This window comes from Lissotriton helveticus, chromosome 9, assembly GCF_964261635.1.
Source record: "Lissotriton helveticus chromosome 9, aLisHel1.1, whole genome shotgun sequence".
Lineage (NCBI taxonomy): Eukaryota > Metazoa > Chordata > Amphibia > Caudata > Salamandridae > Lissotriton > Lissotriton helveticus.
The window spans coordinates 732,921,508-733,065,686 of NC_136070.1; the positions used below are offsets into that span (position 1 = coordinate 732,921,508).

The 144,179-nt window shown below is 41.1% G+C and overlaps 1 protein-coding gene across 1 annotated transcript; it reads left to right on the forward strand.

Moving 5' to 3' along the window:
* Positions 1–28,322: 28,322 nt before the first annotated feature.
* Positions 28,323–120,893, forward strand: LOC144782948 (solute carrier family 22 member 6-like). The gene is made up of 10 exons (XM_078662176.1): positions 28,323–28,766; positions 34,394–34,497; positions 37,220–37,374; positions 67,624–67,792; positions 69,888–70,011; positions 87,914–88,026; positions 103,433–103,647; positions 104,410–104,518; positions 106,909–107,112; positions 118,412–120,893. Exons 1-10 carry the CDS (start codon positions 28,365–28,367, stop codon positions 118,491–118,493), a joined length of 1,677 nt encoding a protein of 558 aa, XP_078518302.1. The 5' UTR covers positions 28,323–28,364; the 3' UTR covers positions 118,494–120,893.
* The last annotated feature ends 23,286 nt before the right edge of the window (positions 120,894–144,179 follow it).

Sequence of the window (144,179 nt, forward strand, 5' to 3'; positions counted from 1 at the left end):
TCATTAATGTCAAATGAGATGTCATCAGTGATGTCATCAGTGATGTCATTTGAGATGTCATCAGTGATGTCATCAGTGATGTCACTGACCGTGTCATGAATGATGTAATATGTGACATCATCAGCAGTGGATTGCTGGTGCGCGATATATAGTTAGTGCAACTAACTATATATGGAATTTCAATGGTTTTGTGTGAGTAAAAAAAGGTTTTTTAAATGCTAATTCCTAACTATATATGGTCTATAACCTATGGTTTTTTCAGTGAATATATATATATATATATATATATATATTTAACACAAACCAGTTATAAAGGTTCGACGCTGGCGCTCTTTTTGATTCAAATGGTGCGTCTTTCCCTTCAGGACCACGCCGGTTTAAATTTATTGAAAATACAACCCCACTGCCAAGCAGTGATGGTTGCATAAGAAAGACGCACTCACTCGGAAGTTATGAAGTTGTTAAGGCGACTTTATTTTCAAAAACGCTGCCTCTGCCAATGCGTTTCACCTTCCCCTGAAGGCGTGATCAAGCCTTCAGGGGAAGGCACCGCTTTTGAAAATAAAGTCGCCTTAATAACTTCTGAGTGAGTGCGTCTTTCTTATGCAATATATTTGAACAATAATAACATCCCGCTTTTTTCTAGGTGCCTTTGCCCATTTGTGGGCTTAAAAACATCTTAAAGCATTTAAATGTTGAATAATATGATGTATTGCATATCATTCCAAGATGGCGCGCACTATGATCAGGGTGGGATTAGTCCTTTGTTAGTCTTCATAATCATTGGAAAACTTTATCAACATGCCGGTGTCTGTTTCTGTGTAACACACACTGACGAAGGCAGCACGCCGAAACGCGTCTGTGTGAGCTTCCTCGCGAATAAAATCTAGCGTGGTTGGCATGTAACCCTCGAGTGCTCTTTTATCTTCTTTTGTCTTCTTTTGTGAAAGCAAAGGAGAATTGGAGCGTTTTATATATATACATATATATATATATATATGTATATATATAAATTCACTGAAAAAAACATAGGTTTCAGGCCTTATATAGTTAGGAATTAGCATTTAAAAAACCTTTGAAATTCACAGAAAAAAACATAGGTTTCAGGCCTTATATAGTTAGGAATCAGCATTTAAAAAACCTTTGAAATTCACTGAAAAAACCATAGGTTTCAGGCCTTATATAGTTAGGAATTAGCATTTAAAAAAACCTTTGAAATTCACTGAAAAAAACATAGGTTTCAGGAGTTATATAGTTAGGAATTAGTTTTTAAAAAACCTTTGAAATTCACTCAAAAACTATAAGTTTTAGTGGTGTTATAGTTAGCTGGACATTTTACTCATACAAAACCAATGAAATTGCTCCTATATAGTTAGTTGTACTAACTATATTTCGCGCACCCGCAATCCACTGCTGATGATGTCACATATTAGATCATTCATGACATGGTCAGTGACATCACTGATGACATCTCAAATGACATCACTGATGACATCATCCGGTGAATGTGGTTTGCTTCGTTATTTAAATATGCATTATATATATATATATAGCAATTTACATTGAAGAATGAGTGGATATATATAAATAAATATTTGGACGGAGGATTTAGTAGCAGTGTAATTGACTGTTTGCTTGACCAATTTATAATGTCTCACTAAATATGGTGGATAGTGACTAAACTGTGTGAATATCTGTATCACTTTGTCAGTTGTTGTGTAAACTGATTCTACTAGCTATGTGAAAGTCTATATTAGTTATTGATTAGTTAACTGAGTATTTGTATGGGAGTGTGAAAGTGTGTGTGGTTCGGTGGGGGGGGGGGGTGTGTGACTGTCCAAAGATGTGTGAATAGTTGATTCAGTAGATATATGAAGTTAAAACTACATGTTCTAACAGTTTAGGTGAGGGAATCTCTTTATGGGTGTGGTGATGAGCAAATATATTTCTCAAAGGTACAGGTCCAACAAACTAGAAAAATAAAAGGCAGTGTATGTGTCAGTTGTTGTATATAAATAAGTATACATAAGAAACAATGATTGTGTGAGTGACTGTATGGATAACTGTATACTTGTAATAATGATTTTATAATTCACTAAGTATGACTTACTATCTAAATGAATAGAAGAAGTGGTGTTTGTATAAGTGTTTTGCTAAGTAAATATGTAAGTATGATCCATTGTTTGCATAAGTGAGTAGGATGACTTCATATGTGAATAGGATGCGTGCTGTTGTTTAATGTCGATATAGATGTATAAGTATTTTTGATAGTGTTCTATTGTTCATTGACAGCATGTATGAGTGAATCCATAGGTAAGTGATTAGATGTGTGTATACATCTATGAATCACTGAGTGGATTTTTAGATACTTGTATTGCTGTGACAATGGATTTAAATATGATACTCTGTATTTTACAAACAGTGATGAAAAATTGTAATAGTGTATGAAAAGGTGTATGTGATTGTCACGTGGATGATGTCATCAGTGATGTCATCAGTGATGTCATTTGAGATGTCATCAGTGATGTCACTGACCATGTCATGAATGATCTAATATGTGACATCATCAGCAGTGGATTGCGGGTGCGCGAAATATAGTTAGTACAACTAACTATATAGGAGCAATTTCATTGTTTTTGTATGAGTAAAATGTCCAGCTAACTATAACACCACTAAAACTTATAGTTTTTGAGTGAATTTCAAAGTTTTTTTAAAAACTAATTCCTAACTATATAACTCCTGAAACCTATGGTTTTTTCAGTGAATTTCAAAGGTTTTTTTAAATGCTAATTCCTAACTATATAAGGCCTGAAACCTATGGTTTTTTCAGTGAATTTCAAAGGTTTTTTAAATGCTGATTCCTAACTATATAAGGCCTGAACCTATGGTTTTTTCTGTGAATTTCAAAGGTTTTTTAAATTCTAATCCCTAACAATATAAGGCCTGAAACCTATGTTTTTTTCAATGAATTTCAAATGTTTTTTAAATGCTAATTCCTAACTATATGAGGCCTGAAACCTATGGTTTTTTCAGTGTTTTTAAAAAAAAAGTTGTTTGGTTAACTGGCTTATTAAGTGTATCTTAGTGAATACATATATTAGCGAGTAATGTTTAAATATTTAAATATATGCATGAGTGATGTAATATGTGACGTCATCAGCAGTGCATTGCAGACGTGCAAGTTATAGTGAGTCCAACTAACTATAACGTGGGAATTTCAATGGTTTTATGCGAGTAAAATTTCCAGCTAACTATAACTGGTGTGAAACCTATGGTTTTTTCCGTGAATTTCAAAGGTTTTTTAAATGCTAATTCCTAACTATAACTGGTGTGTAACCTATGGTTTTTTCAGTGAATATATATATATATAAAATTTCTTTGGCAAAATGAAACCCCCCATTTTGTTCCTTTTCAAATTAAATGTATTAAGTGTTACCACTTTATCCCAATCAAGATGACTTCAGGTGTGCCATACTTTTGTCATAAGTAAGACTGTTAGCGTTCTAGTTGTTGTTTAGAACACTCTGGGACATTCTGTCATTGGGCTATAGTTGGGCTACATCTGGCTGATATTTGGGCTACATTTGTTTTTTTGTCTCTGGTGGTCATCTTTGGGCTACATTGGGCTACATTGGGCTACATTTGGGCTCTAACATATATATAGCCCAATGTAGCCCAATATATATTTTTTCAAAGTTAATTTTCATAAAAACCACTGGAGCACATATCTTGAGACATAGCAAAGGCACATCGGGCTACCAGTCCCTACAATTCTACCAAGTTTGGTGGAAAACCATTCAGCCGTTCGGGCTAAAAGTGAGTCCAACCGCCCTATGGAAATTAACATGGGGAAAACACGTTTTGGGACCCCCTTTTATCTCGGCCCCCGCTTGACGAATCCCCCCAAACTTTCAGGGAAGGAGCGGAGCGCCGCGAGGCAAAGTTAAGGAAAATTTCAGGAAGATTCCTCAAACGGCGCCAAAGTTATTCCCAATAGAATGTTGCAATTTCCCTATGGAAAACAATCCTAACTATATATACCTACTGGCTATCGCCAGTAGGTTATATATATATATATATATATATATATCCAACCACAAAGAGTCACCTGCTACGGAAGGGCCCACGACAGGTAAGTATTTGGCAGTTCATTTATTGCGAGGCAGCATTTGTAAAGACTTCAGGCATGTCAGCAGTTACATCTTTCCCAGCCCGACGCGTTTCATGATAAACATTTCTTCAGGAGCTCTTGGGAGTGGCAGCCATCAGATGCGGTGATTTGGGCGGCAACTAAAATATCTGCAACATCCCGCCTATGTAGGCGTGGCCCCACTGGCCTTCTGGTTGTCGTAGTTTTCGCCGGATTTCTCAGGTGAGCTACCGCTACTGTGACCGCATTACATCCAAAATTAAAATCCAAGTGGAATGTGACAGAATCCTGGAGCTGTACATTTGCTCGTAACTCCTCACAATTCAGCACCTGTTCCTTCACCAGTCACGCAGTATGACGCGACCGCAGGGATGCCAAGGCGGCACCGGGGCTTTCTTCCACGGCTCAGGCAAGCCGTAACGTATCCAACCACAAAGAGTCACCTGCTACGGAAGGGCCCACGACAGGTAAGTATTTGCCAGTTCATTTTTTGCGAGGCAGCATTTGTAAAGACTTCAGGCATGTCAGCAGTTACATCTTTCCCAGCCCGACGCGTTTCATGATAAACATTTCTTCAGGAGCTCTTGGGAGTGGCAGCCATCAGATGCGGTGATTTGGGCGGCAACTAAAATATCTGCAACATCTCGCCTATGTAGGCGTGGCCCCACTGGCCTTCTGGTTGTCGTAGTTTTCGCCGGATTTCTCAGGTGAGCTACCGCTACTGTGACCGCATTACATCCAAAATTAAAATCCAAGTGGAATGTGACAGAATCCTGGAGCTGTACATTTGCTCGTAACTCCTCACAATTCAGCACCTGTTCCTTCACCAGATATTTTAGTTGCCGCCCAAATCACCGCATCTGATGGCTGCGCAATAAATGAACTGGCAAATACTTACCTGTCGTGGGCCCTTCCGTAGCAGGTGACTCTTTGTGGTTGGATATATATATATATATATATATATATATATATATATATATATATATATATATATATATATATATATATATATATATATATATTCACTGAAAAAACCATAGGTTATAGACCATATATAGTTAGGAATTAGCATTTAAAAAACCTTTTTTTACTCACACAAAACCATTGAAATTCCATATATAGTTAGTTGTACTAACTATATTTCACGCACCCGCAATCCACTGCTGATCATGTCACATATTACATCATTCATGACATGGTCAGTGACATCACTGATGACATCACTGATGACATCTCAAATTACATCACTGATGACATCACTGATGACATCTCAAATGACATCACTGATGACATCACTGATGACATCTCAAATGACATCACTGATGACATCTCAAATGACATCACTGATGACATCACTGATGACATCTCATTTGACATTACTGATCACATCACTGATGACATCATTCATGTGATAATACGATGAACCTCTTCAGACTCTAATATAACCTTAGATACACTCAGTGTAAACAGACACTCACAGACTGTCACTCATCCATGGAGTTACTCAGACACTTAGTCAGTCATGCAAAGAATCAATCACACCTCCATTTCCTCAACTATACAGTTATACACACCTTACTTATTCAAACATATACTAAAACATATTTACTCACTTATACAATCCTGGATACAAGTTCACAATGATCCATACAGCCACTCACACATTCACTGGCTCTTATGCACAGTTATTTATATATGTCAACTCTCACATGTACTGTATTTTACATATGTACTTACTTTGACATGTAGCACTGAGATATCCATTCACTCACCAATACACTCATGCACACAGTCAACCGCCCATACAGCTGTTTCCACATGCACTTTTGAACCTATACATCTAGTGAATCAACTGCTCACACATCTATGCAGAGAGTCATACACCTCCCAGCCACCCACACACACACTCAGTCTCCCATACAAATGATTGGGCAACCAATCAATAACCCATATAGTTAATCATATAGCTACTGATCAACACATGCAGCAGTTTACAGAACAACAGACATAATGATGCACACATTAAGACAGTTTAGTCACTAACCCATGCACTCAGTGAGACACATTTAATCAGTCACTCATACAGTCAGTCATGCCCCTACTAAATCCTTCATCAAGACACTTATACATCCACTCATTCTTCAATATGTAAGACATATTTTAACTTTACAGAAAAATACAGTCACTGGATGTTGTCATCAGTGATGTCATCAGTGATGTCATTTGAGATGTCATCAGTGATGTCATTTGAGATGTCATCAGTGATGTCATCAGTGATGTCACTGACCATGTCATGAATGATGTAATATGTGACATGATCAGCAGTGGATTGCGGGTGCGTGATATATAGTTAGTACAACTAACTATATATGGAATTCCAATGGTTTTGTGTGAGTAAAAAAAGGTTTTTTAAATGCTAATTCCTAACTATATATGGTCTATAACCTATGGTTTTTTCAGTGAATTTCAATGGTTTTTTAATAGCAAATAACAAAAGCTTTAAAATGTATTTTTCTTTAAATCAAAAAATATATTTTACATGTTTTTAATACTTTTTTTTTTTAATTATATTTTTTGTTTCGCTCCCGGTACGCGAACCGGTTAGCTTCCCGTTAGCGCAATTTGGTGCCGCGACCCGGTCCGCGAACCGGTAAACGTTCCGTTTGCGCAACTGCTGCGTTAGAAAACAACATTGTGACGCGTCGCGTCAGCGTGACGTATCGCGTTGTCGCGTAATACGTCATATGACGCGGCAAGGTAGCGTACCCGGAAGCAAACTGGTACGCGAACCGAGGCGCGAAGCGCTGCTTCCCGGAAGCGATCCGGGACGCGGCCCAAAGCGCGTAACGTAAACACAACAAGTCATGTGACTCGGTAATAACACTTTTCATTGGTTCATTTCACGTTTGGTTTCCTAATGATGTAAGACTAGGTCATGTGACCTAAAAGTAACACTTTTCATTGGTTTAGAACTATTGTTTTTCCCAAATGATGAAAACCCCTCCTTCTTTCCTCACTCTGACTTTCATCTTTGTGAGAGAAAGACCCTTTGTTATTAGTGAGCAATGGCTTCATTAGTAGCTTCAGCTGGTGCTTCCCCACCACCCTCCACCACATCCAAAGAAGAGAGGACCACCTGCTGAAGTTATTATTCAGCAAGAGGAGGAGGAAGAAGAGGAAGAAGAGGAAGAGCAGCAAGAGAGGCAATTTTTGCGTGCGGAGCCCAGGAGGTCTCATGTGAAAGTAAATTATATTTGGCAATTTTTTAGTTATCCCCAGGGCCAAAAAAAAGTCAATGCACGGTACGTAACTTGCCTTATATGTAAAGAAAGCCTGTCCAGAGGCACCGAGAAGAAGTACAGTTACGGCAATTACACGATGCATCGCCATATGAGTAGGTGGCATCCTAACAACTACAGTGCTGCGCAGTTACGTGACCAGCAAGATAATCCTCCTTCTATTGCCAGAAGATCAGTTGTGCCGGAAGTGACGGGACCATAGGCGAGGGAGTTGGTCCCAAATATTCAGATGAAATTCGGGGAAGTTAAACAAGTGTGCGTGCATTGCAATGGGTTCATTTGCTACAGAGAAAGTAGCATCACTCTGATCAACAGAGCTATCGACAATCATGATTGTCCGAAACGCCCCAGACAATAAATTCTTTTTTTTTTGTTGCTCCTGTTGAGCCCTTTACAATGAATCGTTTTCGTTCCCCCCCCCCCAAAAAAACCAAAAAAAATATAAAACTGTTCAGAAAAATAATAAAAACAATTTAAAAAAAGTTCTTTTCAGAACTACCTCCCTGTTATAAAAAAATTGGTAGAATATTTGGAACTCTGCCAACCTCTATTTCTTTTGGTTCGCTTCCCCGTTCGCTCTCTGGTACGCGAACCGGGAGCGAACCCAAAAAATAAAAAAAATAAAAAGAAGAGTAATTATAAGGGAAGGAAACAGACAGTTATGTTAAAAGAAAGACAGCTATAGGGAGTAAAGTAGAGATACAGTTTAATATATCTATTTACTGAAGAAAAGATTTAAGAGAGTATAATTGTGAAAAACAAAATAGATAAGTAAGTGAGAAAAAAAAAGAGAGTAGAAGAATAACAAACAAGAGTTTCTTAGAGAATGTGAATGAATAATCAAATTAAGATTAAACATCGGAATAACAGAGAGAAAAAACACAATGCAGAAAAGAAGAAGTAACAGAAAAGGAATGATTGAAACAGCAAAGAAATGTAAATAACATAGGGGCATATTATCAACATAGGCGATAAAAATTTTGCTGCTTTTATCAGCAGAAATCTGACACTAAAGATGCTTTTGCGGCAGTTTTCTGCCAATAATTACTGCTTTTATCGGTAGAAAACTGCCACTAAAGCCGCTTTTCCGGAAGAAAACTGCTGCTAAAGTCACTTTTGCGGCAGTTTTCTGCCGATAAAAACACTGATAAATTTATTGCCTGTGTTGATAATATGCCCCTTACTGTGCTTGAACTACAGAGAGAAAGCATAATGAACAAGTAGTGAAAGAGTGATCAGTCAGAAAAAGTGAGAGTAATAGACACAGAGTGAGTGAACAAGAGTGACGAAGTATGAGAAGAGAGGGACTGACAAAAATAGTGGAAGGAGTAGAGTAAGTAAGTAATAGAGAAAGGATTGAGGGAAGTAGCAAAGGCAGGAAAGTGAGGGTTAAAGAAATGAAGTAGTGAAACTAATAGAAGTTAAATGTGATAGAAATGTAACGAAAAGAGTACAAAACATTTACCTTATAATTGTCGTTAACTTAGTCACTTGTAATTTTTATACTTTCAATCTGTGAGAGAGAGAACAAACATTTGAAAAATATTAAAACATATATTTAAAAATTAGAAAAGACAAGGGAAAAGATTGAAGGACAAACAGTTTTTCAATAACTTTGACACTTACAGAAACCTCTGCTTCTCCATGCCCCTACACAGTCCTAAAAATATACATTTTAAACTAACAGTATCTTGATGCAGATGAAGTGAGGCCTATCTTGCAATATGGTGCATCTTTTGCACTGCTGCTGTCTCACAACAGTGATGCAATGGCAGCGCAAAAGAGGTGCAAAGCCATCATAAAATTGCCCTTAACATTTTAAATTATTGTTTCAGGATGCCAATAAGATGTGTCCTATCCAGAGGTTTGTTTCAGGTGAGGCCTACTCAGGGTTCCAAATGAAACTTCGAGTTGTTGAAGAGTACAGAGGAGATAATACATGTGAAGGCCTACCTATGAAGTAAGTCATGTACACTTCACTCTTGAACAAAGGCCAGACCTCTTTTGTGTCTGTGGACAGACCTAAACTTAATCTGCACAATGTCATTCGTAAACTTAGGAAACACAGGTGATATAATTGAAAAATGTGGAGTTTCTTTTCCTCATTTCACAATCACATCACCTGTGTTGCCTTTGCTTAGGTATCTCATAGTGCAGATGTAGTCCAGCATATGAAACAGTACCCAGAAATGCACACTGCATGCAAGAACTTTGACACTTAGAAAAGCTTCAGCTTCTGCATGCCCCCTACACAGTGCTAATTATATACATTTTAAACTGATGGTATCTTGCTGGAGATGAACTGAAACCTATCTTGCAACATGGTGCATCTTTTACACAAAAGTGACCCACAGCGGAGCAAAAGAGGCGCACGGCCATCATAAATCTGACCCTAACATTTTAAATCATTGTTTCAAGATGCCGATAAGGTGTAACCTATCCACAGATTTGTTTCAGGTAAGTCCTACTCAGAGTTGCAGATGAAATTTAGGTTTGTTGAAGAATACAGAGGAGATAATACATGTTCAGGCCTACCAACGAAGTGTGTCATGTCCACTGCACTCTTGAACAAATGTCAGACCTCCTCTGTCTCCAGGAACAGGCCTAAACCTCATCTACACAATGTGATGTGTAATGTTAGGAAACACAGGTAATATAATTAAAAAACGTGCAATTTTTTTTGCTCATTCCACAATCATATCACCTGTGTTTCCTTTGCTTAGGTATCTCATTGTGGAAATGTAGTCTATCATATGAAAGACTACGTAGAATATGAGCACTGTATGCAACAACTTTGACACTTACAGAAGCCTCACCTTCTCCATGCCTCCTACACAGTTCTACATGTACATCATAAATGCAAACAGTACAGAATTAATTATACATGTTAAATGGTTTATTTTTGCTGTTCTCAGAATGTATCAAATATCACTAAAAACAGTGACTTGAAGGTATTCATCATATAACAGCGGGGAAAAAAAAACACAATCAAAATGATTGTGTTTAAAAAACCCATACAACATAACAAATCAGAATTCAGAACTCCTTAAAGTTAACTTACTTTCCATGACGTCGAAGGATGTCCTATGAACAGCTTACACTCTGTTGTGCTGTTATTACTTTCAGCCCGCCACTTTCTGAAAGAAAACCTCCATCGTTTTGAAAAATATGTTACATACAATAAATGACTTCTCGCTCTCTACCACACGTTTCCACAAGGCCAAATCGTGTCAGAGCCATTTATAACTCTTGGAATTCTTGTAAGCCAATCCCGTCATGTTGTATTTCCGCAACTTACAGAATTAAAATGTTGAAGATCATTTTCACAATCCAGGACTACTAATATCTTACCCTTCTTGCTCACTCATGTTCTACATTTCCTATGACACTGATACTGCTTACTATGAAGCAGACTTACACTACCTCTATGACTACTAAAATTATTTAATTCTCTACATCACTTTTAATCACAAAGCAATATAAAACAGTAGACAGCATTGCAGACTTACATTCCCTCTACTCCATGTTTTGATTGGCTGCTTGAATTAGCTTATAAAAAGAAATAGTTTTTCTGAACTCATTCAAAGTGCAGTTATTTTTCCAGGACGTCCAGTGTTATGGTAAGAAGTTATGTCTCTGTACTACACTTATCCTCAAGGCCAAATCGTGTAGGAGCCATTAGAACTTCTTGAAATTCCTCAGAGCACATCCCGAGATTCTTTCCCTAAAATTTTGGTTTTAAAAACACCAGGTAAGAATTTTTAAGGTCATACGGCAATTTTTTTTTTAAAATTAAAACAGAATCGTTGCAGAATGACCAGCCATTTCTAGACTTTAAATAAGCTGTGTAATGTCCTGATGTTATTGAAGGACCGTCATGATATATAATTGCTACAGTTACAAAAGTCCTTCCTGATATTGACAACTGTGAAGCCACAAAATTTTTAATTAAAGTTGTCAATTTTGTTCCATCAGGCCTACATCGTTGGAACATTAAAATGACATACTGGCCATATGTTTGTATAAATAATGTGGACATCATTTCAGATTTACATTGGCTACATTCCATGTTGTGATCAGCTGCTTTTACTAGCTTATTAAAGGAGACTGATTTACTGTCTGGCAAAGTTAAATATATAAATCTTTCTGAGTCTACACTAGTAGTACTTGATACCCTACAGTTCTCGCAGTCATGCTGCCATTGATAAGAAAGCCCAAACAGGTGATCTACATCTACACCTTCAGCATGCAATACATCAAGCATATACATTAAAAACTCCTGACAATCTTGCTGAATATTTTGGGAGAATTGTGTTTGGCCTGAACATCTGTCTAACAGATTTCGAATTTCAGACACACTTTCTATTTTTGTTCTATCAGTGCTACATTTCTCTAACACAGAATTTAACAAACTGCATAATCTTTGATCAGAATTGACCACAATCTCTTCTTTTACATTTTCTAGAGAAAACAAAACATTAACCACTACATTAGCATAGCAGTTGACACCAGAAGTGTTTTCAAATTGAAAACCAACAACATCTTCAACAGAATCCTTTTTGTTTCTGCTTATAATTTCAGGTTCATCGACTTTTCGTCTTTTTGCTACAACCTCCCCAGTATTGGTCACATTTCTTCGTTTCCGGCCTACCACACGTTTCTCAAACAAAGGATATTGAGGCAAATGTGGCGCATACTCTCTTCTCAACCTATTGTATTCCTTAACACAATCTAGATCCGCACAAATGTTTGTGACATCACACTCAATCAAGTACAATCCCGATAAAGTTCTAACTCTTGACAATGCCACATATGCCATACCCTCCTTGAACACAGAACTGCCAATATTCACCAATGCACTGTCTACACTTAAACCTTATTATGGATTGTCACCGCATATGCCAAGCAAACAGGAAACTGCTTACGGCGAACATATAAGTCTTTTACAAGCAAAAATCTAGCAGAACAACGACCAATTAGCTGTACTTCCTCAATGCCATCAAATTTAATTTTTAAAAATTCAATTCCATCTCTATTTCTGTATTTCACAAAATCAACAACATTACCCATTGATCCATTTACCAGACCTCTTTCAACATGTAAATTCCTTCTTAAAATTATACGGCAGTTCAAGCACACATTCAGACTCTTTTCAAAACCTGCAGTTTTAGATATAGTCTTCTCTAATGAATCCAATTTTGATTTCAAATTCTCAGACAAAATAATTGTTGATCCCATATGCTCTACTCTGTCAATAGCTTCCAGTTTCACAATCTCTTGCTTTTCTAAATGCAACATTTTGTTGTTGAAGATGGCACATTCTGCAAGAGTTGGCATCAAACATATTCCAGATTTCTTCTCAGTAATTTTCTGAAAAATATTCTCAGGCACAACATCTTGTTCTGGATATAAATTTGACAGTAATCGTGCATGTAAAGCTTCTTTCCCATGCTCGGTCACTTTTCCTATTCTAACATCTTGTAGAATATTCTTGTAAACTTCATCCTTCGCCTGACGCATATTTTCATGCAGTTCAGCATAATTGAAGTTAAACCATATATTGACGTTGCCAATGCTCCCTAGGCACTTCCTGGTATCTTCATGCGTGAGCATTTTGAACACAGGTTGCCCTTTCACTGGTGTCAGCTGCAGAAGATCTCCGAAAACAATGATGTGTTTGCCACCAAATAACACATCATACTCTGTTTTGAGAACTTCTTGCATTCTCAAATGCACAAAGGCAAGCATGACATTGGAAACCATGCTTACTTCGTCAATGATAAGAAGTTTCATTTTCCTCAAGATTCTTGAAACTTCACAACAAGCATCTCCAGATAGCTTGTGATATTGTAATTTGTTGCCATGCTCCACTGGCAGCATCAGTAAACGATGTAAAGTAATCCCTTTAATGTTATGTGCTGCCAGTCCAGTTGGAGCGGTGACAACACAAGACAGCGATGACTCAGTCCTTTCCTGCAAATAACATGAAATTGCTTTAATAAGGAAACTTTTTCCAGTTCCCGCTTCTCCACTCACGTAGAGTCGGACAGGCTTCAACGACGTACATGAGCACTCTTTCTTCTCATGACTTAATCCATGATCAATTTGCATGGTAACTTCGTCATATATTTTCCTCTGCTCAACGTTGAGTTGTCTTTCCAACTCTTCTAAGTTAACCGCATCCTCCTGAGCATGTGCCATGGCTCTTTCCACTTCATTCATAGCAGTGGCAGCTTCATTTTCGATAACAGGTCCTCCTAGTGGATCCTGACTCAATGAAGCAGAACTCTGACTGTCCTGAGAACTGTCTCTGGCAATCTCGGCTACAATCGTTGCTTCCTGCTCGATTTCCACATTCAACATTTCTACATATTTGGGAAAAGCAGGACATTCTATGGTCTCCTTGGCGGCAGTGAAAGAGTCTTCGTAACAGAGGAAATCTCCAAGCAGTTCCTCTTCTGCACGCCAAGGCTTGAAAAGTTGCAAAAGTGCTAAATAGAAAAACTCCTTTTTTTCAGGAGATTCGCCACTCAATTTTCGATGGTTTACCAAGTGGCCTTTTCTTTGCTTGACCAGACATCCCTCACTTCCAATTACAGCATACACTCCTTTCTCAGTATCTTCTTTGATGTTCCTCTTGAATATGTAATTTTGAAGAACCTCATACAGACAAACATTCTCGAGGTGACTGCTTCGATTTGGATAATATGTATCCAACATGTTGCTCTTCAAAATGTCGGTACTGTTTGGCTCCTTTTCCGCCAAATACTCAATTTCCCGCACAGGTTTCAGAACTCGATTACGCGTTGCAGCAAGACCAAGACTCGCCCAAACGATACTCCTAGATTTGGCATAGAGACTTGCTGAAGACAACCGGTCAGAACATTCGTAAGCTCCGATTTCTCGATGCGACAACATCTTCAGACTGAAACTGTACAACTTCTTACTGAGGCTCTTTTCATGGGAAATGTCCTCCCACATATCCTTCAATTCTGTCTTCTCTTTTTTGGTGATGTAAGATGTCACATACCGAGCCACAGCCATACAGTTATCAGCCACAAACTGTATATCCATGTTAGCATTCCACATGGACAAAATCACCGGGTTGTAGTCGTTGATGTACTTGGACTCTTCGTTCCTCTTCAAATTGTATGTGTTTTAGGTGATTTCTTCATCACATTATGTCGCAGCGAAGACATCAAACTGTTTACTCTTCCTTTAGAAATCACCGGTCGTGGAAAGCCGAAACGACATTTGGTGTAGAACTTGTCCTTGTTTCGGAATTTACGACGACAGTACTTTCCACAACGATGGCTTTGGAAACGTAGAACTTTTTCTCTTAGGCTTTTCTTCTCCTTTGCGTTTGGAACAGCACACGTAGAATACTGTTGTATGAAACTCATCACTGAGTCTTCTGGATCTGTTCCAAATTTAGGTGCATCCTTGATCCACAACAGCATATGTATGTGAGGAGCACCTCTTGCTTGGTACTCCTTTCTCCAGAAGAAATCCAACACCTCTCCAAGAGGTGGATTCTTCTTATTCATGATGAAAGACATCATAGCTTCAAATCTATGATTGAAGTACCGGCATACATTGACTGGATCCAAAGAGCACAGTTCTCCGGGTGTCTTGAATTCGATGTTTTCGATGTTTCCATTTGCCTCTCGTAGAAATTCAAGTAAGTCTTCCCAGCCATACTCGGCACAGCTCAGAGTGAGGAACCATGTGGGAGTTCCTAAGTTCCTCAGCATACATTTTAAATCACCATGACGACGGTACCAGTACTCATTAGTACCACGCTGACACGCCATGAGATTAATCAGGTGAGAATCCAAAATACTGTCTTGGACATTGACTTTATCCATAAAGTCACTTGCCGAGATGTTTTGCATGTGTATACCACTTTTCAAGATGTGGTTCACTGCATATGACAGTCCAGACAGATCGCTTTCAAACAGGAGATGAAACAAATAGGGAATACATTGTCGAAACCTAGCATCTCCTGCATACAATCGCAAAGTCCGGTATTCAGAAGCAGGAATTTGATGAGGTCGCTCATCATATCTTCCTCCCTGACCTGTTGGAAAAAGCTTTGGGAAACACCGAGCTTCCAAACTTTCCTCCCAAACACTAATGGGACTCCCTTTGGCTTGTTTCATTTGAAACAACTCAATAGCATTCCCCATGACTTCCTTGGAATGCAAAGGATGAACACTATAATGTTCATATATTTCTTCACTAGTAGAGGGTTCTACTTTCTCAATTTGACCAGCACACAAATCGCTATCCTCTTCCTCACTTACTTCCTCTTCTGCAACATATATATTCTTATAGTACTTATTATTTTTTTTCAAGTACAATGTTGCCTTTTTGACTTTCCTAACATTCACTAAATCTTGCCATATTTTCTTATTCTTTGTCGGAACCCCATTAACTAAGATAACCAGAGGGTCCTCTTCCACTTTTTCTACTCCAATTGTGTTAATGTTTTTCTTCAAATCTAGAGGCAAATAAACAACTCTTCCCTTTAATCCTCTCTGTAAATCTGATGGAGGCAATTTCCCTGTCTTTGGCTCCATTCTTACAATAGCCTGAAAGGGATGGATACTTTGAATCAAAATAGATTCATAAGTATTTAAATCCTTCAATTCAGAAGGAATCTCAACCAATTCCAGATTATTATGAACTGCTCTAGCAGGCATCTGGTTTTGATTTAATTTGCTACAACAATAAGTACACACATGTTGATCCGATCCCAAATCAAAACAATTTTCTACCATCAAATATGTTGTGAAATCCTTCCATTCACTATTATTTTCCCTTACACTTTTTGCATATAAATCCACTAACTTAGTCTGATTCTTATAATAAGTGCGTCGACAACACACACAAGTGAAATTAGGCCTCTCACTTGATTTCACATGAAACGTCGCAATTTCCCTCTGAAAATTATCTGTACTGGAAACCTGTACACTATCTTCCACATTACCCTCTTCTTCTTGGTCAATTTCAACATTCTCCTCTTTACTTCCAAAGTAACAAAACTCAATTTCTGCACAAATATTCTTCACATCTATTTCAGAACCATGCAAAAGAGCAGCGCATAATTGTTTAAGCATAATTGCTGGACTCTTAGCATAATACAACATTCTAACTAATTTCCTCACTTTATTATGATGCACTGCTAGCATCCTGAAATGATGAAAAACACTCTGGCATACTCTCCTGGAAAGACAAGCCAGTGAATGACCATGCAAACCTGTCACTTCTCTCACTCTGCAAGGATCTAATTCTTGCAACAACTTCATTTTCTGCTTCAAACTTTTCTTATTAAATGTCCGTACAAAATCACAATGCAAATTGATGGAATCCTGTCGCACACTGCAAATACTACTACACTTCCAGGTGTACACAGGACCCTTAGGACGTCTTCCTAAAACCTCATTACCTAACACCTCTTCTGTCTCTGTTGTCACAAGTTTTTCTTTTTCAACTGGACAACCATCTTTCACTTCATAAGCTCGACCACTGGTGTCAACTGCATGCACCAAATCATTATCCTGGAAATAACTCTCCTCATTAAAAAATGCCTCACAACTTGAACTATGCATCCATTCTCCGGAAAAAACTTCACAAAAATTACTACGATTAACTATTCTCTTCCATCTACTATTTCTTTTGAAATCATAAATTGCCTTGTTTAGCTTCCTAATTCTATTGATTATCAAAATAAATAACTTACGTTTAATTTCAAATGCCTGATCAATAACTTTCTCAACTTTTTTTTTCTCTTATAAAAAACCGCTTTCTGTTGACCTTTCTTAATATTTTTTAACAAATTGCCAATTATCCTGTTGCGGAACATTCGTTTACGAATGTCCCTAAACTGTTGTTTCCTTCTACTATCATGCACAGAGTTATCTCTTGCTCTAGCAGTAACATTTTTGATTGGCCTTTCCTTTCCGTTTAAAATGCTTCTCTTTTTCTGGACTGAAACATTTTCTGTAGTAATATTTTTTTTACTACAAATATTTCTTATAAATGTTTTTGTGCTCTTACCCGGTGCTTTCTTGGTGACTTGACAAGTTTTTTTGTTAGATGACTGCTGCATTATATCATGTACCTGCTGTCTTTGACGTTTTGCAGCCTTTCTAAGTCTTTCTTTAGTTGGCATGCTGAAATCTTGAAATGATCTGCAGTTGAATCTGTGGTAAAATATAATAAAAAATGTTATTAACCACTATTACCAAACAGTAAATCAATAACAGTCATCAAAAACTTAACACACTACTTGACATTTTTAGTGCTTGGCAAATTTAGAATACAGAAATAGCAGAAATGAAATGGAATTCATATTCATTTTACCTGTGCTGTTTTATATGTGAATCTGATCTAATTTTATGAGCATATTTTAATATTTTATTGAAGACACTACACATAACCTGTTTTTGAAGGTGTCTTTATTTTTAAATGAAACGGTTTACATTTTTACTTTTCATTTATTATAAATTTTTAAAAATAAATGTTTATAGTTCCATAGGCTCAAGCACGTCAGCTTCCCACCCTATGTCATACAATTCTGACAAATCTGCATCCTCATCATGTTCTTCTTCATCCTCAGGATTTAAATCATCCAAGGGATCTACTTCCACTGATGTTTCAATTACGAGTTCAATTATGAGGTCGAGATCAACTGATTGCTGATTGTCGCTCATGTTGATGTTGTCGTTATCTTTAAAGAAAGAGAACAACAATGAGATGTTGCAGAGTAAGGCACAAATCTCAGAGACTATAATAGTAAAATTGTTTAACAAGAGTAACATTTTGCAGCTATTATTTAGCCATGTCCAGCGATGCTGAGGAGGTAAGGCCTATGTCCAAGTTTTCAGTGAACAGGACTCATCTCTTCTTAACCTTGGATAAGCCTCACCAACTCTGTGTCCCCTGCTCATACTTAAATGTAAAGTGGCAGATTTATGTTAACTGACGCATTCCCAGGGATGCACCAGTTAACGTGCGCCACTGCTCTGCCACCCATGATGTGCCGCATTTACAATGCAGAGCACCATTGAGCAAAAACAGCACAGATGCGTCACGCATCTATGCCGCAAAAGCAGCACATTGCAGGAATCACGTCATAAGCACGACATGTCTACTGCAATGCACAGGAGGAAGCCACACATTGCATGGTGCATCACTCATTAGGCTATTTCAAACAGGCATAAGGATTTGATTCAGCAATGCTATAAAGCTGACTCAGTGAAAACACTCACATGAAACCTGACGCAGGTTTCATGTGGCACAGGACTTTACAGCATGACACATCTGCCTAGATGCATCAAGTTGTAAATATGTCACAACATAGCAAATCTTTTGCACCGCCGCTGCGTCACAAAAATGACGCACAGAGACGCAAAAGAGGCATACACCTATCATAAATCTGTCCCTAACATTTTAAATGATTGATTCAGGATGACGATAAGGTGTGGCCTATCCAGAGGTTTGTTTAAGGTGAGGCCTACTCAGGGTTGCAGATTAAATGGAGATGGGGCACCCCTGAGCCTTGCTGGAGCTGCATGGCACTTGCGATGCAGCTCCAGCAATGCGCCACCTTTACGGCACAGATGCGTCACGCATCTGTGCTGTTTTTGCCCCATGGTGCGCCGCATTGTAAATGCAGCGCACCATGGATGGCGGAACAGCGGCGCAGGATGACTGGCACATCCCTGGGGATGCACCAGTCATCATAAATCTATCCCTAAGCTTCTTATCTTGTTGGAGATGAAGTGAGGCCTGTCTTGCAACATGGTGCATCTTTTGCATCACTGCTGCATCGGTTTCATGTGGCACGGTTTTTTTACAGCATGACACATCTGCCTAGATGCATCAATTTGTAATTTTGTCGCCACATAGCAAATCTTTTGCACCGCCACTGCGTCACAAAAGTGACGCACAGTGGCGCAAAAGAGGCATACACCTATCATAAATCTGTCCCTAGCATTTTAAATGATTAATTCAGGATGACGATAAGGTGTGGCCTATCCAGAGGTTTGTTTAAGGTGAGGCCTACCTACATTCATGGGGAAATGAATTAAAATGTCCTTAAGACACATGAAAGCGTTTTTTTAAAGCCTTTGCAGCATTTTTGGGTCACTTTTAACATGGCTATGTAACTTAAACAATCAAAATCTAAATTTGCCAAGCACAGGTGGGAGCATATTTACAAGGAATTTGCACCACGGGGAAAGGTCTTACATTAAAATGGAAAAATGACATCAGAGATACTCAAATGCCTTATAAAGAAGCATACGCCATTATGTCCTTCTCATAAATGTTCAAAGCATTCCTTTTCCTCAAAAACGATTTTCAAGTCTTAATTTGAAAACACTGCACATGGGGAAATGACTTAAAATGTCCTTAAGACACATGAAAGCGTTTTTTGATTGCCTTTGCAGCATTTTTGGGTCACTTTTAACATGGCTATGTAACTCAAACTATCAAAATGTAAATTTGCCAAGCACAGGCGGGAGCATATTTACAAGGAATTTGCACCACGGGGAAAGGTCTTACATTAAAATGGAAAAACAACATCAGAGACACTCAAATGCCTTATAAAGAAGCATACACCATTATGTCCTTCTCATAAATGTTAAAAGCATTCCTTTTCCTCAAAAACGGTTTTCAAGTCTTAATTTGAAAACACTGCACATGGGGAAATGACTTAAAAGGTCCTTAAGACACATGAAAGTGTTTTTTGATTGCCTTTGCAGCGTTTTTGGGTCACTTTTAACATGGCTATGTAACTCAAACTATCAAAATGTAAATTTGCCAAGCACAGGTGGGAGCATATTTACAAGGAATTTGCACCACGGGGAAAGGTCTTACATTAAAATGGGAAAAATAACATCAGAGACACTCAAATGCCTTATAAAGAAGCAGACACCAATATGTCCTTCTCATAAATGTTAAAAGCATTCCTTTACCTCAAAAACGATTTTCAAGTCATAATTTGAAAACACTGCACATGGGGAAATGACTGAAAATGTCCTTAAGACACATAGAAGCGTTTTTTGATTGCCTTTGCAGCATTTTAGGGTCACTTTTAACATGGCTATGTAACTCAAACATTCAAAATCTAAATTTGCCAAGCACAGGTGGGAGCATATTTACAAGGAATTTGCACCACAGGAAAAGGTCTTACATTAAAATGGGAAAAATAACATCAGAGACACTCAAATGCCTTATAAAGAAGCATACACCATTATGTCCTTCTCATAAATGTTAAAAGCATTCCTTTTCCTCAAAAACGATTTTCAAGTCATAATTTGAAAACACTGCACAGCTCCTATGCACAAAAACACCCTGTCAGTACTAATACTTCACATTTTCTCCAATTACAATTTCTCAAAGAAACAAAATCTATTTGTAAAACACTTGAGGCAAAGCAACATTTTAAAAACACAACTTTCTTCATAATTTTCTCCTTAAAGCACACTATTCTCTATCTAAATTAAATAAATCTTTTCTCACCTTAGCAAATACTTTATGAGTTTCAAAACAGTCTCAGAAACACACCACTTTGTCTTTAGCAGAGCAAAAGGTATGCACTCCAGAGTCTGCAGCTATCAAAAGCACAGAAATGCTGTAATTCTTCACACATATCTCTCATGTCACCCAATCAAAACTCTTCCCTCACTTTTTTCAAATCAAAACCCTTCCCCCCTCTGCCCTCTCTGCCTTTTTTGCATAGCAACCACCTCTTGGAAGACCTCTGGTGTTTGCAAGTTCACACAACAATGTTTCAATTGAACTCTGAACTCTCAGTGCACCTGCATATCCAGTGCAATCTTTCATTTAATTATTTTTTCTTGACCATTCAAAATACATCTGTCAAATAACTCATCCATGCACCCTAACTTTCTGTTTTCAGCAATCAAAATCCACCAATCACTGTTACTGCTTCATTAACACAGAAACTCCACAGTTTTTTTCATTTTAAACTCTTATTTTTTCAACTGCCATTTCATTGCCACACTTCATCTGACTGCAGCAGAACCTTCTCTCACCATGTTTTCTGTCTGGATTGTTGGACATAGTTACATCTACTGGGCTCAGAGGTATGCTGATAACAGAAATTTACCTAACCTCAATTTACAAGATGTGGAAATTAAGTGGTTTGGCCACAGAGGATTAAAATGTCACCAATTGATACCATTGGTGAAAACCTTTATGCATTTGCCAAAACCTGACCTGTTAATTGTGCACTGTGGAGGTAATGACTTGGGCACTTTGACTGGGGTAGGTCTGGAAATGCTTTTAAAGGACACCTTTGAGCAATTAATGGCACTTTTTCCTCAGACTGCCTTGGTATATTCAAATATATGCCAAAGACAGAAATGGAGGTGGTCGAACCAATTTTGTCCACAAATTGAGAAGTCGAGGAAGCATGTAAACAAATCTGTTTCAGCTTACATGAGAGACCATGGAATGGGCTCCGTGTACAACAATAACTTGCGTTACTACATGCAAGATATCTACAGAGGAGATGGAGTTCACTTCTCAGATGAGGGCAACAGAATTTTCATTCTGAATTTAAGACTGTGCATTGGTACCTACTTATAAGTACCTAAATGTAGCATAAACCCAAAAGCTCTTCTCAGAGCTACCCTACATCTGATCACTCACAATTATTATTTTACTCTAACTTTTTTCACTAATTTTCAACAAAGTACGCTCCCCGGGGCGCTACCCGGTACGCGGACCGGAAGCTAACCTCGCGAAATTTTTAAAAAAAATGTGTTTTTTTTTCGCACATATGAGCCTCCTCAGCCACCCTCAGAAAACCTAGGGGGTCAAGATAAGTCTACCGTGCCCCCTTCTACCCATTCTGAACATTAGTTGCCCTCCATCTTGTATCTTAATTCGACCGAAACACAAAATGGTGGACTCCCGTAACGCTTCAGGTTCGCGTACCGGGGCGCTCGCCAGTTCGCGTACCGGGGCGCTCCCCGGGAAGCGCTCCATCAAAAAAGGTGGGAAAGTAATTTACAGAAAAACGACTGGAGACACTTTCACCAAATATAGATTAGCTCATACTACATACCAATCCCTATCATTTTCACAAATTTGATTGAAATTCCATTTAGCCATTTAGCCTGTAGACCTCTCTAAATACCGTGAGGTAAATTACTTCACAAAACACATCTGAAGTGTTGGAATTGACAACCAATGAAAATGTTACTTTCATTTTCTGCTTTTTTTACCTGACATTTGATTGGTTATATACCTGAATATATATAAAGGAAGAGAAGGAAACACAGCCATTTTGACTACTACTTCCTGGTGTACATTTCAATTGGATTTTCACTAATCACTTCAACTTCTTTGTAAAGGTAAGTTGTTATTTTAAAAACTGAAGTATATTGTGCACTATCAGTTAATATGGTAAACATTTTCTGATAGTTATATACTATCCCTCTGTAGTAGTTATAGATTTAGATAGACTTCTCTGTTATAGTTATGGATGGAGTTAGGTTTCTCTTGTATAATTATGAATTTACTTACGTTAAATCACATACACTTTTTTATATTCCTACTTCCACTCTGATACTATACACTGCCCAAAGATAAATTCACTGATAAAAACTGCCTATCTAAAATTAATCCCAACAGTGCCCTATCTCTACTAATATATATTTTTTTTATCCAAATTTCAGGCAACATGGAAGGCGAACAGAAAGTTTCATTTCAAATTGTCCTGCAAGAGAGCAGCCAAGAATTAATTGATCCAAATTATATAGAATTTATGGATGAAACTTGGGACCAAGAACTACTGCAATGTGTGCAAGCAGTAGATGACCTCCTTCAAAATGAGGACATTTTACACACTCAGAGATTACAAGCTATGTTCAATGAAAATGACGACATTTCAGACAGTGAAATGTTAGAAATGTTATTAAATTTTGAAACACAATCACAATAATAAATAATTGCTTAAAAAATAAAGAAATAAAAAAATAATCAACAAAACCAACAATCAATTAACATACAGTATTTTAAAAGTCTATCATTCTTTTTTCCTTATAGTACGCTCCCCAGAATGCTTCCCGGTTCGCGGACCGGGCGCTCCCCACGCAAAAAAACAAAAAAAATTATTATTTTTTTTTTTTGCACTGCGGGGCCCTTTTAAAGCCTCCACATCAAACCTAGGGGGTCAGGGAGGATCTACTATGCCCCCTTATGGTCATTTCCCCCTTTGTTTTGGCCTCCTCTTGTCTCTCGATCCTACCGAGAGACAAGATGGCGGCCGCTCCGGACTGTTTAGAATGTTGACAGACACCGGAGAGCCAATCAGCTTCGCTACGCGAAGTTCCGTTACGCATCAGGTACGCGAACCGGAGTGCTGCCTGGAGCGCGCTTACAGATATATATCTTTTTTTGAACGTTAATTTCTCAAAATCCACTGGAGCACATATATTGAGACCTAGCAAAGGCACATCGGGCTAACAGTCCCTACAATTTTGCCAAGTTTCGTGCAAATCCATTCAGCCGTTCGGCCTAAAAGTGAGGCCAACCGCCCTATGGAAATTAACATGGGAAAAACACGTTTTGGGACCCCCCTTTTTTCTCGGCCACCCCTTGACGAACCCCCCCCCCCCAAATTTCCAGGGGCTGCTCAGAAACAAAATGTTCCATTTTCCTGAACATTTCAGCCAATTCCGTCCACAAACGCCAAAGTTATTAGACATAGAATTTTCAAAAATCCCATAGGGAAAAAATCCTAACTATATATACCTACTGGCGACCGCCAGTAGGTAATATATATATATATATATTTATACGTCCCTACTTTATCGGCGTTTCCTTATCTGGAGCAGTTGGAAGTGCGAGGAAGGGGGAGAGGAGCGTTGAGGTCATCACCTGAACCCATAACAGCTACAGTTCCTCCCAAACGACATGGCACACCGGCTATTGACCTAACAAAGATATTGAGCCGGTAATTGGAATCGCCGCCAGCATGAAAGGAACACTGCATGCTGGGAAATGCAGTTTACTACCCAAGGCAGAGGCGACTCCATGCCGTGTTTTCTAGGTAACCCACACTACTTTAGGAGGTGGGTTGAACATTTGAACTTTACTCTGGGACTGAAAGCGAGAGACACAACAAGACCAGGGGGGCATTTGAGAAAGGAAAAACCCCCCGAAACGCGTCATGCCCATGGTCTGATGAAAGATTAAAGGTGGATGCTCAACTAAGCCTCGTGTGCTGCCTGTTTTCTTCTGTTGGAGGAGACATCGTGGGTAACATTTAGCGTGTCGCAAGCGTTTGGCAGTTGTGCTGAACCACACGCAAGGCGTGCACCCCCCGCAAGTGTCCAAAGGGGGTCGCAAAAAGGTAGACCCTCGGACTACCCCGCATCAAGCCTGCACTGAATAATGCTGTGAAAACAGTCCATACCTGTATGGAGCCACGTCCCTACTTTATCGGCGTTTCCTTATCTGGAGCAGTTGGAAGTGCGAGGAAGGGGGAGAGGAGCGTTGAGGTCATCACCTGAACCCATAACAGCTACAGTTCCTCCCAGACGACATGGCACACCGGCTATTGACCTAACAAAGATATTGAGCCGGTAATTGGAATCGCCGCCAGCATGAAAGGAACACTGCATGCTGGGAAATGCAGTTTACTACCCAAGGCAGAGGCGACTCCATGCCGTGTTTTCTAGGTAACCCACACTACTTTAGGAGGTGGGTTGAACATTTGAACTTTACTCTGGGACTGAAAGCGAGAGACACAACACGACCAGGGGGGCATTTGAGAAAGGAAAAAAACCCCGAAACGCGTCATGCCCATGGTCTGATGAAAGATTAAAGGTGGATGCTCAACTAAGCCTCGTGTGCTGCCTGTTTTCTTCTGTTGGAGGAGACATCATGGGTAATATTTTTATATATATATATATATATACGAAGAACTCCCAACAGCAAGAAGAGAGCAGAGGCCCAGGGGGAGGTTCAGGAAACATCTTTATTGAAGCGGTTCTCTGTAAATGGCGGATGCATTTTGGCATAGGTTGTGCCTTCCTCAGCGCCCAGAGAGATGTGTGGGGATGTGGGTAGGAGCTGTAGTGATGAAGTGCCCAGCCGCTCACCGATAGGGTGTCATCCAACTCCGCCCCCGCAGCTCACCTGACGACTGGAAACCTGCCTAGTGGACTACAGGACCCAGCATGCCGTGTAGTGGCTAGGTGAAAGCTGCTGGATGAGATGGATGTGAGTGCGGCCGTGTGGATTTCAAGCTGCCACGCACAGGTGTGTCCCAAAATTTTGCAGCAACAAAGTAGTCTCCTTGTGTCCCCTTGACCGCATCAACCCCCAAGATGCCGGGATTCCAATGGCGGGGGCGAGTCCGGAAGTCCAGTTTCACCCAAAGTGCAGCACCGTGGCTGCAACACCGCGGCATCATAGTCCCGAAAAATGGAGGTGGACCTGGGTGAGTATCAGTAGCCTGATGAAAAAAAGTCCGCCGAAGCAGCAGCCAGCAGAACCCAGGCCAGCTTGAAGATGCGGGGGCCCCTGTAGCGCGATTCTGGCCTGCGCGCATAACATGAACGAAGAACTCCCAACAGCAAGAAGAGAGCAGAGGCCCAGGGGGAGGTTCAGGAAACATCTTTATTGAAGCGGTTCTCTGTAAATGGCGGATGCATTTCGGCATAGGTTGTGCCTTCCTCAGCGCCCAGAGAGATGTGTGGGGATGTGGGTGGGAGCTGTAGTGATGAAGTGCCCAGCCGCTCACCGATAGGGTGTCATCCAACTCCGCCCCCGCAGCTCACCTGACGACTGGAAACCTGCCTAGTGGACTACAGGACCCAGCATGCCGTGTAGTGGCTAGGTGAAAGCTGCTGGATGAGATGGATGTGAGTGCGGCCGTGTGGATTTCAAGCTGCCACGCACAGGTGTGTCCCAAAATTTTGCAGCAACAAAGTAGTCTCCTTGTGTCCCCTTGACCGCATCAACCCCCAAGATGCCGGGATTCCAATGGCGGGGGCGAGTCCGGAAGTCCAGTTTCACCCAAAGTGCAGCACCGTGGCTGCAACACCGCGGCATCATAGTCCAGAATTTCAAAGGTTTTTTAAATGCTAATTCCTAACAATATAAGGCCTGAAACCTATGTTTTTTTCAGTGAATTTCAAATGTTTTTTAAATGCTAATTCCTAACTATATAAGGCCTGAAACCTATGGTTTTTTCAGTGTTTTAAAAAAAAAAAAAATTGTTTGGTTAACTGGCTTATTAAGTGTATCTTAGTGAATACATATATTAGCGAGTAATGTTTAAATATTTAAATATATGCATGAGTGATGTAATATGTGACGTCATCAGCAGTGCATTGCAGACGTGCAAGTTATAGTGAGTCCAACTAACTATAACGTGGGAATTTCAATGGTTTTATGCGAGTACAATTTCTACCTAACTATAACTGGTGTGAAACCTATGGTTTTTTCCGTGAATTTCAAAGGTTTTTTAAATGCGAATTCCTAACTATAACTGGTGTGTAACCTATGGTTTTTTCAGTGAATATATATATATATAAAATTTCTATGGCAAAATGAAACCCCCCATTTTGTTCCTTTTCAAATTAAATGTATTAAGTGTTACCACTTTATCCCAATCAAGATGACTTCAGGTGTGCCATACTTTTGTCATAAGTAAGACTGTTAGCGTTCTAGTTGTTGTTTAGAACACTCTGGGACATTCTGTCATTGGGCTATAGTTGGGCTACATCTGGCTGATATTTGGGCTACATTTGTTTTTTTTTGTCTCTGGTGGCCATCTTTGGGCTACATTGGGCTACATTTGGGCTCTAACATATATATAGCCCAATGTAGCCCAATATATATTTTTTCAAAGTTAATTTTCATAAAAACCACTGGAGCACATATCTTGAGACATAGCAAAGGCACATCGGGCTACCAGTCCCTACAATTCTACCAAGTTTGGTGGAAAACCATTCAGCCGTTCGGGCTAAAAGTGAGTCCAACCGCCCTATGGAAATTAACATGGGGAAAACACGTTTTGGGACCCCCCTTTTATCTCGGCCCCCGCTTGACGAATCCCCCCAAACTTTCAGGGAAGGAGCGGAGCGCCGCGAGGCAAAGTTAAGGAAAATTTCAGGAAGATTCCTCAAACGGCGCCAAAGTTATTCCCAATAGAATGTTGCAATTTCCCTATGGAAAACAATCCTAACTATATATACCTACTGGCTATCGCCAGTAGGTAATATATATATATATATATATATATATATATATATATATATATATACACACATACATACACACACATCTGTCTTATCACACACATCTGTCTTATTACTAGTGTCCTAAGATATAATGCCCTTGGAATAAGGCAGACATGACCCATTGTGATTCTGATTAATTGACTAATCCACAAAGCTCTAAATCGGACTCTGAGTCTTTATTTGTTTGCATACTCGAAAATCCGATAAATATCGCGTTTTCCCTTCAAGTGAATCATGACACAGCAAAACAAGTGTGAACCTCTTTCATGTTGGAGAGGGCTTGTCTCTTAAACACTGTTCATCACAAGCAGAGCAGCTGAACTTTCACCTTGGCACTTCCGCTGTTTCTGCCCCATTAAACACGTTTCCTATGACGGAGTTAGCAGGATGTGTTTAGAGGTGGATACAATTAATCATGCTACTCAGGGTTACCTCAGCAGTTTATCGCTCAACTCTTCAAGCCAGGAGTGAATTTTTAACACCTGGACCAAGCTCTCTGGCTATATATAGAGACTGCTGTCCACTACAAGCTAGAAAGCAGTGCCCATCTCCTCATTACTGCTAACTTCAGTAAAGCCTTCCTAAAATATTTCTTTGAAGCTTGTGTTGCCAGGCATCATGGCTTTTAGTGACCTTCTGGAAAAAGTAGGAAGCATGGGCCTGTTCCAGGTCCTCTCTGTCGTGTTCCTCTCCATCCCAGTTCTAATGATTGCCAGCCACAACCTAGTCCAGAACTTCAGTGCAGCTGTGCCAGAGCACCGATGCCAGATTGATGTGCAGGTCAACAGCACTGCATTGAACTTGACGGAGCCCCTGGAGGCCACTGATCTCCTCAAGCTCTCCATCCCTCTGGGTGCGGATTTGAAGTATGAGAGGTGTCAGCGCTTCCAGGCAACACAGTGGCGGCTCCTGGGGACCAATGCTTCTCTGCCAGCAGCAACACTGGGTGTGGCAACAGAGCCCTGCAACGATGGATGGGTGTTTGATGATAGCATCTTTGCTTCCACAATTGTTACTGAGGTATGGCTTGGTCGCAATCCTTTATGCAGGTGTACGACGGTACAACGCGTGGTATTACCACGCGTACCGTTACAACACGTAAGGTTACAAGACGCCTTTTACAACGCAAGTCGTTACCACGACTTGCGCTGTAGGAGGGAAGGTGTTGGAATAGTAAATCTACTATTCCTTATCTTAGAGCGCCCTCCAGCGCAAGTCGTGGTTACGACTTGCGTTGTAAAAGACGCGTCGTAACAGTACTGCGGGGTAACATCCGCGTTGTAAAGGATGTTCCCCCTTTATGCAGGTAACACAAAGATACTTCTTCCTATATTTGATGTTATGATGCCAGCAGTAGTGTCGAAAGGATGCCATGGGGGGGTGCAGGACAGGAAAGTGGTAATTTTGACTGATGTTGTGTAGTAAAATACAGCATTGTCAGGGTTCGATGGGCATCTCAGCACTCTGGCCTCTGTGCCACTGCACCTATTGCACCAAAAGTAGCTAAGCCCTTTGATGCGAGGCAAGATGAGAAGTGCAGAGGGAGCTAAGAATCTCACTTAGATCTCTCACTAAAGGGCATATTCACAGTATCAATAAACAAGTATACAAGGAATTATAAAATTAATGTTGACACACTGACAAGTTTGGAAATTGTGATCTTCCAACTCCGGTATTCAAAACAGAGTAAAGTACACTTTTGAATCTTAGTAGGTATGGTAATTTGATGCACCTTCCGATCATCAGATATCTTGATTTGAACGACTCCTCTTAATATATTTGCAGTTTGTCACTTGAGGTTACTTAAGCAAAAATGTTGTTTTCATCTATAAAAATACATTCCAATCATAGAAAGTCTATGAAGGATAGACATGGAGGGCAATTTGGCATACAGGATGTACATCCCGATTTAGAATGTGTACTCCATGGCTGTGACGGAGTATCCTCTCTGCCAAACTGAAGTTTCGCCTGCCTCATTTAGAGTCAGGAGGGCCTTCAGTATGTCAGTGGCAGAGACTACTCTGTTTCCATTTGCTGGCATGCACCTAAAACGGCCCGAAAGAGAAAGGATCATCCAAGGTTTCGGTCATTTGGCTGAGCGCCCAATTTTGAGTAAGCGTCAAATTGATGTTTTTCCATCACCACTTGGTTTTACTTGACAGAAAGGGGCAGTGGAAACATTTAGTCACCCCCCCCCCCCCCCCACGCTATAGGAGACAACTGCCATGGTGTAGGAGTCACTAGTTTTTTTTATTTTCGAAAACATAATCCCGCTTTGCGATTTTGTATTTGAAAATAAAAAAAAGGTGAAAACTTTGACAGATGGTACCATCATGTTGACGGAGCCGTCTGTCAAAGTTTCAATACTTTGACACGTACGGCTGTGAGAGCAGTGCCTGCCAATGCAAAAGATGGCTGCTGGGCGGAAGACATCTAGAGATTCGGAGGACAGGTACCCCATCAGGGCAATGGAGTATTTTATTCTTTCGCCCTGGAGGTGTATATGCGATCCCTGGAACTCTAAATCAGCGCCTTAGAAACTATCACAGCCTGGTGCATGTATCACAGTGGTAAGAAATGCTGAAAGTGGAAACACAAAGGTGATGAATCTTTTGCTAGGCCAGCCTGTGTGAGTATCTAACTGGAAAAAAGCTTTGCTCCCATTCCAGACAAAGAGGGAAGAAATTGGTTAATTTATATTTTAATTGGTGTGATTTGAGTTTCACTGATATCCATGAATTCTTTGCGAAAACCATAAGTCTACTTAATTGAGCAGGTCCACCTGGATATCAGGATAGTGCTTGCATGCTAACTAACATTTTAAACTAAGAAGAAAGTCTGGGAGCGAATATTGTGACATGTGACAATTACCATGCTAAAGTGAACAACTGCTACAGACTGAGGCAAGGTTAGGAGAGGGGTACCTGAAGAGTCAGTAATAGGAACATTACTTCTACTAAAAAATGCTGGGTGCACTGTAGTAGGGCAGATACAGTGAAAAGTTTAGATGTGCAACAAAACAATCTGTGAGAGACTAGAATCCCTTGCTGGTGTTAATGTTGTGATAAGTAACATCGACAAATGCACATTCTAGCTATTTTAATACAACAATTCAAGTAAAAGTGCACGTGGTAAACATTTGGATGGTAGTATCTCTGAGAAAGATCCATGCAGAATGTGTAAATAGTACTGCGCGCCATCCAAGTTATAAGTAGGTAAATTGTGTCATTAGACGATAAGCAAATTCTAGCCCACATAGTGATGAAATACAAAGATAGTAATCTTTTTCGTGAATCAGTCTGCACAGAAGACATCACTGGAAAATGTGTTTAGATTCCACACAAAAAAAGTGTAATCTATATTTGAATTTATTTATTGGTCAAAGAGATGGAAATTTGATAATTCCACTTTACAGTATACTAGTATAGCATATGTTATATCAGTTCGGTGATCGTAAAAAGAAGCTTGAAATTGTTAATCATACTAATAATTAAATAATTCCAAATTTTATAAAGAATGGGCCATTAATAGTTTGCTGAACTTGCAAATGTAATTTTGTATACAAACTCTATTGGCAGCTTGGTACTATCTCTCTTTTCTAAAGAAAGTCAAACCGTTTCTTCCTGAGATTGATTTTGCTGCTGTTTAAGGTCTTTTACTCTCACATTGTATGGTGGTATTGCCCTACTCTATGACCTCCCAGACTCAACACTGGCACCTCTTAGTAGCATCCTGCTTGCCACATCGCGTCCCATCCAGGGCCTGAAGAAATATGATCACTTTACCTCCAACCTCGTGGACCTCCATTCACTCCCATTTCTAGCCCACACCATCTTCAAAACTAGTGACATCATTTTCAAAGCAATCACAACCAGAACCACCATTTATCTTGCAGACCAGCTCACCGTCTCTGGTAATTTCCAGCACACCCACAGCCAGAAGACTAACCAACTGCAGACTAAGAAATGTAAAATAGAATAAAGAAGACAAGAGGCATTTTTCCAACTGAGACGTCGATTATGATGGCGGACGGACCTGCGTCCGTCCGCCACCCCCGAGGTGGAGGGACCGTCCGCAGGGGCAGCGGCGTTCCCTCCATACCAATTAGGATGTGACCGCCACCCTGGGGGTCACATCCCGTATCTTTAACATTGCGGCGGTTGCTGCTTCAAGCAGCACCTGCCGCAAGGTTAAAAAGTGCATGCTTCGCTTTAGCATGCACAAAGGCGGCAGGCACCGCGCGGTGCCTGCCGCTTTGTGCATGCAAATGCAGGGGGGTACCATAGGTACCCCCCATGTGCACCCCCACCCCCCCTTCACCCTGGGGGCCCGCAAGGGGCCCCCAGAAGCAAAGGTCCACATGCTTTTCCATGGCGGAAAAGCCGCGCGGTAAAGCATGTTTACACACACAGCCTAATTTGGCTGACGGTGTCTTGCAGACACCGCCACCAAATTGCGGTCAACACCCCGCGGATCAGCTGCGGACAGACCTGCCGTCCGCCGCTGTTCCCACCGCCATCCTAATCTGGCGGTGGGTGTTTTCTCTGAACGCGGCGGTGAATCCGGATCCTCCGGGCCGGCGGTGGCTTCCACTGGCCCGGAGGATGCGGATTCACCGCAATCATTATCGACCCCTAAGTACCTAGCATCTGGAACAGCATCCCTGTATTCATCTGGACTGCCCCAACCCTACTCCAATTTAGAAAAGAGTTGAAGACTCACCTCTTTCAGAGAACACTACATAGAAATACATTAACTGTCCGCAGCTCAGCTCAGCATCCTTTACTATTATTCGTTGACTTTAAGCATGCCTTTAACAATGTACAGCACCCCGCTGCCTTTTGGCTATGTTTTCACTACAGAACTACCAAATACATACACACATACATACATACATACATACATACTTAAAATAAAAGCCCATAGGGCATAATGTTAAATTAAATTAACATTTTAACTTTCAAAATTATAAATACATTGAAATTAATGATCAAAAACACATCTAAATATCACTTAATTTGTTTATTCTTAGATGCACGAATAATCTTTTTAAAATGTAAGCATTTATCTAACTTTACTTTTTTTTAAAAATGAAATTATTTATTATTTTTTTTATACAGCAAAAACATTCCATCTATTCAGAGTAATTCATTACAGCGCCAACCCCACCCCCACCCCGACACCAATCTATACAACCCGGTTATAAACATAAACAGTAGGGTATCTGTTACTGTTCACTGGTATATACAATACAATTATACATGTTTCAAAAGAAGAGAGAAAGAGAGACAAAAAAGATAAATAAAGAATGAGAGAGAAAAAAGGAAAGATGGAAGAAAAAAAACCTTCCGTTTTCCGCAGAAAAAGTGATAAAAGAAAAAAAGCAAACGGGCTTTTCTATATTTAAACAATCTAGGGGAAAAAAACAGTCCTATACAGTCTGTACATTTACACCGTCTAACCATTTCATTAACGGTTCCCAGATCTCCACCCCTTTCTTTTGTGCACGTCTACCTTTTTTAGCATAGATGGTGCTCTCTAAATTACATGTGGCCAACAGCCTGGCCTGCTATTGTGCGAACGAAGGAGGGTTCGGATCTTTCCAATGTGAGGCCAGGCAGATCCTAAAGATGGTCATAGCAACAAATATTAAAGCGCCCCCTGCCTTGCTACTGATAGTTTCGAATAAGCCTATCATTATGGTTGTTGGGGTGAGTTGAATATCTAATGCCAATACTACTCATAGAAATTGTTGTACTTCCTTCAATGAAGGTTTTAAATTTGGACATGTTGCAAACATGTGTACCTGGTCTGCAGAATACTTGGAGCATCTGGGACACATTGTTCCCCTTCCAGTTCCCCATTTTGCTATTTTGTTCGGGGTGATGTAAAGAAAAAATACAGTCTTATAGAATTAGGCCTGTAATTTAGATGACAACAGGTATTTATGAGCAAGGCTCAATGCATGCCGAAAAGTGTCTTGAGGGAAGTTCAGTTTCAGTTGCCATTTTACATCTGAAATTAATTTAAATTCATTTAATTTATCACTTTTTTTTACTACCTAATAAATATACATATTGTACTTAAAGTGGGATTTTTTCAATTTTCAGGTTTAACATAGTGGCCATCGCCTGGGGAACTGTGTTTCTGCAAACAATTTTCTTAGCATACATAATCAGCGTATGTGACCTAACTTGTGTGGAAGAATTTGTACTTGGTGGATTGCTGGAATGCATGGCCTACTCAACCTCAACCCACCCAATCTGATAACCCCAGGCATTGACAAAGCCAGCTATAATTTGCTAAAATCTGCAAGGACAGACATGCACAAATGCTCACATGTGCATGTCTGTGTTTGCACATAAAGGCTAGACCTATGGGCTTTGCAACATCCCAGTGTGATCGTGGGCCACCGGTCTGCAGTGAAACCCTGCTTCCTCACTTGTCCAAAATTCTGCCTGCCTGGGTAAACAACTTTATCTCTCTGTCCCTCAGTTAACTATTTTACACTATTGTGAGTGCTTAGTGACATGCTAACCCTCCATTAAGTTGTATTTATTTATAGCGGCTAGATCTACCTAAGCTGAAGGTGTCGTTGCTCGTAGCCACTAAGTCTTGCGTGTGTTTTATTTCATTTCTTTGCACAGTGGGAACTGGTGTGCGACCTCCGGCCCCTCAAGGAGATGGCCCAGTCTCTATTCATGGCAGGAGTACTGGTGGGAGCAGTCGTGTTTGGGGGACTCTCTGACAGGTGGGTACTGCGCGTACAGCCTCCTGACCTCAGCAGCAGGGCACGCAGAGGCCTACTTTAGCACATTTTGGGGAGTGGATGTAAGTTTCATATTTCTTAATAAACGCAGCGGTGCACCCAACTAAAAAACAGGTGCAACGAGTAGGGAGGGTGTTAGTGAGTGAGCAGAGTACTTCAAAGTTTTCGGAAGGACAGGGGTTTTGGGGAGTCTTAGCGAGGCGGTGGAGTGAAGGGATGGAAGACATTTTGAAGAAAAAACAATATTCTTGAAGTTCTTCTAATGCTGTCCAATCCCTGAGCGTGAGAAAAGTTGTCAATAAATTAATCGGCGAGTTGAACACAAAGCATAGAAACCGTGGCACCGGCAGGTTGAAGGTTCCAATTCGAATGCGGTAGCTCAGGATGTTGAACCTGTATCAGTCATCTGTGTTAACCTGCCCCCGTGCCCAGTGCTAGTAGGATAGTGTGCCAGTCATGCATCCGATGCCCAGTGCATGTCCTCCGGGATATTTGTGTTTGATGGTACTTTTTTGATATGACTTGAATATAACTCGAAGGAACAGCAGGAACTTTACTCAGAGCATTTTAGAGTCTAAAGGGCATCTTAAATGGGAGGTGCCCTACATAGCACAGAATTGTGAGTGAGTGGTCCTGTCCTGTTGAATTTGATGAACGGTTGACTGGACAGCATCATATATAGTTCCTTTTTATTTTACATCACATATTTTACGTTACAATAGTTACACAATCCGAGGTCCAGGGAGATGTATAGATTTGCACAACATCACATGATTTAGTCACCTCCCAGCATCTGGTAGAGTGGATTTAAGAGCAAAAAAGAAGTCACATATAAACACATTTGCCAAATAATATTCTGCCAGTTTGAACTGTCTTGCTAAAGAAGGACAGCTTGATAGTCTGAGAAAGTCATGTATGATGGGTTGTAAGCATTGCATCTGTCCTCACCGCCAAAACACAGAAGAGCTACTGACCAGGACACCATTGGTATTTCTTTTCCTCTCCTCTCTTTATCAGCTCAGAAACGATACGGAGAGCATGTGTGTCTGCGAACCTCCATCCATGTCCCTTATAAAAAACAAAGCATTAAAAACAACTTTTGTTCAGTACAGAAATTACAAGAAGCATTGTTTAAAAATGTGAAATGTTTCTCAACATCTCCTCTTGCAGAACCGATACATCTCAATGCATTCAAAATTCTCCCTTTATTTCTTGTGCTTCTTCGTGTCTGAGGAAGGTTGGGGTGAACAAACACTTCACAATTTCATAGGTTCACACTATCATACTGCATGTCCGGAGTGTGGAATCTGACATAGACACTAGTAGTACACCAGCTGGTCTCTCAGGACCCTAATCAGGGGGTGACAGGTCCTACCCCTGAAATAAGATGCACTCCTGCGTACTCACTCACATGACCATAATCACTCATGTTGATATTGACTCATTGGTCTAAAACCACACCTTTAAGATCACACCTCTACTTTATTTGCTGTTCTATCACAACATCGATGCCTTAATATTGACCTGCCCATATATCAACTGCACAATATTGAATAACAACATATGGTCATGTTATGTAAGTGCATTATTAAGAATAGTAAATCTATACTTTGTTGCATATGCTTACCTTCACAATATGTTTGTTGTTAATGTGCGGAAGTTGCTATATGTGCAGGTTGAAATTATTGACCTCGAGATTGCGACCTGCAACCCTATGATTTACATACCTCATTCATGATCGCGTATCATAATATGGTGCCTTTGAAATCAGCTTGCAAAGATGCCATAATTGCAATATCATCTACTACAATATCCACAATGTAAGCATCTGAAAGGAAGTATAGATTTACTATTCTAAAAATCACATCCAATTATCTTGAAGATATGGTGGCAGTGAATATAATGGATGTGATATCAATGCAAGTCAATATAAAAGACTCACTGTAGTCAATATATACTACTCTCCTATATACCGTCTTCACAATTTTCTACCCTGCAAAGATTTAAGTATTTGCATATTTTGTTGTACGTTTTTTATGATTGACACTGCCGATAGTGCTCTTTTGGCTCACTTGGACTGTTCCACGTCTGCATCTTTATGGAGATGTTGCCCACAGAACTTGACATGATGCTCCAGTTATAAAATCAAAATAGTACACTGAACAAGACACAACAGACATGGTGCCGCAGAAGGAACTCCAGAATAGGAAACAAGACTCAAGGTTAACCTTCACCCCCGCCTCTCAAAACATTAGTCAAAAGACAAACTCCAGATCTGAGCACAGTACTCCAGAAGTGATGTCTGTATTTGGCATATGTTTCAAGTGAGCTATTTAGGACTGGACATAAACCTCTAAGGTTGTAACTATCACTGTATACATTACTTCTGATAAGATTTACAGAACTGGACCAAAACTCTAGGTGAGTTTTCAAAAGGTATGCAGTGATAAAGCATCTTTGTTCTACTGGTTAAGCCTCACTCTATTTTGTCCCTCATTTTCCTGGCTCACCACACTGCCTGGTGTCGCTCCTTGGGGTTGCTGATGTCTGCAGTTTCACCAACATCAGAATAACAATTTAGAGATAGAAGCTAAAACGTTGTATATGTAAGGCTATTTGTGATTAAGGGATGTACCTAATAACTATCTTTTGCATGTGACAACCATGCACCCAGCAAATGATCACCCATGTTTTTACAATTTAGGTTTGGGCGCCGATTTGTCCTACTCTGGTCTTTGCTGATGATCGCAATCATGGGCACAGGAGCGGCTTTTGCCCCAGACTTCATATCCTACTGCATCTTCCGCTTCCTTAGTGGCGTTGGGCTCTCTGGACTTCTCTTGAATTACATTTGCCTAAGTGAGTATCAGTACGGAAAATGGAAAATATTTACTGTAGAAACTTGCAAATTTTGGAGGAGGATCAAAAACAGGATGGGCCAGACTGGCCTGATCGATATAAAGGGATTTCTAACAAACTCATCCAATTATAGTCCTATCTCAATTCTAGATGGAGCAGGTACATTTATGGATGGGTTCTTTTTAACCGTGTACAAGAAAGGGTGGATGAAAAAATATCCTAGCAGATAATCAAATAGACTTAGGAAGGGTTCTGGAACAATTGAACAGGTAATGCACCTGTATTTCATTTGCCCGTAATATGTAAAACAAGGAGGAGTCTCCTTGTTTGTAACATTTATTGACCTTAAATCAGCTTTTGATTTGGATAAATAGAGATCAATGATGGCTTATATTGAACTAACAAGGGATAAGCTACCCACTACTGAAAACCCTGCAAAGTCTACACTCTAATCAGCACAAGTGTGCAATGGTCTGAATAGACAGATTACTGATAGATTTCTTATCCTCTCAGGTGTGCGCCAGCCATGTGTATTAACTCGTCTGCTTTTTTCGTTATTCTTGAATGACGTGGGCCCATATCTGGAGAGCATGCATGTGGACAATCTAAAATTCTGCAACAGAAGGATCCTTGTATTACTGTTTGCAGATTATGCAGTTTTGCTTATATTGAAGCTCGCTTTGCATAAACCCCAGTAGGTTCTTATAGACTACAGACTACTGCACAGAAAAGCAGCTAAATGAATGCATGAATGTTATTGTGTTATTACTTAAAATCATTACAATATAAGATTAAAAACACATGTTGTAGATTAAAACGTAGTCTAACTTTAAAATCATAGCAGCAAGAGGGTGTGTAACCAGCTGGTGCTGACTGTATGGTTGTATGGTTGACCTTTAAAAATACAATATCACCAAAGTTCATTCTTTGAGTCCATGGGGAAAGCAATCTTTGCTAAATAGACTTTTGTTATGGAGGAACATCTCTAACTGTTATTGCACAGAAAAGCAGCTAAATGCTAACTTATCTAAAATTAAGGTTGAGATACAAAAAACTATAAGGTGTTGTATTACTGAACCACACATGCATTTACAATGCATGCCTTTACCATGCATTACCTTTTCCATGCATTACCTTTACAACACGGTCTTTAATCATGCATATACCTTTACCATGAATGGCTTAACAATGCAGCTAATCAGATCGCTTGCTCCTGCAGGGGTAAATTGACTGAAGGAAAAAAAAGCTTCCTGAGATAATCAAAACCTACCATTTTTTTTAATTGGGTATGAGGGACTACCGCGATAGCAGCTTTTTAACCTTAACCGCTACCGCGCTAGCGGGTTTTCCCGCTGTGCGCTGAATTTTGAAAAACACGCGGTTTGTGACAAAGCCAGCTCGTCATCCGCGTAGCGCAGATAACGCCCATGACGAGCTGGCTTTGTCATCCGCATCGAAGGGGTTAATAACTAAAAAATTGCTGAACGGATTGACACCAAATCACAACTGGGTTCATTATGCTCAGCAGTTTTTGCTGTAGCCTTGTCTAAAGAAGGCTTTGAAAAATGCATGGGGATTTTGCATTTTGGGGGCCACCTTTATATATATAGAGGAAAAGCTGGTAACTAGTGCCTTCAGGAAACCAACTGCTGGCAATGCAATATTACACGCGACCAGCGCACACCCCAAACACCTAATCGCCAGTATCCCCTACGGGGAAATCTTGCGATTGAAACATATTTGCAGTACACAAGAAGAATTCGAAAGATGCCAGGGCGAAACCCTTAATAGAATGAGACGAAGGGGTTACACAGAGAACATCCTGACAAAGGCAGTCTTAAAAGCCAGTCAAAAGCCTAGAGAATCTTTGTTACCAAGTGACTATGATTTAGAAAAGGAGACAAATGATAATGATGATGCTCCCAGATTAATTACCACTTACAGTAGGCAAGAACGCAAGATCAAAGCCATTTTAACCAAAAATTGGCCCATAGTTTTAACCGATAACATCTTGAGAGCGAGATTACCAGCTAAACCTACAATAACTTTCAGGAGATGTAAAACTATGGAAACCCACTTATCTAAAACTGGAGTAGAAGGAGCTCCAGTAAAAACGTGGCTGCCAACTAAACAAGGGTTTTTCAAATGTGCTACTTGCCGGGCATGTAAGTTTGGTGTCAATATGACAAAATACAAAACGCCATTCAGAGACAACGAAATTGCCATCAGAGGCAACTTTGATTGCCGCACAGACTTCGCAGTTTATGTTCTCACGTGCACTTGTGGGCTACGATATGTGGGAAGCACAAAGCTCCAGGTGCACGTGAGAATCCTGCAGCACATTAGAGCAATCATAAACTGTGATCCCGCCTAACCTGTGGCGCGACATTTTAAATCTGTACACAACAAGGACATCAATTGCCTGACATATTTTGTAAGTGACACAGTTCCCCTGCCACGCAGAGGTGGAGACAGAGAGAAATTGCTGAGGCAGTTGGAGACAAAATACATTTTAAATTTGAATAGCAAAGCTCCAAACGGCCTCAAGAATACTGAGGATTTACATACATTCCTTTGATACATCCTCTCTCTTTTAGTCCATAGATATGCAGTTTGTCATGCTGATACATATATAAAAAAACCTTTCATTAGAACATTAGATCCCTTGTTTGTTGTAAATAGTTTTGTAACCAACTATTTAATCTGTTCTGCAGGCGTGCAGTTATGGAAAATTTGATGAATTAATTTAGTTGGATCAGTGATATAAAGGGAGAAATTATATTTTGACAATGTTCAACCTTACGAAGTTTAGGAAAAAAAAAAAATATATATATATATATATATATATATATATATATATATATATATATATATATATATATTGTTTTAAAAATAACTTGGAGTTCACTATCATCAATCACTCATTTTTTATTTACTCGGAGCACCTAGCACTTTGGCAATATGAGATAAAATAAATTGTATGAGCTTTTTTCGGGCACTTGGGATCAAGTGTCAAATTTATTCAACAAATAGGTGTGAGTTAAAACACCAATTGGAAAAATTGAATATAGGAACAATCATGTCAGCAATATATGTTTACAATCATATTAAGTTTACACTTACGCAACTGCATTTAGGCAGTAAATTTGCACAAGGTCTATGGCTTCTCAGATATAACATATTTAAGAAGCATAATAATGAGACTTATGTTTAGGATTAATGCATAATTTGCACATGCGTTACAGCATTTAAGCTGTTAATTTGCACAAACATCTTTGATGGAATAAGTGAATGAAAAACAACATTTTAGTATATGGTGACATCAAATAATGCAATGCTTGTAAATATCCCTATTTTGTAAATATATGTAAATAAGTATCAGTTTTATAATTTTATGAATTTAATAATTTTATAAATTTTGATACAGCAATTTTTATAAATTAATATTTATTGCGTATTTTGCATTCATGCTGACAGAAATCTGATTGTGATATGAGCTCAGAAGAAATAACATTTGCCGTGCATAATATTTTCACTCAGTATTTTTTCACTGTTTATAATCACGTGATTGTTTGAAACGAGAAAGAGAGAAAGAAATGGGTATATAAATAGTCTCTCGCAATGCATGCCTGTTATGTGATCAAGGGTATTCGTTACCCGAAACGCGTCATGCCTATGAAACTACGAAGAGATAATAAACTTACCTGATATTCCTTGCTGCTTGGTGGTCCGTGATTTCTGCTGTGCCGTGCCGCTGCCGCGAACCGGATAGACAGAACCTGCTTTGCATATATATATATATATATATATATATATATATATATATTCACTGAAAAAACCATAGGTTATACACCATATATAGTTAGGAATTAGCATTTATAAAACCTTATTTTACTCACACAAAACCAATGAAATTCCATATATAGTTAGTGGTACTAACTATATATCACGCACCTTCAATCCACTGCTGATCATGTCACATATGACATCATTCATGACATGGTCAGTGACATCACTGATGACATCACTGATGACATCTCAAATGACATCACTGATGACATCACTGATGACATCTCAAATGACATCACTGATGACATCACTGATGACAACATCCAGTGACTGTATTTTTCTGTAAAGTTAAAATGTCTTACATATTTAAGAATGAGTGGATGTATAAGTGTCTGGATGAAGGATTTAGTAGGTACATGACTGACTGTATGAGTGAGTGGTTAAATTTGTCTCACTGAGTGCATGGGTTAGTGACTAAACTGTCTTAATTTGTGCATCATTATGTCTGTTGTTCTGTAAACTGCTGCATGTGTTGATCATTAGCTATATGAGTAACTATATGGGTTATTGATTGGTTGCCCAAGCATTTGTATGGGAGACTGAGAGTGTGTGTGGGTGGCTGGGAGGTGTATGACTCTGTGCATAGATGTATGGGTTCAAAAGTGCATGTGGAAATAGCTGTATGGGCGGTTGACTGTGTGCATGACTGTATTGGTGAGTGAATACATATCTCAGTGCTACATGTCAAAGTAAGTACATATGTAAAATACAGTACATGTGAGAGTTGACATATATAAATAACTGTGCATAAGAGCCAGTGAATGTGTGAGTGGCTGTATGGATCATTGTGCTCTTGTATCCAGGATTGTATAAGTGAGTAAATATGTTTTAGTATATGTTTGAATAAATAAGGTGTGTATAACTGTATAGTTGTGAAAATGGAGCTGTGATTGATTCTTTGCATGACTGACTAGGTGTGTAAGTAACTCCATGGATGAGTGACAGTCTGTGAGTGTCTGTTTACACTGAGTGTATCTAAGGTTATATTAGAGTCTGAAGAGGTTCATCGTATTATCACATGAATTATGTCATCAGTGATGTGATCATTAATGTCAAATGAGATTTTATCAGTGATGTCATCAGTGATGTCATTTGAGATGTCATCAGTGATGTCATCAGTGATGTCATTTGAGATGTCATCAGTGATGTCATCAGTGATGTCACTGACCATGTCATGAATGATGTCATATGTGACATGATCAGCAGTGGATTGCGGGTGCGTGATATATAGTTAGTACCACTAACTATATATGGAATTTCATTGGTTTTGTGTGAGTAAAATAAGGTTTTATAAATGCTAATTCCTAACTATATATGGTGTATAACCTATGGTTTTTTCAGTGAATTTTCAAGCTTTTGTAAATGCAAATTCCTAACTATATATGGTCTATAACCTATGGTTTTTTCAATGAATTTCATTGGTTTTTTAAAAGCTAATATCTATAGCTGTAAAATGTATTCTTCTTTAAATATAAAAATATATTTTATATGTTTATTAATAATTTTTTTAAAATATTTTTTTTGTTTCGCTCCCGGTCCGCGAACCGGGAAGCTTTCCGTTAGCTCAAATAGATGCTGTGACCCGGTCCGCGAACCAGTAAGAAATCAACATAGTGACGGTATCGCGTTGCCGCGAAATGCGTCTTGTGACGTATCGCGTTAGCGCACCCGGAAGTGCCCCGGGGCGCGGACCGAGGCGCGAAGCGCAGCGACCCGGAAGCGATCCGCGGCGCGTCGCGAAAGCGCGACGTATCGCGTTGCCGCGTAATGCGTCTTGTGACGTATCGCGTTAGCGCACCCCGAAGTGTCCCGGGGCGCGGACCGAGGCGCGAAGCGCAGCGACCCGGAAGCTATCCGGGGCGCGGACCGGAGCGCGTAACGTAAGCATAACAGGTCATGTGACTTGGTAATAAAACTTTTCATTGGTTCATTTCACTTTTGGTTTCATAATAATGGAAGGCTAGGTCAGGTGACCTAAAAATAACACTTTTCATTGGTTGAGAACTTTTGCTTTTCCCAAATGATGAAAACCCCTCCTTCTTTCCTCACTCTGACTTTCATCTTGGTGAGAGAAAGACCCTTTTACTTTATAGAGAAATGGCTTCCATTGTTGCTTCAGGTAGTGTTACCCCACCACCACCCCCACCTCCTCAAGGGAAGAAAGGACCACCTGCTCAACCAATGTTTGAGGAAGATCAAGAAGAGGAGGAAGAGGAGGAAGAGCCTGAGTTTTTGCCAGAGGAGCCCAGGAGGTACAATAGAAAAGAAAATTACATCTGGCAATTTTTTACATTTCCAGCAGGGCAAAAAAAAGTTAACGCAAGATATGTGTTTTGCCGTATTTGCAAAGATCGACTGTCAAGGGGCACTGACAAGAAGTACAGCTTCGGCAATTATACGATGCACAGGCATATGAGTAGGTGGCACCCAAATAATTATAGTGCTGCCCAGCTTCGTGATGAACAACAAAATCCCCTGGCAATGGTGAGAAATCTGCTGTGAAAGAAATATCGGGACCAGAGGCGAGGGAGGTGATCCCGAACATTCAAATAGACATGGGGGAAGTAAGGCAAGTGTGCGTGTGGTGCGGCCAAACACTTTGCAACGGAGAAAGAAGCATTATTCCTATAATGAGAGCTATCAGAAATCATGATTGCCCGAAACGCCCCAAAAAATAAATTCTTCTTTTTTTCGTTGCTCCTGTTGAGCCCTTCTCAATGAATCATTTTTGTTTCCCCCCTCCCCCCAAAAAAACAAAAAAATTACAAAATGTTCAGAAAAAACAAAAAAAATATAAAAAATGTTCAGAAAAATAATAAAAAAAATTTAAAACAACAAAAACCAAAAAAAATAGTTCTTTTCAGAACTACCTCCCCATTATAAAAAAAATTGGTAGAATTTTTGAAACTCTGCCAATCTCTATTTCTTATAGTTCGCTTCCAGTTCGCACTCCGGTACGCGAACCAGGAGCGAACCAAAAATTTTTTTTTTTAAAAAGAACAGTAAGTATAAGGGAAGGAAACAGACAGTTATGTTAAAAGAAAGACAGCTACAGGGAGTAAAGAAAACATACTGTTACCCGCAATCCACTTCTGATCATGTCACATATTATATCATTCTTGACATGGTCAGTGACATCATCAGCAGTGGATTGCAAGTAACAGTATCTTTTTTTTACTTCCTATAGCTGTCTTTCTTGTAACATAAATGTCTGTTTCCTATCCTTATACTTACAGTTCTTGTTTTAAATTTTTTTTGAGATCATTCAGAAACAGTAACATTAATAGAGACAGAATGAGTGAATAATAATGAAGAAGTATGAGAAGAGAGGGACTGAGAAAAATACTGGAAGGAGTAGAATAATTAAGTAATAGAGAAAGGAATGAGAGAAGTAGCAAACGCAGGAAAGTAAGGATTAAAGAAATGAAGCAGTAGAACTAATAGATGTTAAATGTGATAGATTAAATGATTGATTCAGTATGACGATAAGGTGTGTCCTCTCCAAAATTTTGTTTAAGATGAGGCCTACTTAGGGTTGCATATCAAATTTATGCTTGTTTGAGAATACAGAGGAGATAATACATGTGAAGGCCTACCATTGAAGTAAAACATGTCCACTTCACTCTTGAACAACGGCCAGACCTCTTCTGTGTCCATAGACAGACCTAAAGTTCATCTGCACAATGTCATCCGTAAACTTAGAAAACACAAGTAATGTAATTGAAAAACGTGTAGTTTCTTTTGCTCATTTCAAAATCACATCACCTGTGTTGCCTTTGCTTAGGTATCTCATAGTGCAGATGTAGTTCAGCATATGAAACAGTACACAGAAGTGCAGCAGTGTATGCATTAATACATGTGAAGGCCTACCAATGAAGTAAGTCATGTCCACTTATTACATCATTCATGACATAGTCAATGACATCATCAGCAGTGGATTGCGAGTTAAAAGAGTAGAAAACATTTACCTTATAATTCTTGTTAACTTTTTCAAATATTTTTTCATACTTTCAATCTGTAAAAGAGAGAAGAAACATTTCAAAAATATTAAAACATGTATTTAAAAATTTGAAAAGACAAGGGAAAAGGTTCAAGAAGAAACAGTTTTTCAAAAACTTTGAGATTTACAGAAGCCTCTGCTGCTATACGTCCCCTACACAATGCTAAAGATATATATTTTAAACAAACAGTATCTTGATGCTGATGAAGTGAGGCCTATTTTGGAACATGGTGCATCTTTTGCACTGCTGATGTCTCACAATAGTGATGCAATAGCAGCGCAAAAAAGATGTAAAGCCATCATAAAATTGTGTCTAACATTTTAAATGATTCTTTCAGGATACAAATAAGATGTGTCCTTTCAAGAGGTTTCTTTAAGGTGAGGCCTATTCAGTTTTCAAAAAAAAAAAAAAAGTACCCAGAAGTGCAGCACTGTAAGCATTAACTTTGACACTTACAGAAGCCTCAGTTTCTCCATATCTACCTCACATTTCTAAATGTATATCATAAGTACAAAAAGTAGAACATTAATTATACATGTTAAATGGTTTATTTTTGCTGTTCTCAGAATGTATCAAATTTCACTAAAAACAGTGACTTGAAGGTATTCATCATGTAACAGCGGGGAAAAAAAAACACAATCAAAATGATTGTGTTTAAAAAACCCATACAACATCTGAAATCAAAATTCAGAACTCCTTAAAGTTAACTTACTTTCCATGACGTCCAAGGATGTCCTATGAACAGCTTACACTCTTTTGTGCTGTTATTACTTTCAGCCCGCCACTTTCTGAAAGAAATTCTCCATCGTTTTTAAAAACACGTTACATGCAATAAATGATTTCTTGCTCTCTACCACAATTTTCCACAAGGCCAAATCTGGTCAGAGCCATTTATAACTCTTGGATTTCTTGTAAGCCAATCCCGTCATTTGCAATTTCCGCAACGTTCAGAATTAAAATGTTGAAGATAATTTTCACAATCCTGGAATAGTAATATCTTCCCCTTCTTGCTCAGTCATGTTCTACATTTCCTATGACACTGATACTGCTTACTATGAAGCAGACTTACACTACCTCTATGACTACTACAATTATTTAATTCTCTACATCACTTTTAATCACAAAGCAATGTAAAACAGTAGACAGCATTGCAGACTTACATTCCCTCTACTCCATGTTTTGATTGGCTGCTTCAATTAGCTTATAAAAAGAAACAGTTTTTCTGAACTCATTGAAAGTGCACATATTTCTTCATGACATCCAGTCCATGGTTAGAAGTTATGTCTCTGAACTACACTTATCCTCAAGGCCAAATTGTGTAGGAGCCATTAGAACTTCTTGAAATTCCACAGAGCACATCCCGAGATTATTTCCCTAAAATTTTGGTTTTAAAAACACCAGGTAAGAGTTTTTAAGGTCATACGGCAATTTTTTTTTGAAAATTAAATCAGAATCATTGCAGAATGACCAGCCATTTCTAGACTTTAAATAAGCTGTGTAATGTCCTGATGTTATTGAAGGGCCGTCATGATATATAATTGCTGCAGTTACAAAAGTCCTTCCTGATATTGACAACTGCGAAGCTACAAATTTTTTTATTAAAGTTGTCAATTTTGTTCCATCAGGCCTACATCGTTGGAACATTAAAATGACATACTGGCCATATGTTCGTATAAATAATGTGGACATCATTTCAGATTTACATTGGCTACACTCCATGTTGTGATCAGCTGCTTTTACTAGCTTATTAAAGGAGACTGATTTACTGTCTGGCAAAGTTAAATATATAAATCTTTCTGAGTCTACACTAGTAGTACTTGATACCATACAGTTCTCGCAGTCATGCTGCCATTGATAAGAAAGCCCAAACAGCTGATCTACATCTACACCTTCAGCATGCAATACATCAAGCATATACATTAAAAACTCCTGACAATCTTGCTGAATATTTTGAGAGAATTGTGTTTGGCCTGAACATCTGTCTAACAGATTTCGAATTTCAGACACACTTTCTATGTTTCTTCTATCAGTGCTACATTTCTCTAACACAGAATTTAACAAACTGCAAAATCTTTGATCAGAATTGACCACAATCTCTTCTTTTACATTTTTTAGAGAAAACAAAACATTAACCACTACATTAGCATAGCAGTTGACACCAGAACTGTTTTCAAACTGAAAACCAACAACATCTTCAACAGAATCCTTTTTGTTTCTGCTTGTAATTTTAGGTTCATTGACTTTTTGTCTTTTTGCTACAACCTCCCCAGTATTGTTCTCATTTCTTCGTTTCCGGCCTACCACACGTTTCTCAAACAAAGGATACTGAGGCAAATGTGGCGCATACTCTCTTCTTAACCTATTGTATTCCTTAACACAATCTAGATTCGCACAAATGTTTGTGACATCACACTCAATCAAGTACAATCCCGATAAAGTTCTAACTCGTGACAATGCCACATATGCCATACCCTCCTTGAACACAGAACTGCCAATATTCACCAATGCACTGTCTACACTTAAACCTTGCGATTTATGGATTGTCACCGCATATGCCAAGCAAACAGGAAACTGCTTACGGCAAACATATAAGTCTTTTACAAGCAAAAATCTAGCAGAACAACGACCAATTAGCTGTACTTCCTCAATTCCATCAAATTTAATTTTTAAAAATTCAATTCCATCTCTATTTCTGTATTTCACAAAATCAACAACATTACCCATTGATCCATTTACCAGACCTCTTTCAACATGTAAATTCCTTCTTAAAATTATACGGCAGTTCAAGCACACATTCAGAGTCTTTTCAAAACCTGCAGTTTTAGATATACTCTTCTCTAATGAATCCAATTTTGTTTTCAGATTCTCAGACAAAATAATTGTTGATCCCATATGCTCTACTCTATCAATAGCTTCCAGTTTCACAATCTCTTGCTTTTCTAAATGCAACATTTTGTTGTTAAATTTGGCACATTCAGCAAGAGTTGGCATCAAACATATTCCAGATTTCTTCTCAGTAATTTTCTGAAAAATATTCTCAGGCACAACATCTTGTTCTGGATATAAATTTGACAGTAATCGTGCATGTAAAGCTTGTTTCCCATGCTCGGTCACTTTTCCAATTCTAACATCTTGTAGAATAGTCTTGTAAACTTCATCCTTCGCCTGACGCATATTTTCATGCAGTTCAGCATAATTGAAGTTTAACCATATATTGACGTTGCCAATGCTGCCTAGGCACTTCCTGGTATCTTCATGCGTGAGCATTTTGAACACAGGTTGCCCTTTCACTGGTGTCAGCTGCAGAAGATCTCCGAAAACAATGATGTGTTTGCCACCAAATAACACATCATACTCTGTTTTGAGAACTTCTTGCATCCTCAAATGCACAAAGGCAAGCATGACATTGGAAACCATGCTTACTTCGTCAATGATAAGAAGTTTCATTTTCCTCAAGATTCTTGAAACTTCAAAACAAGCATCTCCAGATAGCTTGTGATATTGTAATTTGTTGTCATGCTCCACTGGCAGCATCAGTAAACGATGTAAAGTAATCCCTTTAATATTATGTGCTGCCAGTCCAGTTGGAGCAGTGACAACACAAGACAGCGATGACTCTGTCCTTTCCTGCAAATAGCATGAAATTGCTTTAATGAGGAAACTTTTTCCAGTTCCCGCTTCTCCACTCACGTACAGTCGGATAGGCTTCAACGACGTACATGAGCACTCTTTCTTATCATGACTTAATCCATGATCAATTTGCATGGTAACTTCGTCATATATTTTCCTCTGCTCAACGTTGAGTTGTCTTTCCAACTCTTCTAAGTTAACCGCATCCTCTTGAGCATGTGCCATGGCTCTTTCCACTTCATTCATAGCAGTGGCAGCTTCATTTTCGATAACAGGTCCTCCTAGTGGATCCTGACTCAATGAAGCAGAACTCTGACTGTCCTGAGAACTGTCTCTGGCAATCTCGGCTGCAATCGTTGCTTCCTGCTCAATTTCCGCATTCAACATTTCTACATATTTGGGAAAAGCAGGACATTCTATGGTCTCCTTGGCGGCATTGAAAGAGTCTTCGTAACAGAGGAAATCTCCAAGCAGTTCCTCTTCTGCACGCCAAGGCTTGAAAAGTTGCAAAAGTGCTAAATAGAAAAACTCCTTTTTTTCAGGAGATTCACCACTCAATTTTCGATGGTTTACCAAGTGGCATTTTCTTTGCTTGACCAGATATCCCTCACTTCCTATTACAGCATACACTCCTTTCTCAGTATCTTCTTTGATGTTCCTCTTGAATATGTAATTTTGCAGAACCTCATACAGACAAACATTCTCGAGGTGACTGCTTCGATTTGGATAATATGTATCCAACATGTTTGTCTTCAAAATGTCGGTACTGTTTGGCTCCTTTTCCGCCAAATACTCAATTTCCCGCACAGGTTTGAGAACTCGATTACGCGTTGCTGCAAGACCAAGACTCGCCCAAACGATACTCCTGGACTTGGCATAGAGACTTGCTGAAGACAACCGGTCAGAACATTCGTACGCTCCGATTTCTCGATGCGACAACATCTTCAGACTGAAACTGTACAACTTCTTGCTGAGGCTCTTTTCATGGGAAATGTCCTCCCACATATCCTTCAATTCTGTCTTCTCTTTTTTGGTGATGTAAGACGTCACATACCGAGCCACAGCCATACAGTTATCAGCCACAAACTGTATATCCATGTTAGCATTCCACATGGACAAAATCACCGGGTTGTAGTCGTTGATGTACTTGGACTCTTCGTTCCTCTTCAAATTGTAAGTGTTTTTAGGTGATTTCTTCATGACATTGTGTCGCAGCGAAGACATCAAACTGTTTACTCTTCCTTTAGAAATCACCGGTCGTGGAAAGCCGAAACGACATTTAGTGTAAAACTTGTCCTTGTTTCGGAATTTACGACGGCAGTACTTTCCACATCGATGGCTTTGGAAACGCAGAACTTTTTCTCTTAGGCTTTTCTTCTCCTTTGCGTTTGGAACAGCACACGTAGTATACTGTTGGATGAAACTCATCACTGAGTCTTCTGGATCCGTTCCAAATTTAGGTGCATCCTTGATCCACAGCAACATATGTATATGAGGAGCACCTCTTGCTTGGTACTCCTTTCTCCAGAAGAAATCCAACACCTCTCCAAGAGGTGGATTCTTCTTATTCATGATGAAAGACATCATAGCTTCAAATCTATGATTGAAGTACCTACATACATTGACTGGATCCAAAGAGCACAGTTCTCCGGGTGTCTTGAATTCGATGTTATCTACGTTAGCATTTGCCTCTCGTAGAAATTCAAGTAAGTCTTCCCAGCCATACTCGGCACAGCTCAGAGTGAGGAACCATGTGGGAGTACCTAAGTTCCTCAGCATACATTTTAAATCACCATGACGACGGTACCAGTACTCATTAGTACCACGCTGACACGCCATGAGATTAATCAGGTGAGAATCCAAAATACTGTCTTGGACATTGACTTTATCCATAAAGTCACTTGCCGAGATGTTTTGCATGTGTATACCACTTTTCAAGATGTGGTTCACTGCATATGACAGTCCAGACAGATCGCTTTCAAACAGGAGATGAAACAAATAGGGAATGCATTGTCGAAACCTAGCATCTCCTGCATACAATCGCAAAGTCCGGTATTCAGAAGCAGGAATTTGATGAGGTCGCTCATCATATCTTCCTCCCTGACCTGTTGGAAAAAGCTGTGGGAAACACCGAGCTTCCAAACTTTCCTCCCAAACACTAATGGGACTCCCTTTGGCTTGTTTCATTTGAAACAACTCAATAGCATTCCCCATGACTTCCTTGGAATGCAAAGGATGAACACTATAATGTTCATATATTTCTTCACTAGTAGAGGGTTCTACTTTCTCAATTTGACCAGCACACAAATCGCTATCCTCTTCCTCACTTACTTCCTCTTCTGCAACATATACATTCTTATAGTATTTATTATTTTTTTTCAAATACAATGTTGCCTTTTTAACTTTCCTAACATCTACTAAATCTTGCCATATTTTCTTATTCTTTGTCGGAACCCCATTAACTAAGATAACCAGAGGTTCCTCTTCCACTTTTTCTACTCCAATTGTGTTAATGTTTTTCTTCAAATCTAGAGGCAAATAAACAACTCTTCCCTTTAATCCTCTCTGTAAATCTGATGGAGGCAATTTCCCTGTCTTTGGCTCCATTCTTACAATAGCCTGAAAGGGATGGATACTTTGAATCAAAATAGATTCATAAGTATTTAAATCCTTCAATTCAGAAGGAATCTCAACCAATTCCAGATTATTATGAACTGCTCTAGCAGGCATCTGGTTTTGATTTAATTTGCAACAACAATAAGTACACACACGTTGATCCAATCCCAAATCAAAACAATTTTCTACCATCAAGTATGTTGCGAAATCCTTCCATTCACTATTATTTTCCCTTTCACTTTTTGCATATAAATCCACTAACTTAGTCTGATTCTTATAATAAGTGCGTCGACAACACACACAAGTGAAATTAGGCCTCTCACTTGATTTCACCTCAAATGTCGCAATTTCCCTCTGGAAATTATCTGTACTGGAAACCTGTACACTATCTTCCACATGACCCTCTTCTTCTTGCTCAATTTCAACATTCTCCTCTTTACTTCCAAAGTAACAAAACTCAATTTCTTCACATATATTCTTCACATCTATTTCAGAACCATGCAAAAGAGCAGCGCATAATTTTTTAAGCATAATTGCTGGACTCTTAGCATAATACAACATTCTAACTAATTTCCTCACTTTATTATGATGCACTCCTAGCATCCTGAAATGATGAAAAACACTCTGGCATACTCTCCTGGAAAGACAAGCCAGTGAATGACCATGCAAACCTGTCACTTCTCTCACTCTGCAAGGATCTAATTCTTGCAACAACCTTATTTTCTGCTTCAAACTTTTCTTATTAAATGACCGTACAAAATCACAAAGCAAATTGATGGAATCCTGTCGCACACTGCAAATACTACTACACTTCCAGGTGTACACAGGACCCTTAGCACGTCTTCCTAAAACCTCATTACCTAACACCTCTTCTGCCTCTGTTGTCACAAGTTTTTCTTTTTCAACTGGACAACCATCTTTCACTTCATAAGCACGACCACTGGTGTCAACTGCATGCACCAAATCATTATCCTGGAAATAACTCTCCTCATTAAAAAATGCCTCACAGCTTGAACTATGCATCCATTCTCCAGAAAAAACTTCACAAAAATTACTACGATTAACTATTCTCTTCCATCTACTATTTCTTTTGAAATCATAAATTGCCTTGTTTAGCTTCCTAATTCTATTGATTATCAAAATAAATAACTTACGTTTAATTTCAAATGCCTGATCAATAACTTTCTCAACTTTTTTTTTTCTCTTATAAAAAAACAGTTTCTGTTGACGTTTCTTAATATTTTTTAACAAATTGCCAATTATCCTGTTGCGGAACATTCGTTTACGAATCTCCCTAAACTGTTGTTTCCTTCTACTATCATGCACAGAGTTATCTCTTGCTCTAGCAGTAACATTTTTCACTGGCCTTTCCTTTCCATTTGATTTCCTTCTCGTTTTATGGACTGAAACATTTTCTGTAGTAATATTTTTTTTACTACACATATTTCTTATGAAATATTTTGTGCTCTTACCCGGTGCTTTCTTCGTGACTTGACAAATCTTTTTGTTAGAGGACTGCTGCTTCTTTTGATTGGCCTGCTGTCTTTGACGTTTTGCAGCCTTTCTCTCTCTTTCTTTCGTTGGCATGGTGAAATGTTGAAATGATCTGCAGTTGAATCTGTGGTAAAATATATTAAAAAATGTTATTAACCACTATTACCCAACAGTAAATCAATAACAGTGATCAAAAACTTAACACACTACTTGACATTTTAAATAGAAGATTTTTTAGTCCTTGGCAAATTTACAATACAGAAATAGCAGAAAAGAAATGGAATTTATATTCATGTTACCTGTGCTATTTTATATGTGAATCTGATCTAATTTTATGAGCATTTTTTAATATTTTATTGAAGACACTACACATAACCTGTTTTTGAAGGTGTCTTTATTTTTAAATTAAACGGTTTACACTTTTACTTTTTATTTATTATAAATTTTAAAAATAAATGTTTATATTTCCATAGGCTCAAGCAGGTCAGCTTCCCACCCTATGTCATATAATTCGGACAAATCTGCATCCTCATCACGCTCTTCTTCATCCTCAGGATTTAAATCATCCAAGGGATCAACATCCACTGATGTTTCAATTACAAGTTCAATGATGAGGTCAAAATCAACTGATTGCAGATTGTCGCTCATGTTGAGGTTGTCTTTATCTTTAAAGAAAGATAACAACAATGAGATGTTGCAGAGTAAGAGACAAATCTCAGAGATTATAATAGTAAAATTGTTTAACAAGAGTAAAATTTTGCAGCTATTATTTACCCATGTCCAGCGATGCTGAGCAGGTGAAGCCTATGTCTAATTTTTCACTGAACAGGACTCATCTCTTCTTAACCTTGGATAAGCCTCACCGACTCTGTGTCCCCTGCACATACTTAAATGTAAAGGGGCAGATTTATGTTAAATGGCACATCCCCAGGCATGCACCAGTTAACGTGCACCACTGCTCTGCCACCCATGGTGTGCCGCATTTACAATCAGATAGGAGAAACCTGCGTCAAAACCCTGCGCCTGCTTTAAGCAGGCATAGGTCTTGACGCAACATTGTGGAGATGGTGCACCCTTGAGCGTTGCTGGAGCTGCATCGCACTTGCAATACAACTCCAGCAATGCGCCACCTTAACGGCACAGATGCGTCACGCATCTGTGCCGTTTTTGCCCCATGCTGCGCCGCATTGTAAATGCAGCACACCATGGGTGGCGGAACAGCAGCGCAGGATGACTGGCACATCCCTGGTGATGCGCCAGTCATCATAAATCTATCCCTAAGCTTCTTATCTTGTTAGAGATGAACTGCCATATGTATCATCAAAATATTTTGCATTTCCTAAATAGCGAATTTTAAGGAATAAATAGCGATTCTTTACCATTCCTAATTTGCGATGAGCAAATTGCTAATTGCAAGTTACCCATTCATTTCCATGGGCTAGGAGGCTCATATGAATGAAGGTTTAATTTGCGATTAGCAATTTGCTCATCACAAATTAGGAATTTTTCCAAGGGTGCAGGGGTGTCTCAAGAACACCCTGCTGCACCCCTGAAAAAGAAATTTGGGGGCATATGGCACACATACATGCCCTAAGGGCATGTGTTGGCGTCATATGTGACCTTTTGTTTTTTAAAAAAAAAGCTTTTTGAAAAGAATTCACAAATTACCACCAATTTACCACAATAGTTTACAAATCCTTAATGTCATTTTTTACATATTTTTTGTTTGATACATTGCATTTAAGTAGTCTCAAAAAAATGTGCAAATCCTTCAGTGCAATTGCAAAATAAGGAATAGCAAATTTTGCTACTCCTTATTTTGCATCAAACTTGTTTGATACATACCATTTGTTTAATTAACATTCGCAAAGGCCGAAATTCGTAGAATTTTGATCTTTGCGAATGCTAATTAGCTTGATACATATCGCCCCAAGTGAGGCCTGTCTTGCGACATGGTGCATCTTTTGCATCACTGCTGCATCGGTTTCATGTGGTACGTTTTTTTTACACCATGACATATCTGCCTAAATGCATCAATTTGTAATGTTGTCGCCTCATAGCAAATCTTTTCCACCGCCGCTGCATCATAAAAGTGACGCACAGTGGCAGAAAAGAGGCATACACCTATCATAAATCTGTCCCTAGCATTTTAAATGATTAATCCAGGATGACAATAAGGTGTGGCCTATCCAAAGGTTTGTTTAAGTTGAGGCCTACTCAGGATTGCAGATTAAAGTTACGCTTGATGAAGAATACAGAGGAGATAATACATGTAAAGGCCTACCAATGAAGTAAGTAATGTCCACTTTATTGCGCCAGTCATCATAAATGTATCCCTAAGCTTCTTATCTTGTTACAGATGAACCACCATATGTACCATCAAACTATTTTGCATTTCCTAAATAGCAAATTTTAAGGAATAAATAGCAATTCTTTACCATTCCTAATTTGCAATGAGCAAATTGCTAATTGCAAATTACCCATTCATTTCCATGGGCTAGGAGGCTCATAGGAATGAAGGTTGCAATTTGCGATTAGCAATTAGCTCATCACAAAATAGGAATTTTTTCAAGCGTGCAGGGGTATCTCAAGAACACCCTGCTGCACCCCTGAAAAAGAAATTTGGGGGCATATGGCACACATACATGCCCTAAGGACATGTATGGGCGTCATATGGGACCTTTTGTTTTTTAGAAAAAAATGCTTTTTGAAAAGAATTCGCAAATTACCACAAACTAGAAGTTGGTGGTAGTTTCCAAATCCTTAATATCATTTTTTACATATTTTTTGTTTGATACATTGCATTTAAGGAATCGTAAAATTTGCAAATCCTTCAGTGCAATCGCAAAATAAGGAATAGCAAATTTTGAATTAAGGACATTTTAAGTCATTTCCATATGTGCAGTGTTTTGAAATTATGATTTGAAAATCGTTTTTGGGGAAAAGTAATGGTTTGCAAATTTATGGCAAGGACATAATGGTGTATGCTTCTCTATAAGGCATTTCAGTGTCTCTGATGTCATTTTTCCCATATTACATTATAAGACCTTTCCCCATGGAGCACATTCCTTGTAAATATGCTCCCACCTGAGCATGGCGAATTTAGATTTTGACTGTTTGAGTCACATAACCATGTTAAAAGTGACCCAAAAAAATTGCAAACGTTTTAAAAAAACACATTCATGTGTCTTAAGGACATTTTAAGTCATTTCCCCATGGACAGTGTTTTCTAAGTGGCGCAAAAGAGGCATACACCTATCATAAATCTGTCCCTAGCATTTTAAATGATTAATTCAGGATGACAATAAGGTGTGGCCTATCCAAAGGTTTGTTTAAGTTGAGGCCTACTCAGGATTGCAGATTAAAGTTACGCTTGATGAAGAATACAGAGGAGATAATACATGTAAAGGCCTACCAATGAAGTAAGTGATGTCAACTTCATTGCGCCAGTCATCATAAATGTATCCCTAAGCTTCTTATCTTGTTACAGATGAACCACCATATGTACCATCAAACTATTTTGCATTTCCTAAATAGCAAATTTTAAGGAATAAATAGCAATTCTTTACCATTCCTAATTTGCAATGAGCAAATTGCTAATTGCAAATTACCCATTCATTTCCATGGGCTAGGAGGCTCATAGGAATGAAGGTTGCAATTTGCGATTAGCAATTAGCTCATCACAAAATAGGAATTTTTTCAAGCGTGCAGGGGTATCTCAAGAACACCCTGCTGCACCCCTGAAAAAGAAATTTGGGGGCATATGGCACACATACATGCCCTAAGGACATGTATGGGCGTCATATGGGACCTTTTGTTTTTTAGAAAAAAATGCTTTTTGAAAAGAATTCGCAAATTACCACAAACTAGAAGTTGGTGGTAGTTTCCAAATCCTTAATATCATTTTTTACATATTTTTTGTTTGATACATTGCATTTAAGGAATCGTAAAATTTGCAAATCCTTCAGTGCAATCGCAAAATAAGGAATAGCAAATTTTGAATTAAGGACATTTTAAGTCATTTCCATATGTGCAGTGTTTTGAAATTATGATTTGAAAATCGTTTTTGGGGAAAAGTAATGGTTTGCAAATTTATGGCAAGGACATAATGGTGTATGCTTCTCTATAAGGCATTTCAGTGTCTCTGATGTCATTTTTCCCATATTACATTATAAGACCTTTCCCCATGGAGCACATTCCTTGTAAATATGCTCCCACCTGAGCATGGCGAATTTAGATTTTGACTGTTTGAGTCACATAACCATGTTAAAAGTGACCCAAAAAAATTGCAAACGTTTTAAAAAAACACATTCATGTGTCTTAAGGACATTTTAAGTCATTTCCCCATGGACAGTGTTTTCTAAGTGGCGCAAAAGAGGCATACACCTATCATAAATCTGTCCCTAGCATTTTAAATGATTAATTCAGGATGACAATAAGATGTGGCCTATCCAGAGGTTTGTTTAAGGTGAGGCCTACTCAGGATTGCAGATTAAAGTTACGCTTGATGAAGAATACAGAGGACATAATACATGTAAAGCTCTACCAATGAAGTAAGTGATGTCAACTTCATTGCGCCAGTCATCATAAATGTATCCCTAAGCTTCTTATCTTCTTAGACATCAACCGCCATATGTATCATATAACTATTTTGCATTTCCAAAATAGCGAATTTTAAGGAATAAATAGCGATTCTTTACCATTCCAAATTTGCGATGAGCAAATTGCTAATTGCAAATTACCCATTCATTTCCATGGGCTAGGAGGCTCATATAAATGAAGGTGCAATTTGCGATTAACAATTTGCTCATCGCAAATTAGGAATTTTTCCAAAGCTGCAGGGGTGTCTCAATAACACCCTGCTGCACCCCTGAAAAAGAAATTTGGGGGCATATGGCGCACATAAATTTTAACAACATTCCTTTACCTCAAAAACGATTTTCAAATCATAATTTCAAAACACTGCACATGGGAAAATTACTTAAAATGTCCTTAAGACACATAAAAGCGTTTTTTGATTGCCTTTGCAGCATGTTTGTATCACTTTTAACATGGCTATGTAACACAAACATTCAAAATCTAAATTTGCCATGCACAGGTGGGAGCATATTTACAAGCAATTTGCGCCACAGACAAAGGTCTTACACTAAAATGGGAAAAATAACATCAGGGACAGTCAATTGCCTTATAAAGAAGCATACACCATTATGTCCTTGTCATAAATTTAAAAACAATTCCTTTTCCCCAAAAACGATTTTCAAATCATAATTTCAAAACACTGCACATGGGAAAATGACTTAAAATGTCCTTAAGACACATGAAAGCGTTTTTTGATTGCCTTTCCAGCATGGTTGGGTCACTTTTAACATGGCTATGTAACACAAACATTTAAAATCTAAATTTACCATGCACAGGTGGGAGCATATTTACAAGCAATTTGCGCCACAGAGAAAAGTCTTACATTAAAATGGGAAAAATAACATCAGGGACAGTCAATTGCCTTATAAAGAAGCATACACCATTATGTCCTTGTCATACATTTAAAAACAATTCCTTTACCTCAAAAACGATTTTCAAATCATAATTTCAAAACACTGCACATGGGAAAATTACTTAAAATGTCCTTAAGACACATAAAAGCGTTTTTTGATTGCCTTTCCTGCATGGTTGGGTCACTTTTAACATGGCTATGTAACACAAACATTCAAAATCTAAATTTTCCATGCACAGGTGGGAGCATATTTACAAGCAATTTGCGCCACATAATTCATAATTTTCTCCTTAAAGCACACTATTCTCTATCTAAATTAAAGAAATATTTTCTCACCTTAGCAAATACTTTGAGTTTGAAAACAGTCTCAGAAAAACACCAATTTGTCTTCAGCAGAGCAAAAGGTATGCACTCCAGAGTCTGCAGCTATCAAAAGCACAGAAATGCTGTAATTCTTCACACATATTTCTCATGTCACCCAATCAAAACTCTTCCCTCACTTTTTTTCAAATGAAAACCCTTCCCCCCTCTGCTCTTTCTGTCTTTTCTGCATGGCAACCACCTCTTGGAAGACTTCTGGTGTTTGCAAGTTCACACAACTTTGTTGCAATTGAACTCTGAACTCTCAGTGCACCTGCATATCCAGTGCATTCTTTCATTTAATGATTTTTTATTGACCATTCAAAATACATCTTTCAAAGAACACATCCGTGCACCCTAACTTTCTGTTTTCAGCAATCAAAATCCACCAATCACTGTTACTGCTTCATGAACACAGAAACTCCACAGTTTTTTTCATTTTAAACTCTCATTTTTTCAACTGCCATTTCATTGCCACACTTCATCTGACTGCAGGAGAACCTTCTCTCACCATGTTTTCTGTCTGGATTGTTGGACATAGTTATATTCACTGGGCTCAAAGGTACGTTGAAAACAGGAAATTACCTAACCTCAATTTACAAGATGTGGAAATTAAGTGGTTTGGCCACAGAGGATTAAAATGTCACCAATTGATACCATTGGTGAAAACCTTTATGCATTTGCCCAAACCTGACCTGTTAATTGTGCACTGTGGAGGTAATGACTTGGGCACTTTGACTGGTGTAGGTCTGGAAATGCTTTTAAAGGACACCTTTGAGCAATTAATGGCACTTTTTCCTCAGACTGCCTTGGTATATTCAAATATATGCCAAAGACAGAAATGGAGGTGGTCAAACCAATTTTGTCCACAAATTGAGAAGTCGAGGAAGCATGTAAACAAATCTGTTTCAGCCTACATGAGAGACCATGGAATGGGCTCCCTGTACAACAATAACTTGCGTTACTACATGCAAGATATCTACAGAGGAGATGGAGTTCACTTCTCAGATGAGGGCAACAGAGTTTTCACTCTGAATTTAAGAATGTGCATTGGTACCTACTTATAAGTACCTAAATGTACCATAAACCCAAAAGCTCTTCTCAGAGCTACCCTACATCTGATCACTCACAATTATTATTTTACTCTAACATTTTTCACTAATTTCCAACAAAGTACGCTCCCTGGGGCGCTACCCGGTACGCGAACCGGGAGCTAACCTCGCGAATTTTTTTTTTTAAATGTTTTTTTTTCGCACATATAAGCCTCCTCAGCCACCCTCAGAAAACATAGGGGGTCAAGATAACTCTACCGTGCCCCCTTCTACCCATTCTGAACATTATTTGCCCTCCATCTTGTATCTTAATTCGACCGAAACACAAAATGGTGGACTCCCGGAACGCTTAAGGTTCGCGAACCGGGGCGCTCAACGGTTCGCGTACCGGGTCGCTCTCTGGGAAGCGCACCATCAAAAAAAGTGGGAAAGTAGTTCACAGAAAAGCCACTGGAGACAATTTCACCAAATATAGATTAGCTCATACTACATACCAATCCCTACCATTTTCACAAATTTGATTGGAATTCCATTTAGTCATTTAGCCTGTAGACCTCTCTAAATACCCTGAGGTAAATTACTTCACAAAACACATCTGAAGTGTTGGAATTGACAACCAATGAAAATGTTACTTTCATTTTCTATTTTTTTTACCTGACATTTCATTGGTTATATACCTGAATATATATAAAGGAAGAGAAGAAAACACAGCCATTTTGACTACTACTTCTTGCTGTACATTTCAATAGTATTTTCACTAATTCCTTCAACTTCTTTCTAAAGGTAAGTTTTTATTTTTAAAACTGAAGTATATTGTGCACTATAAGTTAATATGGTAAACTTTTTCTGATAGATATATACTATCCCTCTGTAGTAGTTATAGATTTAGAGAGACTTCTCTGTTATAGTTATGAATGGAGTTAGGCTTCTCTTGTATAATTATGAATTTACTTACGTTAAATCACATACACTTTTTTATATTCCTACTTCCACTCTGATACTATACACTGCCCAAAGATAAATTCACTGATAAAAAATGCCTATCTAAAATTATTCCCAACATTGCCCTATCTCTACTAATATATATTTTTTTAACCCAAATTTCAGGCAAAATGGAAGGCGAAAACCAAGTTTCTTTTGAAATGGACCTGCAAGAGAGCAGCCAAGAATTGATTGATACAATTGATCAAATTGACATTGAATTTTTCGATGAAACTTGGGACAATGAACTACTGCAATGTGTACAAGCAGTAGATAACCTCCTTGCAAATGAGGACATTTTACACCCTCAGAGACTACAATGTATATTCCATGATAATTATGAAATTTCTGACAATGAAATGTTAGAAAGTTTAATAAATTATGAAACACAATCACATTAAAAAAAATGCTTAAAAAAGAAAGAAAATAAAAAATAATCAACAAAAACAACAATCAATTAACATACAGCATTTGAAAAGTCTATCATTCATTTTTCATTGCAGTACGCTGCCCAGAACGCTTCCCGGTTCGCGGACCGGGCGCTTCCCACGCAAAAAAAACAAAAAAATGTTTTTGTTTTTTTTGCCCCGCGGGGCCCTTTTAAAACCTCCACATTAAACCTAGGGGGTCAGGGAGGATCTAGTATGCCCCCTTATGGTCATTTTCGCCTTTGTTTTGGCCTCCTCTTGTCTCTCAATCCTACCGAGAGACAAGATGGCGGCCGCTCCGGACTGTTTAGAATGTTGACAGACACCGGAGAGCCAATCAGCTTAGCTACGCGAAGTTCCGGTACGCTTAAGGTCCGCGGACCGGAGCGCTGCCCGGAGCGCGCTTACAGATATATATCTTTTTTTAAACGTTAATTTCTCAAAATCCACTGGAGCACATATATTGAGACCTAGAAAAGGCACATCGGGCTACCAGTCCCTACAATTTTGCCAAGTTTCATGGAAATCCATTCAGCCGTTCGGGCTAAAAGTGAGGCCAACCGCCCTATGGAAAACTCAATGTTAAAAACACGTTTTGGGACCCCCCTTTTTTCTCGGCCCCCCCTTGACGAAACCCCCCCAAATTTCCAAGGGCTGCTCAGGAACAAAATGTTCAATTTTCCTGAAAATTTCAGCCAATTCCGTCCACAAACGCCAAAGTTATTAGACATAGAATTTTCAAAAATCCCATAGGGAAAAAATCCTAACTATATATACCTACTGGCGACCGCCAGTAGGTAATATATGTATATATATATATATATATATATATATATATATGTACAAACAGAACGCTCCTTCCGATTGCTGGGGCCCCTCGAGAGTTGGCGCACTTGCCGGTGGAGCACGCCGGTAGTCAATTTCACGCACAAAGTTTCCAATAGCGTGCGCTCTCAAAAACGATAGTCCACACCAAAAAGATGCATAAAGGGTGTTTTATTCCTCTCACAACATGTTTCGAAACATGTTATGAGAGGAATAAAACACCCTTTATGCATCTTTTTGGTGTAGACTATCGTTTTTGAGAGCGCACTCTATTGGAAACTTCTTGCGTGATATATATATATATATATAATTATATATATATCCGGATCGGCAACAACGTGAGGTTGAAGGCGGCTACCAGCAGTCAGGGCGGGGTCCAGTGGAGGCGAAAGCAACCAAAAACTTCCGCAATGGATATAGGTCAATTTCTGCTTGGAACGGTTTTGACCACCGAAAATCACGGACGTCGTGCCTATCTTAACCCGAGATGGATAATAAACTACCTCTGTAACACTCGATGAGCTGCGTGGTGGTCCGTGATTTTCTGTGGTCAAAACCGTTCCAAGCAGAAATTGACATATATATATATATATATATTTCAAACGAAAGGTTGCCCAATGTGGAGAGGCCACACCCAAGGAGGTTACCGCACGGCAGTACGTGTGTGATACCCCCTCGTGTGCGGCTTTCCACTTTGGGCAACCTTCTTTTTTGAACATTTAGCGGCCTGCCTGGTCGCGGTAAAGCCCCGCCGCTGCTTCTGGCGGCTCTACACTGCTCGTCAATGAGAGTGGTGACTGGAACGAGGGGGGCCTGAGCTGCCGGTAAATATTGGAACTACGGCGGTACTGTTATCATCTCTACTCACCCACTGGGGTTAACATTTCAAACAACGTTGGTACTGAGGCACCCACTGGGGTTTATGCACCGGGAGTTCGTGGCATGAAACTGCAAGAACCACAATGCCTTGCCACAGCCCACATGGGCGGGACTTCGCATTTTAATAAATTAGGTGTGTTAAATCAAGCCTTGTCTTCTGTCCTACGTTGTGCTGCCAGTGATCAAGGGCGGGATGACGCCCGAAACGCGTTTGGCAAGATTGAGGAAAGGTGTATGACAGGCTGCGTATGACCACCGGCAGTACGTGTGTGATACCCCCTCGTGTGCGGCTTTCCACTTTGGGCAACCTTCTTTTTTGAACATTTAGCGGCCTGCCTGGTCGCGGTAAAGCCCCGCCGCTGCTTCTGGCGGCTCTACACTGCTCGTCAATGAGAGTGGTGACTGGAACGAGGGGGGCCTGAGCTGCCGGTAAATATTGGAACTACGGCGGTACTGTTATCATCTCTACTCACCCACTGGGGTTAACATTTCAAACAACGTTGGTACTGAGGCACCCACTGGGGTTTATGCACCGGGAGTTCGTGGCATGAAACTGCAAGAACCACAATGCCTTGCCACAGCCCACATGGGCGGGACTTCGCATTTTAATAAATTAGGTGTGTTAAATCAAGCCTTGTCTTCTGTCCTACGTTGTGCTGCCAGTGATCAAGGGCGGGATGACGCCCGAAACGCGTTTGGCAAGATTGAGGAAAGGTGTATGACAGGCTGCGTATGACCACCGGCAGTACGTGTGTGATACCCCCTCGTGTGCGGCTTTCCACTTTGGGCAACCTTCTTTTTTGAACATTTAGCGGCCTGCCTGGTCGCGGTAAAGCCCCGCCGCTGCTTCTGGCGGCTCTACACTGCTCGTCAATGAGAGTGGTGACTGGAACGAGGGGGGCCTGAGCTGCCGGTAAATATTGGAACTACGGCGGTACTGTTATCATCTCTACTCACCCACTGGGGTTAACATTTCAAACAACGTTGGTACTGAGGCACCCACTGGGGTTTATGCACCGGGAGTTCGTGGCATGAAACTGCAAGAACCACAATGCCTTGCCACAGCCCACATGGGCGGGACTTCGCATTTTAATAAATTAGGTGTGTTAAATCAAGCCTTGTCTTCTGTCCTACGTTGTGCTGCCAGTGATCAAGGGCGGGATGACGCCCGAAACGCGTTTGGCAAGATTGAGGAAAGGTGTATGACAGGCTGCGTATGACCACCGGCAGTACGTGTGTGATACCCCCTCGTGTGCGGCTTTCCACTTTGGGCAACCTTCTTTTTTGAATATATATATATATATATATATATATGTTTTCTTCCAGCCGCTTACATTCACCAATAAAGCAGAAGACGGCTCCAATTGGTTTGATCCACATTCTTTTAATTATTATTTTTTTGTAATTCTCACAAAAGTACTCAGTGCTGATAGTGTCCGACGCGTTACGGCAAAAAGTCTTCTACTGCGCCATCAAGTTTGAATGTGTAGAGTATCTATTTAAAGGAACACTTCCCTCCTCTTACATAACCCCCACCCAATTAAAATCCTCTTAAACCTCACTACCAATTCACAATCCTGGTGCAGTACCATTTGTTATCAAACCACTTTTCAGAAACGTTAAAGGCTAGTTTATAAATATGGTATGAGTAAAGCACCCATTATAGAAAGTGCAACCTGTTCATGCAGAGAGAAGTGCCAAAAAGGGCTGATGGAGAATACAACATATACATGTAGGAAAACGTGGGGAAAAGACATTACAGTGCAAAACCAGATCTCTTACTCTTTAATGTTAATTTTAATGTTCGTTTTTGTTTATTTCAGATATATACCTTACTTCCTTAAATTGAGGGGCAACCCCAAACTCTACATTCTTTTAAGAACCTTTACCACCCCAACCCTAAACACACCACCACCACCTTTATCCACCCCTACATCCTAAAACCAACCTTATCACCCTATAAAACGACCTATTCCTAAACCCTAAAAACACCCTTACGCCCCATACCCCTACCCACTACTAACCCCTAAAACCACCTTTACCACCCAATACCCCAATCCCAAACCCTAAAAACACCCTTCCCACCTAATACCTCTACCCACCCTAAACCTTAAAACACCCTTACCACCAAATAACCTTACAATACCCTAAACCATAAAACCACCTTTTCCATCATCCACCCCTACTCCCTAAAAAAATCCCTCACCACCCTAAAGTGCTACCCATCACTAAACCCTAAAATCACCTTTTCCCCAATCCCCAACCCTAAATCCTAAAAACATCCTTACCACCCTTTATGCCTAAACCCTAAAAACACCCTTACCACACAAGACTCCTACCCTCCACTGAACCCTAAAAACACCCTTGTCACCCAATACCTCGCTGAACGCCAACATTTATTATTTAAATATATATATATATATATATATATATTATACATATGAATAAATATATGTATATATTCCCACACATACATATATATATATATTTATTTATATGCACACACTTACCTTAAATACACTTACCTTACATTGTAAAGGCATGCGTAGACAAGGTATAGTATAGTCGTGGTAAAGGCTTGTTTTGTAAAGACGTTGCATGGTAATGGATCCTTTGTAATGGCATTGCGTGGTTTTGACCGTGTGGTAAGTGTTTTTCCCCCCTATAAGGAGCTCTTTCTACATCAGCAGTGAGCAAGTAGAGTGGGTGAGCAATTTTATTTGTCTGTATACATATTTGCATGATAAGCCGGTCTGGAACCAGCATAGAGAGAGAGCTGTAGCCATCTTGGGGCAAGCCGCATTTCCTGTTATTAGATGCAAAAAAAAGATTGTGAGTCAATTGTTGAGCTCCCTCATGCATGTGCTAATGCAGTAGCTGCGACTATATACAGACGAAGTGCGGGGCTTCTTAGATGCTTCCATTCTCGATAAAGTAGAGAGTAGATTTTTAGGAACTTTGCTAGCATTGGACCCTTTCACTCCCCTGAATGCTCTCTGGGCTTCAAACCTATTGCTGATATTATTACTCGTGCCCCAGTTTTATATTGTATTTGATTACGAGCATGGCAATATTTGTTTGCGTTTGAAGAGGGAGGTAATTACTTTAAATAGATCATTTAAATTGCCTTGGTGGAACCATGTACAGCATGCTTTAATGTTGCTTGACTTTGATACCATAAATGAAGATCCTTCCAGTATTGGCAGCAATGCAGTTAAGAGAGTGACAGAGATGTTCCCCTTTGAGAATTTTTGAAACAATATTTTTTAAGAGCATTGCAGTGGTGCTATGGGTGGACCACTACCTACTGTTAAAAAATTATTTTGAAACATTTTCTTTTCTTTTTAAATGCATAACATTTTCCTTTAAGGAAAACGGGATGCATTTTTAGAAAAATTATTTATTTAAAAAGAAATCACAGACAGGGTAGTCTGTTGACCCTAGCAGGCCACCATCCCTGTGATGGCAGCAAATCCTAGTGAGTCATACATTTCGACTTACCTCATCAGTATTCATGCGGTAGGTCTATTTTCGACCCACTACGAATCGCTGTTTAGTGAATAGGGGCTGGATAATCCCTGTGTCCGTTAGTAATAGCAATTATAAAATAGTGATTCACAAAAATCGCTATTTGGTAATCAATATTACTATTGTTTTTACATCTAGCCCTAAGGGGCTTAAACCACCTGCTGCAGAGATCATTGTACATCTAGCAAGTCTTGGAGTATGATACTGATTAGCAACCAGTAGTTGCTTGTACTAAAACGTAAACCAGTCCACCTGTGACTGAATTAACGTGAGAGATTTTAGAAAGATCTATAAAAGGTCCTGAACTAATTCCATGAATAGTTTGCAGAAGTCTGAGATTGGGAGCAGATATTCTTAAAGACATCGAAGGCACTAGGAGTAAGGGTATGAATGAGAGATCAATGAATGATCCTGGGCCGTAGGAAACGAAGATACAATTAGTTAGAAGAAAAACAGTGCAGTTTGCATCTTTGCAGATAATATCACCAGCCTCTGTTATGCCAACCGAGCTGCGGGAGAGTCAGTAATATTTAAGTCACACTGTATTACCTTGCCTCCAAGAGGGCATTAAGTGTGGATATGTCGCAGATCAGTCCTAAAACCAACAGGAAGAAAGAACAAACTGTGATATGAGACGAGATTTGTGCAATGTGGTGGTCCCTCACACCAGTTATTTATTCGGCTGAGCCGCCTGGTTTAGGCCTTTAAGATACAAAATGATTTTATGGTTTATTCATTCAATACATTTTCCTATTTAAGGGCACATAATGCTGCTTTACCAGAGTTGCGACAGCAGATTTAGGACTCAAACTGCTTCACAGACAGTTCCCCCGAACACAGCAGGATTTGTAGAATCTCTAGTCGACCTAAATTGATAGGAGTTTTTGCTGAACCATTTCTCTCAGGGCGAATCATAAAGCATTTTCCATCCTCACCTTATGATAGAAAACGAACTGAGTTCGAGATAAATCAATAGAGAGTGGTGAATTACAAGTCCTTTTCGTCATGCCAATTCCTTACTATCTCTCTGTTTGTGTGATCAATATTGGGATTCATTCTGCATATTTACCTTCGTTCTCATGGTATTGCCTGACTGCATGTTGTTTTTCTTCAAGGTCTGGAATGGGTTCCAACGAATTTCCGGGCCATCGTGGTGTCAGTTCAGGGCTACTGCAGCACTGGGGGTCAGGTGGTCCTGGCAGGCTTGGCATACTGGCTCAGAGACTGGCGCTGGCTGCAGCTTGCAATCTCTCTTCCCTTTTTCATCTTCTTCCTATATTCATGGTGAGCTACGTGCCTTTAGTTTATAGATCTGTCTCTGATACCTGTACCATTTCTTGCCTATTGACACCCTTGTGGCTGCTTTCCTTGCATCCCCAGTCTGCCTTTCATCATCATTTAACAGTGTCCACTACTTTGATATTCTGAAACTTAGTTAAAGTCAAGATGGCAGGCAACGTAGGCTGTTCCGTTCCCTTACTGAGGGGCATCACCTTGTTTTCTAGTGCCCGCCTTCAGATAATACCCCTAATGAGTACCTCCAGTGCTGGCGGCCCACGCTCCCCCAGGGAGAATATCTCAAATCAAATCTTCTTGCTTAAAGAATCTTTCAGATGTCTCTCTTCCACTCTGTGGATCGGTGTACAGCACGGGTTAATCAGAAGCATCCTCTGCTGCTCATGCATACATGTGGAGAAGACCTTCCTCTGCCTTTAATCCCTCAAGGAGCAAAATTCCAGCTGCTCATGTCCATCCAAGCTGTTAATTCTCGCTCACTGGGAGTATCCTAAACTGACAGTGATCCACTGCGCATGTCCGCCTAGGGAAAACAGACGGATGTGACGCATATTGAGAACATCCCCAGCTACCCAGATGGCCATAGGGAAGCATGTTTAGCTACCTGTGCTCACCTGATATCAAATCATCAGCTGGGCATTTGCGGCCAGAGAGAGCATCTCCATCTGCCCTGTGCCTCTTTTAGAGTGCATCCTTGGCTGCCCATGCTGCTCCCTTAGACAGGGCAGCCTTGGCTGTCACACAACTCCGGAGAGAGAACGTGTTTAGCTGTCCATACTCAGGAAGAACAGATTCATCAGCTCAGGCCCACCTGTGGGAAACACACAGAACTCGCTGGGTCCATACCTAGGGCAGCTCTTAGACTGCTGATGCTCCCTAATTGACACCATCCTTAGAGGACCCTGTACACTTAACGAGATCAACTTCCGATGCCTATAATCAGCCATGGAGGCCACTCTTAGCCCCCAATGTTCACTTTAATCTGTACTGATGATACCTTTCTTCACGCATGACTCGGAAGCAGTGTCGTTTTTAATATTTTTCCTGATGTAATTCAGGATGGCTGCTAGCTGTGCTATTAACAGCAATGAGGTGTAATACTGGCAGATCCAAGCAGGTCCTACATACAATATGCCTATAGATTTTTTTTATATGTCCCTGTTGGTTCACGCTGTTTTTATAACAAACACCTGGTGGGGAGTCTTCTGACAAGGCACCTCCTCATTCCAGCTTTCATGGCCGTACAGAGTCTACAGAAAATGTATTTCCAAGGGTCATTCATGGTTCAGGCCCACTCATAAATGTTCCACATGGTTATTTTAGTAGTTCAGGTCAGGTCAAAATCACTTTATTCGATTAATTAAAATCACAAAAGTACACAATAAACCATGATGATAAAAACGTTAAAATACTAAAAATAAGCCCAGCAATTTTACATATTAAAAAATATTTACAGTAAATATTTAGTAGTTCATATTTAGGTATTTATTGCTGTCCTTGCCTGTTGATTGCCGTCTGAGACTATAGTTCTGTGACATGGGCTGTATACATTTTCACTCTTGCTCCCTTACTAATATTATGATGACTACCTTATAGGGGTGAAACTTTATGGATGATATTACCAATGAGAAAATTTTTCGACAGAGCACATTCACGTACCATTAATTTGAAGATTTTGTTAGTTAAGAAAAAGATATCACTTGGATAACTTCCTTGATGTACATTAATGTTATATCAAAACATTTTGCTTCCTGTTGACTTGATCCGCACCGTTTTACAAGTATAGTATCTGCTATTTCATAGCAGCAGGATGCATCAACCAGCAGGCTACTGTATTCCATTTTTTTCTGAGCACATCTTTTGAGGTTCAGTGGTCGAAATACATCCTGTAGGACTGAACACCCTGCCTTCCCTGCTTCATAAGTGGAGCGATCCTGATCATGTTGTTTTATTTGTCTATGCATAAGTTCACTTAATGACCCATACATTAGAATGTGTAGAATCAGGCTAAACACAATAATAAACACACCAAGGAAAGTCCTGACATTTTTCTGTAACTGTTCTTTCACCATTCCTTTGGCAGGTGGTTGCCAGAATCAGCTCGTTGGCTGATAGTGAACAATAAAACTGAGACCGCCCTGAAGAACCTGCAAAGAGTTGCTCGAATTAACGGGAAGAAGGAGGCAGGTGATCAGATCTCCTTGGAGGTGAGTTGATATCCCTCCATTTTTAGTAGAGGTTGGGGGAAGATGGAGTTGTTTCATTTACCAATATGCCAATGACACCCAGTTCTATCTTTGAGTGTCATCATTAAGTGACATTTACTTTCTGGGGAACTGTCTTAGAACTATCCGAAAAGGACCTAATCTTTTCCTAAGATATGGATTCTCCAAGATTCATTTGCTCTTCATTTCATCTCCTCGAGTCTCATATCTGGTTGATGCTTGGCTTTCCTTTCTGTCTTCACTGAAAGTGTCCACAGTGGAATCTCTGGGTTTTATTAAACACAGCTATGCTTAATTTTCAAGCTCACATTAATAAACCTGCGTCTTTCTGCTCTTTTTATGGCATCTTTGTGGAAGAATCAGACTTGTGCTTGCTACCTCTGACTTCCTTTGTGGTTCAATCTTCAGGAAGCTCCAGAACGGATGGCGGTAACATGCTGCTTTTGAGGGGGTCCTCCTTTACCACTGCTCCTACTAAAGACTGTTCCTCACTCCAAAGCTGGCTTGACAGATGTTTCTTTCCATTTTGATTGCATTACTCCTTCTGTCTCTAGTACTCTGCTTAATCTCACACCTTTGCATTTCTCTCAAATTTAACTGTATTACTTTCAACACACTTGTCTTGTTTCACACTAAGAATCAGTCCTCAAAAGTCAAGAATTCGGGTTGGTTCAGAAATGTCCATAGTTTGTAAATCCATTATTTAGAGATGCCAAGATTCTAAAGCTCTAGCCTGATTTTATCTCTGCAAACTCTCATGTTTGGAATGCTCTGGCACTGAGGGTTTTATTAATCTTCCTCTCATATTCTTCCATAAAGAAATATACTTTTAGCCCTCAACACATATTGCATTAGGAGACAGGATGGCTGTGTGGGTTAGCAGAGGACTTGTGTTTCCATTTCAAGTGTTTGCTGTTTTCATTCTTATGTATGTTAGTGGAAGAGCAAGTTCCAGAGTTGCCTGGTGAGAATCAACTAAGCAGAGCATCCAATTGTAATGCTTCCAAGTTGCAAGTGGTGATGAGGTTGCCAGAGGAGGGGACTCTTGTGGGCTAGTAATGCTTGATGTTGTCCATGAGGAAGGTGAAGATTATTGTTAATAACATGAAACTTATATATCTGGTGATGGAGGGCAGAGTGCCTTTACAAATGTGTGGACATGGGCCTTATAGCCTTTGTAGGATGTTTACCACTGTAGGCCAACAGGCAGAGATTATCCATGAATAAGGCTATTGCCTATTTTATGCCTTTGGCCAGTCAGAATACAGTTAAGAATAGGTATTGAATGATGTTGGACTGTCTTAAGAGTTATGCTTGCCAAGAGATGGCCCTTTTGAGAGCTTCCCTGTATTTGGAAAGTAGGTCATTTTTCTGACTTTTTTATTGAGATATGGTCAGGGATTACCATTTAACACTGGAAATGACAATAGAAAATTTCAGGTTGTTTGGGACTGGCTGGTGGAGAAGGATCTGTGGATAATGTAAGTAAACAGGCAGTGGGACTGCCCTGAGTCTGCCTGGGTTTTGAAAGCTAGTGATGCATCAGTAGAAGGCTCGGATCGTTCGTTTTTTCATGACTGGAGAGTAGCAGGACCAGTAAGTAGGGGAATGCTCAGATAAAGAAACTTGCTTGGAGAAGAGATGGATATGCAAGTTTTTTTTTTTTTTTTTTGAAGACCTTTATTGACATTTGTTATTCGTACACAGCCACGAGCCTACAACCCTGGGGCCGGCCGCAAAGTAGAAGACAGAACATATCGACGATTTATACATAAATTTCTCAGTGCAATAACGTTAGATCCGGCATTGCAATGCATAACTTGAGGTCTTACAGTTTTATGAATTTGTAGATGGTCAACAGTGAACAGAAAACAAACAAATTAAAAACATAAAATATGAGACCTTTACAAGCTCACTGTCGTAACAGTGTAATGAGTGCGAATCATGGTATTTTGCGAGGCATACGGGGCTGGAAGGTGCTCAATTCCTATATAGTAGTTTGTGTACATGAGTCATTCCTCTTCACCTGCATCTAGTGTGAGCACATAGTCAGTGAGATAGCACCAGAAGTCCTTGGGCCTAGATTTTGCAGGTAGTTCTTCCTCGTAAGTTTGCAGCTTGTCCCTACAGCTGGACATATCCCGTAACCATCCTGATGTTTTGGGCACCTGCTTGCTGTGCCAGCACTTAGCAATCAGTCTCTTGGCTAACAACAGTGATATCACACAAAATTTACGTCGGGTAGCTTTGAGTTGTGGTACAAGACCAAGTAGGCAAGTGCGTACTGGGCATTCCAACTCTACCCCTACCATAACGGACAGTGCAGTTATCACTTCCGTCCAGTAATCATGGATCTTAGGACAGGACCATGCCAAGTGTACAAACCCTGCGCCCTCCTCGTTACACCTTTTACATCTGTCGTTATCCTGTAGGCCAAATTTGCACATACGTGCAGGTGTGTAGTATGCCTGATGCACAAACTTGTAATGGATAATTCTCAGATTGCCGTTAGGGGTAAGTATTTGCGTTAAAGCACAAGTTTGCTGCCACTCCTTTTCAGACAGCGGTTCCACCAGTACAGTGTCCCATCTAGCTTTGGCTTTGTCAGTGGTGTATGTTATTTCAGCTTGTGCTGCAGTGTACAATTTAGATACCAGGTATGATAGGTCCTGGGTTGTAATGATCAGCTGTAGCGTGTCCAGGCTACTAGGTACGGTAGGGAATGTTGGATAGTGTACCTGCACTGGAGTGGAGTAGTGTGGCTCACTGGTTAGATGCAGCAGACTCAGGAGCAGAAGTCGGCCCGGGACCAGGGTTCAATTCCCGACGCGGCAGGGTCGTGGACTTGGGTCAGCGGACTCGATAATTCTCGCTTCGGTGCTTACTCTAATCAGGGGTTCCACTCGGCAACTCTGGGCATTAGCTTGCCTAATCTCCACAACGGCCCCATCAATTCCGGGGATGCCTGGCTCCACCTTGGGGACTCCCAGCAGAGACCATCCCACAGGGAAAGCCAGGACGGGTTCCCCAGAGTTATACAGCGCCAGGAAACATACGGACGGGTAGCAGTGCGCTTTACAAGCTCAAATACATTTACATTTACATTTACATTGCCCGTTTCAGTCTGTAGTGTGTGAATTTAAACATAGGTGTTTTATTGTGGATGTATGTTAGGTCCTCCGTGTTGACAAACGTGCCCTCATGAAATAGGTCACCCATTCGTACAATGCCCACCTGCTGCAAGAGGGACATGCCCACTTTTTCACCCGTGACCGACAGTGCCTGGTGGTAATGTAGAGGCATTGCAGGCGCATATAATGGAGTCTTATGTGCCAGTTGGCTCAATTTCCTCCAGGCTTTAATGGTGGTGTCAACTGTGTTGATATCTTGAGCATGTAGTGGCTGCCGTACATGGGATAGGATCGCCGTTAGCGGTATTGGCAACGCATCCCCCTCCTCGATAGCAGTGTGTGTGAGGTACGGTATTTCGTGGTACCAGTATGCAGCGTATTGTGCCTGAGCGCATAAATAATATAGTAGAAAGTCCGGCACCCCGAAACCTCCCCGAATATATGGAAGTGTTAGTGTTTGGAAGTCCACACGTGCTTGTTTGCCTGCCCATATAAGTTTTAGTACAAGCGATTTTATGTGGCGGAACACCTCTCCAGGAGGCGTGATAGGGATGTTGTTGAAAAGATATAGCAGCTTAGGCAATATGTTCATTTTCACGATCGCTATACGATCCGCTAAGGATAGTGGCAGTTGTACCCAACGTTGTATCTTGTCTTCCAATTTGGATATTGCTGGTCCATAGTTGGACCTGATAACCACCTCGGGGTCTCGATGGTACATCACACCCAGATACCTTATAGGTTCCGATTGCCACTCCAATGGATATTCAGTGTCCTGAGGAGTTGTCGTATCTGTTAGAGGGATAATGGAGGACTTGGGCCAGTTTATGGCCAGACCTGAGAGCCCTCCAAATTTGATATATTCACGTAATATTTGGTTTAAATGTGTGTTGGGATCGCGGACGTATAACAGCATATCATCTGCGTACAGAGAGATATGTAATGGTCCGGATGGGAACTGCAGCGCTGACGACTTGTAATTCTGTCGGATTAGACAGGCTAGGGGCTCAAGTGCTAAGGCAAATAATAAAGGTGAAAGCGGACACCCCTGCCTAGTACCACACTGGATGTTAAATAAGTCTGATACGTAACCGTTGATGCGAACTCGGGCGCACGGGTTAGTGTATATTAGTGATACCCACTGGACGAAGCGCTTGGGAAAACCCATTCTCTGTAAAATAGCAATCAAATATCTCCACTCAATAGAATCAAAAGCCTTGGCGGCATCTAGCATCACCGCCACTGCTTTTGTGGATGGTTGAAGATAATGCGATAGAGCAAACAATGATCTAGTATTATGTGAAGTGGAACGCGTAGGGATAAACCCTGCTTGATCCGGGAGGACCAAATTTGTCATCATTGGTTTCAGTCGTATTGCCAATAATTTCGCCAATATTTTGGAGTCCGTATTTATAAGTGAAAGCGGTCTGTAAGAGTCGCATATTTCTGGATCTTTGGTAGGTTTGAGTAGAGCGATTATTACTGCTTCACGTAGTGTAGGGGGTAATTCCGACCTGTCAAAAGCTGCACCGTACATTTCCACCATATGGGGGGCAAGGATATCTACATATCGTTTATAAAATTCATTAGTGTATCCGTCGGGACCTGGCGCTTTCCCATTAGGGAGAGTCCCGATTACCTCAGTTACTTCCTCTACCGTGATGGGTGACGCTAAGTCCGAGTCCTGTTGCTGCTCCTCACGTGCTTTCGTTTTAGACTGCTGTATCACCTTTTTTACAAATTCCTGTGCAGCCTTCGGCGTGGATAATAGCACTGGCTTACCTTCCCAGGAGACCCGCAATCTGGCTGGGTATAGCATGGAGTAGCTAATGTTAAGGTCTCTGAGTTTGGCTTTTGTAGACACAAATTCCTTCCTCGCTTGTTGTACAGCAACAGTGTGGTCCGGATAAAATTCGAAGGTGTTCCCTTGATGAGTAATCGTACCTTTCTCGCGGGCCAGTCGCAGTATAGTGTCCCTGTCGCGATAGTTTAGAATCCTGACCACTATCGGCCGCGGTGTAGCTCCCGGTCGCGGGCGTGGTGCTAGGGATCTGTGTGCACGCTCCACGATGAACACCGGAGAGAGTGCGTCCTCGCCGAATATATCCTTGCACAGCTGCTCTACATAAAACTCCATGCGGCCTGTGTTGGTCGATTCCGGCAGTCCTGTGATGCGTACATTATTGCGTCTGGAACGCGCTTCCAATTCTTCCTCCTTCGCCTTTATCACCTCCAAAATGCGTTCCATACCAGTGCATTTAGAGGAGGTAGCACGGGATTCATCCTCCACCGTGGATAACCTGTTTTCGGCCGTGTCCAAACGTTCACCATGCTTGTCAAGTTTCGCAGACATGCCATCCATCCTGCACGTCAAATTATCCAGTTTGCCATTAATGTCCTGCAGGTTCGCCTGTATGGCCAGCAGTATTTTCTCCACGTTGGTATTAGTCGCTAGGTCAGCTGGCATGTCACCGTCCGCCATCTGGTCCGTGGATTTAGGTACTTTCTTACTTTCAAATGAAATTTTCTGCTGTTGTTTATCAGGCTTTCCCATCTTCTCCTGGAGCGGGCGCCTCGTCTGTGTAGCCTGGAGCGATGATCTGGTCACTCTGTTTGATGTCGCCGTTTTGACTGCGGGGTGGCGCGTGATCGAATGCCCGGGTGAGGACCCCTGTGTCTCCGGCCCTTGTGCCCCCCTGTGACGTGATATAGGTAGCTGGTGGGTGTGGAGAGGACTATGGTGTGTAAGTTCACCATGAGCGCGGTCGGTTGTAGGTTGCAAACAGTCTCGACAAGCACACGATGTTATGCGCAGACTTGAGCCCAAAGCCGAGCTTGACAAGCACCGAGATCTTGCACACCGGTGTTTCAGGGGACACTGCATGCACGTACGATCATAGGGAGGTTCCACACATCTCAGCTGGCACTGGGGTGTAGTACTCCTATGGGTCCTGTGACTGTTCTGAACGTTAGTCGGCGCACTCTGTGTTAATTTGACACGTTATTTGTGCCCTTTTGCTTGTGCTCCGACCAGCCGATACGTGGCCTCCCTCAAGTGCAGACGTCCAAACCTCTTTCCGCCCCAGCTTAGCAGCTCTGCATGTGGAGTACAGTGTCCCGCCCATGACCTTCTGCGGTGCAGACATCGCTATTATGCCACCATCGTATCTTGAAAGCCCTAGCCGTGTGCCGATCTGGACGCGCGGAGGGGTCGTAGATCGCATTGATCCCTGCGGCAGCAAGTTACAGCGCTCAGTGCCCCATGTTAGTTCATCACGCAGTCATCCGTCAGCACAGCGCCGCGGAGGCCCCCGATCCCATCGCTCGTACCTGCAGCTGCGTTAGGCGTACCGCAGTGCACGCATCAGGCGTCCTCAGCAAATCTTCCCATGCGGTCTGCAGAATGTCCCGTGCAGTGGCGGCCAAAACTACCTTCATGCGCAATTGTTACGCTGGTTTCCTCCAACTCTCCGTTAGTGCGCCGCCATCTTGATCTCGCCACTGCTCGGTCCTATGGTGGTCGCGCGACGTGGGGGTGAGTTCGTCACTGGCGCCAGTGAAGTCTGCGCTGCTGTCTGTTCACAGATCACAGCCCGCCGTTTATTTTCTCCCACTCTCCACGCTCCGACGCACTCACCAATGTGTCAGTCTTCTGTCCGGGGCAGCTCCGGAGCTGGCCGCCATCTTGACTGTAGCCGCCGTCCGGTGAGTGCCGTTTTCCGCTGTGAATCGCTGCTGTTTCACAGTGCCCTGCCTTGTCGAGCCTACATGTTGTGCTCAGGATGGTCCCACACCCGTTTGCGGTGTCTACAGATGGGTTTGTGGGCTTCAGGCAGGAAAAAACCTACATTGTCGTGGTCGTCCGGCGGAGCTGCGGTATTATCCAGCCATCCCGCTGTGCGCCCCCTAGTGCCTCCCATGGATATGCAAGTTGTATTAGCAGACTGCTTAGTTTTTGAGCGAGTAGAAGGCAAATCTTGTTCATGGGGTCCTTTGAGCCATTTGAAGAATATAGAGCTGATGATGATCCAGGCCCTAATCGCCCCTGTCAGGGAACTTCGACTTATGGTCGCAGGATATTATGCATGCTTCCAGGACTCATCTCCTTCTGAACTTGCAAAACAACCTCCCAAACCTTTGCCTCCACCTCATCCAAGGCCTTACACAAGACTACCCACTGTTTAAAGGAATGCACTTGTGAGAAATTGGGTTGTTGGTTGAGGGGAGGGGGGCCTACTCAAGCAACAGCCACAATCATTGTCATAGTAAACCACAAAAGGTCATTAAATTATACTGTATTTAATCCTCTGGTACCTTGGGTCAAAATCAGTCAGGTTTAGCTTATAGGCAATGTGTAAAATATTTATGTAGCACACAAACAGAAATGTGAGAACACAATATTGAAAAAAAACTCACACCAATTAAAAAACGGAGTAAAATTTAATAAATGATTTGACACCAAAACAACAAAAATTCAATCAGTAGAACCAGAGGAAACATTTTTAAACGTGTTAGTGAAAAATAGTACATAAAAGAACAGTGTGCTAACCACAGACATCTAATCAAGAAAAACCAGGGCAAAGTCGAAAGTTATGGCTGACCACAATGGAGGGTGGTTCTGATACAAAAAGTGGTTTGGGCCCGGTCTCTACTTACCTTCTGACTTAGAAGAATTTTTGAGGAAAAATGTCTGAGATTGTAAAGGTCAGCAGAGCAAGGCAACCAGTGGTGTCCAAGTAGGAGACGCCACTGCCGGGGATCTGCAGGACAAAATCTTGGTGAAGATTTGATGATCGGAATTAGTCCTTTTTTTTGGAAGTTGAAAATCTCCAACGGGACAAAGCTGCAGACTGTAGCCAACAAGGGCTTCACAAGGTTGGATACTCTTTCTGCTGAAAGCCGCTGAACATGATTTGCTGCTGCTCAGAACAATGTAGCGGGAGCTACTGCTAAGTCAGGCCAACAGGAGATGCACCGTGGGCAGATCAGTGAGCAGGTAGGTCCCGGTTTCCTCTCAGTTAGAGCACTTTTTTGGCTGAACATTTTTTTAAGTCCTAAGTTCTGGATTTAGGCTATGTGGGCACCTTTAGCACCACTTCCGAGGGCCCAGGACTCACTCAGGCTGGGTCCATGTGTGGGTTCACGATGGTTGCTGCCTTTTCTCTCTCTGAGGCTCGGATCAGGAGGCCAGCCAAATAGTCATTGGAGTCACTCTAGTAGTCCTGGGTTTGAGCAGAAAAGTGGGTCTCAAGCAGCAGGGCAGACCTCCGAGGGCATAGGAAAGGCTTCAGGCAGCAGGGCAGTCCTCTTAGAGTCCTCCGCAGGTCCAGAAGTAAAGTGAAGAGTGGGTCTGAGGGTCCTAACTGTATACCTGGTGCCAGACTTGAAGTGGAAGTAACTTCCCGAGTCCCCCCCCCTCTGGAATTTCCTGCCTCCCTGCCATGGTCCCACGATGCCTGGAGTCACAAAGGCTACTGTGAATGTCTTTGTGAGCTGAGGCAGGGTCTGTAAAGGGCAAGTGGGTCTGCGCACAGCTCCACCCCTCCCTTCTTGTCCGGAAGGCTTGTCTTGCCAACAGAGAAACAAGGGGGTTTGTAGTGTTACAATAGTTACCAAATTTACACTTCATTGAAGATGGTGCCCACAAGTATCAGCAAAAAACATGAAACAATAGTGTTTTTATATCAAAATATTGATCAATTATTTATTTAAAAACATAATGCAAACAGTTTATCATAAGTCACAACATGTACAAAATTACAAATTTATTTTAGGTTTTTACAAACGCAAAAAAACATTCATCATTTTAAAAACAATTATTAAAACATCATACTGTCAATTATGCAATCGTTTTGAGTTAAAAATTACTGGGACATAGGAACGAAAAAGTGTCGACGCAGCGTTTCGGTGCCTCTTTGTTTTGCACCTTCTTCAAGGACTCGTTCACGAATCAGTTATTCTACTCTGAAAACATACAGTGATACATAATGTTAGGCCCATGTTTTCATACATTTGCACATAGATATTTAATAACATTTCTAAACTCAGCTGATATTTGGTAACTATGAACATCAATACAAGTGCCCTGCCGTTTCTTCGCATTCAATTTGTTAACAAAGTGCCAAGGATGCAATCCGTCCCTTGTGTTATGGGGGGTCTAATTGTTATTATTTAGACACCTAGTGTTCTAGTCCTTACAGGTTTTCATTTACAGGGAGGATATACCGCCTTGGATGGGTTCTTTGATTTTTTCAATTATCAAACTCAACCCTTTAACTTACCCAGGTGCGAACATCCTGGTGATCTTTCTTATATTTCAGATTGAACACGTTTCTTCTTGTGCTCGCTGTCTTTCCTTATCACTTATTTCTAAGGAAAATTGTATCGTAGGACATAATCGATAACTGTACTTGAGTTTCACTTTAACTGTTGTTTTTGCAGTGCAAAAACAACAGTTAAAGTGAAACTCAAGTACAGTTATCGATTATGTCCTACGATACAATTTTCCTTAGAAATAAGTGATAAGGAAAGACAGCGAGCACAAGAAGAAACGTGTTCAATCTGAAATATAAGAAAGATCACCAGGATGTTCGCACCTGGGTAAGTTAAAGGGTTGAGTTTGATAATTGAAAAAATCAAAGAACCCATCCAAGGCGATATATCCTCCCTGTAAATGAAAACCTGTAAGGACTAGAACACTAGGTGTCTAAATAATAACAATTAGACCCCCCATAACACAAGGGACGGATTGCATCCTTGGCACTTTGTTAACAAATTGAATGCGAAGAAACGGCAGGGCACTTGTATTGATGTTCATAGTTACCAAATATCAGCTGAGTTTAGAAATGTTATTAAATATCTATGTGCAAATGTATGAAAACATGGGCCTAACATTATGTATCACTGTATGTTTTCAGAGTAGAATAACTGATTCGTGAACGAGTCCTTGAAGAAGGTGCAAAACAAAGAGGCACCGAAACGCTGCGTCGACACTTTTTCGTTCCTATGTCCCAGTAATTTTTAACTCAAAACGATTGCATAATTGACAGTATGATGTTTTAATAATTGTTTTTAAAATGATGAATGTTTTTTTGCGTTTGTAAAAACCTAAAATAAATTTGTAATTTTGTACATGTTGTGACTTATGATAAACTGTTTGCATTATGTTTTTAAATAAATAATTGATCAATATTTTGATATAAAAACACTATTGTTTCATGTTTTTTGCTGATACTTGTGGGCACCATCTTCAATGAAGTGTAAATTTGGTAACTATTGTAACACTACAAACCCCCTTGCTTCTCTGGGGAATACCCCATTACTTGATATATAGTGAATCCAGGAGAAGGAACTCTGAATTTTTGCTATTGTTGACCCAATCCTTTTCCTGATAGAAAGGGTAGCTCCCATACAACCTATTTTGTCTTGCCAACACCCCGTCCCCCGAATGTGTGACTGTCCGGGGGGGAATACACAAAGGCCAACTACACCTAGTCATGTGACCCAGGAACCAGGCTGCAGGCACCAAATTGGAGGACAAGAAATGCCCTATCTTATGCCTCACTAAGTGGCCTCAGAAATAGGGACTCTTACATGATTAACCAGAAAAGGTCACCTGGCTAGCAAAAGGGTAAAGACTGCGACTGTGAAGCCTCTTGATTTTATTGTGCTATTTGATGATGATGATTGTGCCCCAAATAGATTTTTTCTGTTGTATCTTTTGGCTCAAATAAAGTAGTTATAGATGATTGAAGCAGTGACATAAAACTAGCTCAATTACTAAATGTTTGTGGTGAGAAAAAGCAATGGTTACCATTTAGCCACTTGTAATTCTCAAACTAGTAATGGAAAATTGTGAATTTTCTTATTTTAAAAAGGGGTTGATATAGTTCCGCACCTTCCAAAAGCTTGTAGATCTACGCTAAATAACTATAGTGATGCGAACAGGTATTCCCTCTTAGAGAAGGACATTATCTCACCTGAGGAGCTGGCGAGCAATGCAAAGCTCACTGTAATTTCCTCTGCAAAGCAGGAAGTAGAAGGGTTTCACTTGTAAAGCAGGAATTCATTTCTTAGCAGCCATGATGACAATTTGTTTCAGTGGCAGTGGTTGCCAGGGGCCCTAAATGATTATAAGGATTATAGGGTAGCCCCATGTAGTTAATATATTAGACAATCAAACTGATATCTTGTCTTGGAACTTTGAGGGCTGCTCCAAAAGTGTTGAGAAGGTTTTAAATCTTGGCCTACTAAACATACAGATAAAATGTATACAAGAGACCCGGGGAATTAGCAATATAATTTGAGTTGTTGACCTTAATGCAGCTATCTCAAATCATGCGATAACACTTTTTACTGATGATGAAAGAGAGGAAGCAATGAATATTCCAAGGGTCTCCTGCCTATTTGGATCGAGAGTAAGTAAGAGAAGGTCGCTACTGCTGGAATCATGTAGGGAGTTAGATGCCATCATTGTGAATTGTAGAATGGAGACTGATGTTCCGGCTCGTCTGACCCATAGAACATCCAATGGTTCCACGATAATTGATTACATCATAAGCTCTTACCCTGCTTTTTTCCTTATAAAGACTGTGGCAGTAATTGATAATAAGTGGAGTGAACATGGAATTCTATCTTTTACCATTATGGGTAAATCTGAGGCTATCTCCCAATGGCAGATTGGGGATGAGGAGCATAAAAGGATATGGAAACATTTTTAAGGGCTAACTCAACTCTCTCAGAGAAGGCCCGCATTGAACCCAAGATGCGGGAGAAGATTCTCAATAAGGGTTTCACTCTTAATACATTGATAAATAAACTGCGAAGACACCAACTTATTTTCCATTCCTAGGAGCGTAACACAATCATAATCCATCTTAAAAGGAGAAGAATGAGATGGTTAATAAAACAAAAGAGGAAAGATTCTGATAGGACATGGGTAGAAATGACAGAAGCTGTAAAACAAAAAAATTGTAGGTCCTTCTGGAGTATCACTGGGTAATGCAGTAACAGCACATGTAAGCCCAAAATTAACAACATCTTGAGTGTAGATTGGAGTAAATATATGTCAGCCTTGTGCACCTCAAATAGTTCTGGGGCCTTTTAAGGGATCAGAACCTGTCAAAATCCAGTCCTAGACCTGAGGTCTAAGTAATCCCTCCCTGTACATCTAAGCTACAAATCTATAGCACTGTTTGATCACAGTTTGGGTGTGGATATGTTGACCACATATACTGTCCATTTACTTAGTAATAAGCAAATATAGATTAAGGTTTTGATCAACGGTATCCCGCCCTTGTCTGAATCCGTATTGTATATCAGACAGAATATTTTGTTCACTTGTCTAAACAGTAAGATGATCCAATAGTACCCAACCTATGATTTTTACCTCATAATCCACCAATGAAATAGGTCGGTAGCATGCTGTGTTTGCTCTGCTTTCCTTTTTAAAAACCGGCACAATAAGAGAGTGGTGCAATGAAAGTGGCTCACAGTAGTGAACAGCAGCATTTAGGTGCTGAGTCAACAGGGGTGCCCACAGGTCAACTAGCCATTTACCGGAGGGAAGGATTAAAATAGTTTTTTTCACCTCCTCCCACCAAAAAGTAAACCTCAGATCCTCCTGGATACAGTGTATGGTGGATTCCGTACCCTCAATTGCATACATAGCCCCAAAATGGTCAGTCCAAGCCTGGGCCATGATGGTTAGGGCCCGATTAGACAGCTGCTTAGAACTAAACAAAAGGTGGTTCAATACCGTCCAAAAGGCTGCACTGTCCCAAGTTTTGCCAGCCACTAAAAAGTTCTCCCAAACCTCCTTTTTTTAAGTACCTCTTTCATTTATTACTGGCCAAGCTATACACAGCCCTAGCCTTCCTTACCTCTTCCTGATTACAGGTTTTTTTGTGCAGTATCTCCAACAAAACATTATGTGCCCTGGAACACCTCTTGTCAAACAATTTTCAACGAGGTGGAGAAGACACCTCCCTGTCCTGGTGAGGGCAGTTTAATAGTTTTGTAGATATTAGAGAATACTTCCAAAATACTAGCATCAAGGGATTCCACATTAAATAAATTAAACATTAAATAAATTAAAAAAATCAGAATGACAGGTAGCAACCAGATTAGAGATAAAACCGGCGGGGGTAATTCTGCCCCATCTTACCATATGACCCAGATCCATTGTTGTAACAGGTTTCTCGAATAGGCGCCCAACATTCACGAACGACTCGACCCACTGAAAAGTGGTAACCAAAGGATTATGACCACTATGTATATATCACTCAACCTTGAAATTTACAAGGAAAAAAATAAGCATGCAGAGTAAAAAATTTAGTCAATTATGGAGCTAGCACTCCTCCCTTTGAGCGTGGGCTTCCTCTTTTCAAGACTAGGCTCCCTATTAGTAAGCAGATTAACATAATTATAATAAGTGATCAAATTGTTTAGCATATCCTCCTGCTGTATATGTTTAAGATAGGCCTGATTGGTGAGTAACAATAAGTTATCCCCATTAAAATGACAGCAGATGCAGGGGAACAAATTAAAATCCCCCAACAACATAATCATCATAAAATTCGGCAAACAAAAAAAAATCATCAATCCTATGCAACCTTGGAAAAATCAAATGAACACCTAGGATAATAGGCGAGTTTGAGGGAACCATCTCCGCTTTACAATTCAGACTTAATTTTATGAACATAGCTTACAGTAACAGCAAACGTAACATACCCATCCAAATGTAAACTCCCCGTGCATCCCAGGTCTCTTGAAATAAAATTCTATCATAGGTGCAGAGCATCTTAATCCACACCTTTTTCAGATGTTTTGCCATGGACCTCAGCCAGAGTGAACTAACAATGCCACCTCTGTGACCAGAGTTCACCCCCCCCCCTCCCCATCACAGGGTCCTGATCTTGGGAGGCTGAAAGAAAAAGCCTAATGGGAGTACTGAAATTCTACCAGAACAGTGCAATTCCAAAGTTTATGAAGAATATAGCCTACCCTCACAGTGTTGCAAAAGTTAACAGCTATGTGGTCGCCTATGCTTATTTTGCAAGAGTTCCCTATCCAACCTACTCTCCGAGCCATTATAATCTCTTTGAATGAGGGTTGATCAAAATTAACCTTGCTAGTCAATTATTGTGAAACTTTTCTTCGGAAACTGCTGAAACCTTCACATTTTCTTATACTTAAGCGGGTTAACATTAGTCTTTACTAAAACATAGGGAGTGGATGCTGGAGGCAACTAAATAACTACATCACATGGCTTGTTCCCTGGGGTTTCCTCAGAAAAATGAAGGGTTCTATCACTGGGCATCCCGAATCTACGTTCCCTGAGTTAATCTGAGGAAAATGTCTGCTAATACCGTCGTTAGGTTGGGCAATCTGGGAGAATAATCGGATAATATGGGTTAGTATGGTGTCAAGCTGCATCATCTGCGTTGTTGCTGATGCTTCCTGGCCCCATGTTGGTCTGTAATGGACGGGATGGATGGTGCCTACTGGGCTGGTCCTGAGAGGAGGTTTTAGAGACACTATGAGTAATACAGGACAGTGGAGATGATTTACTCAAAGAATTCTCCATATGCATATGAATAAACCCTGCAGTGTCTCCCAATTTCCTCCACGTTGGCAATTTGAATACTAAGAGCATCGAAGACTGTCAATATTTTCACTTCCAGTTTAAGGAAAAATTCTTGATGATTACAATAGTCTGTATGGGGTTCCAGGTCTAGGGCTGGATTCCCATTTTTCACATCCTTTTTAGATTTAATCCCAAGCTTGGGCTTGCTAGTCAACACAATATATTTATTTTTCACCCTAGCGCCCTCCCTGCCGGTTCTGTCCAAGTAAGGGGTTCTTGTGCGCTCAGGATCCGTGATATGGTTAACCGGCACAAGCTCAATAATGTTGCTGTGCGACGAGTCGCTTAGATAAGAAGAACCTCCCCATGACATCTTAAAATTAAATGAAGAGAGAGAGCGATCTTTGCCAGTCCCAAAAATGTATTTGCGGATTAATAAATGCTTGCCTGTTTATTTAACATTGTTTTCTGAATTTTTGTGTTCAGCAACTAAACAGCAGTTTGTGCTGCTGTTCACCAGGGGGGCACCCATAAAGGTCAAGAGGGCTGCAAGTGACCCCTGGGCCGTACTTGGAGTATCACTTACTTAAACTAAGACCTTTTGCCTTTTTCATATATTTACAGGGGTCACCAACCAGAGGTGGTTGGGATAATACCTCTCCACTTGGGGGCAAAAGTCATAGCACAGTGTCCATTCATACTGAGTCACCACAATTCCCCACGTTATCTTTAAAACCGATCATCAACATAAGTTCATCAAGACTGAGTTTCCAGTCCACTTTTTGTTTCTGATGATTTAGTAAACAACAAAACAAACCGGGGGTCTAAAGGCCAATACTATGGCAGGCTATCTACAACTTCACAGAGATAAAGTGGTACGTAAGTCACAAATAAGCCAAAAAATATAAAGAACTCACAACAGGAGAAAAACGCTACAGTGATATGTGGTAAGATCCAAACTCGTATATCTGGATAGCCATCAACTTCTCGTTGTGATCAGTATTATCATTTGGTCATCCAGCTAAAGAAGTGGTGTATCTCTTGATCATAGAGATCACCATTCCTATGGTAATGGCCTGGATCACGCCCACATTCACTTTGGTAAACACAATGAGCAACTAAGTAGTTGACCACCGAGAAGATTAAGTGCAGGGCAAAACACAAAAATATGTGGTGGGTTAAAATAGGGTGATGTGGCACAAAATAGAGAACATTTTATTAAGGTATAGACTCAGGATAGTCTTGAGGCAACGACTGAGCACAGTCCAGGTAAGTTGAGGTCCACTCCTCGGTCAAGCTGGATGCCATCTGCATTCCTTGATGCGGTGGATTAGTATATAACAGGTTGTATTCATTCCAACCTTTTTTGCGTCATTTTATGCATGACTAATAGCAAGAATTTTGTTTTATTTTTTTGAGTTGCACTATATGTTCACTGGGTACGATATGCCAATAGGTAATATTGAGCCCTCCCCATTTGGTAGGCCTTACTGGATCATACCCCGTTTCATTTGCACATCTGCTAGTTCATCACAGGGTCACCTAAATTTATTGACCCCGTTCCTTTCCTCAAGAGGTTGTTCTGGGAGAGGTGAGATAAGAAATGGTGCACCCCGTGTCCCATACCCTGTTGCGAGCTGGAGAACTTCCTCATGTTCACTGGGTAGGAGTATCACGTGCTTATGCAGTAGCAATACTTGAGAGCAGAGGCCCTGAAGAAAGCCTAGGGATTACCTGCCCGACTGGCTAAAACATGTTGCCCCTTTTTGGCAGCTATTTGTTTAAACTGCCCTATGCACTGTTCTGTTTTTAATTAGGGGATGTGTCTATACATTAATAAAATGTTCTCTATTTTGTGCCACATCACCCTATTTTAACCCACCACATATGTTTGTGTTGTGCACTGCACTTTATCTTCTCGGTGGTCAACTACTTAGTTGCTCATTGTGTTTTACAAAGTGAATGTGGGCGTGATTCAACCCATTACCATAGGAATGGTGATCTCTATGATCAAGAGATACACCACTTCTTTAGCTGGATGACCAAATGATAATACTGATCACGACAAGAAGTTGATGGCTATCCAGATATATGAGTTTGGATCTTACCACATATCACTGTAGCGTTTTTCTCCTGTTGTGAGTTCTTTATATTTTTTGGCTTATTTGTGACTTAGGTACCACTTTTTTTCTGTGAAGTTGTACATAGCCTGCCATAGTATTGGCCTTTAGACCCCCGGTTTGTTTTGTCGTTTATAAGTCAGTATTTTGGGATGTGAACCTGGGCCGGTCTTTAAAATTTCCCTATGACCCTTCCTCTCCCGGTATTGTGTAGTAGTCTGATGATTTAGTGGCATAAAACGAGTATTTTGATCGTGTGTATATTATACATAAATGACATTACCCCACCACACCATTTTTAGCTTTCCATATATTGAAAAAAATGTAACTGCATCTTTACTTCCCCTTACTCTGCCGTTAAATGTGCTTGATCTCTTTGATATCCCGCCTCTTTAAGTAGCAGTTGGATTTTTGAAACCGTTTGAGAAGTGATATTTATGGGCAGCACCCATACGTTTTAAAATTGGTCCAGCATTACTTGCACAGACAGAGCCATAGTGAGAGCTTTGTTTTCCTGCTGAGCAGTCTATTTACTCCTTAAAGATACAGCATGAAAGCGATCAGTATAACATTACATGCGAATTCTAACTATAAAGTTGCAGGGGAAACGGGTTTAAACTCCCTGCTAATGGCTGCTGTATGTGTCAGCCACATATGAATCATCCTACATTCTTCAGACATAGGTTGAGTACTACAGTCAATCATCATGTATGACATTCTGGTAATGAGTCAGCTCAAATCCATTCCTGCAGCAGTCAGATGAATTAAGTTAGGGAGAGGGGATGCAGCCTTGGAGACTAGATGTGCTTCCTAACGTGCATCTGCAATAGCCCTTCTGCTAGAACTCTTTTGCTCGATGACTCTGACACTGGTACAGCTAAGCATCCGCGTGATAGAAAAAAAGTAGCATCCTTCCCCTTTTAAAACACTTCCATGATGTGTGTGTGGGCCGATGAGAATAAAACACGATATGACAATGTCCCGTTCTAGCAGGCTCATGACTCGTGAAGCATGTATAATAGCATGTTTGATCTTATATCTTGCAGATGCTGAAATCTGAGAAGCTGGACAGTCCTTCGAAAGCGTGCACATCTTCGATTATGTCACTGTTCCGCACACCAGCCATGTGCAGGATTTCTTTCTGCCTAATGTTTGTGAGGTGAGTGAGTACCATTACACGGAGAAACAGAACAAGTAGATTAATCCTTATTTCTAACAGAACAGCCTAACTCTTATAGTGCTCTGCTTATAAATGTGGTTTCTGGTTTGTAGAGAGTGCATAAGACTGAGTCCTTCAGCCTACATATAAGCTTCAGTGTGTCTCTGGGTCAGTGTTACAGAAAAAGACCTCAGTGTCTGGCAATGGCACACCATTTTGTATCTTCACAGCAAATGTGTTCTTGGCAGATAAGCCATATACCGTTAATACCATCTTGGGCTCCTGGAACATCCCTTAAACATATTGCCAAGGGATGTAGCATAAAATAAATTTCTCTAGGCTTTAACTTCATTTCCTGTCCTAATTTCATGGATTTACTTCATCCACAGCTTGCTTTTTTGGCTTTTGTCAGTTGTACCTACTTTACTTTCTTGGCTTTAAGTTCCAGTGTCTCCACTTTGCTTTCTTGGCTTTAGCTTGAATGTCAACATCTTGCTTTCATGGCTTTAACTTGTGCATCCCACATTGCTTTCTTGCCTTATGGGCAAGATACCTCACCTGAACTTGGGGACTCTATTTCCCACCAAGATCCGTGCCAGAAGGCGCAGCTGCAGAACAGAGCACAAGGGGGCAGGGCCATCATCCCAGCGATAAAAGCATATCTGCTATCCATTGTCAATCAGAGGAGGAGGCTACGAATTGAAGAGCCATTAATGGAAAATTAAACCTAAAGCGGCAGATGTTCCAATTTCTCTGATATTTGTTTTGCACCACAGTTACTTCTAGGTACTCTTCTGATCTGTGATGCTCACTGAAGGATAGACTTCGGGTACCCATGAAAGGTGGACCAGGGATGCGATACAGGGATGCCTTATCTGCCAGTTCAAAGTCTATACAAGGCACCACACGGCTATTAATTGATCTTAATCTAAAGGAAACACAACATACACATGAATCTAATGTTTCTGAGTATTTAGCTAATTCTCATTTCAAAGCTCTTTTGCAGTAATGATTTTCAGTTTTTGATAATCATATCTTTCTTAATAGGAACAAAATGAATACAAAAACACAAGTTACAAGACATAAATTGAAAAACACAGAAAATAGATCCAGAACTTATGTATGTCAAACAGTTATAAATGACAAATCTATACTCTCAACATTGAATGTATTACCCCTATTTACACAAGGGATTTAAAGGGCATTCTTATAATTCCTTCTCCACATAAACAGCTCAAATTCATTCCCTTTCTCCTGGTTTAAGGTATTCAGGATGTATAACCAAATGATATAGTTGCATGCAGAGAAGGTTCTCCTTTTTCTTCCCCTAAAAAACTGCCAACTCGTTTCGTCCTCCGATGATAGTGGGGTATGTAAAATCATTCAAAGAGGTCATTATCAGGGCACTATCTTACTCATTCAGACTGGATACAAGAAATACATTAACATTAAATGTATTTACTGGTATATTTACAAGTATATGCCAGTTGCATCAATTAAGACACATTGTTATACTAGTAGTGCTCCAATTTAACCCATTGTGGTGACATCTTTCACCCCTTCGTAGTGTGTGGATCCGAATCATTTAATTAATAACATGTTCTAGATACAGTGCTGCCCAAAGCACTGCCCATGTGTAGGCTTTAAATCCATGCGCATCCCGGTGTGTTTCACAAAAAACAACAAGGTGGGGAAAAAACAATTTCTTTCTTTTGGCTCACCAAAACTGAATATTGTAATATTGAGCCCTCCCCATTTGGTAGGCCTTACTGGATCATACCCTGCTTCATTTGCACATCTGCCAGTTCATCACAAGGTCACCTAAATGTAATGACCCCGTTCCTTTCCTGAAGAGGTTGTTCTGGGAGAGGTGAGATTAGAAATGGTGCACCCCGTGTCCCATACCCTGTTGAGAGCTGGAGAACTTCCTCATGTCCCCTCTATACTCACAATAGTGCAGGTCTGCAAGTGACCTGAAAGAGGCACTCATGTGGGGGCATGGGGGAGGTCGATGTGAGAGGAGATTGGCAGCCTCAGAAGACGGCAGGTGAACACCAACAGGGTGCTGGTGATGCGTGTTGTTGATGCCATGGTATATGAGGACATCTTCACCAAAGAAGCGCTTACTTCATATAGGTAAGAGAAAGCATCCTTGTTTGGTGGAGATTTACCTCTTTGTAGTCTTGTTGTCTTCTCTATAGGAGAATTCATACTATCACAGATTTATGGATAAAGATGCACAAGAATCTATTACATTGCCGAAATGCACACAAGGTCACTGTAGACCTTTGCTCGTGATCCATTACGCAAATGAAATGTAGAATATGCACTGAACATTTAATCAATGCGGTAGTTATTAGTAATTAACCAGAGAAAAGTACTCCAATTAGGTAGACATTTTGTTGAAAATGGTGTTCTCTTGTAGTATAAAGGGGCAGTTGAGGTTCCGTTCTGGTGCAGTCACTCACACAGTTACTGACACTCCAACACTGACACTTCCACACCCACTCACACACCCATTCTGCCACTCTCACATACACTCACATATCCATACAGCAAATAATATCCACTGATCAATCCATACACCATACACACACCTGCAAAACCACTTACCCATGACACATACAACTACTCACACACCCACTCACAAAGTAATACATCCACACACACACACGCTAATTGACCTATATACCCACTCACACACAAATTCTCACAGGCCATAGGTTACAGTTAGCAAATCATTTTTTTTTAAATCTTAGAAATTCACACAAAAAACAAAGGTTACAGAGTCATTATAGTTATGAAAGGTTACAGGGATGTCTTAGTTTGGGAATAGAATTAAAAAAAACATCAAAATTCACTGATTAAAAAAAGAGGTAACAGAGACGTTATAGTTAGGCTCAAATTTCAATCATACAAAACCAGTGAAATTCAGAAGTCATACTTAACTGAGATAACTATAACTTACGGCCCTGCAATGCACTGCTTATGATGTCACATTTTACATCACTCATGACATGGTCAGCGATATCACTGATGACATCTCAAATGACATCACTCATGACATCATCCATAGAACCACTCATACCCCCGTAGAGCCTCTCATACATCCACTCCCACTCCCATACAACCCATCACATACCCATTCACAGCCCCATACCAGTGCTCACACAGCCAATCACTCGTTCATAGAGCCAATCACACATCCACTCACTCATACTGCCATGCCACTCTCACCCAATTACTCACCCCTACAGCCACTCATGTTCCCACTCACTGACTCACCAATATAGCCACTCACATATCCACTCATACAGATATACAGACACACAACCACTCATACACATTTACAGCCACTCACACACCCACTCAATCACCCATACAGAAACTCAAACAGCCACTCACTTATCCATACAGGTACTCACACACCCACACACTCATCCATAAAGTTACTCACACAAACACTCACTCACCAGTACAGCTACTCACACACCCACTCACTTACCCTTACAGCCACTGACAGTCACTCACTCTCCCATATAACCATTCACACACCCACAGAACCACTTACATGTGCATTCACGCATCTATACAACCATTCACACACCCACTCACTCACCCTTACAGCCACTCACACAAACATTCACTCTCTCTTACTGGCACCTACACCCACTCACCTATACACACACTCATACCACTGCTCACTCTGCTCTATAGCCACCCACAAACCCACTAACTCTCCAATACAACCATTTAGTCACCTATACAGCTACTCACATACCAACTAACACATCCATACAGACATTCACACACCCATACAGCCACTCAGATATCTACTCACACACTGATATAGATGGTTACACAGCCACTCAGATGAGATATGTTAGAAATAGTATGACTAATTACTAGTACAGAAAGAGTAGTAATGTAATGTATGCTGTAGCTTTGCATATATGTTAAAGTCTCAGACATGTTTACAAAACACACTCACAGGATGATGTGATCAATGATGTCATCAGTGATGTCATTTGAGATGTCATGAGTGATGTCACTGACCATGTCATGAGTGATGTAATATGTGAGGTCCTAAGTAGGGCATTGCGCGGGCATAAGTTATAGTTAGCTCAGGTAATTATAGGTGCTGAATTTTACTGGTTTTGTATGAGTGAAATCTGAGCCTAACTATAACATCCCTATAACCTTTGGTTTTCTCAGTGAATCTATAGCTCTATCTCTCTCTCTCTCTCTCTCTCTCTCTCTATATATATATATATATATATATATATATATATATATATATATACATTTGTCTATTTTCTCCCCTGAGGCGGAAGCCGGGGGCTCTTTGCTCTATCCCTGCTAATAGATCTACTGCACGTTATTGACTAGCGAATAGCGTCTTTTTCAAACTTGTACATATTTTAATAGCTCAATCTTAATATTGCCCCCTTTACCTCGGCGCGAGATTAGCGTCGCTCCGAGCTTGTTAACTGCCTCTCCCTTCGCACAGCGCAGCCGATTTTCAGGCGCTGACACCTGACTCGACCCACCTCAGCCGCCATCTTGCTGGGAGGTAAGGGTTGCGGTGCGGTTGTTCGACCCCTCCCACCCTCCCAGGATACTTAAGGGTGTGTAATAATATTGCCGTGACATTTGTCTATTTTCTCCCCTGAGGCGGAAGCCGGGGGCTCTTTGCTCTATCCCTGCTAATAGATCTACTGCACGTTATTGACTAGCAAATAGCATCTTTTTAAAACTTGTACATATTTTAATAGCTCAATCTTAATATTGCCCCCTTTACCTCGGCGCGAGATTAGCGTTGCTCCGAGGTTGTCAACTGCCTCTCCCTTCGCACAGCGCAGCCGATTTTCAGGCGCTGACACCTGACTCGACCCACCTCAGCCGCCATCTTGCTGGGAGGTAAGGGTTGCGGTGCAGTTGTTCGACCCCTCCCACCCTCCCAGGATACTTAAGGGTGTGTAATAATATTGCCGTGACATTTGTCTATTTTCTCCCCTGAGGCGGAAGCCGGGGGCTCTTTGCTCTATCCCTGCTAATAGATCTACTGCACGTTATTGACTAGCGAATAGCGTCTTTTTAAAACTTGTACATATTTTAATAGCTCAATCTTAATATTGCCCCCTTTACCTTGGCGCGAGATTAGCGTCGCTCCGAGGTTGTCAACTGCCTCTCCCTTCGCACAGCGCAGCCGATTTTCAGGCGCTGACACCTGACTCGACCCACCTCAGCCGCCATCTTGCTGGGAGGTAAGGGTTGCGGTGCAGTTGTTCGACCCCTCCCACCCTCCCAGGATACTTAAGGGTGTGTAATAATATTGCCGTGACATTTGTCTATTTTCTCCCCTGAGGCGGAAGCCGGGGGCTCTTTGCTCTATCCCTGCTAATAGATCTACTGCACGTTATTGACTAGCGAATAGCGTCTTTTTAAAACTTGTACATATTTTAATAGCTCAATCTTAATATTGCCCCCTTTACCTCGGCGCGAGATTAGCGTTGCTCCGAGGTTGTCAACTGCCTCTCCCTTCGCACAGCGCAGCCGATTTTCAGGCGCTGACACCTGACTCGACCCACCTCAGCCGCCATCTTGCTGGGAGGTAAGGGTTGCGGTGCAGTTGTTCGACCCCTCCCACCCTCCCAGGATACTTAAGGGTGTGTAATAATATTGCCGTGACATTTGTCTATTTTCTCCCCTGAGGCAGAAGCCGGGGGCTCTTTGCTCTATCCCTGCTAATAGATCTACTGCACGTTATTGACTAGCGAATAGCGTCTTTTTAAAACTTGTACATATTTTAATAGCTCAATCTTAATATTGCCCCCTTTACCTCGGCGCGAGATTAGCGTCGCTCCGAGGTTGTCAACTGCCTCTCCCTTCGCACAGCGCAGCCGATTTTCAGGCACTGACACCTGACTCGACCGACCTCAGCCGCCATCTTGCTGGGAGGTAAGGGTTGCGGTGCAGTTGTTCGACCCCTCCCACCCTCCTCTCATTTCCTCATTAACATGTATAAAAGCACAGGACCTTCCCGGCTGCGCAGCGGGCGGGCGCAGCGGGCGGGCGCAGCGAGCGGGCGCGCCAAAGGCAAGCCGAAGGCGCGCCAAAGGCAAGCCCGTCTGCGCCCGTCCGCGCCTGGCCCGGGCCTAGGGCCACTATTCCTGGCTCTACTGTTCCTGTGTTCAAAGGCGGATACTCTCGGCAGGCCCTACTAAATCTGCGTCCCCCAGACAAATGCCCTGGCACTGCCCTTACTTTTAACGAAAATTCCTACCTCCCAAAAGCATGTACTCACTGTCATTTTAAAATCCCTTCTGCACCTGAACCTCACTTCATCCATTCTTCACCTCCCAATCACAACCAAAAAAAGACCCACATTCTGGCTGCTCTTATTAACGCAAGATCGCCAGGGAAACACAAAGAAGAAATTGCAGACCTTATCCTCTCTTTAAAACTCAATCTTCTCTTTATCACTGAGACACAGACCAATCCTTCATCAGAACCTGACCTACTAGTCGCAGTCCCAGAAGGTTATAATATTCCTAAGCAAGATAGAGTCCCGAAGACAGGTGGTGGAATAGCCATAATATATCGTAACCATTTTAAAACCTCTATAAATTCAGTTCCTCTTACTTCATGTGAAGCTATACAATTTTCTTCTATACTCACACCCTCTCAATGCCTTTAAAGGCATCCTACTGTACCGTCCACCAGGTAGCAAATCGGATTTCTTAGCTTCCTTCCCTGACATCCTCGAATCTTTAGCGACTGATAATACAACCACCATTTTAGGTGATTTCAACTTTGCCTTAGAGAATCAGGAAGATAAAGACACCAAAAGACTCTTATTAGATGTAGAATCCCTGGGCCTGACTCAACTAGTAACTAGCAGCACTCATGAAGCCGGCCATACGCTGGACGGATTATTCTCCAATGATAAAAACATCAAACTAAAGGAAGTTCTGCCAATAGCATGGTCCGACCATCACGCTGTAATGTTCCAAATTCAACTGAACTCTTCCATACAAACAACTGCCACTACACACTCCGGAACTTTTAAATCGTGGAGAGACCTTGACAATCAATTACTTATGGAAACTCTCTCATCTACGCAGCCAGTTGTTTCTAAAGACCCTAACATAGCCGCCAATGAATATACCCATTGGCTCACCAAAGCCATGAATAAATTAGTACCCACAAAAACTATTTCCAAAAATCGCAATTCTCCCTCAGCCCCATGGTTCACCGACGCCCTTAGAAAACAAAAACAGAAATGCCGAAAACAAGAACGACATTGGAGAATGATGTATACCCCTGAGGATAAATCTCTTTACAAAAGCGAACTTGCTATATACAAAAAAATGATTCTGGAAGAAAAAAGCCTCTATTACTCTACTCAAATTGAGGAAGCTAAACACTCCAACAAACAACTTTCAAGGTAGTATCTAAAGTGTCTAAACTACCTCCCCAATCACTGCCTACTCCCTCTCAGCTGTTCTGTAATGAATTTGCCAGCTTCTTCTATGACAAAGTTAATAACATCTACACTAAGTTTTCTCACAGGAATACTGACTATTCCCACCTCCCTCAAACTACATCACTCAACTCCACCCAGGCTGCCTTTAAGCAGTTTACAGCTACCAACATAGCCGAGGTTTCTAAGATCATGACCATCAATCAGGCTCAGCCTATGATCCTTGTCCACCTCAAATTCTCTTTCCTGCAATAGACGTATTAGCCCCCCAACTCACAGAAATCTTCAACTCAATGTTCTCTACAGGAGTCTATCCCGCCAAATGGAAAGATAGTCCTTCTTAAACCCCTATTGAAAAAATCACATTTGGACGCCGAGGACACTAACAATTATCGCCCGATTGCCAGCCTGCCTTTTGCTGCAAAATTAGCGGAAAAATTGATGAATGCACAATTATCCCAATACATCGAGGATCACTCCCTACTAGATGACACCCAGTTTGGTTTTCGCAAACACCACAGTACCGAAACAGCCCTTATCAAAGCCACAGACGAGATAAGAGCCATTCTCGATCAACGTGGGACAGCAGTTCTTGTCCTGCTCGACCTATCTGCAGCATTTGACACGGTCGATCATAATTATTTTTTTAGGCATTTATATAGCGCACTACTTACCCGTAGGGTCCCAAGGCGCTTCGACCGCTGCGAAACCCTTCCTGGCTTCCCTGAGAGATGGTCCCTTAATGGGTATCTCCAGGGTGAGACCAGGCATCCCCGGCGGTCTGGTGGGGCCGTTAGTGAAGATGAGGCAAGCTAATGCCCAGAGTTGCCGAGTGTGATCGCTGATCAGAGTGGGCACCGAGGCGAGAGAATTATCGAGTCCGCTGACCCTGGTCCAGAAACCTGCCGCGCCGGGAATCGAACCCTGGTCCCGGGCCGTCCTCTGCTCTCGGGTCTGCCGCCTCTAACCAGTGAGCCACACTACTTCACTCATAACATCTTGATCGACCGTGTCAGTGCCATAGGGATCCAGGACAAGGCCAAAGATCTGCTCTCCTCCTTTCTCTCCAACCGTACCCAAACGGTACAACTGGGTAACTTTAGTTCCGCCCCGATGACACTTCCCTGCGGCGTCCCCCAAGGTTCATCCCTAAGTCCTACGCTATTCAATGTCTACGTGACAGATTTAGCAAGGATCATCAAGGACTTTGGGATGAGCCTAACATCCTACACGGACGACACCCAGCTGATTTTAGCAATAAAAAACAATGGAGATGAAATTGCGGCTAATTTCCATCAGGGTATGCTATCCATCAGCAACTGGATGACGACCAACTGTCTCAAGTTAAACTCCACCAAAACGGAGGTGATGATATTTGGAAACCTCTCCCCTCATTGGCCAGGCACCTGGTGGCCCACCAAACTAGGTCCACCACCCACACCAGTCACCAAAGTTAAAAATTTGGGAATACTGCTAGATGACAAATTAACATTTGCTACACATGCAAACTCCATTGTGTCTACCGCATTCTACAAGCTTGAGTCCATTAAGAAAATCCTCCCATTTCTTCCCCCCAACTCAGGAAAAACCCTGGTCACTGCTTTTGTCATGTCATCTCTTGACTACTGTAACGGACTTTTTATTAATGCCCAACAGAAAGTCATTCATAAACTACAATCCGTACAAAATGCAGCTGCGAGAATGATTTCAGGCACTCCAAAATTCAAACCCATCTCCCAAACGATTAAAAATTACCACTGGTTAGCGGTGAAGAATCGAATTAAATTCAAGGCACTCTGCATAGCTTATAAAGCCGCCCGCAAACTAGGCCCACACTACCTTAAAAAATCCCTAGCATTCTACGCCCCCAACAGAGTATTACGTTCTTCAAACGCCTTGCTAATGAACGTGCCCCGGACCAAAACAGCCTCCTGGGGTGATCGCCGTTTCACTGTTGCCACAGCAAAACTGTGGATCTCGCTCGATATTGACATCAGATCCTGCCCCACACTTATAGCTTTTAGAAGGAAAATAAAAACCTGGTTATTTAACCAATAGCTCTTCTCACATTTTCATTGATCTGCTTCCGTCTACAGCGCCGAGACGCCCTTGGGCATTTGATTGCGCTTAATAAATCTCATAAATAAATAAATATATATATATATATATATATATATATATATATATATATATATATATATATATATATATATATATATATATATATATATACATATATATACACACACACACAACATCCTCGCTTACTTGAATCTTCTCTGTGGAGAATAACAAGTGTGGACCCACATTCTTGTGCAATTATTTATTATACACTCAATCCGCCATAATGCGTTTCGTCCGTGACCGGCCTTGATCACACGCTAACGCTGGCTCAATAGATCGTCATTTTTAAAGTGACAGTGCTTGTAAACCAAGTAATAAAAATAGACTACATACTATGTGTCTGCACCAATGCATGATTATATAAAAGTATAAATACTTTTTTTTATATAAAAACCATTATGTATACAATTCATCACATACTGTGGTCACATTGTGTGCAGATCAGTACCCTGTGCCATACAGAATTAATTAATAGCTCAAATGCATTTTTAACATGTCAATTGTTTTCCTCTTACCCTAATAGTTTACATAAAACATATCGTGCCCACAAACCTAATTTCAACCACCTAACGTACCCTTTTCTTTATTTGAAATGTACTGCAGCCATGTTTAGATTTCAAAAACGTTGCTTTGCATCAAGTGACTAGTGCTCAAAATGTAACACATAATTAATATACAGTATTTTATGCATTTCAGGCTAGACAGAATACAAGTTGACAGGACAAATACCTCTATAAGATATCGCCCTATATCTGTCTGACCACTTCGTTATACAGTCAACTTAATGTGCAATATAGCAAATACTCTAAGTGACTTAGTGCTCAACCACTCATTTTCAACCTAGATAGACTGTAGTGCTAATAAAACTAAAGTGCTACATAATAGCTGTCATCAGCAGCATCTATTTTGACTTAATGTCCTCATGACCTACCGGCAACCCATCCTAAAGTGCAAGAAGTATATAGCTTGGTTAAAGTACAAATAGTTAAAATGCATCACAGATAATTCATATATAAATTCAAACAACTTGTCGAAAAGAATTCAAAATCACTAGCTGCCGACCTGGGCTTCCCATATTATAAAGTGCATACATATTGATAAAGATAAAATTAATCCACATAAAACTTGTTACAAAGTATGTCACTTAAAACTGGAGAATCTTAAACCATTTTTTGGATATTCCCAAATAACAATGCCCCTCAATAGCCGGTATATGAAAATCCTTAAAATGAGCTATACAAGCGTCTAGATATGCCAGCTTCACCCTACTGCCTGACACAGGTTTAGAGGTATGTGTGCAAATCATCATTGGTTTTCAGGCCCCCTGGGTACTTAGTGTTTAACTCAAGTATATATTGTGTCACTAAGCGTCTAAGCTTGGCTTCCCGGTTGCCACCTCTTTTTTTTAGGCTGGCACAGCATAAATAATAAAATACTTCAGGTGTTTAAGACTGCTATTGTGGCTTTCTTTAAGATGTCTTGCAACCGGGTAACTTGACTCATTATATACGATGCCCTTATGTGTTGTAGGGTCCTCTTGTGTGCAGCTAACTTAGTGCTACCTTTATACTGAAGGTTGCAGCTGCATTCCAACAGGTAGACTGCATAATCTGTTTTACAGGTTAAGTGCTTGTTAATCACCTGTATTTTGTCATTGAATGCTTTTTGGTACGGTGTTTGATTTATACCATATTGACAGGCTTTACAGCTTGAACATTCATAAAAGCCTTTTCTAGCTGTTAACCAGATCCCTGAATCCTGGTCTTCTGGGCTACTCTGAACCAGCGCATTCCCCATTAATGCAGTCTTCCTATATGTGATAGCTGGCATTTTTGGTAAGAGGCCACCTACTACAGGGTCGTACAGCACAATAGGCCAATTAATCCTAATAATACTCCTAAGTTGTTTCTCTTGCCTGGAATATGAACAAATCAATCTGGTTAGTTCACTGGTTGAGTCCAAAGCCTTACTAACTATATCTTGGTGTTGTACATTGTATTGAAGCAGATCTTCCCTGGCTAGCTTACTAGACTTACTGATTGTTGCACCTATAATCCCAGTTTTGTAACCTCTCACTAGGAAACATTCCTTACATTACAGTTGTTTTAAGAATGGTCTCCCTCGTCACTACAAATCTGTCTTATCCTTATGGAATGCTATGTATGAGGTACGGGGGTGCAAACTTGACACATGCAACACTGTGTGAATATATGATGTTACCACGAATACAAGTTCCACGCATGGCAATACCACGCGAATTTTAGTTCGCAAGTGGCTTTACCACGCTGGAATTTGCAACGAAGGATTATACCACGCATTTTAACCTTCGTTTAAACACAAATAATAAAGAATATTTTCTTACCTGACACCTTCCCGTCTTTCACGAGCAGCCCGTACTTCCATCCACCAAAACCGAAACCGAATCGAAACCATCGAAACAAGCGTCAAAACACGTCTGCCAAAATTAAAAAAGGACTACTATTTTGACGTAACGGCACGTCTTTGGGGGAGGCACTTTCCTTTTACCTCGGTGGTACTGAAGTGCGTTTTTTTTAAATTTAATTAACCCGCTCCTTTGTTTATTTTTGGGGGGGAGACCCCCCCAGGCCCCCCCAGCCCCTCCCCCAGCCGACCCCCGCCAACCCCCCAATCCCACGCTGAACGACTGGAAGGAATTCCACGCCTCCCCCTAGCCAGAACGTATATGCGTGGTAAAGACTGTCGTTGAAGGCATACGCGTGGAAAAGACGTTTGCGAGGTAAGTGCCTCGTAGTAAACGTCACGCGTAGAAAAACCTTCGTTGAAAATGATGTTTCCCCACTGTGTTGCCAGCTGTTTGTTTGCGATACAATAACGTAGTTAGTTTATTATTGACGATCTGGACCTGCACATCTAGGAATGTCTCCCTGTCTGTGCAGATGGATTAGGTAAAATTCAAATTGACATCATTAACATTGATCTGCATGATAAACTGTATTGTGCTTTGCTTTGTACCACACCACACAATAAACAAGTCATCGATGTGCCTTAACCAGGTAACTACCTTTTCCTGGTAGATATGCTCAAATTGCTTTCTGAGGACCAACTCCTCCCACTAGCCCATGAATAAACAGGCATAGCTGTGGGAGAAGCTGCCCCCCCATAGCCACCCCCTGTATTTGCTGGTACATTTGATTTTTGATGAGGAACAAGTTGTTTTCCAGGCAGAACAGTAGCATACTGATTACCATTTTGTTATGCTGGGCATATTTCAATGGTCTCTTAGTTGGAAAATGCTCCACAGTCCTGATGCCATCATTATTTCTTATACATGTATAAAGTGATGTCACATCCAGGGCTAATAAAAGATAATCAGGCTTCCACTGTATATTTTCTATCTTACGCAGGAAGTCGCTTGTTTTACTGCGCATAGGATCTCAAATTTTTAACATGCTTTTGCAAGAAAGAGTCAATGTATCTTGACATATTTTCCAGGGGCCCGTCACATGCTGCTATTATAGGCCTCCCTGGTGGCTTGTATATGTTCTTATGGACTTTTGGAATGAAGTAGACCACAGGGATGGTAGGGCGTTCTTTCTCCAAATACTTGTATTCTTCCAAACTGAGTAAGCCGAAGGTCTTCCATGCTAGAAGCTTTGCAAAAAAGTCATCATGTGTGCCTTTAAATTTTTGAAGCAAATTCTTCCTGAAGCATTCTGGATTATATAGTTGTAAAAATGCTTACTCCATTTAGTCTTGCAAGGGCCACAACACAATGTTCCCTCCTTTGTCAGAATTTCTGACCACAACTTGTTTTTCTTTTTTTAATTTGTCGATGAGTTGATAGTATTTTCTTTCCTTATAAGTGAGTTTCTTCTTTGTTTTATTGATGCCAATGTTCAATGTTTTAACCTGCACCACCACCTGCTCGTTAAACACATCTGTGGAATCGCAAGGCATTATCGGGATGAATTTAGATTTGATTTTGAATGGGGTGTCCGGTTTGACACTGGTTTCTTGTGTTGATGACTCAGCACCATGACATCAGACTTGATTTCCCTGCCCAAAGTCACTTCTCTCTGAGGCCCCATTATAATTTTCCAAATCATAAAAATCCCAAAACAGGCCGTAATCTGCAACTATCGGATTTGAAGCTATCGGAGTATGTGATATTGATGCGGCATTTTCCATGTTTTGAGTGGGTTTGAAGTATAATTCTATTGAGAATAACAAATGTAATGCTATTCTGTTTCTCCCCACTTCGCCCTATAAAATGGTACTGCACTTGTGTGGGAGAGTCTATTCCCTGCCACATGAAAGACACACTGTGGAAAGATTTTAGCCATGAAAAAGGGCCCATTTTAGTGTTGTGGATAGCTCTGTAATTTGGGCCCAGCCACCTCCGAGGAACACCTACCAAACCCAGACATTTCTGAAAAGTAGACACCCAGGGGAGTCCTCGGTGGTGTGACTCGCATTAATTTCACTATGTTTTCCTACCCAGAATGCCATGTAAACCTAAAACTTTGGCTAGATTCATGCATTTTCCCCAGGTACGTGGAAGTACTGAATGGTAAGAAGTTTGTAGATCCCACATATTCTGGAACTTTCCATCAACTAAAATGAGGAAAATGCACAATGTTAGCCAAAGTTTAACTTTTCAGAGCATTCTGGGCAAGAAATCAGTGATATATATGCAAGCTGGAAAAAAGAAGACATTGCCAAGGCAAGGAAGAGGAAATTGGGATTTACCCCCTCTCTTCCAGCCCATATGCCGTAACTGTTCCCCAAAAACTCCAAATGTCCTTTGCCACATTTTTGGGATGCTGTACTGTACTGTAGAACTGTACGCAAAAACACTGTGAGGGTTTTAGAAGTGGGGGGCATTATATGTTGTATGCTCTTGTCTTGCTGGCAGAAGCTTCAACAATCTCTGGGCCTAATCACTGCCTCTTGTATAATTAACAGCCTAGTCATGAAAGTGTCCATTGTTGGTCCTGCCCTAGCTCTGATTTATAACCCGAACTTGTATTTATTTTTAAGAAAACAAAGCCTGTTTTATCTCCTTAATCCTTAACTACGTGTAAAAATACTTTTCTCTTTTTTTACTATGGATTACCAAATATTGTAGTCCAGTATTTCACTTACGGAGTACAATTGATTGGGAAACACCATTTACAGCTCAGCACGAACCACACGTTGCTGTTCCGACACAGTCTTTACAACGAATGCGTCTTTCCCACGCATTCCTTTACCACACATAACATTACAGCGACATGCCTTAGGGAAAGCTGCGTTGAACTTTATGGTGCCATGCTTTTCCCCCTGTTGCACAGACTGAACTTGGAATAATAAATTATACTGCTCCAAAGTCCATCGCTTTCCCTAAGGCATGTACTTGTTACAATATTCGTGGTAAAGACGCATTTGCTGTAAAGACCGCAGAGTAACTGCATGCGTGGTAAAGGCATGTGTTGTTCCAACATACAACCCAATAAATCTTGTCCAGTTTGAAAAAAAAAACTATTTTCATTCTAATTGCATCAAATTAGACATGCAATTGAAAAATGCAAATAGGGTAACTTGTGCAGCATGTTCCAATATTGCCTTCTTGGGGTTATGGTGACATGGTAATATCACTAGTATCCTCCAATTGTAAAATATATGCATTAGGTCAGCGTCTGTGTGTGCACGTTTTAATCATTTTGCATGTATTCTCTGTACTTTATCGAAACTGTGCCATTTTCTTCCACTTTAGATGCTTTGCTTTTTTGTCACCTTTTCCTATTTTAATTGTGCTCTCCGTTCTGCTTTTAGCTTTTCCACCAACTTTGCATATTTTGGCCTCTCTATGGACCTTCAAAACTTTGGACTTAGCATTCATCTGGTGCAGATGCTCTTCGGTGCCATAGATGTCCTGGCCAAGATCCTCTGTTCCATCGCCCTGGCATTTTTTGGACGCAGGACGATCCAGGCAGCTTCTCTTATCCTAGCTGGCCTTTTGCTGCTGCTGAACATGGCCATACCTCTAGGTAAGAGGTTACCGTATGTATCATAGCATGGTTATACACCTCTAAATTGTCATAACTTACAATTCTACATACAGTTTGAACATATCTAGCCATGGCCATGGGCAGTGTACATATTGGAAGCATGGATACTGCATGTATATTAACATGGCTAATATATGCATTGGCATTGTCATAGTTCAAACTTCAACGTGAGAATTGCACAAATATCTGCATAGACTGTGCACAAATGTCAATTTGATAATGCATGTATCTTGGCATAGCTATTGTACACCTCCTGCTACCATTTCAGCACACATATCTACATGCGCACTGAGCAAATCTAAGCATGGATATTGCTTAGATCTGCTTTAGCTGATGTGCATAATCTCCCCTTGGTTACTCTGTGTATATTAGCACGTTTATAGACTGTACCATGGCATTGCTATAGCACACTTCCACAGGAGTATTGCGCACATTTATGTGTGGATATTTCTCAAACCTCTGGCTACTGCATGTCTATTAGCACACTTATTACATAAATCTGTGACTGCACAGATCTCAGCATGGCTACTGCATATGTCTGACAATACCATAGCTATTGAGTGCTACCTAGAATCTGGATGTTATCACAGCATTCTTCAGGAGAGGTCATTTTTGGGATATGAATGTAACAAATATCAGTAGACCTACGTGCATTTCACATGCACTTACTAACAATGGAGAATATGGGGTCTATGAACTATTTATTAGTTAAGTACTGTAATAGTTTCCTTTTGCTTCTAGACATGACTTCTCTGCGTATCACCCTGGTCGTGCTAGGGAAAGGAAGTCTGGCTGCCTCCTCACTCTGCTGCTACCTTTACAGCGGAGAACTCTTCCCCACCATTGTCAGGTAAAGCAGTGATATTTGAGACTGGGAAATTACAGAATCTGCATTTTGTAACGCCATTGGCCACCAGTTTGATGTCCTCCATTGATGAGGTCACAACATATATAATAATATATCAAATAAATACACAAAAAATATAGCTTCAATTTCTAAATTAGCATTTATGTTTTTAAACACCCTTAATTCCACATTAAGCACACAAATATCTCTAAAATAATCATTTAATAAAATGCCACTTTTACAGACGAAGAACCTTATTATGAGTTTGGAATTGCAGGAGTAGACCACCTGCTCCTACACTGCCAAACCCATGTTTCAACCTCCCGCCAGATTAGGAGTTTTCTCCTGTCTGGCGGGCTGTCTTTGGCGTTCCCAGGGCGATGCCTATGAAATAGGTGCTGCAGTGGGAACATCAAAGACAGTACCTGCACGGCATGTACTGCTGCATTCCATGCTGTGCAGTATCCCGTGTGCATCCACATGGCATGAGGCAGAAGGGGGCTCTGTAGGACCCCCTTACTGTTTCCTCACCACCACACTTTTCATGGCTGTGCGACCGCCATGAAAAGTGTGGTACTTAGGAAACTCGTTATGTGTTGGCAGGGCGGTAACAGATCCGCTAATCGTATTGCGACCTCCGGACTGCTTCGTAACCCGCCAGATATACCCTTTTCAGACTAGCACTTTCTAAAACAAACTTTTCAAGACCGTACCTTAATTTACCATGTCCGTTTAATTCGACCTAATGCTGAGTTACAGCCAGCTTGCTCTTCACATGCGTTTCTAAACATTGTAAAAAGGAAGTTCATCTTTCTGAGCTCCCCAATTTCACTTCAAAAGTATAGTCTTGTGGAAAGTAAGGCCTGCCGTTTCTATGCAGCTGGTGTGGCCCCTCAAGGTCATAGGTAGGAAGACCTTCATTGATGCAACAGTGCCAGGTACGCACAGCAGTGTAACCTGGCGGAACAATGCCCTTCGAATGTTTACTATGCAATAGCTTCACATAGGACACAGCATGGTTATTTGACCCAGTGCATTATCAAGCAAAAGTGATTAAAACCTGCATTGAAAAGTTTTTTAAACTCATTGACTAAATTGCTGGATAATACAAGATTCCGTTTCATTACAAGCCTCTAAGGATAGAACCAAAATTACTCTTAAAACACAAGAGTTTTAGCTCCTCTAATCTCTACGCTGCATTTCAAACCTGCACCCCGAAAATGCCACAGCCCCATGGTGGTTATTAGAAACACTCTACTTCAAGTCTATTCAACCTGACCATTGTGCATATTAGCTAAAGCTCTTGCAATTTCCTTTGTACAATATTACACATTTATCAATAGTTTAAATCAATTTTTGAACTACATTTGAAAAACTTCTTCACAAACAATGCTCATTAAGCATGATTCATTGATGCTTTTAATATTCAAATAAACACTTATTGATACTAAACAAACAACAAATAATTTTTCAATATAGTCCTGTAGTTTGATTCTTGCCCAATGCATTTCGGGTGATGAACCCTTATTCAGGGGCTTTAATTGGTCAGACAATCTCTCAGTGGACACTTGAAGCTCTTATCGAATCCGCCGCCTTTGGTGTAGTTTGACACCCCAAATTCTCAATGACGAGTGCCTCTTTAATTGCTAGCGCATATTCGACGGACTCAAGCCTTACAGGAACACCGCGATATGTTCCCGCTGTATACTCCACTCAGCACCTCAGACGCCAGTGGCAAACGCTATTCTTAGTTCCAACGCGTATTGAGTCGACATAGCCTAAAATTTGTCGAGGATCCTTGACAAATTTTAGGCTATGTCGAACTGAATACGCTAATGTGCACAATGGTCAGGTTGAATAGAATTGAAGTAGAGTGTTCTAAGTAGGCGTGTTCAGGCAGCACGTATCTCATTGTCGCACGCTTAAAGAATATGCTTTAAAAAGGTTCTAGTTTTGTTTAAATATCTTTTGGTAATAAAGGTGTGCTTCACTTATCAAATAGTGGTAATTAGAAACAACCAGGTGTACCACCAGGCTTGAAGGCAGGATGGCTGAGTATATAATACTGACCATTTATACAGTATACCCCGTACACTGAATTGCTTCCTGCTTAGTAGCACTCACTTATTGTCCTTGGAAGATTAGACAGTTGAGACAGCCTTCACACATGTGGCCTACATGTAACTGGCTGATCTCTGCCGAGGTTACATACCTCAATGAGCTACCCTACCCAAGTGAGAGTGAACTATGTTCTGCAATGAGAGCTAAGCCTGGTTGACCTAGAAGTTCAGTCATTGGAGATTACATTCTCTGTCGAAGCAAATATTGCTTGTTGAATTTCACTTCACGCCATTCTGTTTGCCTAATAGCTTTATCCATCTTTATTGTTGCAGGCAGACTGGCATGGGATTCACCACCATGATGGCGCGTCTTGGTGGCATTGTGGCCCCTGCTGTCCTAATGGCAGGGGAATACTTTCCTTTCCTGCCACTGGCGATATTTGGAGTGTGTCCTATCGTGTCTGGGGTTGCGGCCTGCTTTCTGCCTGAGATGCTGAACTGCCCGTTACTGGACACAATTGAAGAGGTGGAGAAGAGGTAACAGTTATTTTGCCGTTGTTCTTTTTCCCTTCCTTTCCTTGCAGTACCCTGGATGTCTCTATTATTTCCTGGTGATATACTTTCTCCTGTAGCTTCCTGGGCCTTATTTCAGCCTCTTCTCCAGCACACTCTACAATGGTACCCGGACCACCATGGGAAAACAAGATCTCTTTTCAAACTGCCCACGGACTCACAAATGTATCCACAACCACATAGCCTACTTAGGGTAGAAAACAATAATACCTTTCACAATGCCCCTCGCATGAAACCTGGAGCAAGTCCTTCAACAGTACAGTAGTCAGACCCAGGAACAGTCAGAGTCAAAATAGAGCAAACCCTACTGCAATATAGAAAGAACCTCAACACAAGATCCTGAAATGATTCTCAACCTTGAACTGTGTCCTAAAATATGTCTACCCTTCATAACTGATCCACATCCGATGGCAAGTGACATTTTTCTGTTTGGGTGCTCCTTCCCCCGTGCAAAAAGGCTTTGAAGCTATTTGTTACAATACAGCATTCTCTTGTGAACTTTGTGGTGGCATCATTCTGGCCTAATGCAGCACTGGCCCTGTTGGCCTGTGGCCGGAATTCCATAGTGCAGTTACCATAGTATTGGCTGTTTCTGTGAGGTTAAGGAGTTTGAAAAAGAACAGTGATCCCCGCCACATTAGTCAGCAGGACATCTCTTGCTGGTAGCAGAATAGGATCCCAGACAGAGCATGAAATGAGCAACAAGCTTGCAAATAAGCAGAATAGTAGTCCTAAAAAGACATTGAGTGGCCCAGTGTCACGTGATGAATATCGAATCCAAAATGTGACACCATGGTGCTCCATAATTATTGGGCGTGATTAATATCACCTATTCCGAGTTTTGCCTGAAAAAATGGGAGTTGCAATGCGAATTTCAGTGCTTGCTGCACCAAAATCATCTGAGGCCGGTATTTACAAGGCATATTTCTGCCAGAAAAATGCCACAGGTTTGACTTGACGACATTTTCATGAAGAAGATAGTGGACTTGAGGTGTTTGCGGCACAACTCAGAATTCATTTACGGGCAGTAATTGGAGTTACTCTATGTCACGGAATTTAATGGGCCTCCATCACGAGGCCATTGTGTAGGGACTGAATAATATACGCAATGTGCCATGGGGTCACATGTAGCGATGTTACCGGAAGTGATGCCAGAGTTCTGTGATCTATCTCATTTAAAAGAGAAGGTGCCTATTACAGTCAAAGCTAAGATACGATCTTTACTATATAGTATACATGTCATTTTATAGCGACTCCTTGGCGCATACTGTAACCACGGGCCTTTTAGACTTTTTATTAATTCTGTTACAATCTGCATCCATTGTTCTCCTGCTTGGGCACTTCAATATGTGGATTGATATTATTGATATTATTGGTGGCTGTGCCTCCCTAGGAATGATCCAATTTGTGGCCTTACCTACCCCCTGCCCTGGTGACAAACTAGACTTAGGCTTCACATGGAGTTTAGAGGACCGTATTCTCTGCCACACTATGTAGAACATATCTCGTCTGCTATTTTACCCGTCATAGGCTATAATGCACTCTTTAATAGCAAACCCTTTGGATTATAAGTCATAGTTTAAAAATACATTAAATGCTAGCGCGGGTTAAAATGAACGTTACCAGATGGACAGGACCATTCAGGCCCAGGTACAACACAAAGCTCACTCAAGCTAAATGGGTCTGCAAAGGATTAGAGTGAATACGGAGGACAAAATATAAACTGGAACACAAAGAAATACATTCTGCTAAGGACACATGAATCAATAAAAAAATTAACAATACAAAAAGTGATCTAATAAAACGTTCGGATTTGGGTGTATTAAATGGTATGGCTGTGTAGACTTACTTTGTAATACACTCGCAAAAACTGTCCTGGGTCCAGTCAGGCTCAAAACCTTAAGCTCCACCCTAGCTGTGGCTTCGAGCAGCACGGCTTAAACAAGATAACTAGTGTTTAGCATTTAGCAGTACCAATCAACGAAATGAGAAAGCCACATTACACAAAAGAAATTTAGCATCAATTTAGAAAAATAGATTATATTTTTATATATTTTCAAAGTTCAAGATGAGCAAAATCCACTAGTGGGTTCAGGAGAGAATTAGTTCAACCACAACAAGCATTGCTAACCGTAAAGTTTGTAAACTTTTGAAAAGTTTGTATGAGTTGATTTTGACTACTGTGGCCCGACTTGGGTTGCCAAAACCAACAGATAGAAGGTCGGGGCGGGGGCAGTAAGGAGTATTTGGATAGCTACCTGGCCTCAAAGCGTTTTCTAATCCAGTCCCAAGCGTTGCCGCAGGACTGCCATAAACTTCAATGGGGTGCTCCTGATGCTGCTGATGCAGGGGATGGAAGATACTCAAGGATGCTCTGGGTACTGTGCGGTTGATGGGGTGCCTTTGTGTTTATTCCACAGTCCATGGGTCAGGTGGGACAACTTTGGCCACAGAGGTCGGACCCCTCAAAGTACTCATTGAGACAGTAGAAGGCCAGCTGCAGCTGGGCTACCATCTCCGTCCACTGCAGTCCCAACAATATCCCTTGGTGGAGGCAAGTCTCCCTCTTGAGTGAACAATCTGGTCTTACACGACACTCTCAGGTCCAGCGGACTCTGGTGCAACTTTTGATAATTGAGGATCAGTCTCTTGGGGTGCCCAGCGGCAGTCAGTGATGATTCTTCCAAAATAGTTACTGAATTGCTGAAGTGGGCTACTTCAGCTTTGATGGACCTGGTGCTGGTTCCACGGGGTCAGCCAACTGACCCTTGGAGTCACTTCTTTGGTCTGGGGCTGGGTAGCAACCTTTTCCCAAGTCAAGAGCCACCAGCCCAGTCCTCTCTTCGCTAGCCCAGGGTGTGGCAGGTGCAGTCCAGCAGATGGTGCAGTCTCCCTTTGCCAACTACAGGGGTCAGCAGGGCAGCCCTATTTTGGTCCTCTTTCCAGTTATGGCATGGCCCGAGGCTCAGGGTCACAGAGGTGCCCTATTTATCCCGCTTGGGAGGGTCCGCACTCTCCGGGGGCCTCAGGTCTCAAGCCCCGGTACTACGTTGGTCCGGCGGCGCCGCTCACCCTGCCCCTCGCTGCTCGTCAGCAAATTGTGTAGAACTCAATAGGGGTCAGGCGCGACAGGTGGTAGAGTCGCAGCGGCGGCCTGGCCGTCCCTTCGGCTGCACTCGTCCGGCGCTGCTCCGCTGCTCTTCGTGCGGGCGCTTCCTGTCCGGCCAGTCCCCACTCCCCGCACTTCCGGTCGGGGCAGCTCAAGACTCGCTTCCCCGGCTTCGGATCACCGCTCAGGCCGCGCAGATCTCCAGTGCGCAATCGGTCACCCGGTGTCGGATCTTCACCGGAGTTGCAGCATTCAAGCCCGCCCGGCCTCGGGCTTCAGGCGCTCCCCGCAAGATACAAAGAGTGTGTCGGATGGCAGGTCGGATGGTCGGAGAGGCCGCTCTGGTCACGGAGCTAATCCTCTAAGCCGCCGCCATGCTTGGCTGCAAGCCACGCCCCCTTGATTATAGTTTTAACTTCCTCTCTGACTGCAAGGGGAACCCTTCTCACTTTGTGTTGAACCGGGATGACACCATTCTTTAACTGGATCTTATGTACATAACACTTCAATTCTCCCAACTCGTCTCTAAAAACTCTGCTTGCATCTTGTAAAATGTTGTTGAGTGTATGATCATCTACAACCATGACTTGGTTAGGTGCCCTAGGGTTGACTATAATGTGCAAGTCATATGGGTGGATCCACCCACGGATTGGTGGCCCATCAATCGAGACATATACTTTCTCTTAGGTGGACCTATCCGTAAAAGAGATGTGAGAATCAAAGTATCCTAATAACGCTATATTTTCACCCTGGTATCCTGTAGGAGAAATATCACTAGCTTTAAGTGATATATCGCCCCACTCTTTCTTGAACATGGACTCAGGAATTATGGTGTATCCACCATAAGAGTTACTACATGGCCATCATGGCCATCAATAATAAACTTAGCTTTCGGTCTTCATTCTCTCCTTTCATTACAAGTAAGGATGTCAGGATCATCAACCACCAAGATTTTGTCCCTCTCCCTTTTAATTTCAATGGCATCATCTTCTATGACCGCTACCTTGGACCGACCTTTGTTCCTACACATTCTTGAAAAATGACCCAACTTACCACACTTAAGACACTCTTTGTTATTTGCAAAACAAAATTTTGCATCAGAAGTATGTGCATTACTGCCACATCTCAAACAAAATCTAATAGGAGATTTGACAAAATCATTTTTCCTTTGAAAATGTTTTCCTTTAGTCTTTACAAGGGCTATGGCTTCATCATCACCAGGTTCACACTCATATATGACCTTCTCAGACACTTCAGAAATGTGTTGCTGTGAGCTACACTTTTGTAACTCCTTCATACATCTTTCTGATTCTTCGACTACCTTAGCCAAGTCTATCGCTAATTGTAAAGAAAGATTCTTAGCAGCCCACAACCTCTCCTGTATCTTCCTATTATTGCATTGAACGATGAGCTGATCGCCGATCAACTCATCTGTCATTGAACCAAAATTACATTTTACGGATAGTATACGTAGCCGTGCAACAAATTCATCGATGGATTCCTCGGGACATTGCTTGTGAGTGTAAAACTTATATCTGTTCATAACCAAATTCTCTCCTTTGGCAAACCTCACTTTGAGTCTAGAAACAGCTTCTTTGTACTCATCAGGCATGGACTGCCCACTGGATTTCAACGCTTGGAGAAGATACTTGAATATGCGTGGACCTCCCTTGCCCAAAGCACTCAACAATAGTGCTTTTTTACGTTTGGCAGAAAAGTCTTGCCCCTCAAGGGCATCTAGATAATTGTCAAACATGACTATCCAATCTTCCCACGTAATCAAAGGAGCACCTGGTTCACTGAGAAATTGTGGCGGAAGAGCTACTGCCACTTGTTGAGCCATAACTATTTATATGTTGCTAATCACTTTCTGAGAAAAGAATATCTGCTTAAGTAAAGAAGAACATTCAAAACACTGTGGAGAAATGTTAATTGCAACAAAATAGTATGGTGTGCGCATCCTATATTATTACACACAAGAAATGTAGCTACCAGGACAGCACTGCTACGTAGTGAATATGCAGGCAAGAAATGGTGAGTGTATCACCGTGTGACAGTAACGCTCAAACTTGCAGCACTAAATTGGTGAGCGTTTCACTGTTTCTGGTTATGAAGAGTAAAATGGTGAGTGTATCACTGTGAACTTGCAGCAATAAATTGATGAGCTTATCACCGTTTCTGATTACGCTCGTCGATTGCCGTTACCGTGAGCACGCAGCTAGGCACAACACTGGTGCATTCGTCGCTCGTAACGATCATTTTTCCCTGATCCAAAATGTCCGCTCGACGTTGTGGGGTGACGTCAACACATTGCACGGTTGCGTGATGAGCAGCGGGGAAAGCGATGTGACTATGACGTGCTGGGGCCAGGTAACGCTGCTGCCTAGCAACGTTCTGCATGTTGGAGCCTGATGCGCTGAGGATGGAGACACTGCTGCTTAGTAACGTTTGACGCGTATGGTGGATGCTGCCTGGCACGTTTAACGTAACATGGAGTGGCCCACAGTGACTCACGGTTAGCCGGATGACGTCAGCACTACTTCAAAGTCTCTCAATTTCTTCAGAATTTCCGCAGAATGAGTCAATCAAGATCGCAGCCTGAATGGATCAGTGGTCGTGCAGTTCGCCGTGGATTCTCGTTGGGTAGGTGTCGCTGGTCTGAAACGTGACGAGAGGAAAGTCTGCTCTGCTGAAGGCTCAAATTCTTGTCCGGTCAGCACAGGAAATCGTTTTCAAATTGATGTAAATTGTTGTAAGAACAACGCTGGAGCCTCTTCACAGTAAGTACAGGATTTATTCACAGATCACAGACAAAGCGTACACCTCACCAGCCGACCAGACACCAACTGACAAGTCTGGAATGCAGCTTGGCTCAAAGAGAAGCATTTAGAACATTACAAGTATTCTGGAAAGACATAAAGGAAAGGACAAAAAGGAAGGTCTAGAGATCGATAACCATGTTGAAAGAAGAACATGTTTACAACAGCTACCTGCAAAGAGGAAGTAACACCTCGCCCTCTAGCAAGTTGCTGTTATTCCTAAGCCTGAGAGTCATTCACATGACTCCCCAGGAGAGCAGACAGCTGTCTGGTAGCCTGTGACTGTGTCAGACCACTGGACAAACTGGGTCACAGATTGGCAACTTTCTAAAAGTTGCATTTCTTTAATAGTGACATTAAATTCGACTTCGCCATCAAGTCGGGTTTAATGCCATGATTAATTCAATACCTTACAGTACCCATCTAAGTAGTCCCATTCAGAAGTTAGCCAGGCTGAGTGGTCAGCCAGTGACCCCGTGTTAGCCAATGGGGCCACTAACTCTCCCACAGCAAATGACAATTTGGGAGTGTTACTGTCAGGACATATACATATAAAATACATGTCCTACTTAATAATACAAAGCTCCTTGTCTTAGGGCTCAATAGGCCTTCCATAGTGGAGATTTACATATACTGCCCAGGGAAATGGAGGCTTTGCTATTAGTTTGAATTGCAAAGTTGAAATAGCAGTGTTAAAACTGCCCTTTGAGTATGCAGTGGCAAGCTAGGAGCCATTTCATTCATTATCACACAAACGGTGGCAAAATCAGTGCTGCATCCCTGAGTGGACACTCTGCCTTACATGCCCCGGGTAATATTTTTTCTAAACACCCTAGACCCAATTGAATTATGGTTTAGATCTGTAAAACAGCAGGGGGACAGACGTAGTTACCATTTTTAATAATGCCCGTTTGATGCTGGATGAGGACAGCAGAGCACGTACTGATTATATTGGAGCTCTTTGTTGCCTTTGATACCATGTTTCATGATATTTTTAGGACCAGACTGCACTTGTGTGCATTCAAGATCAGCACTGGTCTTGGGTTTGATCATGTATTAAGGATAAAAGGCAAGTGATCAAAATCAACCACGCAATTAAAGAATGCCGATATTGCCTAAGAAGCTGAGGTATTCTTAAAGTTATCATTTCTATTTGGAACTCATAAAAATAATATAAGGAGTGACCAAATAAAGTATATTTGTGATAGATTAAAAATTGCGAAATTGTGCAATACAGTTTATGGTCATGTTATGTTTTATCAGTGATCAAAGGGTCATGGCTGGACAATACTATCCTCAAGTTCGGAGTTCCAAGAATATCCTCTCCTGAGCGTTTCTCAAATACAGGAGATGCTGTCTTTGTGTTAATAACAGTGAGCCACACTGCCAGTGTATGCAATGACATACAAGGTGAACAGCCACAGCAAGGAAGGGGACATCTTGAACAAATTCCAACCAGTATTTCTGTGACCAGTAAAGTATTTTAATAACCGACCTATGTACTAATAGGTTGATTCTTAAACTCCAAATCCTAGTGGGTCGCAATCTGACCTAATTCATGAATATTAATGAGGTAGGTTGCAAATTGTGACTCTCTACAATTAGAGGCCCTCTCAGGGATTGTGAACACTCATCAAAATAAACACAGAGGCACTCTTTAGGAGGGGCCCGACTTCGTGTGTGATAATTATCACCCAAAATAAAATACAGCTGTCCTAAATTTATTGGTTGCAATAGTTATCACTTTAAACAATCTTAGCCTGCAAAATGGGGATTTTGGTGAGCTAAGTTCCAGGGATATTTTCCCGTGATAAGTATCAGCGCATACTGGAGGCAAGGGGTTAAAAATGAACCCCATATAGAATAATGTTAAACTAAATTATTCTATTGGACTTTTTAAATATATGTATACATTTATTTTAGTGTTATTATAATTTTTCATCTAAATAAAAAAAATGAATATTTCGTTATGAAATAGTTTAACTATTTTTGTAATGTGAAAATAAATGTATTTGGTTTTCAATATTTATATTAATGTAAATTAGTTTGAATTAATTATTTGCATGGGTTGTTGTAATTTTGAATAACATTTTACTTGAGGTGGTATACATTTTTTCAAAATAATTGTAATTTAATTTAATATATTTTAGTTAGTTAAATATGTATATAAAATATTAAGCTAATAATGCAATAGCGTTTATTTCATTCTGCATTTAAAAAAAATATGCAAAATTATTTTACAATAATATTGATCATAAATAGACATTCTCTATGAATTGCTGCCTTTTCCTCATATTTCTCATTTATTGGCCATACTTTAGGGAGGCTGTAGCTTTAGTGGTCATACTGTTCTTGAAGAACCAACAAAAGCATAGTAGGGTGCTCTTTTTTCAATAAACTTGAATTAATTATTATAACTATGGCTCCCTTTTTTTCGTTTTTACTGATTTTTACAGATAAATACAGACATGAAACATTAATTTTCTTGTCTGTGTTTATTTTTAAATATGGATAAGCACTGAAACCAGGCAGATGTTAAAGCATGAGTGCATAATTATCGGTTAAATAAATGTGGAAATATACTAATTTCAGCTTACTTTTTCCACAAAACCCAAAATAAATATGGATAAATACAGATAAAATTAGCAAAAAATAAATATGGATAAATACAGACGGAAATGGCAAAAAAACTAAATACCATAAATCCCGGAGCCTTAATTATAACCCACATGAAAAAGTGGAAAGTTTTTTTAAACTGGTAGGTTACCAGTTCTTTAACTTAATTTGATTTCTTCAATGTCTCTTGAATATTTTTGCAATTAGTTTAATACGATATTACATTACTCATAGAGTTACCATATTTATGTTAATAAATTGTATATGTATCAAAACTAGGATCATCAGTGCTAAAATGTGGGACATTTCATAAATCAAAGATCAAACATGATAATTTCTAAAAACTGATAGCACCCAGCATTTACAAATGTAACTACTGAATCACTCAGATGTCTACTTGTTTTCCAGGTTTTTTCGATTAATAGCGTAGGAGCAAAACTAACAACATTCAGAGATAATTTCAGTAATTCCCTCAATTTAGACATATGTATAAAAAAGTCATTTTCATTTTCAATTCATGATTGACAGCTTACTAGTGTCCTAAATTAAATAGATGACACCTCATTAGTTTCTTAATTTAATAAAAATACCCAACAACATGTAATCTCTCTTACTGTTTATACATAGAAAATGTGCTCAGTTCTGCATGAACATAGGATTGTTCCAGTTGATGTGCCATCAAGAGTTATCTTTTGAGTGCATATATCCAGTTTGTTTGAAAGTGCCCAGTTCTCCAGATCTGGCAGTGAAATTAGTCAGGGTCTGGAATTTGAGAGGCCACAGTTTACGCAACAGACCCTGTCCAGAGAGTTGGCCGGTGCAGTTCACTAGCCCATAAGAGTATTTGCTAGAAGGCCTTTGGGACCTGGGTAACAATTAGGGCCTTCACAGCACCATGGAGTGGCCTTTTGGAGTGCATGGATTTTCTGGCCACTATTCTGAAAATATTTTCTTTGGCGCATTCAGCACTTACCTTGAGGTTCCTGCCAGAGAACTCCCTCTGGCTTTTGCAGCTAACGAGGAATCCAAGCTGATTCAAGTCCTTAGCAGGGCGGGGCAGGGAATCTAAAGCAGCCCTGGCAATTTTGTTGGACAAGCCCCCCAAGGGGCAGGCGTGAAGCACTGATGCTTTTGTTACTGGGGGGCAATATTGCAACACTGCTGCAAAACCGTCTCCCAGTATCAAAACTATCCCCTACCACTACAAAAACAGCCCCCAACCTTCCAGCTTCCCGGGGAAACACCCGATGCCTGCTACAGCCAGACCGGCCATTGTCCTTAGAGCAGGTTTCCTTGTAGAACCTAATTCTAAAGACCTTTCTGGTAATCATCATGTCTGCCCGGAGGCTGTGGTATTTTCCAACTAAAATTATCCTTTATATGTTCTGGATTTGGTCCTAAGGCGGCTTCAAAGTTGCATAAAAAAGAGGGGGGTCAATGGATTGTGCGTCTAGTTTTCTTCCATAACCCGTTTTCACCAGGGGAAGTATCCCTATGCAGGGCAGTTGAGATTTATGTGTGTCACACCATTGTGTTTTGACAAGTAGATTTTCTATGAATGACAGAAGGTCCTGAACCATCTGTTTAGTTTCTGAGTAGGTGGGTGTGTCTGTTATTGTTATAGCTTTTCCAGTAGCAGAGAAAAGCCCGTTGGCAAACAGAGTCAGTCTAGAAGGGATCTCTCATTCTTTTTAGCAGATACTCAGGGGTGTCCCAGGGGGAGTTGGATAGGTATGATTTGGTTTGGCATTAAAGGTTCACGAATATTGCAGATTCTGTGTGTAAGATGGTATTTTAATCCTGCTTGATTAAAACTGGAGTTGCTTGAATACATCCTCATAAATGTAAACAATGGGTGGAGGAAGAAAATGAGGAGTAATGCCTGTACCAATTACCTGTAATCTCATTTCTTCACTCTTCTCAGTCTTAGGTGCTGATTACGATGGCTGTCGGACGAGTGTCTAACTGCCATCATTGCTGGAACGGAAATAGTTGACAGGTAGCCGGTGGTCCCGCCCACCAAATTATGATTCGACCGCCATGTAGGTGGTCGTAAACATGTCTTTTGCCCTTGAGGCTTGTGCTGCGACCGGAAAAGAGCCACAACTCAAGCCCCAATGACAAAAGGCATTTACAACACACAGTGTTGGGCCCACGGGGCATGGATGTTGGGGGGGCACCACAGGTGCTCCCTGTGGCTCATATAAAAGGCCCGGGGGTCGGGCCCTGCTAGGGGCCCCTAAATTCCCTCACCAACAGCTTTTCTATGGCGGTTGGACTGCCATGGAAAGGCTGTTGAAAAATGACATCATAATCCCTACAGCAGTGCATGAACAGGCACTGGCCCTATTGTAGGGACTAAGATTCGCCTGTCGGTGGCGGTCCCATCGACATCCTAATCAGGCCCTAAGTATGTATATTCTGTCGTCTTACTGGAGGCTGACCCGGTGATAACAGTGAACATATTGAGATGGAGGAAGAACCTACTGTGCCTTTGCAGTAAGGTAGACAAGGAATCTTGAATTGAATTGAAGTTACGAAATTATTGGTAAGTAATCTGAACATTTTCTAGTGCATCAGCCCTAGTGCAGCTAATTTGCAGTCAGAAGCAATGCATTGGCACTAGGCACAAAGACCTTGACTGATATTCAATGTAGGCCTATTTATTGTTCGGAATTTATCTAGGAAGGAAACTCAAACTGTGTTTTTCTCTTTTTAGGGCAGAAAGAAAAGAATGTGTTACGGTTCGGGAAAATCGAGACGAAATCGTCATTCACGTGATAGACTCAACAAAACTCTAAAAAATGTCACTTCAGCTTCAGAAACGTTGTCAATGGTTACAAAGACTGAATTGCGCTTGAAGCTCGAAATTGCGTTCCACCGAAGTTCTGAAATAAGTTCCAAGCACTGAGGACATTTGAGTTGAAACTCGGACATGATGCGCAGCAACACCAGTCCAGAATTATTTAAATTATTTAAATTATTTATGCTTGGCCGAAATTCCTTCCGTAGGAAAAAAAAACTGATGCACTGAGTGAAGGAACTCAGGAGCGATATTGAAAGCCAAAGAATGTATTCCTAAAGAAAGAATGGCGAACCAGGCTGATGCACACAAAGGTGTCTGTTGTGCATTGTGTACTTATTTATGTATCACAATGGTTGGTACAGGGTGTGATGGTCCAATGCACTCCAGTTATATCTGTCTTTTTGCCAATGCAGTGTATGGAGCCATCCTTACTTAGGACCTGAAGGCATATTGCAGTGGATTATTTAGAGGTAGGCTGGCCCACAGGGACATTCGGGGCCTATTCACAAAGTGCATTTTGTAGAGCATTTACTAGTACTACCGTAATACTACTAAAGTACTACAAATGCTATTCATTAACCTACAACTTTAAATCTCCACCTTCACATCTACTATCTTTTCTATCCTCATACATGCAAGTTTAATACTTAGGGCCTGATTATGAGTTTGGCGGTGCCGGAGCAGGACCATCACACCCCCAAACAGTGTGCTTACCGCCCGCCCGACTATGACTTTTTTAGGCACTAGCGGGCAGTACTTTGGTGTTCCCATGGCATGTCCTATGAAATTGGCACTGCAATGGGAACATCAAAGGCAGTCCATGCTAAGCAGGTACTGCATGCACCCATGACCCTGGGGCAACAGGGGACCCTGTATGGTCTCCTTTGTTTCCTCTCCACCACAGTTTTCATGGAGTAGGAACTGCCAAGAAAGCAGTAGCAGAGAAAAAACTCGTAATATGCTTGGCAGGATAGAGCGAGTCCGCCAAGAATATAACGGCCTCAAGACCCCTACACCACCACCAGGAATCTCTGATCCCTGCCGGTTGCAGCAGTGCAATGGTGGTCAGACCGTCAAACTTGTAATGGGAAGGTCGAATTGCCGGTGCGGCGGTGGCTGGACCACCGTGCCGACATGTGTCTGGCAGTCCTTGGACCGCCAGACTCATAATCATGCCCTTAGTAGTGAATGTGGGAAGGGACATGGGGAAGTAGCTGGAAAAAGGGGCATACTAATAAATGGGAAGGGGTTTCGGGGGGAGTAAGGAGAGATTTGAGGAGGGGTTCAGGGAGAGACATTCATCCTCCCACAAAAGACCATAGGCTAGATAATCAAAGCTGTTTTGCTGTTGCAAACAGCCCGATTCAGAGAATTGGGCCTTTTGCGACTACAAAAATTATTTTTGTAATGTACAAACATTAAATTGTTATTTGGTAACTTGTTATTGAAACATAGTTTGAGTTTGCCAACAAAAACAGAATCACAGCCTGAACAAGCCCCTTCCAAAAGGGGAATATGAATGCTATGTACTAATGTTTTGCGGCCGAAATGCAGGCCCAAAACATTTGCACTTTACCATCAATTCAAAGTTTGCGGTAACCCATTTGCAAATGGGAAGAAGTCTCCTTGGGATGCAGTCCCGTTTGTGAATGATTGAAAAAATATTTTTTACGAGCAGGAAGTGCTCCAAAGGACCACTGCCTGCCCTTAAAAAGTAAAACTGAAATATTTCATTTTTCTTTTGAAACGCATCCCATTTTCCCATAAGGAAAACAGGCTGCGTATGAAAAAAAAGATTGCTTTATTTATAAGCAATCACAGACCTGGTCGCCTGTTGACCTCAGTTGGGCACCATCCCTTGCGACCTGCCTCATTAATATTCATGAGGTACATCTATTTGCGACCCACTGGGAATGGCTCATTTGGAAATCAGGGCCAGATTTCACTTTAGTACATTAGTAATAGCAATTACCAAACAGCGATTCACAAAAAAACTTACTATTTGGTAATCGTGATTACAATTGTTCAAACATCTAGCCCTGTGCCTGTTGCGGTTCTCAAACTTTATTTAGACTCACTACATCCAAAGCTGGCCTCAAAACAGTAAGAAATTACTCCAGTTCAGAGCTGGAGCAAGTCCAGCATCATACATGGCCAAACACTGGTGCTTAAGATAAATCCCCATTGGAAATAATGTTAAATTGAATTCAAATATTTAAAATAATTAAAAATATGAATACATATATTTGAATGTTATAAAAAAAATATCTAAATGTAAACATATTTATTATTTAATTATAAACAACATTTTTTGAATTTATCGATTAATACAACCATAACTTTTGATTCAAATATAATTACATTTGTTTATGAATACTGCACATCACGTCTAATAATTATTAATGCATAACAACATTTAAGCATTTTTGTACTTTAAGTGGGAATTTATTTTTAATTTAAACTTCAGAAAAGTAATTTTTGTTTAATTTAAATATTTAAAGATTCAATTCAAAAGTAGATTAATAATGCTGTAGTATTTAAAATGTTGCTGTAGATTTTAAATAAATAAATTACATCAATTTGCATTAATATTTAACATAGAAATACTTTAGCAATTTCTTTCCTGTTAAATAAACTTTTTTTTTGTTTTTTACTTTTCCTTATACTTTACCATATGGATTCTCCACAGTTGGAGTATATTAAATAAAATATAGTTTTCTGAAGTTTAACTTAAAAAATAAATTCCCACCTAATGTAAAAAAAAATGGCCATGTATGGTGCTGGATATAGTACTGTTTATCTTTGGAAGTAATAATTTACACTTGTATATTTGGCTCCACTCAGCTATTTCAGGGTGGCAGGGACATGTAAATCTAAACTTTTGAGTAACTTTACACTTCGTTTTTGTGACTAGCCAACAGTAGTGAATGTTACCTTTGTGAAGAGCCCGGTCAGACGTTAACAGGTATGCTAAATCTGGGGTGGTACTAGTCACATGTAAGGCCAGTGCTTCTGAAAATTCAACAAGGCTGGGTCATAGTTGAAAGCTTATCACAGTTTGACTATTATTGCTTCATCTGCCCAGTCTTTATGAGGCACTGATTTTTGTAAAATATCTTGACTACCTGAGATTAGTCTGTCCATACTGAAAGTGACAATGCTGAAATTAAGTCAGATGCAACACCTTTTATTATTATTGATAAAAACAGAAAGACAGACTATTTAAGGAAAATGATATGCTGTGAAATGATATTTATTAAAATGAAATGTTTTAATCACACCAAATTGTGTTATTTTCTACACCATTTACCAACATGACACATCAAATTGAGGTCACTATATGGTGGGTGAGAGGGTAGAAACCTAGAAGAGCAACAGGAGTATATGGAAAGGCCTCTTCAATGAGACAGGTGTGAATCACAATAAACCAACATCATGGCTAGCAATTTACAGACTAAATATAGCCTTGCTATGTATATAATATACCTGACCAACAATCGTCCAAACTCCTAAAAATTCCAAACCTTTATCTTTACTATGTTTCAACTTGCAACTCCAAAACTAACCCCAAAACATATACATGCGCTATTTCTATGTACCTACCACAATTTAACCAACATCCAAGTTCAGATTAATCCCAGCTCGTAACCTCAACTTCCCCTGAAGCCTACCTTGAGTTGATCAGCAGTGAGACCAACCATCACTTATTTACCATCAAAATCCTGTCATCCAGAAAATCTTACCCCTTGCCCCTCAACAACCTAGCAGCAATCCTTCTTCCCTAAAACATGGCTATCCTCTCCCTCAACTCTTATAAGTACATGTTTTACATTCCAGATGAAGGAAAGGAGCCATGCATTCTCTTTACAAAATTAATATACCTCAGACTGAATCTCACCATACTAGACTTCATCAACCTATGGCACAACCTCCTTCCAATTACGCAAATCCCAGCCTCCTACAAAAGATACTCTATGCCCTCACCACCCTACACACAAAATGTGGATGACATAATAGCACATAAATGGACCTTGTCGCTTCCTTCCTCCAAAGTAAAAGTTTCTCAATTAGCCACTGTGTCGCCTCTATTGTTGTCAAGTGGTATTCTTGCATCCATTGCCCTCAAAAGCTGGTCCATCCCTAAGTGCTATTTGCCGAGACTGCATTGTTTTACTGCTCTTCCTGACTGAGAGGATACATCTGGATACCTAAGGGGCTTTGCATCAACTGTTCACGGCCCCCGCTTCGCGGGAGCCGTTCAGGGAACTCCAGCGCTGTGCTTGTAATCTCACGGAGGGACTGCGAGGCCCAGCAGGCAATTCTTCATCCCACACCTGCTGCCTCTTCCCTCCGTGGACACGCCCCCGCCGGGCTGCTCAAATATCCCCGTTCTGCTCTCGCTCCTCGTGTGCTATTTGCCGAGACTGCATTGTTTTACTGCTCTTCCTGATTGAGAGGATACATCTGGATACCTAAGGGGCTTTGCATCAACTGTTCACTGCCCCCGCTTCGCGGGTGCCGTTCAAGGAACTCCAGCGCTGTGCTTGTAATCTCATGGAGGGACTGCTAGGCCCAGCAGGCAATTCTTCATCCCACACCTGCTGCCTCTTCCCTCCGTGGACACGCCCCCACCTGGCTAAGGTTCTATAACTGATACAGCTACCTGCGGCGCGGGACGCGCGCCGGACAAAGCGCGGGACAAAGCGCAGGGCTAAGCCCGGGCAAAGGGCGGGCCCTCTGAGGCTGAAGTAGGCTGGGCTGGGCCCCCTCCCTTGTTTATGTTATTTTATGAAATGTGGTCTAAATAAGGTTACTCTACACATATCTTATGGTTCCATTACTCAATTTTAATCTTTGCCTGGTGTAAAATATTATAGCTTTACAACACTTATATATTTCTCCTTTTATTTGTATTTTTTTGCGTTTGTTTGGATTTTTAAAAATGACGGCAAAAAAATTAAGGTCAGGGCGTGTACTAGTGGGTAGGTCATGTTCTAAGACAAAATCAAATCCCCTGCGTAATAAAGATACCGCCACTCTACAGTTAAAGGGTAAATGTCAATTGTATAGTTTATGGGAAAGGGGAAAGGACAAAGCTTTGTCTGAGGGGTTAAAGCATGAAGAAATCAAGGGTAAAGACGTAAAGGAGGACATACTCTCAATAAAAGATAATAGTAATCAGGCGGATGCTTTGGCAAAGTCACTACTTGAGAAATCTTCCTCTGATACTGCGGCGGGAGGTCCTCCCGATTCCCACGCTCCACAGAGGCATGTAGAGATTGCTTCTGGGGCGCCCAGACTAAATAACTTTATATCCCCCCGCGGCATCTTTTCGAAACTAACTGAGGTATTAGTACATATCCCCCTGTTACCTCCTAAGGAGGATCTAATACTTCCTGATATAGATACAGAGACTCAGAAGAAGCAGTCCGACATTGTACATAATACTGCCTCTGATCTCACTAACACTAATGACGTATTAGCAACGCCAGGGCTTCAACTTTTTAGTAGTACTCCCTCTAATAAATCAGAGTTTTCTATATCTCAGGTAAATTTTTCATCCAGCCCTGTTATGAATAATATTCTTCCTAGTTCTCCTACTTTAAATTACATTATAATATCTAAATCTTTACTCTCCCTAGAACATCTACTATCATCCATCTTATTATTATTGGAAAAATTTGTCGGCGGCTCAGACTGTGTCCTCGATACGGTAACCCAAATACTTAGGGTATTACTAAAAAGTAATTATGGGACCAAATCTGGTTCGCATCATGAGTCTGCTCACATAGACGTGAAAGTGAGCAAAAATAAGGAATCTATAATTGAGTCTGAAGGCGTTCCTTTAGCCTCAGACTTAGTTCTAGTTCACCTAAATAAGAACTCCAAAGATTCCAATGGAAAAACAATAGGGGTTTTCTCGGGGAGTAGTCCGGCTGGCAAATTAAAATCTGCCAGCGGTAATTGTGTTGCCGAACCTGATCTAGAAATAGAAACTCTGACTGACCCTGATAAAATGTTAAAAAAAGATTTATTTCCAATTTTTACACCACAAACAAATAAAGAAAAAGAGGTTTTTGTAGATTCTCCAAAAAAGGAGAAAAGGGCAACAATAACCAAGCAAAAAAAGCAAAGAGAAAAAAAGAGGAAACCAAACCGTAGATTCTCTAAAAAAAGACAGAGGAAAATTAATTTTGAAGACAACAAAGAGGCTTTGTCTGAAAAAATTTCTCTCCAAGACTCTGTGTCCAATTTATCTCAAGAATTAATTGGTCAAATTAAATCTGATAAAGTAATCATGATTACTGATTTCTTAGGGCCTTCTAATTACCCTGGGTTTGGTGAAAAGTTTATTACTGCAAATGGCTCAACACCAGTTCTTAATCCTTTAGCTGCACCCTTTCCGGATAAGATTGCAATTGAACATGCCCCTAAATTACTCACTCCTGAAAAGAAAAGTGTAGATACTGTTTTTTTAGATTTCATTCCTCTCTTCGACTTGGATCTTATTTTAAATAGATCTGTACTTCTTAACTGTTTCCGAGAGATTGAAAGTTTGAAATTAATTCAGACAAATGATATAGATGTTGTATCACTTTTAAACCTCGATGTTGGGAAGATATCAAGGGTTAAATTTCACTCAAAACTAGTATTAAATCATATTTTACTATGGTCTGAAGAATTACAAATAAGGGGGATTGATGTCTCCCCTTTTTTCTTAGTGGACACCTGTAAAAAAAGACCTACAAATCCGTCGATAGCCTACGGAGTAACTCCAGGCGTTTTAGAGCGGTCCTCAACAAAAACGGAGGAATTAAAAATCTGTGTATCGAAAAGCGTACGCCAAGTGCTCTATAAAAATCCTTTACCCCTCCAACCAACTCTGGTAGAAGAGTATTCCAAATGGAGCTGGTTGCCTGGTGTTCTGTCAAGTAAATCTACCTCCGCTCCCAATTCGTATTCCAATTTTTAACATTGATTTAAAAATAACTTCGTGGAACACGGCTGGATTAAAGAATAGTCCCGAAAAATTGTTATATTTGTATACCTTAGAAGCTGACGTAATTTGTCTACAGGAGACTTGGGTGGATGGGAAATTCTTGGCGGAAAAGGATTACTACGTGTTGGATGGCAGTGCAGTTCCCTCGAGGAGAGGTCATGCCAAAGGTGGGTTGGCTTTCCTACTTTCCAACAAGTTCAAATGGCACTACTCTTATTACCGAGACCCTAATCATTTGTTCCAGGCAATAACTTTGTTAAACTTAGTTAAGGATGACCCACGGAAATCACTTGTATTGTTAAATGTCTATATTCCCCCGGATGCATGTTTTAATGTAGGTTTAAAAACAATTATTTCTTTTATACAGAATCTTCTTGATTCCGAGTCCCCTCCTCACATTTTGTTATTAGGGGACTTCAATTGTAAAATCTCAAACTGTAGCCTCGACTTGTTCAGGAATAAATTCAAGGAGGAATCACTTCAGATTCCGCGAGCCCTATTCCCTGGGAACATCAAGACCAATAAGAGAGGGAAACTACTCTTGGAGGGAATATTAGAGGTTGATAGTATAATAATAAATGGAAGGCTCCCCTCGGACATCCCGGCTAATTTCACACATAAATGTAAAAACGGTGAATCTATACTCGTTTATGTGGTAGCTGGCAATACCCTTTTCTATCTTCTGAAAGATCAGACAGTATGTAATACAGAACTTAGTGACCATGAGGTATTGGTTCTTAGTGTAAACTTCAACCCCCCTCCCCCTGTGGACACCTGGCATATAAACAATGATCTGGTAACTTTTGGAGCCAATTCAGGGAGATGTTACTGGAACTTTGGGGCCATTAGGAGTTTGATGAATATTTTGGAATCCACTGTGGAGAATTTGTTTCAATGGGAAGGAAATGTACTACAATGCTTCTGTAATTTTCTGAAAGCAGTAACTTCTATAGCAAAAAAATCTTATCCTGCAAAAAACCCCAAAATAATCCCAAACTGTCTACGGGTATTTGAATATCGAAATAAATAAATTGGTTAGGGAGCAATATCTCTTTTATACCCCGGAAAGATATCATAAAATATTTCTTTTAAGAAGAAGGAAAAAGCGGGTGAAGGCCAGATTGAAGAGAGAGAATGAAGACTCCTTGTATTAAACTTCGGGAAGCCTCCTATAGGGGACAAGCTAAGTTATTCTGGTCGATAATTGGTGAGGGTTGTGGTCTAAGATCTAGACCTTCCCCAATTTCTATAGATGAGAAGATCTGGGTCGAATACATTGAGCAATTATATAGCAGTAATGGCCCGCCCCTTGACAATGATACTTTATACGAGGTTAATCATCCTTATGGCCCCCCGTCCGAGAAGGACATTTAACTAGCCATTAAGGGCTTGCGTTCTTCGGGCGCGATGGGTCCGGATGAACTCCCCATCTCGGTGATGAAACATCAGAGTGAGCATTGGAGCAAAATTCTTTTCCCAGTTTTTAAATTATGCTTTGTCAGTGGAACTGTTCTACCCTCCTGGAAAGGAAGCATATTAGTCCCCCTCTTTAAGAAAGGAGCTAGAGACTTGCCACAAAACTATCGTCAAATTGCTCTTTTAGATGCCATAGGGAAGGTTTTTGCAAAATGCCTTCTTAACTCGATCAACGATTGGGTGCGTAAGGCCGAAATCTTACCCCATGAACAGACTGGGTTTAGGCAAAAGCATGGCACTTTAGATAATCTGACTGCATTGCAGGTCATAATTGAGAAATATGTCAAGGTTCGTGGAGGGGGAATTCATGGCACCTTTATCGACTTCTCCACAGCCTTTGATAAAGTGGACAGATCCTTGCTGTGGAGAAAGTTATTTGCTTTAGGGATGCCTCCCACTCTTATTAATTTAGTTCGAGCCCTGCACTCAGATACCTGGTGCAGAGTGTTGATGGGCGGGGAAAGAGGGCTCTCTAGAGTAATTACCACAACAAATGGCTTAAAACAGGGCTGCCTATTGGCTCCCCTGTTATTTTCCTTGTATATAGCTGATCTCCCCCAGGTTTTATCTGCAAGTAAAGGTATAGGTCCGATCTTGGGGGGTGCCCCAATTGCATGCCTAATGTATGCAGACGATATTCTGATCCTGGATCTTACTCCAAAAGGTCTGAATAGTCGCCTGCGCGCCTTATATGAATATGCGGAGGCGCATTATCTAAAAATAAATACCGCAAAAAGTAAAGTAATGTGCTTTACGGGTAGGAAAAAGTCAAAATATGCGAACTTTCACTGGTCTGTGGGGGGACAAAGACTAGATGTAGTACCATCTTACATTTTCCTTGGAAAAATAGTTACTAGTAATTTAAGTGAAAAAGCACACATAGCTAATAACACACGGAAAGCTATTGTCCAAGGGAAGAGTTTGATTTCACTTTATAAGGCTACTGGTAGTAGGCATTTTGCGATATTGCTGGAGGTCTTTCGAGCAAAAATTCCAGCATCATTACTTTATGGTTTGGAAATAGTTGACATAAAAAATTGGGGCTTCTTGAACGCAACGGAAGGCAAAATTCTACGTAGTCTAGCGTCTGTCAATACAGCAAATTCAACAGCCGCCCTTAGACAGGAATTCCGCTTACGTAGTAGCTGGGTTCAAGGCCTATGATGAATAGTGCGTTGGGTTTTTAACCTGGCAAAGGGAGAACCTGGCACTTTAAGGCATCTTATAAAAACTGATCTATTGGGAAATTTTAATGAACACTCGCTCATTGTAAAGAACTTCAGAATTGCTGCCGATCTTTTACAATTAGATAAATCAGTTTTATTCACCCTATCGGCATGTCAACTGAAATCTACCCTGAAGTTGGCCTCCTGGGAATTATGTTTTAGAATGAATAGGGAGGTTTGTATAGCGAAGAAAGGTATTACTCCAACCATTGACTCTTGTTTAATGGGGGAAGCCCAATCATATGTTGTTTGGAATCTCCCTCATGGAGTCCGGCGTCTGCTGTTTCTATTGAGGCAGGATTTACTTCCCTTGAACTCTCTAACGTCCAGATGGTATGGCTCCTCATCTATTTGTGACTTTTGTAATAGTAAAACTCAAGATATGTATCACGTTATTTTCGTGTGCCCGGCCCTAATGGTGCATAGGCGAAAGTGGTTAAAACCTATTTGTCTTCAATTGAGTATTCTTACAGCTACTACTTTCCTTGATGCTATTCACAACCCTCCAAATGAAATGTTCTGTTTTAAATTGTATAATTTTTTTTAATGTTTTTAGCGATATACTAGAAGGTTATATATATGTCTACTTATGTCCAAACCGTTTATTTCTTTTTGTATCGTGCTCATGATTATATGCTATTGTATTTAATTTGTTCATTCTTTTATGTGGATCTCAATGAGTTCCAAAACCATAAATAAATAAACTTGACAAACTTGGTCCATCCCTAATGTCATTATTGTAAACATACCCTATATATGATCAGGAGCCACAAATCCCCTACCTCATAGATCAACCCTTGAAAGTTCTTCAGCATCAACCAACAGCTAAACTCACCCCAGTAAATAAAAAATTATTATAGCAATGAGTCACTGACATGGAACCAGCCACAAAACAAAATCACCCACTGAAGACAACTGCTAAACCTCTCAACCACTGAGCTAAAAAGAGAACATCCCAATGGTAATGCATCCTCTAAAAAACTATAAACCCTACAATTCATACTCTTCAGGTGCACCTGTAGAAAATAGAACGATGATGTGATATCACACTTGCCATAACTGCCCCTAGACCACATCTCCTAATTAGTTCCACAGCATCTTTGACTGATGCATACTACACTGAACTCAGTATCTCCGAAATAAAGTGATTCACAAGCAGGCCATCTAGCTATGAACATTTTCAACTAGGCAGAAATAATCTTCCTCTTTTTTGGGACACCAATACTTTGGAAATGTTCAAAACGTCCATTGGCCAGTCATCAAGTAGGCCTTCCATTACCCCTCCTCCACTTTCTTATACAGCTTCATACGGACCATCTCCAGCTGATCCTTAGCTTATCTTAAATTCTACCACAACTGCTGCACTATAGGCACCATGTACAACAAACCAGAACCCTCGTAAAACCCCTGTAACAGTAACTCTGCATCTTCAATCTTTGCATGCAAACTCAACCAGTATTGTAGTACTTCAATATTAACTGGCATATGCTCCTTTACCCAAAAAATCCCTGCCCACCGCCAACCTAGCCATGCTGTGGCAACCAACTTTTCATGGCACTCTCAGGTCCCTATCCTGACAGAAACATTGAGTAACTGGGTGTTGTCCACTCACTTGGTGCATTTATCCTCCTTAAATCTGCATTGCTCCCTATTGAAGGATACTTTATTATCTGCCCAGCAAGCACCTACCTGTGGCAGCTGACCTGTAAGCATTTCATCAACAACACCTTGAATGGGATGCCCCTGAAAGTTCCAGTATGGTACTGGCAGCCCACTAGCAGTGTAAATGTTTAGAGCAGATCTGGTCATCAGCATCTTTTGCTACTGTGGCCCTAAATTCCTCATATTTTAATTACATATAGTGAATTGCACAGTAGGTCATTTTGATACCTTCATCTCTTCCTCTTTCTATCCTTTTTTGCCTATACCTGGCAATATAATATTTGAAGAACCTCCACATACACCCCATCCATCTGCCTTTTGGCTTCCCCTGTCACAATCAACCTCCTTTCCTGCATCCTCATTATTTTTCTCACCACCTTCTTTAGCCCAGAGGTCAGTCCAACCCTTGTATCCCAAACATATATGATGCCCTTTAACCGCCTTTGCTCTCCTGAAACCACCACAACAACCTTAATACCAATGGCTCTCACTCTCTTTTCCCCTTTTGACACATCCGTCTTACCCCATCTTTTTCCCTTATGTGTATTAAAGTTTTGCATCCTCTATGATCTTCTACCCAGCATCAAATGCCCTGTCAGCATTGCAGACCCTAATTTTTAAAGGCTCTGTTTTCGTCCTGCTGCCTGAAAAACACTGAAAACCCTCTCTCTGTTAGCAGATTGAGGACCTTTCCGCATCATATTCACATAAATTCTCTTCACGCCATCAATCATCTTCTTTTCTTTCATTCTCCTCATCCACTATCTAAATAATTTCACCTTCTTGAACCTTCACTTCATTTAGTTCATCATTCATAATCCAACAAAGTCTCCTATTCCATCCTCTCACCAGGCACATTCTCACCCAGTCTATACGCCCATGACTGCTGTCCATCACCCACGCCATTAACAGAATAAGAAACAGGAATACAAAGCAGAATGACTTCACTCCTTTGGAAGAGCCTCACCAAGTCAAGCTCAGTGTAGTCCCTTGTTGCTGCCAAGTTGGATGAACAGGATCATACCCCCACTTCGAGATAGGATCCACAAACCACATTGGACTCTCAACCTCACCTTATGGACAACGGATGACCTCTTCCACATAGTTCAACTGTATGTGGAAGAGGTCATCCGGTCACCCTGAACTCCAGCAGATCAGTTATCTCGTAGCAATTCCAATATCCCATCATCATGCATCCATACCCACCTACCAGACTTCTTCCAGCCTTACAGCCCATTTTCTGTAGGATATGACACAATAGGCGAATGAAAATGATATTTAAAGAGCCTGAATAGTTATGTACCCAAAACACAGGTGGCTAATACAGTGCCAATACCTACAGTGACTGTGGGACAAGAGTACAGTAGGGAAATCCAGCAGAGTATGTTGCTTACAAGCTGGATTTGGTCCACTAGCACCAAAAAATAATGCCAGCTGTGTATCAAAAGCCTCTTTGAGGTCAATCGACAGGACTAACGGGCAATCCAGATTCCTAGACATGTCTTGTCTTTTCAGACTCTGAATAGGCACTAGCTATTCAAAGAAGTGTTATGCTTAGGAATATATGCGTTTTGGTCAGGATGGACTAGCATCGGGGGTACAATCTCCTGGCCTAGGAGGACATGTCTGTGGCATTCCGCCTGAGGTTAGGGTGGTAATCCAGCGTTGCCTCTTCGATTGTACCTGGGAGGGTTCTATTCACTGGCACAACCTAATCAATCTTGGCCAGTCATGAACTAGGAGATAAGAGGAGGTCAAGTAGAAATTCATTGGCAATCCATCATTGCATATGGCTTCTGCCCCTGATATGGGTTGATTCAGTGTTTCTATGTTGTTGGGAAGCACTTGAGTGATCGTCATTTTGCTTAAATTGGGGTCTACAGCCTTTGTGGAATGCGAGTTAGTGTGGCCATTAGATTAGTGTAATGTGACAGAAACAAATTGATAATTTTCACCAGAGTGACTAACAGGCTCCCCTGTGTTTGTTAACCTGTGTAATTTTAGAAACTTTCTGAGTAGTCCTGGTCAGCTGTGCTAATACATGTACTGTCTTTTATCCCTCAGTATGTGCCCTAGCTACATATTCCTTATAATTGAGGTACCTGAAACTCTCAAGAATCGGGGTGTATTTCTTCCTTTTTTTGTAACAGTAGTTGACAGTACACTGGGCTGACAATCAGCGGCAGCTCCCACACCAGGATCGATCAGTTTTATTCGGTTCAGTCCCACTTCCATAGCTTTCCAAACTCCAGCTGCTATCTTAGTACAGTGTCCTCCTGTTGTTACTCTGAACACCTCCCATTTGCACAGACATCTGAGAACGCACACTTAAGTTCCCTGAAATAATTCAGTATGCCCTCTCCCAGGGTTTCTCTAAAGGTCCCGTCCTCTAGGAGTATGCACTGCAATCTCCAGTTGGGGACTGAGACACACTGTTCCCTCCATTCAATGCTGACCAAAAAGGGTTATGGTCAGATAGTCCTCCCTTAATAGTTGGTATGATTGAGCCCTGCATGGTGGTGGAGTTTACTACTCTGTCCAGTCTAACATAGTGACCATACATCAGGGAATTCTAGGAACCTAGAATGGTGCTCCTACTATGGATTTACCAGCTCACAATGTACCCTCCAACTATTAATCATTCTACTTGTTTTTATAACCATCGAGTCCACTAGCGGGGTGTAAACAATGTTGCCACCTAACAACAACTATTACAATCTGCAGCAGTGGAATATACAATCTGCACAAACCCTCCACATATGTGGTCAATAGAAAAGGGAAAGGTGCTACAACAGACAGCACTTCTGCTGCAAGAAGGTGTATATAAAGTGTATATATGGGAATTATCAAAAATAATGCCCAACCTAATATTCTGTAATAGTCAGGAGCACTCAAATACCAGTAAATCTCATCAATATAGAAAAAACTCTTTTTTTGTTACCATTTATTACAGAATATATAGCATGTAAGTGACTATCAGAAAATATATGATCATACAAATAATAATGCCGCCATACAATATACATTATTTTATCGGTCCAAACGATACAATACATTATGAAGTTCACAAAGATGGAAAAGGATCAGACAGTATGTGATACACAGAGAAAATAAATCTATGTCTTTGCCAGTCAGTCAGTCAAAAATCTTTATTTCGATTTAAAATCACAAAAGATAATACAATAGTACATAGAGGTGAGAATATATAAAATAGAAACATGTTTGGACATAAAAGTAGCTTATACAAATCACAATCTGACCTCCTAAATAAAATTCATAATTATATAATAAATAGCTAAAAAAACTGCTGAAATAAACTCCTGCAAGACTGCCACCTAAGATAACCAAATGTCCATGATTCAGCATACAGGTCAATTTAAGTTCATTCTGTGTTAATACAGTAGTGTGCAAAGTGCAATATACAACTGCCCAGGACTCGGGAGCATAAAACATTTATCTAAGGCCCCTCTCTTTCAAACGAATCACCCACACCCAGCCCAAGTACTTAGCGACGGCGATCACTATGGACTCTTTAGTAGATGTTTGTAGGATCCTAAGTGCCTCGCTACTCGACCTGGTCATCCATATTTATTATTATTATTATTATTATTAAATTAGTTTTGTAACGCGCGCAGCTACCCAAAAAGGGTTTCCTGGCGCCTAGCACACAAATTGCTAGAAAAGAGCAGTCAAGAACCATATGCTACTAAATAAGCCAGGTTTTAAGATTTCTTCGAAAACTGAGATAGGACGGGTCATTCTTCAAGGACACCGGAAGAGAATTCCAGATTGGACACCGGAAGAGAATAAGACATAAGAGACATAAAGGTTTCAACCATCTGGTCGTGGGATTTCTATAGGCTGGGCAAACAAACAGAATGTGTGCCAGTGATTCGTTATAGTTGGGACAAAATGAGCAAACACCACTAGTCGAGCTACGCCATTTGCTAATAAATACATTAGTAGAAAGTGAGCCTACCCTAAACTGGTGGTACAGTTTCCTATCTTTGGGGGTGGTGATTAAATCCCAGTAGCCTTCGTATTCCACTTCATGCTTTATCTCAAGGAAATCTCTGGATAGTGAGGGACCAGTTAGGGCAGCAAACAGCTTGATAACTAGCGAGTTCCAGTTTGCTGCTTTAAAATCACTCTTTACTGAAAATACACTGTCGACGGGAGATGCCCATAGACTGCTCATCCCAATCTTACAAAGAGTGAATTTTACTCGCCTTAGCCATGGAATTTAGCTCATGCCGTCAGCCTCCCTAACTTCTAGAAGAGCCTGGGTATAGTGGGAAAGCTCTGGGGTAACCCAGAGCCTTCTCCAGTATGCCACTGGCCTAAAGTGGCCACATCCTCAATTGAATAGCAACCCAAATCTAAAAATAAGGATAATAGCGGGGTGAGCTGTGGGAGGCCAATTAATTATCTCAAAAATGTATTTTGAGCTTTCACTAAGGGGTCTAAATTGGCATAACCCCACAGTTCAGCCCCATACAAAATTGAAGTGCTAATTTTTGAGGAATATATTTTTAGTGCAGGAGCAATTGGTTTAGTGCATGATGATCGCTGCTCCTTCAACAAGGCACTTGAGAGTTAGGCATGCTTGACAGAGAGCAAATCTATCTGAGGCTTCCAACTACGTTTTCTGCCAATAGTTACCCCCAGATAAGTAAAATTATGTGTTTGTTCCAGGATACCTTCCTTCATTCCGACTCTACCCCTGATATTCCTATGTTTGTGTAGGACCATATATTTTGTTTTATCTACGTTCACTACGAGGTCGTGGTCCTGACAGAACTCCTCGAATCTCGCACGGGCACACTGCAAGCCCTTTCGTGTCTTGGAGAGCACAAGGGTGTTGTCTGCAAGCATAAGCAGCGGGATCTTCATCCCTGCTTGACTGGGTGCATCCGTGGGATAATTATGAAAATACTGAACCACCCCATTGATGTATAGTGAGAAGAGAGTTGATGCTGGAACGCACCCCTGTCGAACCCCCTTCTCTACAGGAAACATTTGGGTAGTGCTCCCCTGCGCATCCTATCTCACCTGCGCATAGTTAGCATCATGTAACTTAATCAGAAATGCCAAAATTTCTAATGGCATACCAAGGTCAAAAGCCGACTTAAGGTCGACAAAGGCTGCATAAATTGTGCCTCCCCCTAGCACTACAGTATGCCAATAAATCAGGATAAACCTGAACACCTGATCAATGGTACTGGTACAAGAGCGGAAACCCGCCTGGAGTGGAGACAAGATGTCATACTCCTCAATCCAGTTCTGGATTCTGCTCAGTACCAGCCTAGCCGAAACTGTTTGTATGCAGTCAATAAGGCTTATCGGCCTATAGTTGCCTGGTTGAGAGCGATCCCCTTTCTTGTAAATAGGGATTATTTCTGCTCCTAACCAGGTACCGATTTGGCCGCCATAAGTGTGGCAGGGTATGCTCAGACGTGAGTCCCTTGCTCACTTTGCCACTGGATTCAAGCAAGCCGGGCTGAAGACGGCTGGAATGCCAGAAACCGGTCCTCGGAAGCTTGTTTCCGGTCCAGGGAAGGCATGGCTTGGCAGTTCGGGCTGGACTGTTCCCCTGAGGCACAGGGTCAGACTGATTTGCATATAGCCATGTCTGAACTGGGGTGGCAGAGTGGGCTATAGAACGGTGATGGATCAAACCCAGATCTTTTGACTGGGTGTGAGTGTTTGATTGGTTCAGATGCTCCGTCCATCACCACCCCCTTTTGTACCTAACCAGGTACCGGGCATGGGTGCTCCACTTGTTATGGCGTTCACAAGGAGCTGAATATAAGATGCCGAGTTAGGTATGTCGTAAAGGAACAGATCCGCGGGGATGCAGTCAGGCCCAGGCGCCTTGCCTCTTGGGACTGATTGTAAGGCATTTTCCTCCTCTTTCTTGGTGAAGTGCAAGATGGAAATAGGGGGTGGCATATCAAAAAGATCTTGTACCTGCCCAGGCAGTGCAAACTGGGCTTTAAAGTGCGATACCCACTGGTCTGGGGCTACATGATTCACAGGCCCCTTACTAGCTGCACCACTGCCCCATTTCACCAAGTGCCAGAAGGTAGTCATATTTCTCCCCGAGCACACCTTAAGCAGTTCAGCCCAGTGTTGTTCAGCCCAGTCCCTTTTAGCTCGGTATTGGACCGCCTTATATTCTGCCCTTGCCCTTCGTATATCATCCCTATTCTTTGACCTGATTGCCCTAGCTAGGGTTCTATAGGCCATTGGACACGAGATATCGTACCAGGCGGCCGCCTTAAATCCCGAGTGTTTCAGGGTTTTTTTGGTTTTAGAAATAAAAAAGCCTTTAAGCTGATTAAACAGTTCCCCATGGACCTGCACGACTATAAAGTTAAGCTCTTCCTGAGAAGCACATGTCTGTAACATACCCTGTGCATTAACCACCAAATTGCTCATTTGCTTTAGGTGCTCTTCCTTTTTAATCACGTTTGATCATTTAACTCTCCTGGCATCATTTGTCAATAATGCCTCCACGTAATCAATACGTGGTGCCTGACTAACGCCATGAGGAATACATGCGGGATGCAAGGAGAGCACTAGCGGGTTATGGTCACTCTCAGTTCGTTCACAGACCACCATGTCTATCAGATTGGACCAGGATTCCTTATTAAGCAGGATGTAATCAATGCGACTACTGCGCAGCCCAATGCTAAAGGTGTGCGAGCCCTGCTTATCTAAGACTGTTCTCCCGTTAACAGCCCTGACTCCCTGTTTCATGCAAAAGAACTTTAATTGCGGGGCACCCCCAGTCCATTTTTTAATTTGGGGAAGATCCCTAGGTGGAATAAACCACTGAGCATCTTCCTCTACATTAAGATTGATATTGTTAAGGTCCAGGGGTTCGAAAGTACAATTAAAATCACCAGCTATTATCAGATTATTATCACCTCTACGTTCTGTTAAAAACATATCTAAAAAATCAACACTAGGAGAAGCTTTCCCCCCTTGCACACCCCTTGCGTAGACATTGATAAGCAGCAAGTCGGGTACATTTACCTGCTGTATCCTAATTATAAAAATGTCCCTGCAATCGATGTGCAGCTCCTCTACCCTATAATGATTAGAGTGTCTAACCCAAGTTGTAAGCCCCCCCATGGTCAACCTCTCTGTCCCCCTTCCGCTATCCTAGAAAAATTTAAATAGCCCTGGCGATATACATGGTCCATAGCCCAGGTTTCTTGAAAGGTCAGTATATCCTGGCCCTCGATAAAGATGGACCAATCTACTGAAGCAGTTTTTTGTAAGAGCCCAGCTATGTTCCAGGAGGCTAGTTTGAGTCCTACAATGGGGCCAGGATTGTAACTACTACCTGGCGAATGGCAGAGGCTACTTGCCTCCACTAAACCAGATACCCCTACAAACGGATGGATACCAATAGGTGTCAAGCTACACTCCCCTGCCTCGCCCATCCTATTTGCAACCAGAGCATTATCACAGCTTTGACCGTTCAGGGTAGTTGGTAAGAAACATCCTGGGTTATTAGAACCTGATACCCGACCACCCTCACCCGTCTCAACCATTTCAGGAGAAACTGTAATGTTACTGGTGAGCAGTCCAAGTCAATTTATATCCTCCAGGTTAGAAAAAGGGTCAAATCTATTATGTGTGGGATCCGCATCGACCTAGGGGCCTATGTCTTTGCATAAATCCTCTGATGGGTCAACACAGCCAACAAATGTTTCGTCTTGCTAGAATTCCTCAGGGCTTAGAGTATACCATATGAGTATCCCATATAAAGATTAAAAATGCAAAGACCACATCCAGCATAAACAACAATAACTGTACAGCAAGAATGGCAATTATTGGTAATACCATCATATAGGTTAGTATTTTTGACCTGGTAACTTTCAATCAAACAAGAGATCGAATTCCTTTTGTCAAAATCAAGTAGTATATCACAACATCACCGGTGTCAAAATCCACACAATGAACGCCACCAATTGTAAAGTCTTCCTAATAACAACGGGATGGCCATCTAGCAAGCCGCTCAGGTAATGCAGCATCAAAAGCCGCTTGGTCCACGTTGGGCGCATTTACACTGATATTTGATATTTGGTTTTATAAAGCCTGACATATGCCTGAGGTATATAATAAGGATACCCCGACTACATAGGAGATTTAAATAGCCATGTGTTCAATTGTATTCCGAAAGTAAACAGATTCGAATGGCCTCTGAGGTTCCCGGGTAGCTGATTCCAGAGCTTGCAGGTGGAGTTTATCAGGTTCTGCCGCCCCAAGTAGCAGGTTGAATTCAGGAAACACTGACCATTTTGAATGCTGCAGATCTAAGGCATCTTCAAGTTGTGTACCAAGAAAATTTGTTCTTTACGTTGCCTGGGCCTGTCAGGTGGAGTGCTCTGTGCACTGTACACAGTGCCTTGAAAGACACACTTTATTATCGTGAGCCAATGAAGCTCCTCCAGAGCCTTAGAGACTGAGTCAAATTTTCCGTTTTTTTATAAGCCGTGCAACAGTATTCTGCACTCTTAGCAATTTTGTTTTTAGATCCTTGCTGAATTCCCAGATAGATGGCATTACAGTAATCTAGTGTTGATAAGACCAGTGAGATGATAGCTGTTTTCTGTGGCTCAAATGGGATAAAGGGCAGGATTTTCTTCAAAATGTTCAGTTGATAAAAACTGCTAGAGATCAGCTCACAAAGGTGAGTTTGGAATCAAAGATTATCCCAAGGTGTTTCACTTTAGTAACTTGGGTGGGACGGGGAGCCAGGGTCTGAGGCCACCAGGAGTCATTCCAGAAAGAAGTTTACCTGCTAAATAGGAAAACATCAGTTTTTTCTTTAGTTTAATTTAACCCATTTCATGTGTCAGAGTGCAAGTCCCATAGCACAGGAAATCTTTCTGGTGCGGGCACAAGAGGGATTCCCTTTACCCCAGGCAGCATCGGGATCTGGGGAAGAGCGTCCACAGCTCCTGAGGCTGTTCTGATTTTTTTCACTGAAATGACGATCAGCGCGCAAGTTGCGCTGACATTATTTCGGTGAAACCAAAACTGAAAGTGAGCCCAGCATTCCCCACAGTCTCCTCAGTAAAAAGATACCTCACCTGTGTGGGTGGGCCAAGACAGTGTGGCTGAGAAGGCCCAAAAACGTAGGGATTGAGGGGATAGCACAGCGAGCTCTAAGTGCTATATTTTTCATATATACGTTTTAGGCTGACTCTGCATTGGGCACCCACACAAGTGAGGTATCATTTTTATTGGGAGACTGAGGGGAATGCTAGGTGGTAGGAAATGTGTGCTAGAGCAGGGATCCCACACAGAAAAGTGATAAAAATTTGATTTCTTTGAGCTAACTTTGATGTTTGCAGGGGATTCTGCGTAGGAAAACATTAGGAGATCCACACAAGCCACACCTACCTGGACTCCCCTGTGTTTCTAGTTTTCAGAACTGTCTGGATTTGGTAGGTTTCTCTAGATGGCCACCGACCCCGATACCAAAACCGCGGGCGCCCCCTTGCAAAACCAGGTTGTCTTGTGATAGATAATTTGAATGTCTCCACAGTACATTTTTGGGCCCTTCGCTGCTGCGGGTACTTGGCCCACCCACACAAGTGAGGAACCATTTTTATTGGGAGACCTAGGAGAAAGCTGGGTGGATGGACATTTGTGTCAGCCCGTTTATTCCACAAACGTCCGACACAGACATGTGAAGAAAATGTGATTTATTTAGCTAAATTTGAGGGGGAATCTGGGTAGGAAAATGTTGGGACATCCATGCAAGCCACTCCTCCCCGGACTCCACTGGGTGTCTAGGTTTCAGAAAAGTCCGGGTTTGGTAGGTTTCCCTGGATGGCCGCCGGGACCAGAAAAGCAGGTGACTCTCTCGCAAAACCAGATAGTTTGCGATCAATAATTTTGAAGTCGACACAGTACGTTTTGGGACATTTCCTATTGCCGGAACTAGGCCTACCCACACAAGTGAGGTACAATTTTTATTGAGAGACCTGAGGGAACTCTGGATGGTATGAAATTTGTGGCACCCCAGTGATCCCACAACCTTCCTGCACAGAAAAAAGAGGAAAACTTGATTTTTAGCTACATTTTAGTTGTGCAGGGGATTCTGAATAGGAAAATGTTAGGAGATACGCACAAGTCACACCTCCCTGGACTCCCCAGTGTCTCTAGTTTTCAGAAATATCTGGGTTTGTTACGTTTCCTTAGATGCCCGCTAATCCCCGGACCCAAAAACGCAGGTGTCTCCCTTGCAAAACCAAGTCTTTTTGTGAACTATAATTTCGAAGTCTCTACAGTACATTTTTGGATGTTTCCTGTTGGGGACACTAGGCCTACCCACACAAGTGAGGTGCCATTTTTATCAAGAGACTTGGGGGAATGCTGCGTGGGTGGAAGTTTGTGGCTCCACCCAGATTTCAGAACTTTCCATCACAGAAATGTGAGGATAATGTGTTTTTATTTGGACACATTTTGAGGTTTGCCAGGGATTTTCAGTAACAGAACCTGGTGGGAGCCACACTAGTCACTCCATCCTGGATTCACCCGGGTATGTAATTTTCAAAAATGTACAGGTTTGACATGTTTTCCTAGGTGCCAGCTGAGCTAGGGTCCAAAATCAACAGCTAGGAACATTGTGAGAAAAGGGTCCCTTTCACTGGAAAAATGTGATGTGCCCAAGTTGCGTTTTGTGCCGTTTCCTGTCACGGGCACTAGGCCTACTCACACAAGTGATGTACCATTTTTATCGGGAGACTTGGGAAATGCTGGATGTGTGGAAGTTAGGTTTCCCCAGGTGCCAGCTGAGTGAGGGTCCAAAATCCACAGCTAGTCACATGGCAAAAAAAGGGGCAGTTTTCATTGTAAAAATATGATGTGTCCACACTACATTTTGGGACGTTTCCTTTCGCGGGCATTAGGCCCACCCTCACAAGTGAGGTATAATTTTTATCGGGAGACTTAGGGAAACACAGAATAGTAGAACAATTATTATTACCAATTGACTTTCTTTGCAGTTCTGCCTTTCAAATGTAAGACAATTTGTAAAAAAAAAGCCATTTTGAAAAATGACCTCTAATTCACATGCTTCAATGGGTATCCACAATTTTGTAAATGTGCAAATAACCACTGCTTGTAAATTCTTTATTTTGTTCCCATTTTGAAAATATATTGGTTTCCTTGGTACCTGTTTCTCACTCTTTATATTTTACTAAATGAATTTCTATATACCCGGTACACAATGAAAAACCATTGCAAGATGAAGCACAGTTATTGGCTCTGGGTTCATCAGGTTCTTAGTGATCCTACAATTCCTGTATATCGCCTACAACCATAAAGAACCAGTGGATGTAATGGTATATTGCTTAAAACAATGTGTCATACTTACATAGCTGCCATAGCTGCCAAGTTTTCAGAATGCTATGTGGGACATTTTCATAATTTCAGTGTAATTATGAGTGACATTTCAACATCTATGAGTGACACTTTCTCGCAAGCAAAATCTAGCAATGAAGACAAGGGAAACATATAGATATCAGAAATTACACCCATATGAGCAATGAAAAACTCTAAGGAGATCTTAAAACTACGGCAAAGGCCCAGAAATGGAAGGCCGCTAACAGGAGAGTCCTCCTAGCAATCCAGCTGCACAGACTATTGACACCAACTCAGTTTACTAATTGGAAAGTAATCTAAGCTTTGTGGGCAAAACAATATTTCATAAAGTAAACAGCTCCAGTTATGGTCCACTGCAGAACTCATTCCAAGACCTTTATTAACGTTTCTTGCACACTCACATTTTGTTAATACTCCACAGTCTTTCAATGGTCCAACTCAAGGGGGCTTGGGGTTACACAGACTCCGGGAATGCACCTTAATACTAAATATATTTATAGTTAAAGTGAACGTTTAAAGGATCAGGAGTCCCACCGTTAAAAACAGATTTGCATGTAGAAAATAAAATACGCTACTAATTGGGAGAAAATATCACTGGCCCAAACTGTAATGTTGACACCATATAGAATACAATTGTTTTTTTCAGTAAACCTCGAAAGATGCACACCGTCATCCCTGAAAAGTAGCAGTTCCGCCAGTCGCAGTCCAGGATGAGCAATCACATTAATGTCCTTATCCCCACAAAACATCCTCACCGCTCTGTTTAGCTTTCTCTGTGCTTTCTCAACAGCCCCGTGTTTGATTGCCCCCTCCAGACTCTCTGAGGAACAAATTCTGTCCATGCACTGCAGGTCCCGGCCAACCTTTGCTTGAGTATCTCCAAGTCTCTCTGCATCAGCTGGAAGAGCCCCAAACGCGACAGCCGAATATCAGGGCATCCTTTATGCGGAACCATCTTCGCGAGCCAGGATAATAGTGCCCCCATCGCATCCCCCCTCTTCCCCACCAATGCACCTCATGATGTTGTATTTGAGTCCTAGATTACGGTCATACACCTGGTGCTCTGCATACTTGGAGGCCCAGTGCACAAACGAATGTCCCACGATCCATGTGTCCGTCTTGGCCCCCAGGCAACCCAATCAACCTACGGTGAGAAAAGGGTATTAGTAACACGTCCAGAAAACCCTTATCACCCCCCCTTCCCTGGCAGGCAAAGCCCCTGTCCATTACCCCTTAATTACGCACATAGCTCTTGCAGCACGTAGATTTCCATCTCCCAATCTGCCGGATCCTATCCCAAGACCATCCCAGGCGCGCTGCTGCCGTTGCCGCCCCAATACGAAAAGAATGCGTCCCAAAACCCGCCGGGTTTACACCCAACGTCTCAAAGCCATGCGCAACACTGCCAATAACTGCACTACCATCACCTTCACCTCAGATGCGTGACAAAAAATGTCCCCACTCGTGACCCTCTTGCCAGTAGAAAATTTCAGCCACCGGACACACCCCCCGCAACAATTCTCACACAACCAAACCCATTTCCCTTTCCCGAACTGATCCGTCTTGGACTGCCCCAACTAAACACCCAGACGACCTGCCTCCAACCTGATCTCCTCGAATCTCCTGATGCTCCCCGAATCTCCTGATGCTCCCCTTTTTCATCCCCAACAACTCTGACACCCTAAAAGCCTAAAAAAACTTCCATACCATGAATAAACGGAAAACCACAACCTCAAAACTGTCATAACAACACTGAGGCAAGCCCTCAACCAGTCTGACCAGTAAGTGAAAGGTAATCGTGACCCTTAAAACCGCTCTCCCCCCTACCCCCCCTCTCTCTCTACCCCAACCTCTGAGAACTCTACCAATGATCACATCCTTTGTAGGATCAAATCCAAAAAACAAACAACAATAAAAAGACACTCCCGCCAACGTCCCCGCAATCGTTGCAGAAGATAACCCTTTGTCAATGCAATACAATACAAACTGCAACACTCCCTGTTCCACAGTTGAGCGGTCTCCAAACGACGACCCCCCACACCATTTCATAAAGGATCAGAACTCCGCACATGCCAGTCTGTTGGTCAGTCTTGTGGTATCAGCTATAGACGTCTCCACCAAGCCTATCACCCTCACTCCCCCCAGGCCCAGATGCCGACCAGCAGCTCGGTCTTGAACTGATCCGCTCCTGGTGCCAACCACTGGAAGTGTTCCGACTGCGAACGAGACAAAGCATCCGCAATGTCATTATTCGCCCCAGGGACATGCTTGGCTCGAAACACCACATTCAATCTCAGGCATTTTAGCATGAAGCTGCGCAGCAAACGCAGTACTCTCAAATGCCTTGTCCTCTGTCGGTTGACCAACTCGACCACGGTCATGTTATCCACATGGAACAGCACTGACCTATTCTGAAACTCAGAACCCCACACCTCCAGTGCCACCAACAATTTAAAAAAAATCAAGGAACGCAATGCTCCTCCCTTGCTTCTCCCAATGTACCGGCCAGTCCTCAGCGCACCACCTGCCATCCCAGAAAACCCCAAAGCCTGCTGCCTCGGCCGCATCAGAGTAAATTTGCACTTGCCAGACCATGCTCTCGTCCTCATAGTCCAGTGATACCCTATTGAAATCAGTCAAAAAAGTCAGCCAGGTCCTCAAATCCGCCTGGACTCCCATGGAAATCCGGACCCTTTGGTGCGGTAAGGCTGCACCCGACATGACCATGCTCAGTCTGCAGAACGTCCGTCCAGCCCTCAGCACCCTGCATGCGAAGTTCAGGAAACCCAACAGTTGTTGCACAGCCCTCGTTGCGATCCTCTTCTCCCAGTCGCCCACAAGAGGCACGCCTGTATTTCCGTCACCTTCACGTCAGGGAGTCAAGCTATCCATCAATTGGAGTCCA

Excerpts from the sequence above, each read along its gene's own strand:
- LOC144782948 (XM_078662176.1), top strand. The coding sequence starts at position 28,365 with ATGGCTTTTAGTGACCTTCTGGAAAAAGTAGGAAGCATGGGCCTGTTC. Across the intron at positions 28,767-34,393 it reads CTTCCACAATTGTTACTGAG|TGGGAACTGGTGTGCGACCT; the intron begins GTATGGCTTGGT and ends TTCTTTGCACAG. Across the intron at positions 88,027-103,432 it reads TTCTGCCTAATGTTTGTGAG|CTTTTCCACCAACTTTGCAT; the intron begins GTGAGTGAGTAC and ends TTCTGCTTTTAG.